The sequence below is a fragment of the Urocitellus parryii genome, chromosome 12 (genome assembly GCF_045843805.1).
Source record: "Urocitellus parryii isolate mUroPar1 chromosome 12, mUroPar1.hap1, whole genome shotgun sequence".
Lineage (NCBI taxonomy): Eukaryota > Metazoa > Chordata > Mammalia > Rodentia > Sciuridae > Urocitellus > Urocitellus parryii.
Window position 1 is genome coordinate 14,145,557 of NC_135542.1, and position 142,294 is coordinate 14,287,850.

General features: G+C 46.9%; 3 protein-coding genes and 1 long non-coding RNA gene across 7 annotated transcripts; 3 read left to right on the forward strand and 1 right to left on the reverse strand.

Annotated features, from left to right (window-relative positions):
* Positions 1–4,610: 4,610 nt before the first annotated feature.
* LOC144249697 (uncharacterized) lies at positions 4,611–13,082 on the reverse strand. Of its 2 annotated transcripts, none has more exons than XR_013342268.1 (2): positions 12,925–13,082; positions 4,611–5,491 (listed from the first exon to the last, which is right to left on the reverse strand). It is a non-coding gene; the product is annotated as an uncharacterized LOC144249697 (long non-coding RNA). The 2 variants fall into 2 exon arrangements; XR_013342269.1 differs by lacking the exon at positions 12,925–13,082 and adding an exon at positions 6,301–6,389.
* Positions 13,083–15,373: 2,291 nt separating this feature from the next.
* Positions 15,374–15,806, forward strand: LOC144249696 (mitoregulin-like). The gene has a single exon (XM_077791837.1). It carries the CDS (start codon positions 15,636–15,638, stop codon positions 15,804–15,806), a length of 171 nt encoding a protein of 56 aa, XP_077647963.1. The 5' UTR covers positions 15,374–15,635.
* Positions 15,807–15,820: 14 nt separating this feature from the next.
* LOC144249694 (nephrocystin-1-like) lies at positions 15,821–33,096 on the forward strand. Of its 3 annotated transcripts, XM_077791835.1 has the most exons (10): positions 15,821–15,946; positions 16,069–16,281; positions 19,434–19,507; positions 23,260–23,320; positions 24,331–24,455; positions 26,416–26,629; positions 28,072–28,173; positions 31,292–31,391; positions 32,669–32,752; positions 32,988–33,096. In XM_077791835.1, the coding sequence occupies exons 1-10, from the start codon at positions 15,821–15,823 to the stop codon at positions 33,020–33,022; spliced, it is 1,134 nt and encodes a 377-aa protein (XP_077647961.1). In that variant the 3' UTR covers positions 33,023–33,096. The 3 variants fall into 3 exon arrangements, 1 of the variants encoding a protein (XP_077647961.1); XR_013342266.1 differs by lacking the exons at positions 23,260–23,320; positions 26,416–26,629; positions 28,072–28,173; ... (1 more) ...; positions 32,669–32,752; positions 32,988–33,096 and having other exon boundaries at positions 15,880–15,946; positions 16,026–16,281; positions 24,331–24,414; XR_013342267.1 differs by lacking the exons at positions 23,260–23,320; positions 26,416–26,629; positions 28,072–28,173; ... (1 more) ...; positions 32,669–32,752; positions 32,988–33,096 and having other exon boundaries at positions 15,887–15,946; positions 24,331–24,414.
* Positions 33,097–33,102: 6 nt separating this feature from the next.
* Positions 33,103–59,774, forward strand: LOC144249695 (nephrocystin-1-like). Its single transcript, XM_077791836.1, has 8 exons — positions 33,103–33,157; positions 34,071–34,199; positions 39,367–39,441; positions 42,457–42,539; positions 44,586–44,662; positions 45,870–45,969; positions 57,113–57,275; positions 59,616–59,774. The coding sequence occupies exons 2-8, from the start codon at positions 34,125–34,127 to the stop codon at positions 59,709–59,711; spliced, it is 669 nt and encodes a 222-aa protein (XP_077647962.1). The 5' UTR covers positions 33,103–33,157; positions 34,071–34,124; the 3' UTR covers positions 59,712–59,774.
* Positions 59,775–142,294: the final 82,520 nt, after the last annotated feature.

Sequence of the window (142,294 nt, forward strand, 5' to 3'; positions counted from 1 at the left end):
GATAAATCCTTCCATGCCACCAAGGGCCAGCAAGGGCAAGTGTTGCTGGACACCCGTACCAACCAAATCCCTGGTCACCTCCAACAGAAGGGCGAGGCCTGGAGAGGCTGTGACTGGCTCTGTCACCTTTAGGCACATACTGTCCTTCTGGATGGTTCAGCAGGAATCTGCTAGGTCCTGATGGCTGGCAAGTCAAGGTCAGAGAAAGATGGGCAGAATTACAGCCCCAAGGATTCTATCCCTTATCCCTGGAAGTGTATAATCTATTTCTTTTCAGACAAATGAGAAGTTTACAGATGTAATTCAGGTTCCTAATCAAGTGACTTTAAAAATAGGGAGGTCACCCTAGATGACCTGGGTTGGCCCCATGGAATCCCAAGGGCTCTTAATGTCAGCAGAGGACGGAGGGGAGGTGAACCTTTCCAAGCCCACCAAGGACCCTGGGCAGGTTGGAAAGCTGTTACCTCCTCCTGCAGGGGCAGCCCCAGAGCCTCCAGGAAGGAGCAAGGCTCAGCCCGTGCATTTATGGGCGCCTGTGAGACCCCACTCAGAGGATGCGGCCTCGCCTCACGGACCTCTGGCAATACAGGCTGTGTGAGAAAGTACTTCAGTCTCCTCAGTGTGTTAAGGTGGAAACCTGGCAGAACGCTGGCCTGCGCCTCAGAGCTCACATCATGCTCCAGTCACAAGGCTGGCCCGCAGAGCCAACTGTGTGGCCTCAGCTCCCCGGGGGCGGCCAAATCCCACATCTGCAGCCCCACCTTTGATTGTTCCCGCCAAGGCCCCACCTCACATCCCCTCTGAGCCCTCCTCAACTTCTCAAGGCCAGCGGATCACGTCCTCTCTGTCCTGACTCTTCATGAAGACAGCCACGTGGCACTTTGCAGATGTAGTCCCCCCCCACCCCTCAGGCCACAGCATCTGTCAGAGGAAGAAGACAGGCAGGCTCTATCTTTGAATCCCCAGCACCTGACCTAGAATGGTAAAGAAAATTCACCCTGGCTGCTGGCCACGGAGCTATCTACAGGATGTATCCAAGACTCACCTTCGTAACTGTTGAGTGAATGGATTATATAAAACTGCCTGCCTGCTCTTGAGAAAGGCCAAATATTCCATTTCTATCTTAAGTGACAACTTATAGAATGGTTGCTTTATGGTAGTGTCTTTTAAAATGGCTTTTTTTTTTTTTTTGTAAATGTGTTCAGTGTGAAGAGTTAAAACAACTAATCAAAGATCGAGCCACTGTGAGCACATTTTGATGGACAGCCTTCCCTACAGCTCCTTATCTGCACGTACACAAGCAGGCACACATGCTTCTGTAAAACAAATATCCTACCTGCACCCACTGTGGATAGCCTTCTACCCTGCATCCCAGGCTCAGGTCAGACTTTCACCCCTCTGTGTGGGAGGCCAACCTTACAGGTAACTGAGTTACACTCCCCAGCTGGGTGCTGAGGCACTTAGTCACAGAAATGGGTGTGTCTTGCTACAGCCCCATGGGTGAAGCTATGCTCACCTGTTCCTTTGTAATATAAACCCTTGCCCTGTTTAGGATAGAATCTTCCATGGAAGTGCCTTGTGTGTGTCCCCTCCTCTTACTGTGCCCTTGGGTATGGCCTACCCAGGTGTCAGTCAACCTGCTGACAGTGGACATCATGAAGATACTCAGCCCCCTGAAACCTGACCCCTTGCCTCACTTGAATAGCTTCTCCTCAATAAAAGGGGTCAGCTCGTGCTCTCTCTCTCTTTCTGCGGACCCTTAAGGTCAGAGGAGCTGTCACAGCAACCCCAAAGAAATAGGTATTTGTGTCTCTTGTGTGGTTATTTCGTGCAGCCCAGTTAGCCCAGTTTAACTAGAGTGACCCCTGAGCCTTTTAGTCACGAGAACAGAAACCCGGCACCTCTGTCCACAGGAGGTTCCTCCTTGATCTTGGTTAGTCTTCACAGGGAACTTTCCATAAGGCAAGTACATGACTGAAGTTTGCTCAAACTGATTAAAAAGAAGCAGCGGGTTGAAGGGGAGAGATGTCCTTCTCTCTTCCTCTCTTGTGCCTATGAAAGTAGACTTTAAAAGCATGTGTTCCTGGCTGGGTGCAGTGGTGCACGCATGTAATCCCCGTGGCTCGGGAGCCTGAGGCAGGAGGATCATGGGTCAAGGCCAGCCTTAGCAGTTTAGCAAAGTCCTAAGCAACTCAGCAAGACCCTGCATCAAGGAGGTTTACCCAAGGCTTCAGTGCCCAGAGGTTTTCTTGGGACTTGGTCACAGGCTGCGTGGCTAACCCGTAGACTGCCGCCTATCTCTGGGCTAATACCTTTGGTTTGGTTCCTCTAGAGGTTGGAACTAATACTCCATAGCCCAGAGCCCCCAGGCAAACTCCATGTTTCTGCCCAGCAGGATGTTCCCAGTCCAGAGGATCTCCCAGTGACTGAGGGCAGAGGCTAGATCTCTCTTTGGCCAGGGTTAGTTCTTCACCACATACTTGTACTTATATTTGTTTTCTTTTTGCAAATTCTCTTCTTTTACTATTTATTCTCAAAAGGATAAAACAATCTAAATATTCACTAAGAGGGGACTAGTAGAATAAGCCAGCTAGAAAAAAAATGGGGCATATACCTATAGACCATGAGGCGATGGCCAGTATGTTACTCAGCTGTCCATCCCTATAACAAAATACATGAGATAATTAACTTATTTTTTATTTTTTTTAAAGAGAGAGTGAGAGAGGAGAGAGAGAGAGAGAGAGAGAGAGAGAGAGAGAGAGAGAGAGAGAGAATTTTTAATATTTATTTTTTAGTTCTCGGCGGACACAACATCTTTGTTGGTATGTGGTGCTGAGGATCGAACCCGGGCCGCACGCATGCCAGGCGAGCGCGCTACCGCTTGAGCCACATCCCCAGCCCAAGAGATAATTAACTTATAAAGAGAAAATGGTTATTTGGGGCTCAGTTTTGAAGGATCTAGTTCATGTTTGGGAAGACCCAGTATATTTAGGCTTCTTAGTGGAATTGCTGGGTGGCAATGATGGGGACCACGTGGCCGAGAAAAACTGTTTACCTCGTGTCCAAGAAGCAAAAGAGAAGATGAGGGGGCACGGTTCCCAAATCCCCTCCAAGTGTGTGCCCCCAGAGACCCAAAGACCTCTATTAATTCTCCCTCTGAAATCCTCTACCACATCCCAATAGTGCTACCCTGAGGACCAAACCTTGAATACACAGGTTGCTGGGACACTTAGCCAAACTGCTGAAAGGAACTATTTAGTGAAAAGAGAAAGACGATGTTCATAGCAGCACAATTCACAATAGCTAGACTGTGGAACCAACCCAGATGCCCTTCAATAGATGAATGGATAAAAAAAATGTGGCATTTGTACACAATGGAATATTAATCTGCACTAAAAAATGACAAAATCATGGAATTTGCAGGGAAATGGATGGCACTAGAGCAGATTATGCTAAGTGAAGCTAGCCAATCCCTAAAAAACAAATGCCAAATGTCATCTTGGATATAAAGAGAGCAACTAAGAACAGAATAGGGAGGAAGAGCATGAGAAGATGATCACCATTAAACAGGGACGAGAGGGGGGAGGGAGAGAGAGAGAGAGAAGGGAAATTGCATGGTAAAGGAAGGAGACCCTCATTGTTATACAAAATTATATATAAGAGGAAGTGAGGGGAAAGGGAAAAAAACAGGAGAATGAAATGAATTACAGTAGATGGGGTGGAGAGCGAAGATGGGAGGGAAGGGGAGGGGAGGGGAGGGGGGATAGTAGAGGAGAGGAAGGGCAGCAGAATACAACAGACACTAGTATGGCAGTATGTAAAAACGTGGATGTGTAACCCATGTGAATCTGCAATATGTATACGGGGTAAAAATGGGAGTTCATAATCTGCTTAAATCAAATGAAATCAAATGAATGAAATATGATATGTTAAGAACTTTGTAATGTTTTGAACAACTAATAATAAAAAAAGAAAAAAATTTAAAAAAAAGAAAAGAGAAAGTTGGAAAAGACCTGGTTGGAAAAGACCTGTACATGTCATAACATCATATTTCTGTTTACCTGGAGGGGCTTGAATATGTAAACAGTCACTCATAATAAAGACACGAAGGAAGGTGATACTAGAAACCTTTTTAAAGGTCATCTCGGGGGAAAAAAATAAGGTCATCTTGGGGAATAAGAGAATGAGGCATCTCCCATGTGCAGATGCAGTTTTTAAATAGTCCGCATTACTAAAAGGAGAAATGGCTTATTCCAGAGACGGAAATACTCTACTCCTTGACTTGCAATGGGTCACAGCCTAATAAATCCATCACAAGTGGAAAATGTGGGGCTGGGGTATGACTCAGGATATAGCACTTACCCTGCATACATGAGGCCCTGGGTTTGTTCCACAGTGTGCGCGCACGCGCGTGCGCGCACACACACACACACACACACACTCACACACACACACACACTCACACATTTTTAAGTCAAAAGTGCATTTAATAACCTCACCTATGGAATATCATAGCCTAGCCTTGCCTATCTTAAGCATGTTCAGAGGACTTACATTAGTCTACAGCTGGGAAAAGTAATCTAATGTGAAGTCTGTTTTATAATGAAGTGTCAGGTATGTCACATAATTTATTGAATACTGTACAGAAAATGAAAAGCAGAGTGGCTGTATGGATATACACTCACATCATCCCACAGTCAAAAGATTGTTAGCCTGGAGTGGTGACATGCCTGTAATTCCAGCAGCTACGGAGGCCGAGGTAGGAGGATTGCAAAGTCAAAGCCAGCCAGACTCAGCAACTTAATGAGGCCCTAAGCAACTTAATGAGACCCTGTCTCAAAACTAAGCATTTTTTTTAAAAAGGGCTGGGTGTATTGCTCAGTGGTTAAGCTGAGAAAAAAAATGTTAATTCACAGCATCATTAAGTCAGGGACCCATTGTACACATATGAGCCTGGGACATCTTGTCATGCCAGAGAGCAAGGGGACTGACCTGAGAGGACTGGTCATGTATGGAAGGATTCAGGGACCAGCTTCACTGGCCAGAGATGACATCGTTGGAGCACCAACAAGGGCAATCATAGCCACAGGCTGAAACATGAAGTAAGCTGAACTCTGTGAGTTCCTAATGACATAAAGAGTTCAGCCAGAGGGGGCCTGGAAACCAATTCATTATTTGGAGAACTGGTAAATGAGGAGAAGACCCAACATCTACCCCAACTTTAATCTCATTTAATGAAACTATATTCAGGATACCACTGGGTGGACGGCAGGAGGTTTCTCCTTACTGCCGTATTCCAGGTGAGAAGAAGAAATGAAGCAGTAGAGCATGACCTTGTGCAGTTCCTGCTGAGCTCATGGGTGAGGGCCAGGGCCACCGCGACTCCTGACATCATTGGGAAGAAAAACCACGTGCCTCTGTCTCCCCGTAGCACCTATGATGTACCCAGGCCGAAAGTGAACTTGACAAGGTCTCTACACCTAAACAATCACTGTGAAGAAGAGAGAAAGAAAAAAAGAAAGTGAGGGAGGGAGGGAAGGAGATGGAGTGAGAGAAGGAAGGAAACATGGGAAGGAGGGAAACAGAAGAAAAAGAAGAGGGAAGCCAGGTGCAGTGGCACAGACCTGTAACCTCAGCAGCTTGGGAGGCTGAGGCAGGAGGATCGCGAGTTCAAAGCCAGCCTCAGCTACAGTAGGGTGCTAAGCAATTCTGGGAGACCCTGTCTCTAAATAAAATACAAAATAGGGCTGGGGATGTGGCTCAAGGGTCGAGTGCCCCTGAGTTCAATCCCCAGTAATAAAACAAAAAAGGCGTGAAAAATTCCTCTAGACATGGATTTTATTATTACATGCAAGTGTGTGGAGTGGTGATCATACACACACCACGTACAACGTGATTAGCATCGCCCTCCTCTTAAACATTCACCATTTCTTAGTGTCAGGAAGCTCTAATCTCCTCTCTTCTAGTTCCTTATAAATTTGTGATACGCTGTTGTAAACCACGATCGCCCCACTGTGATCTAACTGCACTTGAAACCATTATTCTCCCCAGAATGTAGATTTTAAGAAGAGTTTTGATTCTAAAAAAGTCGGAGTACTGTTGATGCTTGGTATTCTTGTCCTAAAGTCCCTGACCACTGAATTAGCCATGTTGACTGCCGCCCCTCAGGGTAGGTTCCTATGGGCTATGATCACATTTTCACCCAGTGGTCAGGCTGCAGCCCTGTTCAATGTGCACTTCTGTTTCCCTCACTTAACTCACAGCTGACAGCACTGTATCTCATGCCCCAGTGAAGCTTACCTAGCATATTTTCCCCACAGGTAAGTCCCAGATCTTGCTCTTAGGAACACTACACAGCACTTCAGTGCTTGCTTGGGGCCACTTGAAACAGCAAAATCTCTAAGAAAAAAAAATGCAAATATGCAAAAAAAAAAAAAATCGTGGACTCAATAGAAAAGGACACTTGTTTGTAGCAAGTGAGAACTGAAGCAAAAAATCAGAGTACCACTTTGAATGACCTCAGCTGGGGGTGTGCATGTGAAAGGACCCAAGGCTTGGCAGTTCTGCAGATGTCTGCAAATTCCTTGAAAAGTGCTATGAGAATTGAGTACTCTGGGTATTGGTTTTGGAGTTGCACATACGTTTTAGCAGGTTGTCAAATTCACAGAATCTGGAGGAATGAGGAGTAATTGTATTTCATAGATCCAGGATTGTAGCTAGGTGAATGGACTTGCTCCAGGTAGGCTGTTTTTGAAAGAGCCATGGTGGTTTTCCAGTGATAAAGACCTTTGATGCAGCCATAGAAGTTTGTGCAAGCTTCTCTGCCCAGCTGAGAATCTTCCTCCACAGTGTGAACAACCCCCGCCCCAGTGCTGTCTCTGGACAGCGGATGGTCCTGTAGCCATCGGGTTAGTGCTGCCCACCTGGTCCACAGGTCCCACACAGTACCCAGATCCATCTATACCTGGTGCCTTACTCTCTCCCAGCCACTTACTTGTCTGTCAGTCTCCTGGATGTGCCTTGGGTGCTCAGAAAAGGTGTGTCAACTGACAGACACCAGGCTCTAAGCTGGACCGCTGAACTCGAAGTGAAATACAGGAGAAAGACCAGGTGTTTGGGGATGGAGGTGGAAGGATGTGTCACTCTGGTCCGGTAGGGGAAAAGTAAACAATTAAACTAGGAGGATCTGAGGCGGGTTTAATTAAAGGATGACTTATAAAAGGATGGGGGCTCTAGAATAATCTTTAGGGCTAGCCAGGCTGATCTGGCACCATCCTCAGCCCCCTCCCCAGGCCAAAGGGAGAGGGAGACCCAGCTGCTTCCGGGGGAGCAGGGAGGATGGAGACATGTCTGCCTTCAGAGGGGCCAGAGCAGAGTAAGAAGGCAAAGCCCTCTGTCCAAAAGGCACGGTCACTGAGAGGTATTACAGTGTCTACAGGGGGTCCTCCTGCTTCCCCTCTTCCTCTCTCGTGTTTTCAGTTCTCCTTCTCTCTCTCTGTCATGTTGCTTTTCATTGACTATTTAGAGTCGCACTCCCTCCAGAGAGGTTACAGACCCTCGCAGGCATCTGCTCTGGATCTTGGCAGACCCTTCCTCCCCACTGCAGGGTTCTGCTGCCTCCAGCCACAGGACTGGGTGGATGTGTCATGCCCCAGCAGGAGGCGAGCAAGTGGAGCCAGGCATCCTCCATTCCCAAGAGCTGCCACCCCAGCCAACATGGCAGGAAAAGCAACCCCCCAGGAATTAAAACCTTCACCCCAGGATCCACCAGGCACCCGCATGAGCTGGGGAAAAGGCGCAACCCTTCAAGAGGTGCCTATGGAAATGGCCAGGGTGCTGCCGACTTGTGGGATGGTGGAGGACGGCCACAGCCATGCCCCAGGTGTGGGCACCCTACCCTAACCCCCCATGCACCCACACCCTACCTGGGGGGTAGCATGGCAGCAGTTGCTGCACCAGGGGAGAAGGGAAGGCTAGGTGAGGCCAGGACACTCAGTGGGAAAGCAGGTGGCTGAGAGCCCACCTTGGGAGATGGGCCTCTCCTGAGGCAAGGCTCCAGGTCCTGGCACATGCTCCACTATCCCGATTGAACTTCCCTTTAAAATGCAAATTCAAAACAAATTATTAAGAATTTCAAGATGGCCACTGCAGAGCCAGGGCCGTTCTGAATGTGGGACCCTGTGTAGCTGTGCCAGTCCTACACCTATGAAGCCATCCCTGAGAGGAGAGGGACAAGACCAGCTGGAGATGACACCCTAGAAGGGCAGGCAGGGAATAAGACCCCACCCTCGCTTTCCTCCCCATTTCTGGGTGGGTCTCTTCAATGGGAGAACCCAGATGCCAGCCAGAAGGCAAGATTGCCAGTGGAACAGAATCCACAGAGGTCAGCCTCCTGGGGCCGATGGAAGGACGAAAGATGTGGAGAGTCTAATCCCACCCAGTCTGCACCTTCGCCCCTCAATATTCACTCTTTAATATGGGTGGGAAAGAGCTACCATATCACTGGAAGCTAATGTCAGCTTGGTCATTGGTATGGTCTGAATGCTTGTGTCCCCCAGATTCATGTGTGGATCCCTAACCCCCCATATGATGGTCTTAAGAGGTGAAGCCTCAGCGACATGAGGGTGGGGCTTTCAGGAATGCAACTGGTGTCCTTATAAATTTCCATTGTTTATAAGCTACCCTACCTATGGTAGTTTGTTACAGTCACACTCCCACCTGAAACAGAAAGGGAGCCACCAGCGACATCCTCTATATAAAGTAGTGGGACTGCAGGCAACAATGAAGTAACAGCAGCATGACTGCAGAAACCCTGCTTCTGTAGCTGGTCCCAGGACCTACGGGGTAATGACATCCCTTCACCTGCTCCATGATCCCCTCAGCCTTTGCTAAACAGGAATCTTTAGCTGGCAGAGTGATCCCACCTTCCTCTCCTACGGGAACTCCACTGGCAGTCCCGTCTTACTTGGGTTGCTATAGTTTTTTTTCCATAAACTTGTACAGTGGGACATAGAAATATAATAAGAGATGTCCAATGCACCTCCAAGACTCCAGACCTGGCTCTCCCTGCCCCACTGTAGAGCAGATCTTCCCTTGGCCATTGGGACTACTAGCATAGGCAACATAGCACCCCTCCCTGTGCATGTTGTTTGGCAGCAAGAGGAGCCCAGAATAGGCAGGGATATTCTACTTGCAGTGCTTTGGTACCTGGTAGAGAGAGTCTCCCTTAAGTTCCAACACTGCTTTGGTTTGGAAGAGTGTATCCTACAGGTCCATGAGTTGGAAGCTGGGTCTGCAGGGTGATGCTATGGGGAGGTCCTGCGGGCCTTTAGGAAGTAGGGCCTAGGTCACTGAGGGAGCACCCCAAGGTACATTCTGGGACCTCATGCCCATCCTCTCTTTTTCTTTGCTTCCTAGCTCATGATGTCAGCAGTTTGTTCCATTGTGCACTCCAAAGCCCCGAAGTAGTGGGGGAGTCACAAGGTCTAGGGATGGATCCCCCAGAACCATGAGCCCAAATAAACCTTTGGGCTATTATTACCTTCTATCCCTGGCTAAACAACCACCTTGCACATGAACCTATTTTGAGCAAGGGCCAGGGAGGCAAGGGAATGGACGTCTGGCACCCACAGGAAGGGCCATCTTGCTAGCTGGCTTGTTGAGCACCTTCTCTGTGTCAGGTGTCCCCTGGTGGTCATCCAAAACAGGTCCACTCATGAACCAGGAATGGGATGTTTCCAGAAAATTCTCCCGGTCCTCCTGAGCATGCAAGTGCAGGCTGAGAGAGAGGCAGGGAGCTGGAGGAGAGGCCAAGGGAATTTTGAGCTGGTTGCTCACACAGTCTCCCTGGGCCCTTGAACAGGCCCAGGCCCAGTCTCCCACTTATTATTCTCTCTTAAAAATGAGGCACTGCTGTATATACCCAGTTATCAGCCATCAGTAATATTCCTTTCACAACAGTCCACTCAGGCTCCAGAGTCCTTGAGATCCCACAGGCAGGAGTGTAGCTTCTACTTGGGCTGACCAGCAACACAGGAAGTGCTGTACTAAGAGCATTTGCCACAGAGGAAGACGGGAGGTCTCCCTTGCAGTGCTCTACGTGGGGCTCAGTAGAAGCTCCTCATCTCATCCTCGTCACTGCCACAGATACTCCCAGTGCCAGAGCTGGCTCCATGATAACAACCAGGGGCAGAGCAGCTCGCCAGTCAGTCTCATGAGCTGCCAGGCTGGAGCAGCACCCCAACCCCCAGACCCAAAGAGACCGGCCACTAGATGTATTGCCAAGCGCAGCTACTTCCCGTTCACTTTAGAAGGGATATCCTGACCTGCCCAGACCACTGGACACCTGGACACTCACCATGCAGCTTGACCCTGAACTTACCTGTCTCTATGACCTTCTGACTTGTACCTGTCCTACAAAGGCACCCACAGTTCCTACTATTTCCTGTTACCAGCCCATTGCCATGAATGGACCAGCATGCTATTTTGCAGGATTTCAAGATTGTCAAGGTTCCTCTGAACAAATGGACAGAACCCTGAAGCAAGGCAGAGAAAATATAAGGCTGTCCCTGCAATAGAAATGCAAATTGCTTTTGACTTCTCATCTGATGGGAATGGGAAAGAGAGCCTTTACCAGGTCAATCAAACACTATGGTGAATGCCAAAAATCCATGTGCAGAGCTGCAAACTTCAGACTTCAAACTACAGTCCGACCACTCCAACATTACTGTAGCATTGTCTAACTTGAAGACATATATATTTTACTATATAATTATATTTTGCCATTTGTCTATGCTTAGTAACAAATTTGCAATTTTTTATTTGATATAACAAAGGCTTTGATGTAATTTCTCTTAGATTTTGCATTTTTCATTATTATTATGCTTAACCTCAAACATATTGATTCTTATATAATTGTATTAGTATTATGAACAATCACATGAAATGTTGTGAATATAATTATAGGGCTGTTTTTCATCTAGTATGAACCTTTCCATCAGTGTGGAAAACTAAGAAAATTTCTTCCCGCTGTATAATCTGGGATTTGTAGCTTAAAGTTTGTTTTTCTGTGAATAAAATGTACTCAATAAATGCTTATATAATTATAGCAAAATGGATTCTGCTGTCATGTATGACTAAAAAGAACCAATAAATTAAAAATATATTTAAAAATGCAAATAAAAAGATGAAAAAAAACCTATGGTGTTTAGAAATGAAATATTTGGGAGGTGATTAGGATTGAATAAATTCACCCCAGTGAAGTCCCCATGACTGGATACAGGTGACTTTATAAAGGGAGGGGAGTGGAGATTTCGGAGGATACCCATCCTTACACTCGTGGTTCTCGCCATGTGAAGCTCTGCCCTGGCTCGGGACGCTGCCAGCCAGAAGACCATCCTCAGCTGCTGCCCTTGCCCCTGATGTAGACCTAGGAAACAAACCTCTCCTCTTTATACTCCTCCACTCTGGTACTGTGTTATTAGCGACAGTGACTGGATTAATAGAAGGCAAATGCTCTGTTTTAATCAGATCACAGATTCATCTTTTATGGGCACATTCAAGTATAAAGTGACCACTTTACTGCTCAGGGCCTGGGAGTTGCAGAGGAAGGTAACGTCATTTATATACTTTAAATGAATTTACATAAGCAGCAAAGGTTCAGAATGGTACATGATAATGTCTTTTCCCTTGGTAAGTGCTTCAAACAGCAAACTCAACAGCAGCAATTAATGTATCCTTCAAAAGACACTCTGTAATCTATTAACTCATGACATTTGACTATTCAGCCTATTATTAATCCAAATTTAATATTCACCTCAAAACCAGTTTACTATTATCAAATCCACTAAAATGTTCTACTGAAACAATTTTCCAAGGTGAAAAAAATACAAAGATTCAAGCTGGGGACATGTTGGCTTCTTAAGAGGGATTTTAAGATTGTAGATCTTTGTCTCTTCCCAGCAGCTCTCTGAATATGACCCCAGTTTCCTCATGTTAAAATAAGGGCATTGCATAGTCTGGCTGGCTCTGCAGGTCTAAAGCTCCCATGTCCAGGATCTGCCTATTTTCAGCCCAAGGCATCTTAGGGATGAGGCCAGAATTCCAAATGAGGTTCAAATTTGCAACAACACTAGTGGCCCAGGTACACAGTCTCAGAAAAAGACTCCAAAATGACTTAAAATTAACACATCATACCAAACTTTTTGTTTTATAAGTGAGAAAACTTAATTAAGGAGAAATTTCATGTTTTCTTCTGATTAACCTACTTATCTTTCAAAATTCAGTTCTGAGCTGGAGGTACATAGCTCAGTGGCAGAATGCATGCCTAGTCAGTGGGAGGTCCTGAGTTCCATGCCCAGCACTGCAGAGAGGAAGAAGAGGAAGAGGAAGAGGGAAGGAAGAGGAGGACAGGGGGGGAAAGAGAGAGGACCTGAGAGGAGAGACTGATTTAATTTAGCCATTCACCCAGAAGATACAGCTGGCCACTCCCTACTGTCATCAACATCAAATATTCACTGTGTGTCAGTTATCTGCCAGTCCCTGTTCTAAGCACTTAGGATTCATGGTGCACAATGGAGACGAAAATCCTTGCTCTCAAGTGGCTTATATTCTAGGTGGGGGGGGAGGGCCGGAGGCACTACACTGTAAATGTAATAAGTAAATCATGCTGTATGTGGAAGGGAGCCAGTACTAGAGGGAGACAGAAAAGGATCATGGGGATCAGGAACACCAAGAGTGGGAATGGCTGAGTTTGTGAGTGACTTATTTAGTTAGTTAGTTAGTTAGTTAGTTTTGAGTTTGAGATTTTTACCTAGTCTGATAGCTTCATAAAGAGGTGAAAGTTGATTAAAAAAAAAAAAACAACTTATAGGAGATGGGGAAAGGAGCCAGGGAGTATCTAGAAGAAGAAGGGCAGGGTCCCACCCTGTGAACATTCTCCACCAGTTCAGGTCACAGTGAGCAGGCTCTTGAGAGATAAGGCTAGGGAAGCTGGTCACACAGAGCCCTCGGGGCCACCACAGAGGCTTTTACACTCCAGGGTTTGAGTAGAGCAGTGACATGATCCAACTTCTTCCCTGCAGGCCCACCTGCTCTGGTTGCTGTGTGGGGAATAGAACATGGTGGACAGGAAGAGAAGCTCTGAAAGCCGGTGGGGGCTGTTGCAGCCCCTCAGGTAAGAGGCCAGGACTGCTTGGACCCAGGGTGGTGGCGGAGGTCGGCTCTGTCCTGAAAACACAACAGGGTGAGCTAAGAGATGAGATGACACTAATGGGAAACATGAGTAAAGTGTTTCCTTGAGTTTTGTGAGCAAACAAATCAAACCCGTGGACAGGGTTGTGGGAACTCCTGATTTATACCTATCGGAAGTATAAGTGACAACCTACCACTTGAAACTGGCAATTTGAAGGGGGTGGGGTGTGGTCAGAGTCTTGTGATTCTGACTTCTCAACTTGTAGTATCTGACACTATTTCCAGATAGAATTGGAGGGCATTCAACTGCTGGTGTTCACTGCAGAACTGGTTGGTGTGTGAGGCTTCTCCCACATCTGATGTCTGAAGTACTGAGCGTCTGCATAAGAGGTAGTTGGTACTGAAAACCAGAGTGCGAAAGTGTTTTTCCCACACTATGTAACACATTGCTGCAAACTTTGCAACTTAAAACAATACACCCTTATTCTCTCACACTTTCCATGGGCCAGGAGTCTTTAGCTAGGTCCTCTGTTAAAAGTTTCACAAGGCTGCAACTAAGGTGCCAGGCTGTGTTTTCATCTGGAGGCCCCAGTGAGGAAAATGTGCTTCCAAGCTCATTCAGGTTGCAGACAGTTGGTTTATTTGTGGTTGTAGGATAAGGGATCTAGCTGTTAGCTTGGAGCACCCCGCCATTCCCAGGGGTCACTCACAGTTCTTTGATGTCAACTCCTTCAACACTTCCACCCTCTTCATCAAGCTGTAAGGAAAGTCTTCAATGTAACATAAAGCAATCAGAGGTGACACCGTATCACCTTTGCTTTATTCTATTAGTTAGAAGCAAGTCTCTGGATCTGCACACTTAAGTGCCTGAACACCAGGAAGTGGGACACACGCGGGATCACAGTGACCTGTATCATTAGAAGTGTGTGTGCCCCTCATCTCAACAATTCTGTCTCCTGTTAGCTCTGGCATAGCATGGCTAGTGTGACAAAAGAACTTCATTTTCTTTTTAAGTTTTTTTTTTTAGTTGTTGACAGACCTTTATTTTATTTATTTTTTATGCAGTGCTTAGAATCAAACCCTGTGCCTCCCACATGCTGGGCAAGAGCACTTCCACTGGGCCCCAGCCCCAGCCCCAGCCCTAAGAACTTCATTTTCAATTTAAAGAAATCTAATGATCAATTTAATTTAAAAACCCATAGTAAACTCAGTTTCAGGGAAAAAAACAATTTGTGTAAGTAAATGAGACTTCTTTTTCAACTGTAAATTTTATAAAACTAGATACAGATCAAATATCTCCACTGAAAACTCAGTGTTTAAACAGTATGATTGATGTTAATTGTAAAGATATACACCAAGTTTCAAAGACAATACAAAAACCAGAAATCTCTTAATTTCCAAACTGATGTTGAAATGATAAGATATATTATTAAAAACAATTTTATCTGCTTGTACTTATTTTTGAAAGAAACGAGTTACCAGAGGATTTTAAGTTGCACACGTGGTTCAAATTCTATTGCTGAGCAAAAATAAAGAGGTGCTGAGCTTACACTTGGCAAGACACCAATGTCAGCTAATAGTGCAAGGAAACATTTGATTAATGATAGATGGGACACTGTGGAGGGCTCAGAGGGGTGCAGAGGGGCTCTCCAAGAGCTGCAAGACTGTTAAGGGTGTGTGGGTGCATCTCGGTGGAGCCAAGGGAGCGCTAGAGGAAAATGGGGTGGTGGTCATTCCGCTCTCCTGGGCTCCACCGCGGGTGCCAGGCCCGGCAGACCTAGGAGCGCTGGCTTGGCAGCCCTGCCGCCCAGACCCCGGCTGCCCAGCCCCTCCCCCAGCTCGTGCGCCCCTGGGTCAGCCTTTACAGACACAGGGTCCACTCACTTCTCAGTGTCTACACCCCTGTCCTTGCTTACCTGGACCAGCCCAGTCACCCGACCTGTCCAGGGCTGCACCTTGGGCCTCCAAGTCTGCCCCTAGAAGGCTCCGTGGGCATGTTGAAACGTACCTAGGTCCCAGGCCTCCTGGCACCCACAAGGCCCAGGAGCAGCCCGCTGCTCTCCTGCTCTCATCCCTCAGGTGTGATCCAGCCCCAGGGCCTTTGCCCTGGCTACTCCTGCCAGCTGAACCCTCCTCCCTCTGGTGTGCCTCACTCAGGTACTGCTTCCCCAGGAGGCCTACCTTGCTGTTGAGTCCTCAGCGAGGTGCTGCTGCACACCTGTCACTACTGGGGGAGAAGCTGAGGCAGAAGGATCACTAGAGCCCAGGGGTTTGAGACTAGCCTGGGCAGCATAGAGATCCTGTGTCCGTTGCTGACACACCCAGCAGGATGCCCCGCACCAGCAGCTGCTCCACCGGCTCTTCGCCCGGTGCCCGCGTGAACGTGCGGCGTTGCTTGACCCTCGCGCAGCGCCGTAGGCCCCGGGGCACGCCGGGAGGCCGCGATGGCGGAAGTGTCTGAGAGGACGCTGCAGGTGTCGGTGCTGGTGGCTTTCGCCTCCGGAGTGCTCGTCGGCTGGCAGGCGAACCGGCTAAGGAGGCGCTACCTGGACTGGAGGAAGCGGAGGCTGCAGGACTGGCTGGCGACGACGCAGAAGAAGCTGGACCTGGCCTGAGTGGCCGCCTGGCGATGCGCGCGCGCGCCCGGCTTCCTCGCCCTCCCGCCCGCGGAGGCGTGGCCGAGGAGATGCTGCCGCGTGGGCCGCGGGATCCGCTGCAGGCGGTGCGGCGTCTCAGTCAGGAGCTGAAGCAGCAGGTACGGTGGGGCAGGGCGCACCCCGGGGTGGGCGAGGGGGCGCGGGGCGCAAGCAACTGCTCTGCGGGCTCTTCGCCAGGTGTCCGCTGTGAACTGTGCGGCGATGCTTGACCCTCGCGCAGCGCCGTAGGCCGTGCTGTACGCCGGGCGGCCGCCATGGCGGACGTGTTGGAGAGGAGGCTGCAGGTGTCGGTGCTGGTGGCTTTCGCCTCCGGAGTGCTCGTCGGCTGGCAGGCGAACCGGTTAAGGAGGCGCAACCTGGACTGGAGGAAGCAGAGGCTGCAGGACAAGCTGGCGAAGACGCAGAAGAAGCTGGACCTGGCCTGAAGCAGCAGGTACGGTGGGGCCGCGCGCCCCCCGGGGTGGGCGAGGGGGCGCGGGGCGCCGCGGCGCTTTCCTCCCAGCGACCCCACTCCCTGGGAGCCGGGGTCCGACCCAAACGCTCCGCACCCGCGACCTCTCCGCGCCAAACCCCGCTCCAGCCCGCGCTAAACCCCTTTCCAGCCCACGCTGCCCCGGGCCGGGCCAGCCAAGGAACCTCCCGACCGTCCACGATAGACCGCGTCCCCCGCCCTGACGGCCCCCAGCCGCCGGGTCTGCAGCCCAGGGCTGCGCTGGAGCTGCCCTACCCGCGCCCGCCCCGCGCTCTCCGGGGTCCCTGTCCCTGGAGCCACCGCTCTTGGGGCCCAAGCCTCAGGAAGAGTCCTACTGTGTCAGGACTGCAGGACCTGGAGGGCGAGCAGGGACGTTAACTAGAGGACACACAAGTGATGTCAGCATGAAAATTAGCTTCAAAGATAAACCAGTGGCAAAGGAGATGAACTCTCCCAAAGACTGTGAAAATGGCCACTCTCAGTCTTGGGGAAGGCGTGGCCGGCCTGGCACCTAGACTGGCTGCTCCAGGGTGTCAGGTTCAGCTTTCTGGAAAGCACTGTGACAAGGTATAGCCCATGTGCATGAGCCCAGGCTGGGTAGTGGAGTTCTAGAAACCTGCCCTATGTAATAACCAAACGTTGGGACAGAGATTGAAAGATAGTAAAAGTACTGGTCTCATTGTTGCTTAATAGAAAAAATGATACACTTTAATGAGAAGTAATAGGGGAGTGAATAACTTTTGATGGGATATAATAATACTATTATTAAACTTTTGTTAAATCTTAATGTGTTAGGGAAAATATTTGTGATCAAATGACAAGTTAACAAAAACAAAACGGAATAAAAGGTATCTTAATGACGTTTTTCTATATATAGTACATGAAAAAGATATAAAAGAAAACATGCTGAAATGGTATCTCTGTGGTGGAATGCTGGGAGTAGTGTTTTTTCTCATTTTTAAGTACACCGAGTGCCTATGCCTTTTTTTTTTTCCCCCAGTACTGAGATTGAACCCAGGTGTGCCCTATCAGTGAGCCACATCCCAGCTCTTTTATTATTTATTTGTTTTTGTGGTACTGGGGATAAGTCTGGGGCCTTGTGCATGCTAGGCATGTAAGTGCTCCACCACTGAGCCACATCCCTAGCCCTTTTTATTTTTTATTGTGACACAGAGTCTGGCTAAATTGTTGAGGCTGGCCTTGAACTTGTGATCCTCCTGCCTTAGCCTCCATAGTAGCTGGGATTATAGGTGTGTGCCATTTCATCCCAGGTCTATTACCTTGCGAGCAAAAAAAAGTAAATAGCAATTAATAGGTTCATTTTTTTTTTTAGATTCTTTATCAGTTTGCTAATTTTATTTTGTAAAAAGGTTCTATTGCCAAGATTTTTACTCTAAATAAAATTATTTTATATCAGTTAAAAATAAGCCAGGCACGGTGATGCAGGCCTGTAATCCCAGCATCTCTGGAGGCTGAGGCAGGAGGATGGTGAATTCAAAGCCAGCCTCAGCAAAAATGAGGTGCTGTACAACTCATTGAGACTGTCTCTAAATAAAATACAAAATAGGGCTGGGGTCATGTGCCCCTGAGTTCAATCCATGGTACCTAAAAAGAATTTTAAAAAATAAATTTTAAAATGTACCAAACAATTTGGCACATAAATATTTAAGTGACTTTGTATTGGAATCACAGTGGTACAGCAAAAGCAAAATTGTCTCCTGGTAGAAATGAAAAAAATAACTTGATGGAGTATTGACTTACTTACCGGTAACTTACTGTGGTTCTGCACTTAATTTTAAATTTAGTGGGACATTAATAAGAGAACAAGGAAATTTTTCAAAAGTAAACTATAAAAGCAGTTAGTAAAGCAAAAATAAAAGATGATTACAAAATTATTCAACTTGGGGACAAATTGATTCAGGAACCACTTGATACCTTGAATATCTGGAAAGGACGTTTTAATAGTATTAGCTCATTCTTTCTTGTATCCACAAAAGAGACCTGAAAAGAAAGTGGACGGGGCTGGGGATGTGGCTCAAGCGCTAATGTGCTCACCTGGCATGCGCTGTGCGCTGGGTTCGATCCTCAGCACCACATAAAAATAAAATAAAGACGTTGTGTCCACCGAAAACTAAAAAATAAATATTAAAATTTCTCTCTCTCTCTCTCTCTCTCTCTCTCTCTCTCTTAAAAAAAAAAAAAAGAAAGTGGAATAAATTTCTAGCATGGTATCCATGGGGCAAGGAATCAGCTTCCTATTTGGGTCACTGAGTGTATGAATTTTGTAAATAACTCAGGTGGATGCCAAATAATAAGGACAGAGAAGAAGCTAGTGGAATTTACTTTTTTATCTACTTTATCTTTTCCACATAATCTGCAGAAAAGAAACCAAAGAAAGGTGTGCCTTTTTGGAGGGGTACATTGACAAAGATGCAAGTAGTCTTTAGTAACACAGGAAGTCAGGACAAAGTCATGTAACATTCGATGCAATGAATACTATTTGGTAATAAGGAATAAACTTATGATACAACAGTGTGGAAGCATAACATTACATGGTTCATGTAGATAAGAGTTCATACTGTACAAGTTCATTTATATAAAAGTTCAAGAGCAGGCAAAATTTAGGGTGGAAAAAAATTAAGATAAGGTTGTCTCAGGAGGAATGGGATGGAATTTACTAGAAAGGACATTGTAGTTCTTCTATGAGGTTTCAGTTGTAAACACACGTTTGTCAAAATGCAGCAGATATACCTTTTAGGTTTGTGCATGTCTTTGTATGTTTTACATCAAATATTCAGCTCTCTTAGTGGTACCTATAGCACATTATTTAGGGGGCAGTGTATTGGTGACTGCGGTTGACTTCAAAATGCTTAAAAATAAAGTGGGTTGATGGATAGAAAGACCAAATAAGTAGGGTAAAATGTGAACAGTAGAATCGAGGTAGTGGCATATAGGTATTTGCTCTAAAATTCTTTCGACTTTATTGTATGCCTAAAAGTGTTTATTTCATAAGGGGAGAAAAGTAAATTTTTATTTCCTAAGACAATAGACATAACTGAAATATAAGAATCATAATTTAATATGATGTTTTAAACTGTCTCCGTTTTCCATAGGTTGATAGTCTGCTTTCTGAGAGCCGATTGAAAGAAGCTCTAGAATCTTATAAAAGTCGAGATATTTACCAAAGGTAAAGTATGCTCAATTATTGGGTTTTCTTGGGACTAAGCTTGTATCTCAACGAGTTGGATTTAAGGCACAGAAGTTGTTTGAGACTTTCTTGCCCTCTTTCCCTTCCTTTCTTGCTTTTTCTTTTTATTTATCTATGTTTCACCCGAAAGACAAAATAATAATGGTAGATGATATTGAGGTAACAGTGAATAAGATTTTCTAAAATGTACTTTTAAATATTTCCTATCATTATCTATATCTACCTGGTCTTAATTTGAAATGATAAGATCAAATAAAGAATAGTAAATATTAAAAAGAAGCACCCTTCATTTATTTTATACCCTGTATGTGCCGGGCATTATAGTCTGTACTCCACAAACTTTTTCTTAAATTTTTTCAATAATACCATAAGGTACTTATTAACATAAATAAGAAAATCAAGGCTCACAGCAGTTAGTTAATGCATCTAGCATTACTTGGCTTTAAGACACTGAAGTTGGGAGCCTATGAAAATGTTTTAAGGTGGCTAAGAAATGCAGAATTCCTTGAAGCAAGGGAGGGCACTTGAGAATCTCAGAGGTGCAGGGTTTAGTCCATTACAACCAAATGGAAGGATTGCAGGGTGATGTCATGAAGGTCTAGAAGGAACCAGCTACACCTAGTGGTTGTGGGCTTGTTGCTATTGTGCAGCAACTAAAATCTGCTCAGAATGCACTGTGGTGGCTCACGCAGAATTACCCTAGCCCAGAAATGATCAGAAATCTTGCTAGAAGCAATTTGTCTTTGCTTGGGATAATGACCTTTAATTTTCTTGAAAAGATACTGTGTTCTCTATATGAGTAAGTAGTTTCTGGTTTTAATCCCTGGGAAATTTTAACATTAAATAGACATAACGAACTAAACTGAACTAGACTGCTAACACTTTTGCATTAAGTTCAGAACATCATTAAGTAAATCTGCATATTTGGGGGTATTTGAAGAGTTTATAGCATTCAGAAGAACATGAGAAGGGGCACCAGGAGATAAATAGTAAATACTTAAGTAATAAGACCATGGGGAAGAAAAGAAAAGAGCATGAGATTCATTCTATTCATTTAAATTATTTATTAGAAGTATTTGGAAAAGTTTTAATTTAGCCAGGAATTCAAAGTGCCTCAAGGCAAAGTAAAATATAAATAATTTTTAAAATGTCAAACGGAATTTAATTTACCATTATTGGCAGGATTGATTGTTTAAGGAATTATTTCAAATTAAGTTAATTAATAATAGTGAAGAAAATAATAAAGGTAATTGTGCTTGCTTTGCTAGATTTAAAAACAAAATAATATATACAGACTATATTTGAAGCCTTGGGGAAAGCTAAGTTTTGAATTTTCTTTTAAAAAATATTAAGCGTTAGGGCTGGGGATGTGGCTCAAGCGGTAGCGTGCTCGCCTGGCATGCGCTGTGCGCTGGGTTCGATCCTCAGCACCACATAAAAATAAAATAAAGATGTTGTGTCCACCGAAAACTAAAAAATAAATATTAAAAATTCATTCTCTCTCTCTCTCTCTCTCTCAAAATAAAAAATATTAAGTGTTTCTGGGGAGAAGAGATTGAACCCAGGCCCCTTTGCCACATGGTTACATCCCTCTTCCTTTTTATTTTTTTCTTCTGAGACAAGGTCTTGTTAAGTTACCCTGGCTGGCCTCAGACTTTCAGTCCTCCTCCTCAGCCTCTAGAGTTGCTGGGATTGTAGATGTGTGACACCCCGCCTGGCAATAATAAGTAATTTTAAGCCATAGTTAGCTTGTGAATAAAATGATCCCTTCACAGTCCCTTAAAAATTCACACTGATGTTTGCAAGTCTGAAAATGTCATTTTGCCCTTATGTTTGATTAATAGTTAGCTGGTTATAGAATTTAAAATAATTGCTACTAAAACTTTTGAAGGCATTGTTCAGTTTTCTTTGCATGCAGTGATGCTGGTAAGTCCAATTATCGTTCCTTAATAATTAGCCTGTTGACTTTTCAGCCTTGGTGTTTTGAAATTTTAGCACAATATATTTTGGCATTGTTTTTATCTGTTTAGCACCAAGTGGATAGTTTCACTTTGAAAACTCATATATTTCTCATGAGCTCTGGGAAATTTTATTTTACTAAAGATCACTTCATTACTTCCATTTATCTATTTTTTCTGAAACATCTTTGAGTCGGGTATTGAATATCTTGGATAGATTGTCTAGGTTTCTAAACCTCTCATGAATACTTTTGTTGCTTGTCTTTTTCTTACGCCTGGGAGATTCTCTTGACTTTTTTTTTTCCTCCTAAATGGAATTGTAATTGAGGATTGAGTAACAAATACTGACAGTATTTTGTATAGCAGCCACAATTAAGTCCATCAGACATTCCAAATAAAACATTAACAAAAATTTGTATAACTTCTATGAATGTTTTATTTTACTGATCATGTTGTTCATTTACTAGTGTTTTTTCTTGTTTTGAATCTTTTTTTTTATAGTATCATATTTCTGCTTTCAGATTTTCTCCTTCCATGCTTAGGTTTGTTTTTAAGTTTTCTTCTGTTCTTTGAATTGTCTTGCTTCCTTGGTGCTCGGATTCCTATTTATTTATTTATTAATTTTACATTTTATCCTTATGTTGCTGGTTTTCTTTATTTAGTCTGGTGGCCCTTTGCTATTCATTTTTATTTGAGAATGTGATTCTGGGTTGGTTATTCTAGAGCCCTTTCTCTGGTTCTTCCAACGTGGCATATCTTGGTGTCTTTCCTGTTAGCACCATATGCTGAATGCAAATCAAGTTCTTTGCAGGTGGACAGGGCTCATCATGGGGTCAGGAACCAGCCTTTAGTCTGAGGAGCCTTCAGTGCAGGAATAGGTGTGCTGGAAAGTTCTTTAGTAATTATGATTCTCCCCAAATCATTTATTATTATTATTATTATTATTATTATTATTATATTTTAAGAAGAATTTTCTGGTTCAGTGGGAAAACAGAAGGTGAGATAAGAGAAGAGAGCTAACAGGCTCAGGATTTCTGTTAATAAACTTTAAAAAGTTACTACATTTATTACAAAAGAGCCTTAACTAAATGTAAACTTAATGAGAATCTTTGCTCTTTCCCCTAGTAATACAAAGACCCCTGATGGCTTTAAGATTGATTTCCCTAAACGTGCACCCATGTGCATCCTAGACAGACCTTCAATGCCCAAAGCATTGAACCTGTCCCGAGAACCTGTTCAAAAGGGGTGTGTAGTGGCAGTGGCAGTGGCAGGAAGAGGCAGCCACTGCCACTGCCACTAGTCCGAGTGCCCACTCGGAGTCCGAGTGCCCACCTGCCCTGCCTGCTGCCCTCCCAGGGACCCACTGTGGTTCTTTTTAGAACCTTATTTTCTCTGCCTGGAGTCGGGCTTGTTGGGAGACTTACACAGCTGTGGTGGGGGTCAGTTGTGTCTCATGTCCAGTTCCTTGGCCTTGGGAACTGTAGAGCTGGGGAGGCGTTTTAGAACCTAGAGCCCCTCCTCATTTTAGACTCAGAAGACTGAGGCCCCAGGTCCCTGACATTTCTGAGACTGGTTTTCCTGCCCAGGGCCTTGGAGCACCCTTGGATCATCTAAAGCAGTGGGTACAAAGGTTTTTACATGTGGATTTTTAAACATTATTCTTAACAGTAGCCAATGGCCTTGCCTGCTTAGTGATTGAATGATTTTTTTAAATAGCTTTCTAATTGTGACAACAGAAAAATCATTATATTTTCTTTCTTTTTTAAAATTTAGATGTATCCAGTTAAAACAGGCAACAGATGAGAATAAAAATGTTCTTCAAAAGCTAAGAAAAGTATTATGTGAATCATATTAGAAAAAAAACTTTTTCTATAAATATTTTCACTAAGAGGAATGAATTGGAGTCGGTAAGTTCCTGGGTTTGCATTAGAAATAAAGCCCAACCCAGAGGTGCTGAGTGGGGGCATGGTCTCCCAGGTGTGCTTCAGAGCAGAAGAGAACCTCCAGCCCTGCTGAGCTCTTCAGCATTAAGGACCCAGAAACCCAGACACTGCCTTTCAAATGTGTGCATTGTATAACTTAGATGAGGGGCAGTTTAGAGCCATTTTGATTTTATTCCCACTGTGGGTAGAGTCTAGCCCCGGGTGAGTGGAAGGAAGTCTGGTCTCGGTGGTGGCTCTCACAGCAATGACTGCCAGATTGGAGGAGCAAGCTGTACCCTTGGCCATCCCTTCAGGACTTTTTTTTTTTTTTTTGTATGGGCCTGAGTTTCATCTACGTGTCTAGGGCTAGAGGCTCATGGAGCCAGTGGAAGTCACCTGAAAGTGTCCCCTGCCTGTGTCTGAATCCTTGTTACTGCATCTGAGAGTCTCTTCTGCATTTCTGCAGTGACACAGAACTTTTCAACGCAGGAGGCAGGCTCACCCCAAGTTTGAAAACCTAGTTAACCCATTTCACAGATGGGAAAACAGCCTTCAAAGGTGAAGAAACAATGTCTCTGTCAGTAAGCGGCAGAACCTGGGACCAGCCCTCTCCTTTCTGACTCTGGAGCCAATATCCTGTCAGACCCTGTCCCCTACTTGACTCTAGAGTGTCTGCAGTGCTCAGCAAGAAACAAAACAAAAACAAAACCATGTGGTTTTGTGTTTTCATTTGGCTTGCATTCCAACTCAATTACTTAACTACATTTCTTTTAACTCTGATGTATTTCCCTAAGGTAAGTATAATCTCACACTAGTCTTTATTTTGTCCTACAGCACTTACTGTGGTTTTTATTGTTATTTTTTTTAAATGAATGTAATTAGGAAACTAAAATTCATTTTTCAATGAAATATTCTCTCCTAGGTGGATGAGTCTGCACCTGTCGGGAACTATAATCAGAGAAAGGAGGAGGAGCAGAATTTTCTGGACAAGCTCACTCAACAGCTGCAGGCGCTTGCTGTGACCACAAGCAGAGAACATAGAACTGAGTATGCCATCTTCTTGCCTTCATTCTTTTCTTTCAGATATTATGTTGCTATCATTTTTACATTTGATTCTGAAATAAATATATGCTATAACAGCATAGATATGAAGAAATGACCACAATGGTCTGAATAATGAGCAGTTTTATTGTACATGATAGGACATGTAAAATCCCAAGAGAGATGTAAGGATGTGCACGTCCTAGTCTTTGCCCTCAGATTACTCAAGATGTAGTTGGGAAAGCAAAACAGAGGTGCGAGAAGCTACATAAACAAGTGTTAAATAACTAGGATGATGCCCTGAGTGTCAGTGTTGATGGGTAAGGAAAATGACTTGCAGTGTCTACTGACAGGGTCTCCTTTCTTATAAATGTTTTTTAAAAATTTGAAGTAGACACATAATTGTTTTTCTGCTGGAGAGAATGTTAATAATCTCTCTTACAAATTACAAAAGACTTGTAGGTATAAACAAACCCAATTTGTAAGGAGCAACAAAATATCAATTATTTAGACCCTTCAAATGCTGTTCCCCAGCTTTTTACACTGTAGGAAAAATGCTAAGAATATTGACTCGAAGATTCTAGAATTTTCACTGAATTCTAGCATTAAGAACGTCAGAATAGCTGATATTTTACTTAACTTTTCCACCACAAACAATTATAAAATCTGTGCAAATAAATAATATACATTCTTTTGAAGTGAACATATCACATTAGCCAAAATGAGCCATATAGGACCAGAGAGCAATTTTCAATAAATTTCAAAAATTGAAATTGTATATATTTTTTGATCTCTTAGAATTATATTAAAGCTCAGTGACAGAAAAATAACTAGATATCATTAAAAGTCTGCAAATTAAGTTACATACTTTATCTGTGTGACCCATTAATTCAAGAAAGTGTTGCACTGGAAATTGGAAAATATTTCAAATGATAAAAATGTATGACTCTGGGGCTGGGTTGTGGCTCAGTGATAGAGTGCTTGCCTAGCACGTGTGAGACGCTGGGTTTGAGCCTCAGCACCACATAATACCTTTATTTATTATGTCCAACTACAACTAAAAAAATATTTTAAAAAGTATGTATGACTCATGGGTTGCAGCCAAAGTAGTGCTTAGAAAGGAATTCATAGCTTCAATGAATAATTTTAAAAGATACCAAAAATCAATTATTGAAGCTGTTAACTTAAGAAGCCAGAAAAAGAACAAGGTAAGCCCAAGGGAAAGGAAAAAATACAACGGGAACAGAAAAGAGTGACATCAACAGATAAACAGTAGGTGCAATCAGCAAAGCCAAACATTGACTTTTCTGTAAATATTAATCAAATTGATAAATTCTTAGCAACACTGATTAAGAGGAAAGAAATACAATAGTGATGAAGATAAATGGCTCTAGGTATATCCAGATACTCCAAGTATACATTCAAGAGCTCTACCACTGAGCCACCGCCTCAGCCCGCATCCTAACTGGCTCTGATGGGAAGCTCACTGCAGGCAGACATTGTTCTAAACACTTTACGGATTGTCACTCACCTGATCCTCATGACAGCCTTAGGAGTCAGGTTCTGTTGTTATCTCAGCTTTATTTATGAGAAAGGGAGAGCTTACAAGAAGGTCACCCATGGAAGAGAGAGAGCCAGAATCAAAACCCCCACTTGTGTTTCAAGCACTGTGTGAGAGTACTCAAGCAGCGTGTCCTGAATGGGGGACCCAGGCCGTGGGTGGGGTGCTCTTGTAGCACAGGCCTCGCTCATATCATCCGGCTCCTTGTCCACCCTCAGTCCTTCAGGTCACGTGTGCTCAGCACGGTTATGGGAACCATTAGTTGTACTTTCCTTTCATTGCTTTTTTTTTTTTTTGGCCAGCTCCAAAAATGGAACAGTTCTTCAAGGTACAGAGGTTCTGCTCCAACTGGGTTTTACTCGCATGTTTTTTCAAGAGATCTCCTCATACAAATGCTTTTTGTAGAACTGATGTGCTTACTGACAAAGAGGAAGATGAGGATTCTTCTGAGGAAGATGAAGAAGATGAAGATGATGACGAAATGGAAGAAAGTGGTGGAGAGGAAGAAGAATCAGAAGAGGAAGAGGAACAAGAAAATGAATCTCCTAAACAAACAAGTAGAAAATACATTGCTCTTGGAGATTTTACTGCTCAGCAAGTTGGGGACCTTACATTTAAGGTAAGTAGAGAAGACGGGGACCTAGTGTAAGGAGAATGTTTCTAAAGGCTCAGTCTGTTTAAATAAGGAATTATGATTTACAAGCAGTAGTTATGTGAGAGTCTATTATTAAAGTTACCTGTTCTAAAGATGTGGCTTTAGTGTTGATAAATCTTAACAAGGGGTAAAATTTTATAATTAGTTTCTGAATGTCATATGTACCAAGTTATTCAGGTGGGTTAGGCAGTGTTCTAGCTGAGGTAGGGGGAGCACTATCACACTTCTTCCTGTTGGCTTAGACTTGAAGGGGCGCATGTGCATTCTAGGCCTGTGCATAGATAAGTGGCAGGTGGGATAGAAAAATGAAGTTGTGGGGTCTTGTTTGTTTATGCAGAGCAGGGATCAGACCTGGCCTAGCCGGGCAGGTGATCTACCCCTGAGCTATAGCCTCAGCCATGCAGTCAAGTAAAGTATTTGAGACAATTTTCTGCTAGTGAAATGATTCAAAGAAATTTTTATTGAATATATAAATCTTGATCTTTTGTTTAACTTCAAAGTGTGACACTCATTAATAGTAAAATATGCAAGAATATTGTACAACTTATACCTTTATTGTTTTTTGTTTGGTTTGGTACCAGGGATTGAACTTGGGAGTGCTTTACCACTGAGCTACGTCCCCACCCCTTTTTTATTTTTACTTTGAGACAGGGCCCCTTGCTAGGTTGCTTAGAACCTCGCCAAGTTGCTGAGGCTGGCCCCAAACTTGCAGTCCTCCTGCCTCAGACTCCCAAGTCACTGAAATTACAGGCATGTGCTACTGCACTCAGCGAATACATTTTAATTCATAGGTTTTTTTTTTCAACTTTTCCTAGAAAAATGCCACCAATACTAAATAATAATGTATATTCTAAGAAAGTCTTTGCTTTTACATGTCTTCAGTAGTGGAAATTACTGTTTTTCAAGGATGGATTATATTTCGTACATGAACAAGTATTGTTTTCAATGGACAAGTATTGTTGAAAACATGGATTAGGTAGGTAGGAACATTGGGTAAACTATTTTTGTTTCAAAATAGGGCTTAACTTAATAGAATCATTTTTCTTTAGGGATTTATATGATACTCCTGGAAGAAATTTTGCAAAGAGAGACTTACAAATTCAAAAATATTTTCTGCAATAATCAAATTGCTAGAATAAGTACGGGTCCTCATAAATGCTTGTGGAAATGGTCCCCATTTGCATGTAGAATTTGAATGTGTGTTGAGCAACCCAAAGGAATGATTCATTTATAGTCACAAAGGTATTGGGGTATGGCAGTAAGGAAGCATTTGATAAAAGTTAGGATAAATATTGAATTAAGGAAATGTTTCCTTTTTTCAGTGTATATTTTAAAGCATTAGTAATGAAATGCTACTCATGACTATTGAGCTTTATTTTTAAATTTGTACTTTGTTTTGCGTTAAGAAAGAAGAAATTCTTCTTGTAATTGAGAAGAAGCCTGATGGTTGGTGGATAGCTCAGGACAGCAAAGGAAACGAAGGTCTGATTCCCAGAACCTACCTGGAGGTGAGTCTTTGTTGTTTATGCTTTCTCCTTCAGATAGATCTAATTTCCAGTTAAACATTAAGCTGTATTCTTGGATCAGTTGACTAGAGAATGACTTGAAATTTAAATTTAGTTTTACAGAGACAGGGCGTGGGGAGGACATTGTGTATTGAGGTCTTGGGGCCTGTGAAGAGCTCCGGTGAAAGTGAGCCCTGGAGCATTCTCAGCAGGAGGTGGCTCTGTGAGCTGGTGGTGTTTATAACAACTAAGAGGCATTTATTATCATAAAACATGGTCACTGTCCACTTGGTGTTTACTTCCACAAATACATGACCCCCTTACCAAGATATCAGCATACTGTCCATGCCTGCTTGGTCCTGAGTCACAGCACATGCTGCGTGGTGCAGACACCTGTCTGGATGAGCTCTGTGGGATGGAAATAAGAAAACCCACACACGGGATTCCGAGTCTTCCAGTGACCACACTGAGTTCCTGACAGGGGGCGGGGTTATTCTCTGATACCACGGGTGTCATTTTCCTTATCAGCTCCTTAGCACCAGCCAGTGTCCAGCAACTCAGTTGGATTCTGGCCTTAACTCCTGGATTTAGCACAGGTGTCACACAGTAAGGGCACAGTCCCACTAGACTGCCCTCTGTTCAGATGCCAGTCACATGTCCCAGCAGCCACTTGTACTTCTGACTGATTGGCTAAAAATTCAGAAGTCTCCTCTCCTTCTGCAGGGGTCTGATGATTCCCTAGGGTGACTCAGAGAACTTGGGAGAACACTTTCCAGTCTGTCCTCTGTATCTGAGGATACAGAGCAAAAATATCTTAAAACAGTTGCATCTGTATTGAACATGTACAATTCTTTTTCTTGTCATTATTTTCTAAACTATACAATATAATAATCATTTATTTGGCGTTTACATTGTGTTAGAGATCATAGGTATTTTGTATATGATTTAAGGTATGTGGGAAGATGTGTACAGGTCATATGCAAATACTGTATCATTTTATATAAGTGACTAGAGCATCCTTAGGTTTAGTATCCATGGGGATTCCTGGGACCAATCCCTTGAGGTTACTGCGGGACAACTATACTTGGATGTATCAGTTTATTATAAAGGATGCAACTGAGGAACACCAGTGAAGAAGACGCATAGGGCAAGATGTTGAGGTGGGGCATGCAGGACCTAAGCATGCTGTTCCCCAAAGCCTTTGTGTATTCACCCACCTGGAAGATACCCAAGCCCCAGCCTCCCGGGGGTTTCTATGGAAGTTTGTTTATTCTCATTAACTAAATCACTGACCATTGGTGATGAATTTAATCTCTAGGTCCTCCATCCTCCCTAAAGTTTGGAAGGAAGAGCTGAAGGTTCCAACCTCTAATCCCTTCCTGAAGCTGTCTGGGGGTCCTCTAGAGGCACCTCACTAGCCTGCACACTAGAATGGTTGAACTTCTTAGGAATAAGAAAACTTCTTATGAATAAGAATTCAGGAAATTCCAAGAGTTTTAGGAATTCTTTGCCAGCAAAAGACACAAATATATATTTTCATTACACAGATTAAGAAGTAAACAAATAGGGGGAATTATTTTTAATATTTTATATTGTCTAATATATCAAAAATATCGTTTCAACACATGATCTATATTTGGACATTGAGTTACTTGTTTTATATTAGGTTCAAAATCCAGTGTGTGTTTACGTGGACAGCACATCTCAACCTGTGCTAATGTGAAGAGTTCAGTAGCCACGGGTGGCGAAGGGCTATGCACCACGCAGGACAGGTCTAGGTCGTCCTCTGGAAGGCAGCAAGCATTCCAGCTCATGGTGACATTTATTCAGGGTGTTTGCAACCTATAATCACCATCAATTATGCCACAAAGAACCTAAAATTAGCTTCTATGAGTTACCAAAAAATCTCCCCAAAGCAGCTCACCTGAGGTAGCTGCGTCTTCTCCCACGCATGGAAGGAGTGTGGAGATGGCTTTCTGGTGCTGGTTCAGGCCCCACCTGGAACTCCATAGCTCCAAGTAAGGCAGCTCTTCCTGGGTTACCTCTTTAGTTAAGTCAGTGGCCAAATCCTTTAATGATTCTGAGCAGCAAAAGGGAATTGAGGAAAGAATCAAGAAATATGAGCTGCTATCTAAGGAGGTAAAAAGTTTTCTGGAAGTTAGAAAACTTCAGCCATGTCTTGACCACCAGCATATTTAGTCCCCAGGCCACACCTAGCTGCAAGGGAGGCTGGCTGGCCAGATGGAATCTCAGCAGGCCCAATGAGTCACCGGTTCTGCTAGAGAGGAAGAGGTGGAGGGTGGCCACCTGCAGCCTGTTTGGATCAGTCTGCATGTACCTCTTTGTAGACTCTTGGTTGTTCCTCTTGGGTGAAATCCTACATGCTTGTCAGTGCTTCAGAGGGTTTACACCTTTATATCTTGATTTATTTTGCCAATTTTGTCTTGGCAGAATTATGGCCTCCAATGTCAAGAGGGCTTATTTCCCCATGCATCTGCCGAGGCTGGCCAGTACCAGTCTTTCTTAGCCTTTGCCAATGTGATCAACAAAACAGCCTCATAGATTTTATTTGTACTTGTGGTACTCCGAATGAGGCTGAGCATCCTTTCATATGATTTACGACCATTTGCATTTCTTCTTTGTGGATAACCAATTCAGTTTCTTTGACCATTTTTCAAGTGAATTTTTTAAAAAACTTTTTCTTGATTTATAAGAGCTTTTTATAAAGTTAACCCTTAGAACTTGGTGTTAATGGTTTCTTTATTGACCTTCAGCTACGTGCATTTTTTATTAGTGAAATCTGCTAGTATTTCCATTTATGATTTTTTAAACTTTGGTATCATAACTGCAAAGGGCTTTACCCCACATTTATTTTCTCCTAGCAAAGGTAATTCTTTTAATTTTTTTCATTTGAATAAATTCTAGCTGGGATTTATTTTGATGAATTTGCTGTTTACTTTAGTCTTTGTCATTGTTTCACATAGTGTAGTTATCAGTCATGGGTTGAAATTTTTTCCCTGTCACATATAAATTCCCCTCTGTGCCTGAAAGTTTCTGAAAGTCGTAGCATTTTTATTGGTTGATTTTTGTGTTAGTTGGAAAGCACTTCCTGTTTCAACAGTTTTCCAGCCCTGTGCTAAAGAAGAGGAGCAGGCGACAAGTGAAGAGGGCAGTGAGGAGGACACCCGGGGGACGGAGGGTGAATCCGAAGCTAATCAGAGGTACAGAGTGAGGGAGAGCGAACAGCTTCTGCCGACTTTTTATTTATTTTTACTATTAAAATAATGCAAGATTTTCTTGAAATGGAGTCAGCTTATACCTGGAGAGCTTTTCATATTATTGTTGACCTAAAGGTCATGGCTACTTTAGTTTTGCAATTATTTTTAGTTTATTTAGTTCTAGCTTGGCCTCGCCTAGAGATTGTTTGGTCTTCAGAATCTACTGAGTGTTTGTACTTGTTCTCTGATTCGTGTGGTGAGGGGCAGAGGCTGCGCCTGCACTTACCTGCTCTTTCATTTCCCCAGAACTGATACTCGCTGCAGTGCTGTTCAAAAAGCTATCTCAGAGGCTGGTATCTGCTGTCTTATTAATAATACTTTATATTTGATGTCGTATAATATTTTTGGCAATTAAGACATTTGGGATGTCTTAAGTGTTTTATTACCTATAGTTCTGGTTGAGTTCAGATTCAAACCAGGATGGAGACTCTTTGAGACTGCCTAGATCTACCCAGGCTCAGGTGTGGAAGGTGCAGGGCAGAAGGCTTCTCTTTCTGCCTTAGCAAGCCTGAGCTGCAACCAGCATTTCTCATTAGGGCTTCTGTACAAGAAGAGTAGATCATCTCATTCATGGTGTGATTTCAGAGCTCGCAATCTTTCTCATTGATCCTATCCAGATTATTTATCATTTTGGCAAAGGCTGGCATTAGATTTTAGTTATTATTTGAAAAGTCTGAAAAACCCAGAAAGGTAAGACACTATCTGTTATCCTGTCATTTAAAAAAAATGACACGACAAAATGAAAATTCTCCACCCTGTGAGTAATCACCATGAACGGTTCAGTTAGCATCTTCCTGACCTTTTACTGCTCTTCTAACTCCCAAGGAGATGCTCTCGGTGCAGGTGGTTGGGGGTGCACTTACGCAAAACACCTGACAGCTCCTTGGGCGTCAAAAGCGGTATCATCTGCTGAATGGCAGTGCAGTTGGGGTGGGCCTGGAGCAGGAGCATTACAGTCAGAATGTACTTGAAGCAGTGATCTAGAAACACAAAGCTCTGCGCCCAGCACTATGTGGGCCCCAAGTCCTTGTGAGAGTGCAGATCCAGTGATGGCCACGTCCTCTCAGCAATTGGGTCACGTTGCAGCACTTTCCCTACATGTGCACGTGGTGTTTTCCCGTTGGGTTGGGCTTGCTGTGGTGCTGAAGGGACACAGTGGGGAGGTGAGGAATCATAGATGGAAGCGAGCAGACCACTTTTGTTTGTCCTCTCCTCTGCAGATGAACGCCGTGGATGTATTAACCAGCATGGGGCTATCCCCGCAGGCTTCAGGCCTTCCACACTCTCCCAGCTGCTGGAGGAAGGTACGGTGGCGCTCGGCCTCTGCAGCCATGCTTGGAGGCTAATTTTTCTCTGGTAGCTAAAACAAGTTGAGGAAGATGCCGAGTCTCACTTCTCTTTGGAGCACGTCCTTTCCTTGTCCCTCTTGTGATCATAAGCAAGGACTCCAGTTCTGTGAGAGGACCATCTGTTTACCTGTGTTGTGGGCTCCAGCCCTTCCCTATTCTCTTTAATTGCCAGCCCTTTCCTGCTCTCTAGCCTGCCTGTCCTGCCTTCCCCTGCCACCACTGTGAGCAGCGCACCACAGTGCCACCAGCCCATCCCGTCCCAGCGAGGAAGCCTCCCTTCCTCTGCTCCTCTTCACAGCAAGGGCTCTCCTAGAGCGTCCTCAGTGGGCTTTCTGATTCCTGTTCATCCTGGATTTCCCGGTACTTGGCAACTTTTGTCTAGAAGCTCATTTTGAAGGGGAGTCATGAGGGGCAGGCTGGCTCTTGTGTGCCTGAGCCATTAACTGTGGGTGGAAGGGCTGCTTCAAGGTTACTTGCCCCTAATCCTCTCACCCTGAGCATCAACTGGCACCTTAGTAGGAGGTGCTGTATTGCAAGTGGGCAGAGGGGCTGCTTGGTGCACCAGTGCTTGAGCAGATCACAGTTAATGCCGTGAACTTGTGCCCGGGAACTAAAAACCCAACTCTCATTACTTAAATAAAAAGGTGACAGATTATTGATATTATCTTATCTTTTGCAACAATATAAATTATTTAAATGAAAAGCCTTGTGATCATAAAGCAGAATGTAAAGTTTAGCTCATTGAAGCTGTTCTTTAAAAATAAAAATACAGAATGCCAGTTTATTTATTCACAATCTGACTTTTATCTGTGAAATAGATTTGAACAGTCAGACCAAACATTACATTCTATGTCAAAGCATCTAAGAGCCAAAGAGGAGGTAGCTGGGTGACATTAATGCCAGGTATCTTGGTTGTCATGCTAGGGTAACTGTCTACAATTCCACACATCGTATGGGAATGGGCCTGGAGACTAGAATACAGTGATTTGAGGGTCAGGTCATATATTTTACCTGCTAGTACTAGTAGTCTTTCATTGAAGTTTTTAAGTAGTTAAGAAAAAAATGCAAATGTTTCAAATATAACTTTATGCAAAATTTACCTGAAATAACTGGGGTTGATTTTGAACAGACTATTGAAACTCTGTGTATGTATATCCATGTAAAAGTTTTCCTTTTTGTATTCTATGTATATCTTCTTAAGCTGTATTTTACAAATGATGCTTTGGAAATGGATTTGTACTCCTATTAATAGGTTTTTGTGTTTTTCTTTCAGATTAAGTCAAGGCCAAGTCGTGTTTCCTTGATCCTCACCCTGTGGAGCTGTAAGATGATTCCTCTCCCAGCAACGAGCATCCAGGTGCTCAGCAGACATGTTCGCCTCTGTCTGTTTGATGGCAGTAAGGTAAGCTCACTGAGTTGAACCATCTCACACAGGATGATGGAGAAGCCCTTGTGTGGTACCACACATTAAAGGTGGAGTGCACTGTGTGTGTGAGTGTGTGGTACTGCAGTGGGTTAACCCTGGCTCTTCAGTGTGTGATGTTGGTACACACACAGTTAACCCATCTGGGCCTTAGATTTCTTCACTTATGAGAGGGACTGGTACCTGTCTTCTAGTGTTGTGTACAGTTCAGGTCTAGGTATAGAGCATTGCGTTTTTGAAAATGCAACGTATATCCAGCTCCCCAGGCAAGATATGGAGCATGGCCATCTCCCGGGAGGTCTCCTGGAATCCTTTTCTGCTCAGCTCTTCCCTGATTCCTAAAAAAGACCATTTTTTACCTAATACCAAATGATAGTCTGAATGACTTCTAAAAAAATAATGTATCTTTCCTGAGATGTAGTTTAAGTGGTGCTTAGGTAGAAATTCGTAGCTTTAATTGCATATACTAGAAAGAGGGAAGGTTTAAAATCAGTGGTCTAAGCTGGGAACTTAAGAGACTAGAAATTGAAGAGTGAGTTAAACCTAAGAATGTAGAAAAGAGGAAATAACAAAGAGTGGAAATTAATGAAATAGAAAACAGATGGACAGAAGAGAAAATCAATGGAGGTGAAGGTTGATTCTTTGAAGAGATTAATAAAATTGAAAGAGGCCCAGAAAGACTGACCAAGATACTTTAAAAAGAGTGAAAGAAAGCTGGGCGAGGTGGCACATGCACACCTGTAATCCCAGCAGCTCTGGAGGCTGAGATAGGAGAATCGCAAGTTCAAAGCCAGCCTCAGCAACAGTGAGGTGCTAAACAACACAGTGAGACCCTGTCTCTAAATTTAAAAAAAAAAAAAAAAAAAAATAGGGCTGGGGATGTAGCTCAGTGGTTGAGTTCAATCCCTGGTACAAAAAAAAAAAAGAAAACAAATTATCAATATCTCCCATTGAAATAGAAACATCATTACTGATCCTGCAGACACTGAGGACAATAAGGGATATTATGAGGAAGTGTATGCCAGTAAATCTGACAACATTGATGAAATAGATAATTTTATAAAAAACCATAATTTACTGAAACTGACATAAGAAGAAATAGAAAATTTGAATTTCTCTTTTAACGAAATTACAACTTCAATTAAAAAACTTCCTACAATGAAAACTCCAAGTCCTTATGGCTTCACTCTAGTGTCTTCCCGCAAACATTTAAGGAAGAAATAATACCCATCTTATTCAAACTCTTCCAAAGAATAGAAAAGGAGAAAACATTCCCTAACGTATTTCCTAAATCTAGGAAAAACATGACACCAAACGATGACATTACAAGACCAGTATTCTTCATGGATATTGAAACTAAAATCCTAAACAACATTCTCAAGTTGGATCTAGCAATTTATAGAAAGGACAGTAGGTCACGACCAGCTGGAATTTCTCCCCATGTTCAGATGTACACACCTGTGCATCCAGCATTGGACATGCGAAATTGTAATGTTATTTCATCATATTAGTAGACAAGAAAAAATCATGTGAACATCTCAATAAACAAAGAAAAAACATTGACAAATTCCAGTGCCCATTCACGAGTTTTAAGAAATTCCCTACAAACTAGGAACAGGTGGGAACTTCCTCAAATTTATAAAGAACAAGAAAAACCTAAATTTCTATCATTGACAGTGAAATGTAGAATTTTTTTTTTTTTTTAGTCTAAGATTAGGAACAAGTCAAGGATGCTAAGAAATAAAAAGATAACTCAGTTTTTAAATGAGCAAAAACTTGAACAGGCCCTTCAAAAAAGAAAACATGAGAAACCAATAGGCATATAAAAATATACCTAACATGTAATACATTATTAGGGGAATGTAAGAGTTTATAGTGAGAGACCCACTTAGATGTTCCATACAAGAAGCCCACCTTAAATAGAAAAGGTAAGTTAAAGGGAGGAGGGTTCACTATTCAAGATATTAATGTCAGGCTGGGAAAGTGGGTCTGTTGCTGAGCGCTTGCCTGGCATCTGCAAGGCCCTGGGTTCAACCCCCAGTGCATTAAAAAGAAAAAATGTCAAACAAAGTAGATATATACCCAGTCACCCCATGTTAGAGCTTCAAAACACATGACCTAAAACTTGATGGAACTGAAAAAAGAAATGGGAAAAGCCACCATTATAATTGGAACCTTCACTACTGTTCTCTCAGGAATATAGAACAAGCAGACAGAAGATGAGAAAGGATATTTGGAATTGATTAACCTATTGACAAACTAGGTAGAATGAGTATTGAGCAGCACTTCACCTCTAAACAGTAAGATGCATGTTGTAAGTGCATGTGGAATATCCTCCAGTCTACACAGGTGGACCTGGGTCAGAAAATAAACCCCAACAAGTCTAAAAGAGTTGAGAGCCATGTACCGTATGGCCTTTGAGCACATGAGATTAAGCTGGATATCAGTAACAGAAAGATCCATGGGCAAAGTCTTCAAATGCTTGGAAATTAACAGATTTCTAAATAATCAATGAGTCAAAGGGAAATTAGAAAATATTTTGTACTAATCACAAAGTGGAAGTGAAACAGTCTGGTAGATGTCAGCTAAAGCCTAGTTAGAGGGGTTCCCAGAGTGGGTGGGAGCCGCAGAAGAGCTCCTCACAGCCTCACCCCCTGAGCTGAGGAGCCCCAGGCCTCCATGGGACTTGCAGGCAGAGGCCCTCTGGGGAGGGGACTCCAGGGGGAGCAGGGTGGCCGCCAGTGTGGAATCCTGACAGGGAGTGTCTGGAAGGCAGGCAGTGTGAGAAGCAGTGCGCATCTGTCCTAAAAACAGCAGAGGGCACTGAAGGAGGTGACATGATGAGATTCATGTTCTGGAAAGATCTCTGGCTCCTCTCCGAAGAATAAATAGAAAAGGTAAGTTAAAGGGAGGAGAGGGCAGCCAGAGGGGACTCGAGTGGACCACTGGGGGCAGGGCTGTGGCACAGCATGGCAGGCAGAGGACAATAGGCATCATCTTGAAGAAGCAAAATCTGGATCCAGCTTGCTTAGGATTGCCCCTGGCGCTGGCATTTGCACAACATGGGACCTTGACCTTGCTCTCAGGCTCCTCCTCTTGTACCTCCTGGGATCAATGTGAGCAAACTGGGTTAATATAAGTAAAGCCCGGAGAACAACACATGGAGCATAATAAGTGCAACCAAAAGAGTGATGAGGATTACAGCTTGGGTGGAGATGAGGTGAGGGGAGATGCAGGAGGCGGGAATCAACGGGATTGGTGGTGGGCTGAGTGTGGAGGGTGGAGGGAGAGCAGGTGTGGAGTGGGCAGTAGGTCTCAGACATCCACCCCTGGATAGACCATGGTCACATGCACACAGATAGGGAGGCCTGAGGGAGGACTGGGTGTTGCGGTGCCCTGGTGGTTTTCTTCCACCTGAACTTGGAGTAAGGGTGACCACAGGGCTACTGTGCACAAAAGCACCACCGCAAACGCGCCAGGAGGTGTCAGCAGTGACCAAGAAGAGAGGACCTGCTGTACTCTCCTGTTCTCACATGAGAACCGAAAACAAAAACTAGAATTTCACTTTTTTAACAGAAAATATGGGATTCATTTTTTATCCAGATCCTAGAAGTTCATTTATGAAATTAATTTTTATCAGAGTTCGAAATCGAGAAGTTTTACATCACATTTAATAGTTAGAAAAATGCATTATTTGCTTTTTGAAGGCTTCTTTAACAAATCTAGCCTATTACAAATGGAAAGCGCTGTTGTGGAGCCTGGGCAGCGCCAAGCCAGGACGCCCTCCCAGCACCCACCGTCCTTGCAGGGCAGGTGCACCTACACCTGCAGCGTCGGGGGGAGCCTCAAGCCTCTGGGTCTGCTGCCTGCTTTTCTTTTTTGTTTTATTTTCTAGGGCTCGGAGGGAGCCCGGCTTTGTTCTCTCTCCTTGTTGTCCTCTGTTCTCTTTCCTCCTTCTTGCGTGTGGCTTAGACGTTTCTTAGAACTCCATTCTGAATTATCCGTGGTGTTGAGTGGTCTCTCTGGGTGGCTTCCTGGGTGCTTGCTGTAGGTGTCATTTTAGACACCCAGCTAATCACAGTGACCACAGGCAGCGTTCTGGTTGGAGGGAGAGGCAGAGACTGCCCCTCTCTCTAATTCTCTTTGTCCTCATTCACTCACAACTGGCTTGCTCATTTCCTCTACATACACTGAAACCACATCACCCAGTCTTACAGTTTTTGCTTCAACCATCAACTGAGAAAATTAGTAGTATTTAGTCAGATCTTTACTGTTCTCATTGATCTCCTTCCTGATGTTCCAAGATTCCTTCTTTAGCTTGTACTTTCTGTACAGAGAGTGTCCTTTAACCATCCTTTCAGGGTGACAGATTCTCTTAAACTAGCTTTATCTGAGTATCTGTCTCCCTTCCTTCCTAAAGGACCTTTCCATTAGATGTCGGACTCTGGATTGACAGTTCTTTTCGTCTACCACTTAAACAACCTGGTGCCACCTCTTCCTGGCCTCTGGTTTCTGCCGAGACACCCACTGCCATCTGAGTCATTCCCCTGGCTTAACCTGGCTGTTTTTCTCTCTTGCTACCTTCGGTGTATTTTTTTTCCTGTTTACTTTAGAAGTGTGTTGTACCTGGCACAAACCCTTTTGGATCTCCCCTGTTTGGAATTTGCTCAGCTTCTTAAATCTGTAGGTTTCTGACTTTGGCTGAAATTGGGGATTTTTCAGGCATTATTTCCTACAGTACCTTTGAAACTCCTCTCCTCTGGGACTCTGATGACACAAGTGTTAGATCTTCTGTTTTAATCCTATAGGCTTCTGAGGTTTCTACCTGAAGTGTCACTTCCTCTTCTAGTAAGCATATCTCAGATATGAGTATTCACTTGATGTGGTTTATTACTGTCACAAGGGCACAAATCTGAATCTGTTTTATCAGCTCCTTCATTGTTTTCACTGTTTGAAAAGTTAGATGCATACTATATTGGATGTAGAAAGAAACCCAGATCTTACAGAACTGCATGAAATAAAAAATGGAAGCCCCTCCTCTCCCTCTGCCCTGACCAGTATAGCCACTGGTAATTATCTGGGACTCAGAAGGGTGATGTTTCAAAGAACTTCCTACAGCCTGATCTGAAATCGGAAAATCTTTCAGGTCCTGAGCAACATTCACACTGTGAGGGCCACGTGGCAACCCCAAAAGCCCAAAACCTGGGCCTTTTCTCCCCAGGTAAGAAATCTGCTGAGTAGCAGAACAGGAAACACCCTGCTTTCCTCCTAGGCGATCAGCAGTTAAGACCTAAGACGAGGCTGTGGAAGCGTCACATTTAGCACAGAACACATGGAGCCACATGTGAACCCTTAGATTCTTTACTGTTCCAGGAGGACTTTGATTAAAATTATTTGTGTTTCTGACTCACCAAGGTTACAATTCCAATGAATCATCCTATTCATTGGATTTCAATTTTAGGAAATGCCCATTTGATGAAAAATGCAGACAAGAAGATAAAATTTAGGAAGTGAGGTGTTTTTCAGAAATGGAGTCTTACAACTGCACTAATGACAGTTGTGTTTTCCTCTGATGAAATGAAAGGTGACGCCTAGGCAACCAGTCCACTCCGGACTGTCAGAACTGGGAGGAGGTTAAGGTTTATACCACTGAGTCAGGCTCGCAGGGATGGATGCTAGTGAATCCAAGGTGTCTCTCTGTTCTTTTTATAATACAAATTGTCTGTGGTTCACCTACTTCCACCCCCAGGTTTCATTACTTGAGTGTTTACTTCCCTCCCTCAACTAACTCCCTTTGTTACTGCACCCTAATTACCCTTCTCCTAATAAAGATCTTAACACAAATGGGGGTTCATGGAGAGGGCACTGGCTGTGAGTGAGGCCCGCAGCTCGCTGGGTGCTGCACGCATCCTTGCTTGACTACAGCACAATGCCTGAAAGTGAGCGTGACCTCCTGACCTCCTGACCTCGCTGCCTCCAGGGAGACACACCACATATTTTGGGGTCTGTCATTTCACAGTTCTGTGACGCACAGTTGTGTGTCATGCTTTCTCAGGATATAAAGGTGAGCTTTGGGAGGAATAACTAAGTGCTTGTCACCTTCCTGAATGAACTGAGGTATCTGTTACGTGCCCACATTCTTCCTAGGTGCATGAGGGTTTACTTGTATGTCAGTGGGGAAGAAACACAGCTGCAAATAATAAGAATGCTCTCTACTTAGGATGCTCTAGCCACGCACAGGCCCTTGGGTCCCTGCTGTATTCAATCCTTAGAGTCGCCCTTTGGGGGGGGGGGGTGCGCTATGGATTACTCCGATCAGGCAGGCTGTGAGGATATGGGTCTCCAAGCGCTTTGGGAAACACAGAGGAGGGGGAAGTTAATTCTAGCCCTTGAGCCTCAGGAGGTTTTGTAAAAGAAAACTAGACCTCAAAGACTGGGTAGGGTTTTATAGGCAAGAAAGGGAGGATGTGCTGTGTAGGGAGAGGGGTGGGAGGAGCCCAAGGGGAGGGGGCCTGTTCCAGGCAGGCATCAGGAAAGCCCAGCAGACTTGTGTGCCCAGCCACTCAATTCTGTTTAAAATGAACATCGATTGGCATAAAAACCTTATAACATATGCCAAGTGGGCCTCGAGCACCTCCGGGTGGTTTGCCGCACAGGTTGTATGTTAGCCCTGCTCGGAGAAAAGTAAGTGAAGAGAAAGGTGTTTCCCTCAACAAGGGAGCTGAGTGTGTTCACCAAGTCCATGGTGTGGATGGGTCAGTCCATCTGCTGTTAACTTTCCTTAAAAGTCCTTTGTGGTAATGCAGAGGCACAAGCCTTGTGCCTTGGACAGGACAGACCGCCCCTTCCCACTGTGCACTGTGGTCAGTAACCCACGTTTCTTTATCGTTCCGGGTCACTGGCATCTTGCCATGCTTGCTCCATGGCGACTGTTTTATCAGGTCCAATTCTTCATCTCCAGACCTGGGAATATTATTTGAACTTGGAATTTCTTATATTCGAAATGTATGTCAGGCGCAAGATAAATGTCACTTTATAATATACCAGTTAAAAGGGAATTGGCAGGCCGGGTGCCGTGGTGCAGGCCTGTGATTTCAGCGACTCAGGAGGCTGAGCAGGAAGATGGCAAGTTCAAAGCCAGCCTCAGCAACTTTGAGAGGACCTAAGCAACTTAGTGAGACCCTGTCTCTAAATAAAAAATTCAAAGGGATGTGGATGTGGCTCAGTGGTGAAGCACCCCTGGGGATCAGTTCCCAATACAAGAAAAAAAAAAAAAAAGGAGTGCTGGAGTGTGTGTGTCTGTGAGTGAAGTCCTGGAGGGTTTCCCTAGGTGGGATTTTCATCTCTGGTGGAGCGAGCTGGCAGTGCTCATGATTCTTATGCAGTGCTGCTTTCTCAGTGGCAATTAGATGAACAGGACCTGCTTACATGTGTAGCACCAGTGAACGCCAGAGCTCCTAGAGAACAGAAATTCAGAACAGAAGGGGTTTTCAGAAATTGATCAGAAGCACTGTGGCACTCCAACCCCGGGACCCAGTGCACCTGGCCCTGCAGTCAGCAATTCTTATTGAGAGACCTGGTCAAGTGGCGGTTCTGTGCAGGGAACACCAGAAGCATGGTGTCATGTGAACTGCTGGAGCCGAGGCGTGGCCATGTTAGCAGCCCTCCATCTCCCACCCCCTAGCAGCATCTAAATGCAGTATAGGAACCCGGCCCCTCGTAGCCCAGAGCCACCACAGGTACCCTGTGTACTGCATCATCCCGTGTTTCTTTAGGACAAGTAAACCCAGGGGAGTCGCAGATGAGTCAGAGCGAGGAGAGGAGCAGCCCGGAGCCAGGCCCAGTGGCCTCTGGCAGTGGACAGTGGGGCAGACTTCCAGGTGTCAAGGCCTTTGCATGCTGAATCCCCACAGTCCACTGCAGGGAGACAGAGCTTGCTGATCCAGGAGCACCCATGTGCCTCTGGGTGATGCCACAGGAAGTGCTCAGCTCCTGAGGCACCTGTTGGCAAGTCATTAGTTTCAGGGATTTTCAAGGGCAATTTTGACAAAATGTGAGCATCACTTAAAGTGCCACCTGTGCTGTACTGTGGGACCCACCACGTTTCATTTGATTTTCTGGGGCAGAACTACTTAGCCCTAAGCGGGTATACTGGTCTTGTTCCTTTCAGGGGCTTGCATGTGCTTATAATTTGACTCGTTCAGATGTTGTTTCTCAGACTTGTTTTATTTCCTAGTCAACGGGTGAGAGAGGAGAGTTAAGTTGCGGCTGGGTGTTTCTCAGGCTCTTCGATGCCAGTGGCGTTCCGATACCAGCAAAGTAAGTGCGCTGTGTATTCCTAGCAGTTGTGTGATTTTGTAGAAGTTCTTTTTTTAGAATCAAGGAACTCAGGTTTGTTCTGTTGGCATGTCAACAGCTTTTGGGGTGAGGGCTTTTAATGTTGATTTTAGTGTTGTATAAAGTAGTGTACGAAAGCAACACACGCACTCTCACCCAGAGAGGGAGAAGGACACATAGGACATGTTCTAGAATATGCTCGCACTGTCTGCCTGCTGGGACTGTTCCCTGAAGTACTGGCACATTCCACCATGCTGAAAACAGTGCAAAAGCTAAGTCCAGGGTCCCCAGGTCCTCTGTGAATCTGTGTAGGACATTGAAATTCTAGCAGTTTTTTTAATATTTATTTTTTAGTTGTAGTTGGACACAATACCTTTATTTATTTTTATGTGGTACTGAGGACTGAACCCAGGGCCCCGCACTTGCTAAGCAAGTGCTCTACCTCAGGCCCAGCCCTCCTGTAAGCAAATTTAAACTTTAAAAGCACAGTGCAAGCTAGAAGCAAATATTATCATGCATACCACAAAGTTGGAATGTTGTTAGCCCTAACGTAAAAAGAGCCCTTGAAAATTAATAAGTAAAAGATCATCTGAATTTTTATTTATTTATTTATTGGTTCCAGTGATTGAACCCAGGGGTGCTTAACCACTGAGCCACATCTCCAGCCCTCTTTATTTTTTATTTTGAGACAGAGTCTCGCTGAGCTACTTAGGACCTTACTAAGTTACTGAGGCTGGCTTTGACTTGTGATCCGTCTGCCTCAGCCTCCCAAGTCACTGGGGTCATAGGCATGTGCCTCCTCACCCAGCTCATATGAATTTTTAAATGGGGAAAATAAAGATCTAAGTCTAGGATATAAACAGGACATTCACCGAGGGCTACAGATGGACAAGCAGTAGGTAGGATAGTGATCAGATTCTAAATTTGTCATTACGGAAACTCAGGGTGCTGGGTCCCACACTGCCTGTATAACAGGAGGTATGCGCCACAGTATCCAAATTCCCCCCACCTTTAATCTGGGGGAATAATTCCTACCCCACAAGCTCCTGGTGAGGATTAACTTGGATAACATGCCCTGCACAGCCTCCTTACCACTGAACCCTAGTTTCTAGCCTCATCCTAGCCGGAGCAGGAGGGGCGCCCCATTATCAGGAGTGAATACAGAAACTCAAGTTTCTTATGATTCTTTAAAAAATAAGGAAACATCCAAAATTCCACCTTGGCAAAGTGAGGTCCCAGTTATTTCCTAGGAGATGGAGCTCGATCGATAGGGAAGCATTCTGATGTGTATTGTGAGGCACAGGGAGTCACAGGGTGGGTGACAGACAGGGCAGGAGACTTACTGAACTAGGGGGAAGGACAGAGGAATTTTTCACTTTTCACGTGTCCTGTCTATGCCATTCCAACATTTTTCTTAAATATTTATTTTTTAGTTATAGGTAGACACAATATTTTAATTTTTTATTTTATGTGGTGCTGAGGATCGAACCCAGTGCCTCACGCATGCTAGGCAAGTGCTCTACCTCCAAGCCACAACCCCAGCCCCCATTCCAACATTTTACAACGATCTGTGTTACTGTTTTATTTTAAAAATCATGTAAATTCATAATGACTTAATTTCAAATATTGATTCAACACATTTAAAAACAGTAATTACTTGCTATTAACAAGTCATTCAAGTCAAAACATCTTTATTTTTATTTGTTTATTTTTATGTGGTGCTGAGGACCGAACCCAGTGCCTCACGTGTGCAAGGCAAGTGCTCTACCACTGAGCTACAGCCCCAGGCCCATGTTAATAACAAAAGTCTTTCTCATTTTCATATAAGTACATTTCCTGTGTTGATGCTTGGGACAGAGTCTCTTTGCTGAGATGACACCCCATGGAAGGGTCAACACTGTCATTCTCACTCATCAATGAGACATAATTAGAATGAATACATTTGTGCTAAAAATGTTTCACTTCTGGTTCGGGTGTCTACGGAAGGCCCGCCAGGCGCAGCCATCATAGTGTGTTATTCCTTCACAGAACTTACGAGCTCTTCTTGAATGGTGGCACTCCTTATGAAAAAGGTGTTGAAGTGGACCCTTCAGTGTCCAGAAGAGGTACTGCAGTGGTGCGCTGCCTTCTGTCAGCTTTCCGTCGCTGTGACAACGTACCTAAGATAATCAAATTCAGAAGAAAGAGGTTTATTTTGCTTCGCGGGTTTCCGTCCATGATTGCTTGGCCGTTGCTTTGAGCCTGTGACATCATGGTGGGAGCACATGGCAGGGGAGGCCTGTTCATCTCATGGTTGCCAGGACTCAGAGGAAGGGTTGGGGTCCAGTATCTTCAACTGACCAGTGTCCTAGCCTCCTCCCATAAGGCCCCATCTCTTAAAGGTCCCACACCTTCTCCCTCAGTGCCACAAGCTGGTGACCAGGCCTTTCATTTGTGGGCCTTTGGGGAACACCTCAGATCCAAACCGTGGCACCTCCTTTTCCTTAAAGATGAAACAAATGGCAGAGGCTTCAGAGAAGGCAGCCATATTCCAGTAAGCATGACAGTTTCTACTTGGATTCACATGTTTTAAGATGTGCCATTTGGTGATGTGATCTTAGTCATTTTTATCTAAGTGATTGTTATTTTGGTAGCACGTGTAAGACTATAATGTTGAAAATCGTGAGAAATGGGGCCCTGCGTTAGTTCTGTCGCTGAACGCTGAGCTGATGCTGTGGCAGGTACAGAGTGAGTGAAGCCGGCTGCCTCAGAGATGGCCCATTTCAGGGTCAGGGCGTGTAGGCATTGAAATCGTGACATGCATGCCACTTCACCCTCCAGCCACCCTCCAGGAAGATGGAGCACCCGTCAGTATGTCTGTTGGCCAGGGGACACCAGGGAAGGGAGTGGAGGGCAGCACAGATGGGCCCTCCCCCGGGGAGCTGTGGGCTGACGGCTGGAGCCCCCTCGCACGCCTCAGCCCTCCCATCCTTGTGTGGTCCAGGACACCAACCCTGGCTGCTGCCCCAGTGCCAGGCTCTCTCCTCCTTGGAACAGGAAGGAGTTGGGGTTTGGGTGCAGGTGCTTCTTCCTGGGGCCGCATGTGCCCTTCCCCCTTTCCCTGCGTGCTGCTGCGGCCATCTGCCCTAGTGGCCGGGGGTGCTGTAGGGAGGCCCCAGGTTGCTGTCACCGCCAGGTCTCTTCTGACAGCCAGAGGGATGTGGGCGCCTCCTGCCTGCTGTAACCACCAGTTGTGCTGACCTCTCACTTAATAGTCTTACCAAACACCCGTTCCGAGCGCTGACAGATATGGGTCTGTTTCTGTTTTGACAGCGCAAGGCAGTGTTTTCCAGCAGATGATGACCATGCGGAGGCAGCCTCAACTCCTGGTGAAACTGAGGTCTCTCACCCAAAGGTCACGGAGCATGCTCAGGTGCGTCCCGCTCCAGGTGGCATCTGCCTTGGGTCCCCCCTGCTTGGCTGTCTCTTGTCAGTTACTTTTTCCCCCATTAATTATTTTTGCCAAAGAGCAGAAGAGAAATAGAAAAATAATAAAGCTTAGCATCATTTACTCTTCTTTACCACTTAGCTCAAGTGACAGACTTGGTAATAAATCCTTCAGCTACTTTTGAACAAATGAGACTTACCAATGCCTGGGCCTATCTTCAGGGAAATCTTTTTTTTTTTTTTTTTTTTTTTTTTTTAATTGGTCGTTCATAACATTACATAGTTCTTAATACATCATATTACACGGTTTGATTCAAGTGGATTATGAACTCCCGCTTTTACCCCGTATACAAATTGCTGTATCACATCAGTTACCCTTCCATTGATTGACATATTGCCTTTCTAGTATCTGATGTATTCTGCTGTCTGTCCTATTGTCTACTATCCCCCCTCCCCTCCCCTCCCCTCCCCTCCCCTTTTCTCTCTCTACCCCTTCTACTGTAAAACATGTCTTCCATTTGTATTCTCTTGACTTACCCCTCCTTACCTCTTATATGACATTTTGTATAACCCTGAGGATCGCCTTCCATTTCCATGCAATTTCCCTTCTCACTCCCTTTCCCTCCCACCTCTCATCCCTGTTTACTGTAAATATTCTTCTCAAGCTCTTCGTCCCTACCCTGTCCTTGTTTACACCCCTTATATCAAAGGAGTCATTTGGTATTTGTTTTTTAAAGATTGACTAGCTTCACTTAGCATAATCTGCTCTAATGCCATCCATTTCCCTCCAAATTCTATGATTTTGTCATTTTTTAATGCAGAGTAATACTCCATAGTGTATAAATGCCACATTTTTTTTATCCATTCATCTATTGAAGGGCATCTAGGCTGGTTCCACAGTCTTGCTATCGTGAATTGAGCTGCTATGAACATCTATGTAGCAGTGTCCCTGTAGCATGCTCTTGTTAGGGCTTTAGGGAATAGACCGAGAAGGGGAATAGCTGGGTCGAATGGTGGTTCCATTCCCAGCTTTCCGAGAAATCTCCATACTGCTTTCCAAATTGGCTGCACCAATTTGCAGTCCCACCAGCAATGAACAAGAGTGCCCTTTTCCCCGCATCCTCTCCAGCACTTATTGTTGTTTGACTTCCTAATGGCTGCCAGTCTTACTGGAGTGAGATGGTATCTTAGGGTAGTTTTGATTTGCATTTCTCTGACTGCTAGCGATGGTGAGCATTTTTTCATGTACTTGTTGATTGATTGTATGTCCTCCTCTGAGAAGTGTCTGTTCAGGTCCTTGGCCCATTTATTGATTGGGTTATTTGTTATCTTATTGTCTAATTTTTTGAGTTCTTTGTATATTCTGGTTATTAGGGCTCTATCTGAAGTGTGTGGAGTAAAGATTTGTTCCCAGGATGTAGGCTCCCTATTTATCTCTCTTATTGTTTCTTTTGCTGAGAAAAAACTTTTTAGTTTGAGTAAGTCCCATTTGTTGATTCTATTTGTTAACTCTAGCGCTATGGGTGTCCTATTGAGGAATTTGGAGCCCGATCCCACAGCGTGTAGATCATAACCAACTTTTTCTTCTATCAGATGCCGTGTCTCTGATTTAATATCAAGCTCCTTGATCCATTTTGAGTTAACTTTTGTGCACGGCGAGAGATAGGGATTCAGATTCATTTTGGTGCAAATGGATTTCCAGTTTTCCCAGCACCATTTGTTGAAGATGCTATCCTTCCTCCATTGCATGCTTTTAGCCCCTTTATCAAAAATAAGATAGTTGTAGTTTTGTGGATTGGTTACTGTGTCCTCTATTCTGTACCATTGGTCCACCCGCCTGTTTTGGTACCAGTACCATGCTGTTTTTGTTACTATTGCTCTGTAGTATAGTTTGAAGTCTGGTATCGCTATACCGCCTGATTCACACTTCCTGCTTAGTATTGTTTTTGCTATTCTGGGTCTTTTATTATTCCATATGAATTTCATGATTCTTTTATCTATTTCTACAAGATATGCTGTTGGGATTTTGATTGGCATTGCATTGAACTTATAGAGAACTTTTGGTAATATCGCCATTTTGATGATGTTAGTTCTGCCTATCCATGAGCAGGGTATGTTTTTCCATCTTCTAAGGTCTTCTTCTATGTCTTTCTTTAGGGTTCTGTAATTTTCATTGTATAAATCTTTCACCTCTTTTGTTAGGTTGATTCCCAAGTATTTTATTTTTTGGGGGGATATTGTGAATGGAGTAGTTGTCCTCATTTCCGTTTCAGAGGATTTGTCGCTGATATACAGGAATGCCTTTGATTTATGCGTGTTGATCTTATATCCTGCCACTTTGCTGAATTCATTTATTAGCTCTAATAGCTTCTTTGTAGACCCTTTTGGGTCTGCTAGGTATAGAATCATATCATCTGCAGATAGTGATAATTTAAGTTCTTCTTTTCCTATTTTTATGCCTTTAATTTCTTTTGACTGTCTAATTGCTCTGGCCAGTGTTTCGAGGACTATGTTGAACAGAAGTGGTGAGAGAGGGCATCCCTGTCTTGTACCAGATCTTAGAGGGAATGCCTTCAATTTTTCTCCATTCAGAATGATGCTGGCCTGTGGCTTATCATAGATTGCTTTTACAATGTTGAGGTATGATCCTGTTATCCCTAATTTTTCTAGCGTTTTGAACATAAAGGGATGCTGTACTTTGTCGAATGCTTTTTCTGCATCTATTGAGATGATCATATGGTTCTTATTTTTAAGTCTATTGATGTGGTGAATAACATTTATTGATTTCCGTATATTAAACCAGCCTTGCATCCCAGGGATGAATCCTACTTGATCATGATGTATAATTTTTTTGATATGTATTTGAATCCGATTCGCCAGAATTTTATTGAGGATTTTTGCGTCAAGGTTCATTAGAGATATTGGTCTGTAGTTTTCCTTCTTTGATGTGTCTTTGTCTGGTTTCGGAATCAGGGTGATGTTGACCTCGTAGAATGAATTTGGAAGTTCTCCCTCTTTCTCTATTTCCTGAAATAGCTTGAAAAGTATTGGTGTTAGTTCCTCTTTAAAGGTTTTGTAAAACTCTGCTGTATACCCATCCGGTCCTGGGCTTTTCTTAGTTGGTAGTCTTTTGATGGTTTCTTCTATTTCCTCTATTGTTATTGGTCTGTTTAGGTTGTCTATATCCTCCTGGCTCAATCTGGGCAGATCATAGGACTCAAGGAATTTATCTATGCCTTCACTATCTTCTATTTTATTGGAGTATAAGGATTCAAAGTAATTTCTGATTATCTTCTGTATTTCTGAAGTGTCTGTTGTGATATTGCCTTTTTCATCCCGTATGCTAGTAATTTGGGTTCTCTCTCTTCTTCTCTTCGTTAGCATGGCTAAGGGTCTGTCAATTTTATTTATTTTTTCAAAAAACCAGCTTTTAGTTTTGTCAATTTTTTCAATTGTTTCTTTTGTTTCAATTTCATTAATTTCAGCTCTGATTTTAATTATTTCTTGCCTTCTACTTCTTTTGCTGTTGTTGTTTTGCTCTTCTTTTTCTAGGATTTTGAGATGAAGTATGAGATCATTTATTTGTTGGTTTTTTCTTTTTTTGAGGAATGAACTCCAAGCAATGAATTTTCCTCTTAGAACTGCTTTCAATGTGTCCCATAGATTCCGATATGTTGTGTCTGTGTTTTCATTTAACTCTAGGAATTTTTTAATTTCCTCCTTGATGTCTTCTAAAACCCATTGATCACTCAGCAACCTATTGTTCATTCTCCAGGTGATGCTTGCTTTTTCCTTTCTTCTTTTATCATTGATTTTCAGTTTCATTCCATTATGATCAGATAAGATGCATGGTATTATCTCTACCCCTTTGTATTGTCTAAGAGTTGCCCTGTGACATAGTATATGGTCTATTTTTGAGAAGGTTCCATGTGCTGCTGAGAAAAAAGTGTAGCTACTTGATGTTGGGTGGTATAGTCTATATATGTCAATTAAGTCTAGGTTATTAATTGTGTTATTGAGTTCTATAGTTTCCTTATTTAACTTTTGTTTGGAAGATCTGTCCAGTGGTGAGAGAGGTGTGTTGAAGTCTCCCATGATTATTGTATGTTGGTCTATTAGACTCTTGAACTTGAGAAGAGTTTGCTTGATGAATACAGCTGCACCATTATTTGGGGCATATATATTTATGATTGTTATGTCTTGTTGGTGTATGGTTCCCTTGAGCAGTATGAAGTGTCCTTCTATATCCCTTTTGATTAGCTTTGGCTTGAAATCTATTTTATTAGATATGAGTATGGACACTCCTGCTTGTTTCCGCGGTCCATATGAGTGATATGATTTTTCCCAACCTTTCACCTTCAGTCTATGTATATCTTTTCCTATCAAATGCGTCTCCTGTAGACAGCATATTGTTGGGTCTTGTTTTTTGATCCATTCTACTAGCCTGTGCCTCTTAATTGGTGAGTTTAAGCCATTAACATTTAGGGTTATTATTGAGATATGGTTTGTTCTTCTATCCATATTTGTTTATTGATGTTACTAAACCTGATTTGTTATCCTCTTTGACTACTTTCCCCCCTTTACTGTCCTACCTCCCATTGTTGGTTTTCAATGTTATTTTCCATTTCCTCTTCCTGTAATGTTTTGCCAAGGATTTTTTGAAGAGATGGTTTTCTAGCTGCGAATTCTTTTAACTTTTGTTTATTGTGGAAGGTTTTAATTTCATCTTCTAACCTGAAGCTTAATTTCTCCGGATACACGATTCTTGGTTGGAGCCCATTGTCTTTCAGTGTTTGAAATATGTTATTCCAGGATCTTCTAGCTTTCAGAGTCTGTGTTGAGAGATCAGCTGTTATCCTGATTGGTTTACCCCTAAATGTAATCTGCTTTCTTTCTCTTGCAGCTTTTAAAATTCTCTCCTTATTCTGTATGTTGGACATCTTCATTATAATGTGTCTAGGTGTGGATCTCTTATGATTTTGCACATTCGGCGTCCTGTAGGCTTCTAGGATTTGGGATTCTGTCTCAATCTTCAATTCTGGGAAGTTTTCTCGTATTATTTCACTGAATAGACTGTTTATTCCTTTGGAATGGAGCTCTGTGCCTTCCTGTATCCCAATGACTCTTAAATTTGGTCTTTTGATATTGTCCCATAATTCTTGGATGTTCTGCTCATGGTTTCTTAGCAGACTTGCTGAGCTGTCTATGTTCTTTTCCAGTTGAAATACTTTGTCTTCATTGTCTGATGTTCTCTCTTCTAAGTGATCTACTCTGCTGGTAGTATTCTCAATTGAGTTTTTAAGTTGGTTTATTGTTTCCTGCATTTCTAGAATTTCAATTTGTTTGTTTTTTATTACCTCTATCTCCCTGTGAAATTGATCTTTTACTTCCTGGATTTGTTTGTCAATGTGATCTTTCATTGTCTGATTTTGCTGTTTCATGTCTTCCTTGAGACTCCAGATCATCTGAAGCATATATATCCTGAACTCTTTATCTGATATTCCATCTGTTGCAGCTATTACCTCTTCTAAAGTTGAGTTGACCTGCATTGCTTGTGGTCCTTTCTTTCCTTGTCTTTTCATACTGCTCGCGTTTCTTTCTGCTTGGTGCAACTGTTGTGTTTTGAAATTTACCCCCTATTTATTTATGTTGCTCTTGTATACTTGAAAAGTCTCCCTTGCAGGTGCGGGCGGCGGCTGTGCCCCTACTCCAATTGGGGTGACGTGTCTACCACGCTGGCGGCTCTCTGGGCCTGTTCCGGGAGTGGAAGGCGGCTCTGCTCTGTCCCTATTCCAATTGGGGTGTCGTGACTACAATGCTGGCAGGTCGCTGGGCCTGTTCCGGTCGTGGGCGGTGGGCTTGGCTGGCGGGATTCCACCTAATGGCAGTCCCTAACCTCCCTGCTTGCTAATTAATGGCTTCTCTGAGGCGCCACGCCTTCTGTAGCTGCGGGGCAGGCCGCGCGAATCAGTTGGCCTGGATCTCCGGGGTCCTGCTGCTGGCTGTTTTGATGTTGCAAGCTGTTGGAGAGTGGTGGTGTATTCTTCAGCTTTCCCGGATGGTGGCCGCTGACTGCCTGGATGGAGTGTCCGCTGTTTTGATGTTGCACTCTGAAGGAGAGTGGCGGTGTATCCTTCAGCTTTCCCGGATGGAGGCCGCTGACTGCCTCGGTGGAGTGTCCGCTGTGGGGTATGGGACTGTACCGCTTCCTTCCTCTTCTGAGATCCCGTGCTCGGCCCAAGGGTCCGTGTGGGCTTGGCTGGTGGGATTCCACCTAATGGCCTTCCCTAACCTCCCTGCTTGCCAATTAATGGCTTCACTGAGGCGCCACGCCTTCTGTAGCCGCAGGGCAGGCCACGCGAATCAGTTGGCCTGGATCTCCGGGGCCCTGCTGCAGGCTGCTGGGATCCCTGGCACTCTATCCAGGGAAATCTTTTTTTACTTTTTGGTTTTATAGGACAGGAGAATGTATTTTGACATATCCTACATACATGGTGTGCGACTTCACATTCTTGTGGTTGTACATAGTGTGGAGTTCCACTGGTCGGGGGTTCATATATGAACACAGGAAAGTGACGTCCCACTCATTCTGCTGTCTTTCCTATTTCCAGCCCCTCTCCCTTCCCCTCATATTCTTTGTCTAATCCAATGAACTTTTCTTCTTCCCTCCCCTCCCCTTATTGTGCGTTAGCATCTGCATATCAGAGAGAACATTGGCCTTTGGTTTTGGGGGACTGACTAGCATATTTCAATTAGCATGATAATCTCCAGTTCCATCCATTTATTGGCAAATGCTATAGTTTCATTCTTCTTTAGGCTAAGTAATGCTCTCTTGTGTGTATAGATACCACATTTTCTTCATCCATTCATCTGTTGAAGGGTACCTAGGTTGGTTCCATAGCTTGGCTAGTGTGAATTGAGCTGCTATAAACACTGATGTGGCCAAGTCACTACAGTATGAACTTTTTTTTTTTTTTTTTTTAATGTTAGGTTTATTTAGGTTTGACTTGCATGCAGTAAAATTTATGATTTTGGGGGTTGCAGTTCCTGGAGTTTTGACAAATGTACCGATCACATGACAATCACCACAATCCAAAGAATATTCCCTTTGCTCTCAAAGGTTCTTTTGTGTCCCTCTGTGGTCAGCTCCTAGCCCCGGCCTCGGGGAAGCACTCCTCAGTTTTCTTCCCCAGCACTTTGGCCTTTCCTAGATGACGTAGGTGGATTCATGCGGCCTGCGGCCTCTGAGTCTGGCGTCTTGGACCATCATACATCCGAGGCTCGTCCGCGCTGTTGCCTGTGTTAGTGATTTGTTCCTGTTCATTCTAAATGGTAACTGCTGCATTTGATGGACATGCCACCATGTGTTTATCATCCTCTAGTTGGTGGTCATTTGGGTTTTTCTAGGTTTGGGTAACTATAAATAACCCTGCTCTAAATATTTGCATACACGTTTCTGCGTGTGTGGACGTGAGGCTACCTACATCTCAAGTAGGACTGCCTAGCAAAGGGTTTGCTGTTACATCTGGTGTTGGTCTGGCTGCTTCCCTGAACGCCTGTGCCATTGACCCTCTCACCCTCACTGTGCACGTGTTTCAGTGATTCCGTGTTCTTGGCAGCATATGGTATGATTTTTCTGTTTAGACCAGTTTAAAAAGTGAACAGCAGTTTCTCACCATGGTTTCATTTGCCTTTTCCTGGGGAGATCCCAGAGCTTCCAGTTCTCACTGGATGCCCTGTAGTCATGTAACCTTCTCTCGGGGTTTCAGTGGCTGCCTCTTTAAAATGGGGATAATAGCAATATCAATTCCCTCCAGCTGTAATGAGGTTTAATTGAAAGCAAGTATATAAAACACTTAGTCCATATTTATAGTCCCTGGCTATAGGGAAACACAATGGTGTTGGCTATAATTATCTATATCATAATTATTTTATATCCAAATAAATGTCAGTGCACACCAGATAGATATGTGGTGCCATTTCCTGAAATTTGTTCAAATGAAGAGATGCAACGCAGCTGGTAGGATTGAGGAATTTAAAACAGTTGTTAACCGATTGGAGGGATAAGAGGGCCTTCCTCCAGGTCACACAGGGGACACGAGACAGTGAGCCTGATGCAGGTTGGGGAGCAGCAGGGGAAGCAGCCTGAGTGGTGGCTTCCGCCCCTGGGTCAGGGCCTTGCTTTAAATATCCCCTGTTCCTTCTCCAGAGCTGACAGGTGCTTGTCATCACACACGGTGTTGAGTCTTTCAGTAACTGTTAATAACGTGCTCCTGGGGATTCATCTCTCTCCTTACCTGCCCCGCCTCTTTTTTCTTTCCTGGATGTTCGTTTGGCAAATCTTTCCTCAGAAAATTGTGGTTTTTTTCCCAGTGTGAGGAGAGCAGCACAGTAGCGGTCTTTGTCAGGGGCAGCCGGATCCCATGGGGCCTAGTTCTCCCTCTTCTGCTGCTGCCAGCCGCTCCTCCGGGAGCCCAGGGCACCCACGCAGCCCTGTCAGCACAGCGCTTCCGGCAGTTTCTGTGGCTCCAGATACTAGCTTTTAGGTCCTTTCACCATCTCAAGGTCAGGTTTGACTGTGGTGCAGGGGGTGGATGAAACTAGGAGCACTCTTCTGTGTGTTGGCTTACTAAGAAGGGCCCTGGGTCCTTGTCCCCAACCTCAGGGACTGAGGCTCTTGCTTGAGTATAGTGCACCGGGCACCCAGACCTTTGGTATCAGAGCATGCCTCTCAGGAGCCCTGCTGCTGCCGCCCCTGCCACTTACCCAGACTTGAGGGCTGTCCTGGCATTGCCTCTGCACATGGCGGGATCCTGCCGTGTGCGCCCCTGGTGATGCTAAGGGTGGGTTTGGGCACCCTGCTGGTGTGACCCAGGGACAGGCTGGCTCACCGACAGCAGGCCATGGCAGTGAAGCCAGAGGCCCTAGGCCTTTCCAAAGCTGTGGACCATGGGCTGCTGTGTACGTAGGTCAAGGTCAGGGGCTGGATGCGAACTTTAGGATGTGGCTGCCCTGCCTGAGAACCTGGAGGGGCAAAGGCAGGACTGACCCAACTGGGCATCCTCGCCACCCATCCTGCTACCTGCAGAGAGCAGGGAGCGAGTGTGGCACCTGCAGCCCTCTCCTCTCTTTCCAAGGAGCATCCACCTCCAGCCCCACCTGCCCTGCCTACCAGCTCCAACTTGGCTCAGCCACGTCTCTGCTCACAGGAGACAGGAGGGGTCTTTCCAGGACGCCAGCGAGCACAGAACAGTGGAGCAGCAGCGCCAAGAGCAGGAAGCCCAGTATCTGTCTCAGAGCCCATTGTCCCCTAGGGCCCTAGCTGCCCCAGCCCACAGTCTTACATGAGTGTAGCCTGTGGGTGTCAGGAGACCTTGAAAATGAGGATGAAGCTGGGCAGACCCGTGCTCTCTGGAGAGAGCTCCAGGGTCCTGCACAGGGGCCCAGCAGACTGTTCAGTGAGCTGGCTGGGCTGGGACAGGCTAGGGGGCGCTGTCAATGTGGCAGGGAGCACACAGGTGTCTCAGGCTCCCTAAGGCTTGGCTTTCTGACTCTGGAGCTATTCCAGATCTAACTTAGTGCTCTATATTGTTTAGCCTTCTCTCAGGGTTAAATAGGAATTACCTTTCTCGTTCTGGAGCTCTTGTACAAAGGGTTCAATTTGCAGTGATCAGGTTCTCAGCCCCTTAGGGGAGGGGAAGCTCCGAATTTGAACTCTGAGTTCTGAGCACCAAGAAGTGCTGGCCTGCAGAAGCAAGCTATGTGCACGTGTGTGTGGCGGTGCTAGAAATGGACTTCCCTTTGCCTTTTTGATGCATTCTTTTTTATTTCTTTAATTTTTATTGTTGGTTGTTCAAAACATTACATAGTTCTTGATATATCATATTTCACACTTTGATTCAAGTGGGTTATGAACTCCCATTTTTACCCCGTATACAGATTGCAGAATCACATCAGTTACACTTCCATTGATTTACATATTGCCATACTAGTGTCTGTTGTATTCTGCTGCCTTTCCTATCCTCTACTATCCCCCCTCCCCTCCCCTCCCCTCCCCTCCCCTCCCTTCTTCTCTCTCTACCCCCTCTACTGTAATTCATTTCTCCCCCTTGTATTATTTTTCCCTTACCCCTCACTTCCTCTTGTATGTAATTTTGTATAACCCTGAGGGTCTGCTTCCATTTCCATGCAATTTCCCTTCTCTCTCCCTTTCCCTCCCACCTCTCATCCCTGTTTAATGTTAATCTTCTTCTCATGCTCTTTGTCCCTACTCTGTTCTTAGTTACTCTCCTTGATGCATTCTTTTCTTCTCTTTTAATGCTGTTATATTATTGCTAAAAATAAATAGGATATGGCCTACCTGAGGCCCATTCACCCCAATCACAGCACCTCTGCCACCAGAGACTGCTGGTCCCCATGTGAGGTCAAGAGGATATGTTCTTACTTCTTCAACTCAGCTAACCTTTGGTGACACAGAACTTTCTGGCCATCTTAGGTTTGGAAAAATCAGGAGGTTTCTCTAAAGGAATTAAAAAAAAAAAAAGGTAAGCAGCATTGCCTCATGGAGTGGGAAGGTGCCAGAAGGAAAGGCGTGCCCACTGTGGGAGTGCCGTGCCTGCCAGACAGATGAACAGGGAGGTGGGCAGCAAACAGCAAAGGAGGGGGTGAGAAGGAAGGAAGGAAGGAGGGCTCCACCCTTCCCCTGCACAACACAGCCACCACTGTTACTCAGCAGCAGCTGGAACACAGGCCATGGGGGCCTGGGGCAGAACAGCCTCTGGAGTCGCAGCATGACTGCTGGGTGCACGAGGCACTGAGGCTGACAGTCTTCAAGTCCTAGGTCAGGAGTAGACGTGGGAACCTGAGTGGCTTCAAAGAGGGCTGAGGCTGCTCCCGCCTAGAGGTGGGGGAGGGAGAGCTGGCCGGGAGCAGCCAGGGTCTACTCGCCCACAGGAGAGTGGGACCCCTGGAGGACTCTGCCACCGCCCTGGAGCCTTGGTCCCTGGTTGCCTGTCCCCTGGAGCCACCAGGGCGGTCCCCACGGCGCCCACCCCGCTGTCCAGGTTCTCACCTGAGGGCTTTTCCTTGGCGGAGCTGCTGTTCACAGCTGGGTGGATTTTGATTTGCAGGGTCCTGTTCAGGATGCGGTGGCCTCAGCAGTGTGGCCTGCGCCATGGACCTCAGAGGAGAAGAGGTGGCCTGACCTGCAGGCTCCCTGGAGAGGGGAGGGCGACTGAGGAGCCCAGTGTGACCTGGGGAGCAGGAGGCGGTTTAAAAGACAGACCCGCCCAGGTATTTCAGGTGTCACTGACTCTGTGTCTCCTTTTCCTGTTGCACCTGTGGATTTTGTTTTAAGTCCTCGCTTTAAAAGCCCTCTCTTGTTTCCTTCTGACCCATCATTTTAAACCATGTTCCAAGGTCACTTTTTGGTGTATGTGTGGTTCTGGGGATTGAACCCAGGTCCTTGAGCCTGTTAGGCAAGTGACCTACCTGAGCTCCATCCTCAGAGACCCTTGTAATTTTTTCCCCCTTGACCACAAGGTCTAATTGCCAAGGCTGACCTCAAATGTTCCTCTTCCTCAGCCTCCCTGGTGGCTGGCATGACAGGCATGCACCTGGGACGGTCACACTCTAGCCTGTGATGGGAACTCATGTGCATCTGTCCAGGGCTGAGCATGTTTCTGCAGAGCTGTGCTCCAGGCTCCCTGCAGGGCTGTGGAGGCTTCTGCTGCCCAGCAGCCCTGGTGCCATCGCCAGTGCTCCTCCCAGCCAAGGGCAGGCAGCTGCCCATTGCTGTAGGCTGACCTTATTTTCTTCTTATGGCACTCGTCCGTTCTCTGGAGTATGTCGTATGGTTTGTCCATTAGGAGTCTAACAGGTCCTCTAGAACCTTCAAACAATTAGTAAAATTCCTAAACAGTAAGTGAGCACGCGCAGAAATTGGGCTAATATTTTGGGAAGAACAATGTTGGATGATATATTCATGGCTTGAATATATCATCCAACATGAAGTTATATTTTATTACTTACAAAATGATAAAATAATGAAGCAATACCATGGGCTGAGCTAAAATAGATCCTTAGGATCTTAGGCATTCTGTAATAAATCTGTGTCACTTGAAGTATAGAGTTGATCGACTCTGAGTAATGAAACAGAAGTAAAGGTATCAAAGCAAATGATCATCTGTTTCCAATTTTCTGTGATTTGGTTCAAGTGGTAAAGTGGTGATATTTATTAATAATGGATCAAATAGGTTCATAATTGTTTTAGAGTACAATTAGATGCCTTCAAACTTTAGGCTACATGGGCACATTTGAGAACGGTTCCAGCCATTCTCTCATCCTTTGGGTCATTCCCCTCCTATGTCCTGTGAGACATTTTCTATGTGAGGCTTTAAGAAGAAGAAGAGAATATTCTGTAAAGAAAACCTTGTGATCTGTGCAGTATGAAGTTGAATGGGTTCATTCAGAAATCAGAAATTCTATTGAAAGATATTTATTTGCATGAGCCAAATAAAACCTATTTTTAGGCATCCTGGTGAAGACAAGGTTTTATCTTTATGTCTCATTTTCTATGTTTTGTTGTTGTTGTTGTTGTTGTTAGAATGAGATTCATATGTTGCCAGACCATTCTATCAGATGTGTAACTAGATGCCATTTAAATTACCCACTTTTACATGGTAGACAGTTTTTAATGAACACTGCCTGTCTGCACCTTTTTTAAAAACAGGACTGGGATCAGAAGCCCAAATACCAATGGTTAGCTGGAGCATATTTTTCATTTGGCCTATCTGTCAGTATTCCCTGAGGTCATCTGTGCAATCAGCTTCGTTACTCCTGCTCCCTCACTGGATTTCATAGAAACCATATGCTATGTATGAATCAGGGACACCAATCCCACAACATAGCATTCTTTGAATATCCAAAGTCCCACTTTTCACTTCGCCATGCCTGAGATCAGCAGTAATATTTATCAGCAAATGTGAGATGTTCAAAGATCCAATTCTATGTGCTCCTTTCTCATAGAGCCTTAGGCAGGGATATAGCATACATAAATATTAAGTAAAGTCCATAGTTTTTAAAATGTCATCCATTGAATAGTTGACACATGTCTGAGATACTTTTTATTTTGGAGGAGGTATTATTTAATAGGGAATTCCAACAGCTACCTAATAGTGAAATGAGAAGTCTTGCATCCATTTTATTTTGTTTCTGATGATTTTTATGAGTAAGGGTAAGATACTTCCTTGTTCTGATGCAGATGTTGCCCACTTTTGTGAATGGATGCGGGGTGTCACCTACTACTTGCATATCTGCATATTGGGCTTGACACTGCTATCGTACTTGGTAGTTGGCAAAAAGTCAATACTGAAGTTAAGCTCTTGTGTTCTAGCAGCAGAGCTGAAGATCCTTGATGTGCCACCTTCTGCAATCCATGCTGCTCTCTTCATGTTCCTTATTGACTTCCTGGTGATGAGCATCATGGTCTCCTGGTCTTGAGAATGGCCAAGCATTGCTCTGTGAATGTGGAAGATGGGCATGTGGAAGGCTCCAGGGAGGAGGGATCATTGAACATGTACTCTAATCCATGTGCCTGTTGAATGATCTGTTTTTTTATTTTTGGGTTTTAAGGGAGACACTGCCCTAAAACACTTCTGTGCAGCTGGGAATGCAGGCTTCTGCTTCACCTTGCAGGAAGCATTAACGAATCCTTTCCAGAAGACATGAGAAGAGAGAAGTGAGCCTCTGGTATCATGCAGGTTCCTTGCATTGCCCATGGGCTAGAAGAGAGAAGAGTTGCTTCATGAGACTTGATCCCCTTTTTCCTGAAAAGTTCCACACAGAGGTGAGTCCCCAGCATGTTTAGAAATCATTTCAGACACCTTTCTGGACGGAATTGAATCAGAGCCCCTGATGATGTGGAAGAGCTAAAGATGGGTTTGCTATGAATTTTCTATTTCATTCATCAGGGCCTGAGTCAAGTCAGTCATTGTGCTGTCAACACATGAGCTGCTGGTCAAATGTGAGGAAGTGGTCTTGCTTTATGAAAACACCACCCTGATTCAGTGAGCCAGAGGCAGCCTGCAGTCCCTGTTTTCCTGTAAAGGCAGATTGCTGTGGATGGCCTCTGGCCTCGTCATGCAGCCCTGCTCAGAGTAGGGGATTGAGGGACCAGGCAGATCCCTAGTTCCTTTTGACCTTTATTGCCATTGGGCCACCCCAGGGTCCTTGGACTCTACCTGGTCTTCTGGCCTGGGTCAGGGGATGTGAGGTTTGGAATCCCCCTCTGTGGCAGGATCCCAAGCCCCCCCCAGCCACTTGAGGACAGGCACAGCCTTCCCTAATTGTGTTAGAGTTGGAGACTTCTCCCACCCATCCTCATCCATGCTCATCCCACATTTTGTAGCTTGACACCTGAGGACCTTTATTCATTGACTTAGTTGTTAGTGATGATGGTTACTAAGACTAAGTGACTCTTTCAAGTCACATCACTTGCATGGTAGGGCTAGAGCATGGATCTTCCTAATTGATTTCATGGGACTCTCTCATGGAAACTGTGACTGCCTCCTAAACACACACTCTACATTTGGAGTGTCAAAATTCTTGGCACTGCCTCCTTGGCAAGTGTATCTTGTCTTCTACGTGGGAATTTCACAAATATTTTCCTTTGGTTTGTGGAGGTCATGTAGAAGGGATTTCATTTGAAATAGCCCAAACAAGAAATACCAGTTGTCTTTTTCGCACATGGATGTGTGTAGTGAACATCCCTTTCTGTGTGCTTGCATGAGTTGCTCCTTTGAATTTGTTGAAGAATGGTTGGCTGGGGAGCAAGGTAACGAGAGATGGATATCAATGCTTGTCCAGTATTCTGAAGTGAAGAATGTATTGAGGATGTGAAGGCTTTTCTAGCCAGTTCCTATGGCTCAGTCAGGGATCAGTCAGAGGATTCTGTCTGGTAGACTCTTTGGAACATATGTCAAAGTGGCCTGGTCTTACCCTGTCCAGGACTGAATGCTGAGCTTGAGTGGGAGCTTCTTATCAGTTCAAGTACTTCCATGAGTCTGTCCTCTGTTCTCTTTGTTTTTTTTTGTTTTTTTTTTTTTTTCAGTTTTCAGTGGACATATCTTTATTTTATTTTATTTTATATGGTGCTGAGGATCGAACCCACTGACTCGCGCATGCCAGTCGAACACGTTACCACTTGAGCCACATCCCCAGCCCCCTCTGTTCTCTTTTTTCCGAGCAGTTTCTAACAGGAAAGGAGAACAAACGTTGAAAGTACAGTGATTGATTATGTATACCAATGTTATTTGAATCAACTTTGTATAATTCAAAATTAACTTTTTGCTAGTAAAATTTCATATGTTGAGGAAATAATGAAAATATTGGGGTTGGGGGATGAGGATGGGCAAATCAAATATTTTTGAGCACCAAGACCTGTTTTTTTTTTTTTTTTTAACTTAAATCATAAACTGCCTGAGGACCACAGCAAGTAGATATTTCCAGAGACAGTGGGAAGGTAGTAGCACATGAGGAAGGGAAGAGCTCTCAGGATGGGAAGAGGGGGCCGCTTCAGGACTCACCGGGCAAGGCACGAGGCTGCTGGCCATGGTACATGCCTGGGCCCACTGAGTGGGGAAGATCCATGCTCTGTGTCCCTCCACCCTCCTCTGTAGCTTGTGTTGGCAGCAGATCAGGGAATTGGGGTCAGAAGTGCTCCCAGTAATATAGGCACCAGCCCCCAGAGTGTGTTCCTAGCCCTTTCCCCACCTGGCCTGACTTGGTGCTTGTGTTGATGCATGGCTGAAACCCTACAGTCATCAGAGTGTGTCTGCGGTCCAGATCCACCCTGCATGGCCAACATGCTCAGACCTTCGGCTGGGTCCTAGGCCTGCTACAACCAAACTCTGTCAACTGGGTGGCCAACAACAGAGGAAGGGCCTTCCCTCAAGCTCCAAGGGCTCAACACACAAGGTGTTGGGCGGTCTCACTGCCAAAACACCTCACAGGTTCCTAGGGGACTGTCCCCCCAACTCTCCCAGCCCTTGCCCACTCTCCTATTGCTGCCCACGATCTGTGGTTCCCATATGGGCATCCCGCCCTGGCTCCAGCCTCACATAGCTGGTATCCCCAAGTCTCCCTGGTATCTGGGTCCAGACTCTCCTCTTCCTACAAGAATATCAGATATTGGATTTGGTCCCAGTTGATGCTGTGTTCCATCATGTGAGCTCTTAGCTTCATCACTGTGCAAAGACTCTTTTCCCACACAAGTTCGCACGACTTTTGGCTGGCTTAAGAATTTTCAGGCGACACTTTTCTAATGAGTACACTTTCCTTCCTTCCGATCTCCCCCCAGTGAGCATTCCTCGCACCCTTGTCCTAGTTCCTTTATGGCAGTTTCCCTCCTTATGGCTGAGAGGACCTAGTGACCCCTGGATTCACACGTTCTCCTTAATCACCAACACACTGCAGAATTCTCCAAAGGGCCATATATGCTCCTGGAAGTTGGTGTTGGAAATAGTTCTCCATCCATTAATCACTCCCTCACTCACTAATGTCCTTGTGTCCTTGAGAAAGGCTCTCCCTTTCCTGGTTTTCCTGAATAGAAATCCTCTTGCCTCTTGGGTGAATAGGGTTATGGGTTGTGCAGAGGGTGTTGGTCCACTGAGCATCTTAGAGACTGTCCTTTATGGAGCCTAATGATCCTCACTGGGGAATGAGGCCAGGGTCCTAACTGTGGTTAGTGTGAGGACACCCTGGGTTCAGAGAGGGAAAGAAGGACGAGGGAAACTCAGATGTCCCTTCATGGCCCCTGGAGTTAGAGGACTTACCCCTTTGCACCTGGGATCAGGAGACCTCATTTCCTCAAGGACACGCACACTCAGACGTTAATCTTGAGTGTGGGTTCCTTTCTGGGGTCCAGGGCTGTTGTTAGCCACCAGGAATGACAGTGCTCTCCATGCTGAGTGGAGCCATTTTTGCCAGGAAAGAGCCCGTGGTCACGCCTTGTGCAAAGCATCCCGCGCCAGGGGCTCCCATCCCTACATTCCTGTCCTGAAAGGAAACCACTCAGAGGCAAGGTGGGTCCAACCACCTCCCATGTGTTCACTCATCACTGTGTTCCAGCATCACCCCAGTTAACAGTCCTGATGGGATTGGATGTGGCTCAGAGTGTCACCCTCATGAGCTCTACCCTGCCACAGCTGCAGTTCTGCAGTGGGAGAAACTCAAAACCTCAAAACACATGCACATGAAAGAAAAGAGCAAGAGCCAGAGCCCAAACAGGCCAGGTGTGGCAAAGACAGCTGGAGTGCCTAGGTTGGGACTCAGAATTATGTCAGTGGGGTGGCATTGCTGCTGGCACCAGCATGATAACAGAGAGCCAGCCCTGCTCATTTTGGGGAGCAGTGTGTTGGGGAAGGCAGCAGAAATTGAGAGGCAGGATTGAGTTTGGCCCTAGGAGGAGGTTGGGTAAGAGGCCAGTGTGGGTTGGAGGGCCTGGGCAGATAGAGAGAGGCCAGGGCACACCCCAAAGCCTGGAGACTGCACTGGATGTCCGGGGTTGTGAAACACCCTCCCCTCTTACTCACAACTGAGAGCAAGGGGCATTGATGAGTTCAGTTTGTGTGCGGCTGCATCCAAGGTGGCTCGGCTAGGCACCTCTGTTTCCTTGACTCAGGAGGCTGGGAGTCCAGGCTCCACCGAGGCTCGGCTGGGAGGATCGGACTCTGAGTTTATGCCTGTGTTCCTGGTAGGATCCATGTTGGCTGAGCCTCAGTGTTTTTGTAATGAGAGGATGGGTGACCGTCATGTCTTTATCACAGGACACACTTGCTAAATGGATTTGTTTGCTCTGAGGAGGAAAGAGAGAGGGGGGAGTGGTGCTGGAGACAGGGATGCAGACAGGGGTCATGGACTTGGCATAACTCAGTCTTGGAGGTGATATCCCATCACCTGTACCCACTTCAATTCCCATGAATCCAGAGGCTGAGCCCCCTTGAGGTGAGGGGTGAACCGGTTCTGGGCAGCAGGATGCTGTGGTACCTCGGAGTCTCTGTGAGACCCCAACACTAGACACACTTGGCCCTTTTGAAATCTTAGGAGAAGCCTTGGGAAGTTGTATGGCAGAGGGGAGCAGCCTCTGCATCTCAGTCCCCTCCAACTTGCCATGGTGTAGAGAGGGAACTGCAGCCACGATGGGACGGACATTGGCCAGGTCCCTGTGTGGGACACAGGCCTGATTGAGTTAGGGTGCATTCTTTGTGTCTCCCCTTCTTGTGATTGTCCCATCTGTACATTTGTGCTTTAGCCACCTGTGAGTCCCATCTCTGGTTTCAGAGAGAATAGAGGGTGTTAGGGGCCAATAGACACAATAAACCCTAGAGATTAGATGCTACCCTACTTTCCAGAAAAGACTGGGCACACCATGAGTTGCACAATGATGGGACCAGGGTCCAAAAGCTGCTGAGAGGGAAGGACTGGTTGTGAATGCATTTTTGAAGGCTCCAAGCTGGAACTCTAGTGGCACCAAGCAGGGCAGATGCTGGTGGGGATGTTTGGGTAGTTGTTGGTGAACACCTGCGCACCTGAGATGGGTAGGCATGGAGGAGAAATCGGCAGCCCATAGGGCTGTTGAAAGTGGTCTTATGTGAAAAGAGGCTCAGGTATGGGCACAGGAAATGACATCATTGCCTTGACAATGGATCAAACAGAACATGGAACCCTGGTATCCAGGCACCCACTTCACTGACCAAGCCATCCGAGCTCACTTGGTTGGAGCCACTGGAGGGAGAAGGATGTTCTCCTGTGGTTGCAGACAATGCCGAGCCTCAGGCTCCCAGGAATCTCAGGGGGGCCAACTAGCCCTTTTGTGGATACACTGGGTGAGGCTTCATCTTAGACGCCAGAGCCTCTGGCGATTGTCGCAGAGGAGCTCAAGAGTAACAGTGAGTAGCACAGGGCAGGTGAGCCCAGCAGGCCCTCTAGTCTGATCCCTGATGAATGGCCCAGGACTCCTATTCTGACTGTGTGTGTGTGTGTGTGTGTGTGTGTGTGTTTGTACTGATGGGAACTGTCCCATTGTGCTTTGACTCTAGTGTATTGGCACAAGTCATTTTTCTGTTTGTCACCATTTCCATTTTGACCCCACCATTCTTGGTCCCAACCCAGGGTGAAAATGATCAGAACACGGAGGAGCCCTTCAGGGTTCAGAGCCTTGAACCTTACAGGCAGGACCAGCTTAGGAATGAGCTCCTGCCTGTCATTTGTGGGAGGAACCTACATTTCAGCAGCAACATGGGGTTAATCTCCTGGGATTTCATCCCCACCCAGCAGGTGCTGGATCTCTTGTTCCCAAAACAGCCACCTTCTTCAGTCTTTACTCCTGGTGCCACTCCACATCCTCCAAGGGGACAAGAACCTCAGGTTCTGGATGGATGTTGTAGAATGCCCACAGAGCCAACTGCCAGGCTGGGTGGGGTGCAGTTGCTGGGCTTTGCTGATGTTGTCATCCCCCACAGTTCTTGGAACCTTCTGTGGCAGTGGCATCCAGGACCCCAGCAGCTGTGAGTAGCAGCTCCTCACTGCTTCACTCCAGCGAGCAGGTGGAAGACAGCCGCGTTGTTCACGTCCTCCTAGAGGGACAGAGCCTGAGGGAGACAAAGCGCATCCCGGTAAGCCCGACAGCAGGGCTGCCTCCTGGGTGTCCACACAGTGGAAGGCAGGAGACACAGCCAACCCCAGGGCTATGGTGGGAAATAAAGAAGAGAGAGGTCCGTCTTAAGGGCTTGACCTGAGGAGGGAGAGCATCAGCATGCCCAGCTTCAGTGGTGAGTGGGCCTGTGTATTGTGGGTTTTGCAGGCCAGAAGTGCAGACGGAAGTGCTGTGGACAGATGAAGGCAGAGATATGTCCAGGGTGCAGGCTGCAGTGCCTAGAACTTGGTATTCTCAATGAGTGAAGTTGGAGCAGAGGAGGTGGCAGTGACTTGTCACATGTGTAGGAGGGGATGTGTTCCTGGTGGCAGGGAAGAGAACCTCCTTAGCATGACTAGGTGTAGGAATTTGGGGTCGGGATCACCTGGGGGGTCATGCCAAAGCTTCGGAAATGTTAGGCTTTGCATGTATGTAAATACGGAGCTAAAGGGGTTCTTGGCAGAATGTCTATGGATGTGCAGTAGACACGCTAATGCTGCAGGTGTCCAGCTGCAGAGGAGACATGTTCAGTGACTGCCAGTGCTGAGTCAAGTACATCATTACAACCAGACCCGCACCGAGCTTCCAGAGGCCAGGGCCTCTCAAAGCTATCATGAAGCACTCAAGTGCACACTCTTGTATCTGAGTCTGTTTTGTGTCGTGGCAGTCAGGACCCAAATTTTCAGTGCATCTGCCTCTTCCACCCACAGAGGCAGCCTGCATCCCAGATCACACTTGGTGCGCAGATCCCTGGCCCATTGCTCTCATCTCAGTGAGATGAGAGTGTGTCTGTGCATAGGCAGTTTGGTCCTTTGACATGAGTGGAATGTGGCTCCCCAGGGGGAGGGGAGATGGCAGGTACAGGCAGATATTTGTACCAGGATTGTTCTAGTAGCACATTGCAAGAACCCAGGTGGTATATGGAGGACACACTCAGGTAGCAGGATAACAAGATTGTGCCCTTGTATATGTAGCTGAGATTTCTCCTGAATGTTTGACCACAGTCTTCTGGGTAGCTCTTCTAAAAGCCATTCTCTGATGACATTTGTCCCACCCTGATCCAGGTGACCTTTCAGGAGACGGTGACAAGCCTCATCCGCAGGGCCTTGGACCAAAATTTGTTGCAGCATGAGGATGTGGACAACTTTGAGCTGCTGTATATGATGTCTGAGGATGAGAGTAAGTAGGACAATCAGACAGTGGGGAGACATGATCCACAGTGGGCTCAGGATAACTGACAGCCAAGAGAAAGTGGGCCTTGGCCCCAAAATACCAAAGTGTGATGGGCCTGGCGGAGACTCTCAGGGGTTGTGGGTGTTTTGTGGTATAATCCTTGAGTGCCACCTAACAATTCTCTCCACTTCGCTCTGCAGAAATCAAGGTCTCTGACCACGCACTCGTGTGTCTGTCCATGAATCTGGGAATACAATATTTCATCGTGAGGAAACGCCCCCAGGTCAAGGGAAAGGAGGTAAACACCTACCTTATTCAAGCTGTGCATGTGCTGCCATTCCACTCCGACCTGAGGAAATAAGAAGCCTCAGCACCTGGACATATTTGCTGGAAGCCCATAGAGCCAACTGACAGTCTGGGGTGGCTTTCTGTTTCTGGGTTTGCTGATGTTCCATCCCCCACAGTTCTCAGAATCAACCTGCAAGTCCTCCAGGCCGCTTTCCCACAAGCAGGTGGGAGACACCTGCTTAATTCGTGTCCACCTAGAAACACAAAGTCCAGAGATGGCCAAGAGTGTTCTGGTAAGCCTGGGAGCAGGGGTGTCCCGTGGTGCTTACACCTGGGTGGGGAGCAGACACTGGTCCAATACCATGGACTACTCATGCCCTCTTGAATTTGGAGCTTCTGGATGATCAGGAGGATAGATGGGAATCAAGAAGGGAGAGGTCAGTGTGAAGGGCTGGAGCTGAGATGAGCGAGTGCAGCAGCTTGTCCACTGCCATGTCTGAGGGAGTCTGTGTGTCAGGTGGCAGCATGCAGTCCAGAAGGGCAGGGACAGGTATGGGTGACAGATGAGAATAGGACAGGAACTAGGTTGCAGGTTCCCTTGTATGGGATGCTGACGTCTATGGAGGAGGACAGCAGTGTGAGGTTCTGCATGTTCCTTGAACAAGGAGCTGAGAGAGTCTCTCTGCAGAGTCGATATGGATGTGGAGCAAGCACACTAAATGTCCAGGTAACCCAATGACCACCCTTGCCGGATGAGGTGCCCTCCTACATCCCAGCCAGCACTGAGCCTCTGGAGGCCAGGAGCTCTCGTGGCTATCTTTCAGCACTCCTGTGTGTGGTCATGTTCCTGGGTCTGTTTTTGGCCCTGGCAATCCAGACCAAAGCCTCTAGGTTTTGTGCCTAGGCCATTCCCAATGCCACCTGCATCCTCGGGCAGACCTGGGATCTTGGAGGCTATTGTCCCATTCCTCCCAACTTGTGGGATGAGATTGCATCTGTATGCAGGTAGTGGGGTCCTTTCACTCCGAGAGGAGTGCAGCTCCACAAAGAGCAATGGCAGGCCCAGGAAGTCCTATGTACAAGGATTGGGCTAGTAGCCTGTGGGAAGAGCCCACACGATGAGCAGGAGGTCAGCCTCAGGTAGTAGGGTCATGGATGTTGCACTTGTATTTAGAGTGGAGGTGCCTCCAGAATGCCCCTGCCCACTGTCCTTGAGTAGTCACTTCAAGGCCCATTTCCTGAAGGCCTGTCTCCCATGCTGCTCCAGGTGACCTGCCAGGATAGGGCTCCTGTCGTCATCCGCAGCGCCCTCGACCTACACTTCCTTACTGAGGAGAATCCAGAGGATTATGAGCTGGGCCAAATCATCTCTCGCCGTCAGAGTAAGTGAGACAATCAGATAGCAGAGAGCAAGGGTCAGGATGTGGACTCAGGTCAACTCTTAGCAACAAAGAGTAGTCTCTGACCCCCAAGAACACTCCAACAGGTGTGTTGGGTTCGTGCACAAAGCCAACTGCACTTCTGCTGGTGGAAGGTCTTGAGGTCCAATAGTATACCCCAGTGGATATTGCGGCTCCCCACCAGGTGCCCTCCCCTGGACATGAACAGGCATCCAAAGCTGACATCTTTGAGGAGTGAGGAGGAAAGCCTCTCTCCAGGAGCAGTATGTTTTCATGGTCTGGGATAGGAGTGGTTTCAAAGGAACATGGGAATGCATGGGCTAAAGAGGGAACTGGCATTTTGTGGACTGAAGCAGTACTATTGAAAGCCTTCTGTGTGACCAGAAAACCACTGCCTGGGCAGAGCATTGCCAGGATTCTAGCAAGCAGTAACAGGATGAAATTGGGAAGAAAACACAGCCTGGGAGACAGCCTGAATCATCTGTTTTTGCATAAATTCCATGGTCTTACGCACCTGAGTCCACTAGGCAAGGAGTGATCACAATAGCCAGGTTGTGATCCCTAACTAAAGTCAGATGAGGGCTTCCTGAGCACTTAGCCACAGAGCTCATCTGATAATAATGCCAGCGCTTTTTTGTTGGTTGGTTGGTTGGTTTTTGTGAGCCAAACACCACAGCAGCCATTATCCCAGCCTATGTACCCTGAAGACCACCATCCCTATGAGTTCTAGGATCACTTGTCTCCTATCTTAACCTACTGTTAGGTTAGTAGAGTCTATGGAAGAGGAAGTCTGTCTGGGGCCTTGGTAGCCTAAGAAATTCATAGCAGAGATCTCCACATCCAACCCAGAAGGGATGGAGAACAGGCTCTAGGTTAGAGGAGGGCGACAGGAAACACATGTTCAGAGGAAGGAGAAGCGGCTGTTGTATTCCCCCACTCGGGGTCATGGCACCACTGGGCCATACACCATGTTGGAGGGAAGCAGTCCCTTTGCTGGTCTTTGGAACCATTGTTCTCAGTAGGGCAGTATTTGGAATGTGGCCTCCATTCTCAGAAGCCTGGTCCACATGGAGGCGGGCTCCACCAACGCAGAAGCATGGCTCTAACGTGGTATCCGTGCTGGTCAGCCTGTCCTCACTGTGGCCATACTTGAGGAAAATAACTCAGAGGAGGAATCCTAGGCCTTTTCTCCGGGTTTCATAGCTTTCTCTTTGGTTGTGCACTGAGGCTGTCCATAAAGCTCTAGTGTGTGGCAGTGGAGAGCTCCTCAGCCCTTGCCACAAAGGCATAGACTGGGAGAGAGAGAACGAGGCTGGCAGAGAGGGAGAGAGAGAAAGATGGAGAGGGAGGACCTCTACTTGGAGAATGAGGATTCAGTGGAGCCAACAGGAACAAGGTACTGTTGCCCAGGGCACAACCCTGTTTAGGTCTTCCTCCAACCATGCTCAACCTTTCTTCCAGTCCCTCCCACCCCCCAGTAGTGTATTCATCTTGAATGAGAATTTCATGTTGACATCAGAGCACTCACCATCCAATGCTTCCCTCCAAACCCACCTATGAAGATGGCTCATGTGGGGACTGAATCTTCGGCACAGGAGCCTTTTGTGGGAGATTTCAGATGCCAACCCTAGTGGTGTGCTTTGGCAGATGCAAGAGGACCTGAGATATTCTGGAGTCCAAAGCCTTTGGTAGGAACAGACATTAGGTCTGTTGAAGTGCTCTGCCTAGTTCTTCCTCAGGGAGGACTGTGGAGGCTGTCTTTGTTGGTATTGGTGCTGAATTGGAGAGCTCTCAGGTGTGTGGCTCTGGCCTTTTCTGGCACAGGCTCTCAGATGTTGGCGTGTCCTAGGGAGCACCTCCTGAGTGCCACCTTCTTTTTGTACACCCCTCTCTCCCCAGAGCTGAGGATTCCAGCAGAGGCCAACGTATTTTATGCCAAGAATCCTCACAAAAAATCCAACTTTGTGCTGAGGAAAAGGAGCCTCTCCCAAATGAATGATGGGTGGATCCAGCCTCAACCTCCCTCTCGTCCTGGAAAGAAGGCTCCTGCCCTCCTGAGGATGCTTGCAAAACCATTCTGCTGCTGTGTGCCTGGGCGGGGCTGAGGCAGCCCAGGAATATTTACATTGATTACTATTTTCTTCAAAGTTTGAATCTATAGTTTGCCATTGTCCTTGACCTTGTTTAGTAACACAGTTGTTACTCTATCCTGTATTTGTTGTTTCCATTAATATATTATTATTTTAAAATATATATGTTTTTGTTACCTGATCTACTGTGATGATTTGAGTATACTAAATGTAGCAGTGATTCCTAAAGGACACATCCAAACCAACAGGAAGGAATGTTTCATTCTATCAGCAAGAACTTTGGTTTTTAGGAGTTTGGCAGATGGCGTTATCTGAGTCAGTTTTCCAGTGGGGGCAATGAAGTATCAGCTATGATGGTACAAACACAAACAAAGACGCACAAACACACACAAGAGCACACACACTCACTGAGAGATAGATAGACAGATGGAGTTGGTCTCTGCTGAAATACTTTGGAGACATGGTTCTGATTTCTCCCCTTTTGGAGTATTTTCAATTGCACAAGGTGTCTTGCAAATGAACCCATGTCTGAGGAAGACATGCATGTGTACTTCACATGCCACTTTTCACATAGCAGGAAGGTCATGTAATATTTTTCATGCAGCTGTCTTTTGACTGTGAACCATCCCATGAGGTCAGCTGTGGAATTTTCAACTTGTAGCATCACAATGGGGATCCACTCTTTGGATTTGGGGATATTTCCGATTTTCTTGATTCAGATTGGAATGATATATATATATTAGTTTTTGATGAAAATTCTGCATTTGATGGTAATGAATGTCGTGCATCTAGGAATCTGTAGAGTGCAGACAATGAATGGATGCCTACTGTTGTCTGGACTGGTCTGAAAAGTCCTGTAGCATCTGAGCATGTGTGAGGGCTGTACAGGTCTTGCAAAAAGTCCAGGTCAGATGATCCTGCACAAAGCTGAACTCCTAGTGGTCTCCACAACAGTGTAAGGGCCAAGGAGAAACACACTTCCACACAGAAGTTGGGAAGCTACCTTATGAAGGTGATCATAGATACGGGATTATTAATATATCCAGGTTGGCATCTATTATTTTGTTAGCTTTTGACTTTCGCAGCTGTGGGCATCTTGGCAACCATCAACTCCCTGTAAGCACAGACAACTCTATAAGAACCTGAGGATAAATTTCCCTGTGCATGTCCCCTTGTGAAACTGCTTAAGCACCGCCTGGTTTACACACAGGTGGAATTTCTAGGTCAAAGTGTGCATGTTTACTTCTTTGACTAAGCACTGCCAGGTGGCTCCTCTGCATAGCTCTACCTGTGGCCAGGATTGTATTATCTAGCTTTCTAACTTTTGCATGTTGAGTAGATACATAGTGGGAGCACACTGTTTTTGTTGGTATTTTTCTTGGTATCTATTCTGATGCTTTTCACTGGGGGATTTTTTCCTGTGAAAATGGGCTTCCTCTACTTGACCTTATTTTCTTCTTTTTAAAATTTTTTCAATGTGACTTTTTAATTTTAGTTTTATTAAAGACATTGCCCCTTGCTTGCATAGTCTATATCTAAAGCACTAGTCCTTGCTCCAAGGCCCAGCTTGCTCTCAGCTGCCCCAGGAGGGGAACAGTCTTTGGCGGTAGACAAGAGACACCCCTGCAGGGGGCACAAGTGCTTTGGCCCTCTGGTGTCTTGCCAGCAGTGCTTCCCATGCTCACAGAGGGTTTCAGACACTGAGTCAATGGTCCAGGTGGTCTTTTGTTCAGTCTGATCTCAAATTGAGCTCCTCTGAGAGGTCATATTGAAGTCCTTGTGTGTACCTGATCCATCATTTTAAACAATATTCCAAGTTCACTTTTTGTGTGTACGTGGGTTCTGGGGATTGAACCCAGGGCCTTGAGCCTGTGAGGCAAGTGACCTACCTGAGCTACACCCTCAGAGACCCCTGTAAAAGTATTTCCCCTTTGCCTCGGGGTCTAAGTTGCCAAGGCTGACCTCAAACGTTCCTCTTGCCTCAGCCTCCCTGGTGGCTGGCATGACAGGCATGCACCTGGGACTGTCACACTCGAGCCTGTGATGGGAACTCATGTGCATCTGTCCAGGGCTGAGCATGGTTAGGCAGAGCTGTGCTCCAGGCTCCCTGCAGGGCTGTGGAGGCTTCTGCTGCCCAGCAGCCCTGGTGCCATGGCCAGGGCTCCTCCCAGCCGAGGGCAGGCAGCTGCCCATTGCTGTAGGCTGACCTTATTTTCTTCTTATGGCACTCGTCCGTTCTCTGGAGTATGTCGTATGGTTTGTCCATTAGGAGTCTAACAGGTCCTCTAGAACCTTCAAACAATTAGTAAAATTCCTAAAGAGTAAGTGAGCATGCACAGAAATTGGGCTAATGGGAAGAATGATGTTGGATGATATTTTCATGGCTTGAATATATTATCCAACATGAAGTTAGATTTTATTACTTACAAAATAATAAAATAATGAAGCAATACCATGGGCTGAGCCAAAATATATCCTCAGGATCTTAGGCATTCTGTAATAAATTTGCATCATTTGAAGGATAGAGTTGATCATCTCTGGGTAATGAAATGGAAGTAAAGGTATCAAAGCCAATGATCATCTGTTTCCAATTTTCTGTGATTTGGTTCAAGTGTTAAAGTGGTGATATTTATTAACAATGGACCAAATAGGTTCATAATTGTTTTAGAGTACAATTAGATGCCTTTACACTTTAGGCTATATGGGCACATTTGAGAACGGTTCCAGACATTCTCTCATCCTTTGGGTCATTCCCCTCAGATGTCCTGTGAGACATTTTCTATGTGAGGCTTTAAGAAGAAGTAGAGAATATTCTGTAAAGAAAACCTTGTGATCTGTGCATTATAAAATTGAATGGGTTCCTTCAGAAATCAGAATTTTTATTGAAAGATATTTGCATGAGCCAAATAAAACCTATTTCTAGGCTTCCTGGTGAAGACAAGGTTTTATCTTTATATGTCTCATTGTTTCTGCCTTGCGACCAGCTCGAGCTTCATGAAAGAAGGTTCAGTTCATAAGAAATTGCTAGTGAGTTTTCAATTAAAGAGACAAGACTCTCATTACCTTTCACACAGCTCTGCGTCGGCTTCTCCTAGCTCCCACTTCTAGCCACCTAATGTGGTGGCGAGGTTTACACAAGAGACTAGGGAGAGAGGGAGAGCACGCAGGGAGTGAGCTTTTATTGGGGAATAAAAAATTCAAGGGAAAATCCCATCCAGTGAAGGTTAAGGGGGGCAGCATCCCAAGGTCAAGGACAACGATTGGGTCTTCAGGTCAGTGGCCAGGCACACCTCTGCATGGACAAGCCCTCGGACCTGGGAAAGGGTGGGGAATGGCTCTGACACAACTGTGTTTGAGCGCCTCTCACCCAGCCAGGGAGGTAAGTCAAATCACGTGCGAGGATGGCCTCCCACAATTGTCTGTTTTTTTTTTTCTTGTTGTTGTTGTTGTTAAAATGAAATTCATAAGATGGCAGACCATTTTTTCAGATGTGTAACTAGTTGCCCACCTTTAAATGGTAGACATTTTGTACCTGAACACTGCCTGTCGGCACCTTTTTGAACAGCCAGTCTGGGCTCAGGAGCCCAAATACCAATATTAGCTGGAATATGTTCTTCAGTTTGGCCTATTTGCCAGTATCCCCTGAGGTTATCTGTTCAATGAGCTTCGTTACTTCTGCTCCCTCACTGGCTTTCATAGAAACCACATACTGTCTATGAGTCAGGGACACCAATCCCACAACATTGTGTTCTTTGAGTATCCAAAGTCCCACTTTTCACTTCACCATGTCTGACATAGACAGTAATATTTATCAGCAAATGTGAGGTTTTCAAAGATCCAATTCTATGTGCTCCTTTCTAAAAGAGCATTAGGCAGGGCTAGAGCATACATAAATATTAAGTTAAGGCCATAGTTTTAAAATGGCATCCATTGAATAATTGACACATGTCTGAGATACTTTTTATTTTGGAGGAGGTATTTTTTAATAGGGAATTCCAACAGCTACATAATAGTGAAAGGAGAAGTCTTGCATCCATTTTATTCTTTGTTTCTTATGATTTTTATCAGTAAGGATAAGATACTTCCTTGTTCCAATGCAGATGTTGCCCACTTCTGTAAATGGATGTGGGGTGTCACCTGCTACTGGCATGTCTGCATGTTGTGCTTGACACTAATATCATACTTGGTAGGTGGCAGAAAGTCAATACTGAAGTTAAGCTCTTGTGTTGTAGCAGCAGAGCTGAAGATCCTTGGTGTGCCACCTTCTGCAATCCATGCTGCTCTGTTGGAGTCCTTTAATGACTTCCTGGTGATGAGCATCATGGTCTCCTGGTCTTTGAGAATGGCCAAGCATTGCTCTGTGAATGTGGAAGAGAGTCATGTGGAAGGCTACAGGGAGGATCATTGATCACATACTGTAATCCATATGCCTGTTTAATGACCTGTTTTTTTTGGGGGGTTTTAAGGGAGACAGTGCCCTCAGACACTTCTGTGCAGCTGGGAATGCAGGCTTCTGCTTCACCTTGAAGGAAGCATTAATGAATCCTTTCCAGAAGACATGAGAAGAGAGAAGTGAGCCTCTGGTATCATGCAGGTTCCTTGCATTGCCCATGGGCTAGAAGAGAGAAGAGTTGCTTCATGAGATTTGATCCCCTTTTTCCTGAAGAGTTCCACACAGAGGTGAGTCCCCAGCATGTTTAGACACCATTTCAGACTGTTTGTTGACGGAAATGAATCACACCCCCTGATGATGTGGAAGAGCTAAAGATGTGTTTGCTATGGATTTTCTATTTCATTTCTCAGGGCCTGGGTCAAGCCAGCCATTGTGCTGTTAGCGCATGAGCTGCTGGTCAAATGTGAGAAAGTGGTCTTGCTTTATGAAAACACCACCCTGATTCAGTGAGCCAGAGGCAGCCTGCACTCCCTCAGTTTTCCTGTAAAGGCAGATTGCTGTGGATGGCCTCTGGCCTCGTCATGCAGCCCTGCTCAGAGTAGGGGATTGAGGGTCCAGGCAGATCCCTAGTTCCTTTTGACCTTTATTGCCATTGGGCCACCCCAGGGTCCTTGGACTTTACCTGGTCTTCTGGCCTGGGTCAGGGGATGTGAGGTTTGGAATCCCCCTCTGTGGCAGGATCCCAGCCCCCCAGCCACTTGAGGTCAGCACATCCTTCCCTAATTGTGTTAGAGTTGGAGACTTCTCCCACCCATCCTCATCCATGCTCATCCCACATTTTGTAGCTTGGCACCTGAGGACCTTTATTCATTGACTTAGTTGTTAGTGATGATGGTTACTAAGACTAAGTGACTCTTTCAAGTCACATCACTTGCATGGTAGGGCTAGAGCATGGATCTTCCTAATTGATTTCATGGGACTCTCTCATGGAAACTGTGACTGCTTCCTAAACACACACTCTACATTTGGAGTGTCAAAATTCTTGGCACTGCCTCCTTGGCAAGTGTATCTTGTCTTCTACGTGGGAATTTCACAAATATTTTCCTTTGGTTTGTGGAGGTCATGCAGAAGGGATTTCATTTGAAATAGCCCAAAGAAGAAATACCAGTTGTCTTTTTCGCACATGGATGTGTGTAGTGAACACCCCTTTCTGTGTGCTTGCATGAGTTGCTCCTTTGAATTTGTCGAAGAATGGTTGGCTGGGGAGCAAGGTAACGAGAGATGGATATCAATGGTTGTCAAGTATTCTGACGTGAAGAATGTATTGAGGATGTGAAGGCTTTTCTAGCCAGTTCCTATGGCTCAGTCAGGGATCAGTCAAAGGATTCTGTCTAGTAGGCTCTTTGGCACAGATGTAAAAGTGGCCTGGTCTTACCCTGTCCAGGACTGAATGCTGAGCTTGAGTGGGAGCTTCTTGTCATTTCAAGCATTTCCATGAGTCTGTCCTCTGTTCTCTTGTATCCAAGTGGTTTCTAATAGGAAAGCAGAACAAAAATTGAAAGTATGGTGATTGATTATTTTTACCAATGTTATTTCAATCCACTTTGTTTAATACGAAATTACCTTTATGCTAGTAAGATTTCATATGTGAGGAAATAATGAAAATATTGGGGTTAGGCGATGAGAATATGCAAATCAAACATTTTTGAGCACCAAGACCCGTTTTTTGTTTTTGTTTTTGTTTTTTTTAACTTAAATAATATTAAGTGCCAGAGGACCACCGCTGCCATTCAGCCTCAACAACCTCCAGGTCCAGCCTCCAGGTGGCCCATTTCACCAGGGTGTGTGGGACCACACTGTCCTGGGATGAGAGAACAGTACCCACGGATGTTGACATCTCACAGAGTAGATATTGCCAGTGACAGTAGGGAGCTATTGGCACATGAGGAAGGGAAGAGCTCTCAGGATGGGAAGAGGGGGCCGCTTCAAGACTCATTGGGTATGGCACGAGGCTGCTGGGTGTGGTGTTGGCCTGGGCCCACTGAGTGGGGCAGATCTGTGGTCTGTGTTTCTGTACCCTCCTCTGTAGCCTGTGTTGGCAGCAGATCAGGGAATTGGGATCAGAAGTGCTCCCAGTAACACAGGCACCAGCCCCCAGAGTGTGTGCCTATCGGTTTCCCGACCTGGCCTGACTAAGTGCCTGTCTTGCCTCAGGGCTGAGACCCTACAATCTCTGATGAGGGTGTCTGTGGTCCAGATCCAACCTGCATGGCCAACATGCTCAGACCTTCAGCTGGGTCCTAGGCTGCTGCAACCAAACCCTGTTAACTGGGTGGCCGACAACAGAGGAAGTGTCTTCCGTTGAGCTCCAGAGGCTCAACACAGTAGGTGTTGGGCTGTCCCAGTGCCATAATCCCTCCCAGGTTTCAAGGGGACTGTCTCCCCAACTCTCCCAGCCCTTGTCCACTCTCCTATTGCTGCCCATGATCTGTGGTTCCCATATGGGCATCCCGCCCTGGCTCCAACCTCACATAGCTGGTATCCCCAAGTCTCCCTGGTATCTGGGTCCAGACTCTCCTCTTCCTACAAGAATATCAGATATTGGATTTGGTCCCAGTTGATGCTGTGTTCCATCATGTGAGCTCTTAGCTTCATCACTGTGCAAAGACTCTTTTCCCACACAAGTTCGCACAACTTTTGGCTGGCTTAAGAATTTTCAGGCGACACTTTTCTAATGAGTACACTTTCCTTCCTTCCGATCTCCCCCCAGTGAGCATTCCTCGCACCCTTGTCCTAGTTCCTTTATGGCAGTTTCCCTCCTTTTGGCTGAGAGGACCTAGTGACCCCTGGATTCACACGTTCTCCTTAATCACCAACACACTGCAGAATTCTCCAAAGGGCCATATATGCTCCTGGAAGTTGGTGTTGGAAATAGTTCTCCATCCATTAATCACTCCCTCACTCACTAATGTCCTTGTGTCCTTGAGAAAGGCTCTCCCTTTCCTGGTTTTCCTGAATAGAAATCCTCTTGCCTCTTGGGTGAATAGGGTTATGGGTTGTGCAGAGGGTGTTGGTCCACTGAGCATCTTAGAGACTGTCCTTTATGGAGCCTAATGATCCTCACTGGGGAATGAGGCCAGGGTCCTAACTGTGGTTAGTGTGAGGACACCCTGGGTTCAGAGAGGGAAAGAAGGACGAGGGAAACTCAGATGTCCCTTCATGGCCCCTGGAGTTAGAGGACTTACCCCTTTGCACCTGGGATCAGGAGACCTCATTTCCTCAAGGACACGCACACTCAGACGTTAATCTTGAGTGTGGGTTCCTTTCTGGGGTCCAGGGCTGTTGTTAGCCACCAGGAATGACAGTGCTCTCCATGCTGAGTGGAGCCATTTTTGCCAGGAAGGAGCCCGTGGTCACGCCTTGTGCAAAGCATCCCACGCCAGGGGCTCCCATCCCTACATTCCTGTCCTGAAAGGAAACCACTCAGAGGCAAGGTGGGTCCAACCACCTCCCATGTGTTCACTCATCACTGTGTTCCAGCATCACCCCAGTTAACAGTCCTGATGGGATTGGATGTGGCTCAGAGTGTCACCCTCATGAGCTCTACCCTGCCACAGCTGCAGTTCTGCAGTGGGAGAAACTCAAAACCTCAAAACACATGCACGTGAAAGAAAAGAGCAAGAGCCAGAGCCCAAACAGGCCAGGTGTGGCAAAGACAGCTGGAGTGCCTAGGTTGGGACTCAGAATTATGTCAGTGGGGTGGCATTGCTGCTGGCACCAGCATGATAACCGAGAGCCAGCCCTGCTCATTTTGGGGAGCAGTGTGTTGGGGAAGGCAGCAGAAATTGAGAGGCAGGATTGAGTTTGGCCCTAGGAGGAGGTTGGGTAAGAGGCCAGTGTGGGTTGGAGGGCCTGGGCAGATAGAGAGAGGCCAGGGCACACCCCAAAGCCTGGAGACTGCACTGGATGTCCAGGGTTGTGAAACACCCTCCCCTCTTACTCACAACTGAGAGCAAGGGGCATTGATGAGTTCAGTTTGTGTGCGGCTGCATCCAAGGTGGCTCGGCTAGGCACCTCTGTTTCCTTGACTCAGGAGGCTGGGAGTCCAGGCTCCACCGAGGCTCGGCTGGGAGGATCGGACTCTGAGTTTATGCCTGTGTTCCTGGTAGGATCTATGTTGGCTGAGCCTCAGTGTTTTTGTAATGAGAGGATGGGTGACCGTCATGTCTTTATCACAGGACACACTTGCTAAATGGATTTGTTTGCTCTGAGGAGGAAAGAGGGGGGGGGAGTGGTGCTGGAGACAGGGATGCAGACAGGGGTCATGGACTTGGCATAACTCAGTCTTGGAGGTGATATCCCATCACCTGTACCCACTTCAATTCCCATGAATCCAGAGGCTGAGCCCCCTTGAGGTGAGGGGTGAACCGGTTCTGGGCAGCAGGATGCTGTGGTACCTCGGAGTCTCTGTGAGACCCCAACACTAGACACACTTGGCCCTTTTGAAATCTTAGGAGAAGCCTTGGGAAGTTGTATGGCAGAGGGGAGCAGCCTCTGCATCTCAGTCCCCTCCAACTTGCCATGGTGTAGAGAGGGAACTGCAGCCACGATGGGACGGACATTGGCCATGTCCCTGTGTGGGACACAGGCCTGATTGAGTTAGGGTGCATTCTTTGTCTCTCCCCTTCTTGTGATTGTCCCATCTGTACATTTGTGCTTTAGCCACCTGTGAGTCCCATCTCTGGTTTCAGAGAGAATAGAGGGTGTTAGGGGCCAATAGACACAATAAACCCTAGAGATTAGATGCTACCCTACTTTCCAGAAAAGACTGGGCACACCATGAGTTGCACAATGATGGGACCAGGGTCCAAAAGCTGCTGAGAGGGAAGGACTGGTTGTGAATGCATTTTTGAAGGCTCCAAGCTGGAACTCTAGTGGCACCAAGCAGGGCAGATGCTGGTGGGGATGTTTGGGTAGTTGTTGGTGAACACCTGCGCACCTGAGATGGGTAGGCATGGAGGAGAAATCGGCAGCCCATAGGGCTTTTGAAAGTGGTCTTATGTGAAAAGAGGCTCAGGTATGGGCACAGGAAATGACATCATTGCCTTGACAATGGATCCAACAGAACATGGAACCCTGGTATCCAGGCACCCACTTCACTGACCAAGCCATCCGAGCTCACTTGGTTGGAGCCACTGGAGGGAGAAGGATGTTCTCCTGTGGTTGCAGACAATGCCGAGCCTCAGGCTCCCAGGAATCTCAGGGGGGCCAACTAGCCCTTTTGTGGATACACTGGGTGAGGCTTCATCTTAGACGCCAGAGCCTCTGGCGATTGTCGCAGAGGAGCTCAAGAGTAACAGTGAGTAGCACAGGGCAGGTGAGCCCAGCAGGCCCTCTAGTCTGATCCCTGATGAATGGCCCAGGACTCCTATTCTGACTCTGTGTGTGTGTGTGTGTGTGTGTGTGTGTGTGTGTGTGTGTGTGTGTTTGTACTGATGGGAACTGTCCCATTGTGCTTTGACTCTAGTGTATTGGCACAAGTCATTTTTCTGTTTGTCACCATTTCCATTTTGACCCCACCATTCTTGGTCCCAACCCAGGGTGAAAATGATCAGAACACGGAGGAGCCCTTCAGGGTTCAGAGCCTTGAACCTTACAGGCAGGACCAGCTTAGGAATGAGCTCCTGCCTGTCATTTGTGGGAGGAACCTACATTTCAGCAGCAACATGGGGTTAATCTCCTGGGATTTCATCCCCACCCAGCAGGTGCTGGATCTCTTGTTCCCAAAACAGCCACCTTCTTCAGTCTTTACTCCTGGTGCCACTCCACATCCTCCAAGGGGACAAGAACCTCAGGTTCTGGATGGATGTTGTAGAATGCCCACAGAGCCAACTGCCAGGCTGGGTGGGGTGCAGTTGCTGGGCTTTGCTGATGTTGTCATCCCCCACAGTTCTTGGAACCTTCTGTGGCAGTGGCATCCAGGACCCCAGCAGCTGTGAGTAGCAGCTCCTCACTGCTTCACTCCAGCGAGCAGGTGGAAGACAGCCGCGTTGTTCACGTCCTCCTAGAGGGACAGAGCCTGAGGGAGACAAAGCGCATCCCGGTAAGCCCGACAGCAGGGCTGCCTCCTGGGTGTCCACACAGTGGAAGGCAGGAGACACAGCCAACCCCAGGGCTATGGTGGGAAATAAAGAAGAGAGAGGTCCGTCTTAAGGGCTTGACCTGAGGAGGGAGAGCATCAGCATGCCCAGCTTCAGTGGTGAGTGGGCCTGTGTATTGTGGGTTTGGCAGGCCAGAAGTGCAGACGGAAGTGCTGTGGACAGATGAAGGCAGAGATATGTCCAGGGTGCAGGCTGCAGTGCCTAGAACTTGGTATTCTCAATGAGTGAAGTTGGAGCAGAGGAGGTGGCAGTGACTTGTCACATGTGTAGGAGGGGATGTGTTCCTGGTGGCAGGGAAGAGAACCTCCTTAGCATGACTAGGTGTAGGAATTTGGGGTCGGGATCACCTGGGGGGTCATGCCAAAGCTTCGGAAATGTTAGGCTTTGCATGTATGTAAATACGGAGCTAAAGGGGTTCTTGGCAGAATGTCTATGGATGTGCAGTAGACACGCTAATGCTGCAGGTGTCCAGCTGCAGAGGAGACATGTTCAGTGACTGCCAGTGCTGAGTCAAGTACATCATTACAACCAGACCCGCACCGAGCTTCCAGAGGCCAGGGCCTCTCAAAGCTATCATGAAGCACTCAAGTGCACACTCTTGTATCTGAGTCTGTTTTGTGTCGTGGCAGTCAGGACCCAAATTTTCAGTGCATCTGCCTCTTCCACCCACAGAGGCAGCCTGCATCCCAGATCACACTTGGTGCGCAGATCCCTGGCCCATTGCTCTCATCTCAGTGAGATGAGAGTGTGCCTGTGCATAGGCAGTTTGGTCCTTTGACATGAGTGGAATGTGGCTCCCCAGGGGGAGGGGAGATGGCAGGTACAGGCAGATATTTGTACCAGGATTGTTCTAGTAGCACATTGCAAGAACCCAGGTGGTATATGGAGGACACACTCAGGTAGCAGGATAACAAGATTGTGCCCTTGTATATGTAGCTGAGATTTCTCCTGAATGTTTGACCACAGTCTTCTGGGTAGCTCTTCTAAAAGCCATTCTCTGATGACATTTGTCCCACCCTGATCCAGGTGACCTTTCAGGAGACGGTGACAAGCCTCATCCGCAGGGCCTTGGACCAAAATTTGTTGCAGCATGAGGATGTGGACAACTTTGAGCTGCTGTATATGATGTCTGAGGATGAGAGTAAGTAGGACAATCAGACAGTGGGGAGACATGATCCACAGTGGGCTCAGGATAACTGACAGCCAAGAGAAAGTGGGCCTTGGCCCCAAAATACCAAAGTGTGATGGGCCTGGCGGAGACTCTCAGGGGTTGTGGGTGTTTTGTGGTATAATCCTTGAGTGCCACCTAACAATTCTCTCCACTTCGCTCTGCAGAAATCAAGGTCTCTGACCACGCACTCGTGTGTCTGTCCATGAATCTGGGAATACAATATTTCATCGTGAGGAAACGCCCCCAGGTCAAGGGAAAGGAGGTAAACACCTACCTTATTCAAGCTGTGCATGTGCTGCCATTCCACTCCGACCTGAGGAAATAAGAAGCCTCAGCACCTGGACATATTTGCTGGAAGCCCATAGAGCCAACTGACAGTCTGGGGTGGCTTTCTGTTTCTGGGTTTGCTGATGTTCCATCCCCCACAGTTCTCAGAATCAACCTGCAAGTCCTCCAGGCCGCTTTCCCACAAGCAGGTGGGAGACACCTGCTTAATTCGTGTCCACCTAGAAACACAAAGTCCAGAGATGGCCAAGAGTGTTCTGGTAAGCCTGGGAGCAGGGGTGTCCCGTGGTGCTTACACCTGGGTGGGGAGCAGACACTGGTCCAATACCATGGACTACTCATGCCCTCTTGAATTTGGAGCTTCTGGATGATCAGGAGGATAGATGGGAATCAAGAAGGGAGAGGTCAGTGTGAAGGGCTGGAGCTGAGATGAGCGAGTGCAGCAGCTTGTCCACTGCCATGTCTGAGGGAGTCTGTGTGTCAGGTGGCAGCATGCAGTCCAGAAGGGCAGGGACAGGTATGGGTGACAGATGAGAATAGGACAGGAACTAGGTTGCAGGTTCCCTTGTATGGGATGCTGACGTCTATGGAGGAGGACAGCAGTGTGAGGTTCTGCATGTTCCTTGAACAAGGAGCTGAGAGAGTCTCTCTGCAGAGTCGATATGGATGTGGAGCAAGCACACTAAATGTCCAGGTAACCCAATGACCACCCTTGCCGGATGAGGTGCCCTCCTACATCCCAGCCAGCACTGAGCCTCTGGAGGCCAGGAGCTCTCGTGGCTATCTTTCAGCACTCCTGTGTGTGGTCATGTTCCTGGGTCTGTTTTTGGCCCTGGCAATCCAGACCAAAGCCTCTAGGTTTTGTGCCTAGGCCATTCCCAATGCCACCTGCATCCTCGGGCAGACCTGGGATCTTGGAGGCTATTGTCCCATTCCTCCCAACTTGTGGGATGAGATTGCATCTGTATGCAGGTAGTGGGGTCCTTTCACTCCGAGAGGAGTGCAGCTCCACAAAGAGCAATGGCAGGCCCAGGAAGTCCTATGTACAAGGATTGGGCTAGTAGCCTGTGGGAAGAGCCCACACGATGAGCAGGAGGTCAGCCTCAGGTAGTAGGGTCATGGATGTTGCACTTGTATTTAGAGTGGAGGTGCCTCCAGAATGCCCCTGCCCACTGTCCTTGAGTAGTCACTTCAAGGCCCATTTCCTGAAGGCCTGTCTCCCATGCTGCTCCAGGTGACCTGCCAGGATAGGGCTCCTGTCGTCATCCGCAGCGCCCTCGACCTACACTTCCTTACTGAGGAGAATCCAGAGGATTATGAGCTGGGCCAAATCATCTCTCGCCGTCAGAGTAAGTGAGACAATCAGATAGCAGAGAGCAAGGGTCAGGATGTGGACTCAGGTCAACTCTTAGCAACAAAGAGTAGTCTCTGACCCCCAAGAACACTCCAACAGGTGTGTTGGGTTCGTGCACAAAGCCAACTGCACTTCTGCTGGTGGAAGGTCTTGAGGTCCAATAGTATACCCCAGTGGATATTGCGGCTCCCCACCAGGTGCCCTCCCCTGGACATGAACAGGCATCCAAAGCTGACATCTTTGAGGAGTGAGGAGGAAAGCCTCTCTCCAGGAGCAGTATGTTTTCATGGTCTGGGATAGGAGTGGTTTCAAAGGAACATGGGAATGCATGGGCTAAAGAGGGAACTGGCATTTTGTGGACTGAAGCAGTACTATTGAAAGCCTTCTGTGTGACCAGAAAACCACTGCCTGGGCAGAGCATTGCCAGGATTCTAGCAAGCAGTAACAGGATGAAATTGGGAAGAAAACACAGCCTGGGAGACAGCCTGAATCATCTGTTTTTGCATAAATTCCATGGTCTTACGCACCTGAGTCCACTAGGCAAGGAGTGATCACAATAGCCAGGTTGTGATCCCTAACTAAAGTCAGATGAGGGCTTCCTGAGCACTTAGCCACAGAGCTCATCTGATAATAATGCCAGCGCTTTTTTGTTGGTTGGTTGGTTGGTTTTTGTGAGCCAAACACCACAGCAGCCATTATCCCAGCCTATGTACCCTGAAGACCACCATCCCTATGAGTTCTAGGATCACTTGTCTCCTATCTTAACCTACTGTTAGGTTAGTAGAGTCTATGGAAGAGGAAGTCTGTCTGGGGCCTTGGTAGCCTAAGAAATTCATAGCAGAGATCTCCACATCCAACCCAGAAGGGATGGAGAACAGGCTCTAGGTTAGAGGAGGGCGACAGGAAACACATGTTCAGAGGAAGGAGAAGCGGCTGTTGTATTCCCCCACTCGGGGTCATGGCACCACTGGGCCATACACCATGTTGGAGGGAAGCAGTCCCTTTGCTGGTCTTTGGAACCATTGTTCTCAGTAGGGCAGTATTTGGAATGTGGCCTCCATTCTCAGAAGCCTGGTCCACATGGAGGCGGGCTCCACCAACGCAGAAGCATGGCTCTAACGTGGTATCCGTGCTGGTCAGCCTGTCCTCACTGTGGCCATACTTGAGGAAAATAACTCAGAGGAGGAATCCTAGGCCTTTTCTCCGGGTTTCATAGCTTTCTCTTTGGTTGTGCACTGAGGCTGTCCATAAAGCTCTAGTGTGTGGCAGTGGAGAGCTCCTCAGCCCTTGCCACAAAGGCATAGACTGGGAGAGAGAGAACGAGGCTGGCAGAGAGGGAGAGAGAGAAAGATGGAGAGGGAGGACCTCTACTTGGAGAATGAGGATTCAGTGGAGCCAACAGGAACAAGGTACTGTTGCCCAGGGCACAACCCTGTTTAGGTCTTCCTCCAACCATGCTCAACCTTTCTTCCAGTCCCTCCCACCCCCCAGTAGTGTATTCATCTTGAATGAGAATTTCATGTTGACATCAGAGCACTCACCATCCAATGCTTCCCTCCAAACCCACCTATGAAGATGGCTCATGTGGGGACTGAATCTTCGGCACAGGAGCCTTTTGTGGGAGATTTCAGATGCCAACCCTAGTGGTGTGCTTTGGCAGATGCAAGAGGACCTGAGATATTCTGGAGTCCAAAGCCTTTGGTAGGAACAGACATTAGGTCTGTTGAAGTGCTCTGCCTAGTTCTTCCTCAGGGAGGACTGTGGAGGCTGTCTTTGTTGGTATTGGTGCTGAATTGGAGAGCTCTCAGGTGTGTGGCTCTGGCCTTTTCTGGCACAGGCTCTCAGATGTTGGCGTGTCCTAGGGAGCACCTCCTGAGTGCCACCTTCTTTTTGTACACCCCTCTCTCCCCAGAGCTGAGGATTCCAGCAGAGGCCAACGTATTTTATGCCAAGAATCCTCACAAAAAATCCAACTTTGTGCTGAGGAAAAGGACCCTCTCCCAAATGAATGATGGGTGGATCCAGCCTCAACCTCCCTCTCGTCCTGGAAAGAAGGCTCCTGCCCTCCTGAGGATGCTTGCAAAACCATTCTGCTGCTGTGTGCCTGGGCGGGGCTGAGGCAGCCCAGGAATATTTACATTGATTACTATTTTCTTCAAAGTTTGAATCTATAGTTTGCCATTGTCCTTGACCTTGTTTAGTAACACAGTTGTTACTCTATCCTGTATTTGTTGTTTCCATTAATATATTATTATTTTAAAATATATATGTTTTTGTTACCTGATCTACTGTGATGATTTGAGTATACTAAATGTAGCAGTGATTCCTAAAGGACACATCCAAACCAACAGGAAGGAATGTTTCATTCTATCAGCAAGAACTTTGGTTTTTAGGAGTTTGGCAGATGGCGTTATCTGAGTCAGTTTTCCAGTGGGGGCAATGAAGTATCAGCTATGATGGTACAAACACAAACAAAGACGCACAAACACACACAAGAGCACACACACTCACTGAGAGATAGATAGACAGATGGAGTTGGTCTCTGCTGAAATACTTTGGAGACATGGTTCTGATTTCTCCCCTTTTGGAGTATTTTCAATTGCACAAGGTGTCTTGCAAATGAACCCATGTCTGAGGAAGACATGCATGTGTACTTCACATGCCACTTTTCACATAGCAGGAAGGTCATGTAATATTTTTCATGCAGCTGTCTTTTGACTGTGAACCATCCCATGAGGTCAGCTGTGGAATTTTCAACTTGTAGCATCACAATGGGGATCCACTCTTTGGATTTGGGGATATTTCCGATTTTCTTGATTCAGATTGGAATGATATATATATATATTAGTTTTTGATGAAAATTCTGCATTTGATGGTAATGAATGTCGTGCATCTAGGAATCTGTAGAGTGCAGACAATGAATGGATGCCTACTGTTGTCTGGACTGGTCTGAAAAGTCCTGTAGCATCTGAGCATGTGTGAGGGCTGTACAGGTCTTGCAAAAAGTCCAGGTCAGATGATCCTGCACAAAGCTGAACTCCTAGTGGTCTCCACAACAGTGTAAGGGCCAAGGAGAAACACACTTCCACACAGAAGTTGGGAAGCTACCTTATGAAGGTGATCATAGATACGGGATTATTAATATATCCAGGTTGGCATCTATTATTTTGTTAGCTTTTGACTTTCGCAGCTGTGGGCATCTTGGCAACCATCAACTCCCTGTAAGCACAGACAACTCTATAAGAACCTGAGGATAAATTTCCCTGTGCATGTCCCCTTGTGAAACTGCTTAAGCACCGCCTGGTTTACACACAGGTGGAATTTCTAGGTCAAAGTGTGCATGTTTACTTCTTTGACTAAGCACTGCCAGGTGGCTCCTCTGCATAGCTCTACCTGTGGCCAGGATTGTATTATCTAGCTTTCTAACTTTTGCATGTTGAGTAGATACATAGTGGGAGCACACTGTTTTTGTTGGTATTTTTCTTGGTATCTATTCTGATGCTTTTCACTGGGGGATTTTTTCCTGTGAAAATGGGCTTCCTCTACTTGACCTTATTTTCTTCTTTTTAAAATTTTTTCAATGTGACTTTTTAATTTTAGTTTTATTAAAGACATTGCCCCTTGCTTGCATAGTCTATATCTAAAGCACTAGTCCTTGCTCCAAGGCCCAGCTTGCTCTCAGCTGCCCCAGGAGGGGAACAGTCTTTGGCGGTAGACAAGAGACACCCCTGCAGGGGGCACAAGTGCTTTGGCCCTCTGGTGTCTTGCCAGCAGTGCTTCCCATGCTCACAGAGGGTTTCAGACACTGAGTCAATGGTCCAGGTGGTCTTTTGTTCAGTCTGATCTCAAATTGAGCTCCTCTGAGAGGTCATATTGAAGTCCTTGTGTGTACCTGATCCATCATTTTAAACAATATTCCAAGTTCACTTTTTGTGTGTACGTGGGTTCTGGGGATTGAACCCAGGGCCTTGAGCCTGTGAGGCAAGTGACCTACCTGAGCTACACCCTCAGAGACCCCTGTAAAAGTATTTCCCCTTTGCCTCGGGGTCTAAGTTGCCAAGGCTGACCTCAAACGTTCCTCTTGCCTCAGCCTCCCTGGTGGCTGGCATGACAGGCATGCACCTGGGACTGTCACACTCGAGCCTGTGATGGGAACTCATGTGCATCTGTCCAGGGCTGAGCATGGTTAGGCAGAGCTGTGCTCCAGGCTCCCTGCAGGGCTGTGGAGGCTTCTGCTGCCCAGCAGCCCTGGTGCCATGGCCAGGGCTCCTCCCAGCCGAGGGCAGGCAGCTGCCCATTGCTGTAGGCTGACCTTATTTTCTTCTTATGGCACTCGTCCGTTCTCTGGAGTATGTCGTATGGTTTGTCCATTAGGAGTCTAACAGGTCCTCTAGAACCTTCAAACAATTAGTAAAATTCCTAAACAGTAAGTGAGCACGCGCAGAAATTGGGCTAATATTTTGGGAAGAACAATGTTGGATGATATATTCATGGCTTGAATATATCATCCAACATGAAGTTATATTTTATTACTTACAAAATGATAAAATAATGAAGCAATACCATGGGCTGAGCTAAAATAGATCCTTAGGATCTTAGGCATTCTGTAATAAATCTGTGTCACTTGAAGTATAGAGTTGATCGACTCTGAGTAATGAAACAGAAGTAAAGGTATCAAAGCAAATGATCATCTGTTTCCAATTTTCTGTGATTTGGTTCAAGTGGTAAAGTGGTGATATTTATTAATAATGGATCAAATAGGTTCATAATTGTTTTAGAGTACAATTAGATGCCTTCAAACTTTAGGCTACATGGGCACATTTGAGAACGGTTCCAGCCATTCTCTCATCCTTTGGGTCATTCCCCTCCTATGTCCTGTGAGACATTTTCTATGTGAGGCTTTAAGAAGAAGAAGAGAATATTCTGTAAAGAAAACCTTGTGATCTGTGCAGTATGAAGTTGAATGGGTTCATTCAGAAATCAGAAATTCTATTGAAAGATATTTATTTGCATGAGCCAAATAAAACCTATTTTTAGGCATCCTGGTGAAGACAAGGTTTTATCTTTATGTCTCATTTTCTATGTTTTGTTGTTGTTGTTGTTGTTGTTAGAATGAGATTCATATGTTGCCAGACCATTCTATCAGATGTGTAACTAGATGCCATTTAAATTACCCACTTTTACATGGTAGACAGTTTTTAATGAACACTGCCTGTCTGCACCTTTTTTAAAAACAGGACTGGGATCAGAAGCCCAAATACCAATGGTTAGCTGGAGCATATTTTTCATTTGGCCTATCTGTCAGTATTCCCTGAGGTCATCTGTGCAATCAGCTTCGTTACTCCTGCTCCCTCACTGGATTTCATAGAAACCATATGCTATGTATGAATCAGGGACACCAATCCCACAACATAGCATTCTTTGAATATCCAAAGTCCCACTTTTCACTTCGCCATGCCTGAGATCAGCAGTAATATTTATCAGCAAATGTGAGATGTTCAAAGATCCAATTCTATGTGCTCCTTTCTCATAGAGCCTTAGGCAGGGATATAGCATACATAAATATTAAGTAAAGTCCATAGTTTTTAAAATGTCATCCATTGAATAGTTGACACATGTCTGAGATACTTTTTATTTTGGAGGAGGTATTATTTAATAGGGAATTCCAACAGCTACCTAATAGTGAAATGAGAAGTCTTGCATCCATTTTATTTTGTTTCTGATGATTTTTATGAGTAAGGGTAAGATACTTCCTTGTTCTGATGCAGATGTTGCCCACTTTTGTGAATGGATGCGGGGTGTCACCTACTACTTGCATATCTGCATATTGGGCTTGACACTGCTATCGTACTTGGTAGTTGGCAAAAAGTCAATACTGAAGTTAAGCTCTTGTGTTCTAGCAGCAGAGCTGAAGATCCTTGATGTGCCACCTTCTGCAATCCATGCTGCTCTCTTCATGTTCCTTATTGACTTCCTGGTGATGAGCATCATGGTCTCCTGGTCTTGAGAATGGCCAAGCATTGCTCTGTGAATGTGGAAGATGGGCATGTGGAAGGCTCCAGGGAGGAGGGATCATTGAACATGTACTCTAATCCATGTGCCTGTTGAATGATCTGTTTTTTTATTTTTGGGTTTTAAGGGAGACACTGCCCTAAAACACTTCTGTGCAGCTGGGAATGCAGGCTTCTGCTTCACCTTGCAGGAAGCATTAACGAATCCTTTCCAGAAGACATGAGAAGAGAGAAGTGAGCCTCTGGTATCATGCAGGTTCCTTGCATTGCCCATGGGCTAGAAGAGAGAAGAGTTGCTTCATGAGACTTGATCCCCTTTTTCCTGAAAAGTTCCACACAGAGGTGAGTCCCCAGCATGTTTAGAAATCATTTCAGACACCTTTCTGGACGGAATTGAATCAGAGCCCCTGATGATGTGGAAGAGCTAAAGATGGGTTTGCTATGAATTTTCTATTTCATTCATCAGGGCCTGAGTCAAGTCAGTCATTGTGCTGTCAACACATGAGCTGCTGGTCAAATGTGAGGAAGTGGTCTTGCTTTATGAAAACACCACCCTGATTCAGTGAGCCAGAGGCAGCCTGCAGTCCCTGTTTTCCTGTAAAGGCAGATTGCTGTGGATGGCCTCTGGCCTCGTCATGCAGCCCTGCTCAGAGTAGGGGATTGAGGGACCAGGCAGATCCCTAGTTCCTTTTGACCTTTATTGCCATTGGGCCACCCCAGGGTCCTTGGACTCTACCTGGTCTTCTGGCCTGGGTCAGGGGATGTGAGGTTTGGAATCCCCCTCTGTGGCAGGATCCCAAGCCCCCCCCAGCCACTTGAGGACAGGCACAGCCTTCCCTAATTGTGTTAGAGTTGGAGACTTCTCCCACCCATCCTCATCCATGCTCATCCCACATTTTGTAGCTTGACACCTGAGGACCTTTATTCATTGACTTAGTTGTTAGTGATGATGGTTACTAAGACTAAGTGACTCTTTCAAGTCACATCACTTGCATGGTAGGGCTAGAGCATGGATCTTCCTAATTGATTTCATGGGACTCTCTCATGGAAACTGTGACTGCCTCCTAAACACACACTCTACATTTGGAGTGTCAAAATTCTTGGCACTGCCTCCTTGGCAAGTGTATCTTGTCTTCTACGTGGGAATTTCACAAATATTTTCCTTTGGTTTGTGGAGGTCATGTAGAAGGGATTTCATTTGAAATAGCCCAAACAAGAAATACCAGTTGTCTTTTTCGCACATGGATGTGTGTAGTGAACATCCCTTTCTGTGTGCTTGCATGAGTTGCTCCTTTGAATTTGTTGAAGAATGGTTGGCTGGGGAGCAAGGTAACGAGAGATGGATATCAATGCTTGTCCAGTATTCTGAAGTGAAGAATGTATTGAGGATGTGAAGGCTTTTCTAGCCAGTTCCTATGGCTCAGTCAGGGATCAGTCAGAGGATTCTGTCTGGTAGACTCTTTGGAACATATGTCAAAGTGGCCTGGTCTTACCCTGTCCAGGACTGAATGCTGAGCTTGAGTGGGAGCTTCTTATCAGTTCAAGTACTTCCATGAGTCTGTCCTCTGTTCTCTTTGTTTTTTTTTGTTTTTTTTTTTTTTCAGTTTTCAGTGGACATATCTTTATTTTATTTTATTTTATATGGTGCTGAGGATCGAACCCACTGACTCGCGCATGCCAGTCGAACACGTTACCACTTGAGCCACATCCCCAGCCCCCTCTGTTCTCTTTTTTCCGAGCAGTTTCTAACAGGAAAGGAGAACAAACATTGAAAGTACAGTGATTGATTATGTATACCAATGTTATTTGAATCAACTTTGTATAATTCAAAATTAACTTTTTGCTAGTAAAATTTCATATGTTGAGGAAATAATGAAAATATTGGGGTTGGGGGATGAGGATGGGCAAATCGAATATTTTTGAGCACCAAGACCTGTTTTTTTTTTTTTTTTTTTTAACTTAAATCATAAACTGCCTGAGGACCACAGCAAGTAGATATTTCCAGAGACAGTGGGAAGGTAGTAGCACATGAGGAAGGGAAGAGCTCTCAGGATGGGAAGAGGGGGCCGCTTCAGGACTCACCGGGCAAGGCACGAGGCTGCTGGCCATGGTACATGCCTGGGCCCACTGAGTGGGGAAGATCCATGCTCTGTGTCCCTCCACCCTCCTCTGTAGCTTGTGTTGGCAGCAGATCAGGGAATTGGGGTCAGAAGTGCTCCCAGTAATATAGGCACCAGCCCCCAGAGTGTGTTCCTAGCCCTTTCCCCACCTGGCCTGACTTGGTGCTTGTGTTGATGCATGGCTGAAACCCTACAGTCATCAGAGTGTGTCTGCGGTCCAGATCCACCCTGCATGGCCAACATGCTCAGACCTTCGGCTGGGTCCTAGGCCTGCTACAACCAAACTCTGTCAACTGGGTGGCCAACAACAGAGGAAGGGCCTTCCCTCAAGCTCCAGGGGCTCAACACACAAGGTGTTGGGCGGTCTCACTGCCAAAACACCTCACAGGTTCCTAGGGGACTGTCCCCCCAACTCTCCCAGCCCTTGCCCACTCTCCTATTGCTGCCCACGATCTGTGGTTCCCATATGGGCATCCCGCCCTGGCTCCAACCTCACATAGCTGGTATCCCCAAGTCTCCCTGGTATCTGGGTCCAGACTCTCCTCTTCCTACAAGAATATCAGATATTGGATTTGGTCCCAGTTGATGCTGTGTTCCATCATGTGAGCTCTTAGCTTCATCACTGTGCAAAGACTCTTTTCCCACACAAGTTCGCACGACTTTTGGCTGGCTTAAGAATTTTCAGGCGACACTTTTCTAATGAGCACACTTTCCTTCCTTCCGATCTCCCCCCAGTGAGCATTCCTCGCACCCTTGTCCTAGTTCCTTTATGGCAGTTTCCCTCCTTATGGCTGAGAGGACCTAGTGACCCCTGGATTCACACGTTCTCCTTAATCACCAACACACTGCAGAATTCTCCAAAGGGCCATATATGCTCCTGGAAGTTGGTGTTGGAAATAGTTCTCCATCCATTAATCACTCCCTCACTCACTAATGTCCTTGTGTCCTTGAGAAAGGCTCTCCCTTTCCTGGTTTTCCTGAATAGAAATCCTCTTGCCTCTTGGGTGAATAGGGTTATGGGTTGTGCAGAGGGTGTTGGTCCACTGAGCATCTTAGAGACTGTCCTTTATGGAGCCTAATGATCCTCACTGGGGAATGAGGCCAGGGTCCTAACTGTGGTTAGTGTGAGGACACCCTGGGTTCAGAGAGGGAAAGAAGGACGAGGGAAACTCAGATGTCCCTTCATGGCCCCTGGAGTTAGAGGACTTACCCCTTTGCACCTGGGATCAGGAGACCTCATTTCCTCAAGGACACGCACACTCAGACGTTAATCTTGAGTGTGGGTTCCTTTCTGGGGTCCAGGGCTGTTGTTAGCCACCAGGAATGACAGTGCTCTCCATGCTGAGTGGAGCCATTTTTGCCAGGAAAGAGCCCGTGGTCACGCCTTGTGCAAAGCATCCCACGCCAGGGGCTCCCATCCCTACATTCCTGTCCTGAAAGGAAACCACTCAGAGGCAAGGTGGGTCCAACCACCTCCCATGTGTTCACTCATCACTGTGTTCCAGCATCACCCCAGTTAACAGTCCTGATGGGATTGGATGTGGCTCAGAGTGTCACCCTCATGAGCTCTACCCTGCCACAGCTGCAGTTCTGCAGTGGGAGAAACTCAAAACCTCAAAACACATGCACGTGAAAGAAAAGAGCAAGAGCCAGAGCCCAAACAGGCCAGGTGTGGCAAAGACAGCTGGAGTGCCTAGGTTGGGACTCAGAATTATGTCAGTGGGGTGGCATTGCTGCTGGCACCAGCATGATAACCGAGAGCCAGCCCTGCTCATTTTGGGGAGCAGTGTGTTGGGGAAGGCAGCAGAAATTGAGAGGCAGGATTGAGTTTGGCCCTAGGAGGAGGTTGGGTAAGAGGCCAGTGTGGGTTGGAGGGCCTGGGCAGATAGAGAGAGGCCAGGGCACACCCCAAAGCCTGGAGACTGCACTGGATGTCCAGGGTTGTGAAACACCCTCCCCTCTTACTCACAACTGAGAGCAAGGGGCATTGATGAGTTCAGTTTGTGTGCGGCTGCATCCAAGGTGGCTCGGCTAGGCACCTCTGTTTCCTTGACTCAGGAGGCTGGGAGTCCAGGCTCCACCGAGGCTCGGCTGGGAGGATCGGACTCTGAGTTTATGCCTGTGTTCCTGGTAGGATCCATGTTGGCTGAGCCTCAGTGTTTTTGTAATGAGAGGATGGGTGACCGTCATGTCTTTATCACAGGACACACTTGCTAAATGGATTTGTTTGCTCTGAGGAGGAAAGAGAGAGGGGGGAGTGGTGCTGGAGACAGGGATGCAGACAGGGGTCATGGACTTGGCATAACTCAGTCTTGGAGGTGATATCCCATCACCTGTACCCACTTCAATTCCCATGAATCCAGAGGCTGAGCCCCCTTGAGGTGAGGGGTGAACCGGTTCTGGGCAGCAGGATGCTGTGGTACCTCGGAGTCTCTGTGAGACCCCAACACTAGACACACTTGGCCCTTTTGAAATCTTAGGAGAAGCCTTGGGAAGTTGTATGGCAGAGGGGAGCAGCCTCTGCATCTCAGTCCCCTCCAACTTGCCATGGTGTAGAGAGGGAACTGCAGCCACGATGGGACGGACATTGGCCATGTCCCTGTGTGGGACACAGGCCTGATTGAGTTAGGGTGCATTCTTTGTCTCTCCCCTTCTTGTGATTGTCCCATCTGTACATTTGTGCTTTAGCCACCTGTGAGTCCCATCTCTGGTTTCAGAGAGAATAGAGGGTGTTAGGGGCCAATAGACACAATAAACCCTAGAGATTAGATGCTACCCTACTTTCCAGAAAAGACTGGGCACACCATGAGTTGCACAATGATGGGACCAGGGTCCAAAAGCTGCTGAGAGGGAAGGACTGGTTGTGAATGCATTTTTGAAGGCTCCAAGCTGGAACTCTAGTGGCACCAAGCAGGGCAGATGCTGGTGGGGATGTTTGGGTAGTTGTTGGTGAACACCTGCGCACCTGAGATGGGTAGGCATGGAGGAGAAATCGGCAGCCCATAGGGCTGTTGAAAGTGGTCTTATGTGAAAAGAGGCTCAGGTATGGGCACAGGAAATGACATCATTGCCTTGACAATGGATCCAACAGAACATGGAACCCTGGTATCCAGGCACCCACTTCACTGACCAAGCCATCCGAGCTCACTTGGTTGGAGCCACTGGAGGGAGAAGGATGTTCTCCTGTGGTTGCAGACAATGCCGAGCCTCAGGCTCCCAGGAATCTCAGGGGGGCCAACTAGCCCTTTTGTGGATACACTGGGTGAGGCTTCATCTTAGACGCCAGAGCCTCTGGCGATTGTCGCAGAGGAGCTCAAGAGTAACAGTGAGTAGCACAGGGCAGGTGAGCCCAGCAGGCCCTCTAGTCTGATCCCTGATGAATGGCCCAGGACTCCTATTCTGACTCTGTGTGTGTGTGTGTGTGTGTGTGTGTGTGTGTGTGTGTGTGTGTGTTTGTACTGATGGGAACTGTCCCATTGTGCTTTGACTCTAGTGTATTGGCACAAGTCATTTTTCTGTTTGTCACCATTTCCATTTTGACCCCACCATTCTTGGTCCCAACCCAGGGTGAAAATGATCAGAACACGGAGGAGCCCTTCAGGGTTCAGAGCCTTGAACCTTACAGGCAGGACCAGCTTAGGAATGAGCTCCTGCCTGTCATTTGTGGGAGGAACCTACATTTCAGCAGCAACATGGGGTTAATCTCCTGGGATTTCATCCCCACCCAGCAGGTGCTGGATCTCTTGTTCCCAAAACAGCCACCTTCTTCAGTCTTTACTCCTGGTGCCACTCCACATCCTCCAAGGGGACAAGAACCTCAGGTTCTGGATGGATGTTGTAGAATGCCCACAGAGCCAACTGCCAGGCTGGGTGGGGTGCAGTTGCTGGGCTTTGCTGATGTTGTCATCCCCCACAGTTCTTGGAACCTTCTGTGGCAGTGGCATCCAGGACCCCAGCAGCTGTGAGTAGCAGCTCCTCACTGCTTCACTCCAGCGAGCAGGTGGAAGACAGCCGCGTTGTTCACGTCCTCCTAGAGGGACAGAGCCTGAGGGAGACAAAGCGCATCCCGGTAAGCCCGACAGCAGGGCTGCCTCCTGGGTGTCCACACAGTGGAAGGCAGGAGACACAGCCAACCCCAGGGCTATGGTGGGAAATAAAGAAGAGAGAGGTCCGTCTTAAGGGCTTGACCTGAGGAGGGAGAGCATCAGCATGCCCAGCTTCAGTGGTGAGTGGGCCTGTGTATTGTGGGTTTGGCAGGCCAGAAGTGCAGACGGAAGTGCTGTGGACAGATGAAGGCAGAGATATGTCCAGGGTGCAGGCTGCAGTGCCTAGAACTTGGTATTCTCAATGAGTGAAGTTGGAGCAGAGGAGGTGGCAGTGACTTGTCACATGTGTAGGAGGGGATGTGTTCCTGGTGGCAGGGAAGAGAACCTCCTTAGCATGACTAGGTGTAGGAATTTGGGGTCGGGATCACCTGGGGGGTCATGCCAAAGCTTCGGAAATGTTAGGCTTTGCATGTATGTAAATACGGAGCTAAAGGGGTTCTTGGCAGAATGTCTATGGATGTGCAGTAGACACGCTAATGCTGCAGGTGTCCAGCTGCAGAGGAGACATGTTCAGTGACTGCCAGTGCTGAGTCAAGTACATCATTACAACCAGACCCGCACCGAGCTTCCAGAGGCCAGGGCCTCTCAAAGCTATCATGAAGCACTCAAGTGCACACTCTTGTATCTGAGTCTGTTTTGTGTCGTGGCAGTCAGGACCCAAATTTTCAGTGCATCTGCCTCTTCCACCCACAGAGGCAGCCTGCATCCCAGATCACACTTGGTGCGCAGATCCCTGGCCCATTGCTCTCATCTCAGTGAGATGAGAGTGTGCCTGTGCATAGGCAGTTTGGTCCTTTGACATGAGTGGAATGTGGCTCCCCAGGGGGAGGGGAGATGGCAGGTACAGGCAGATATTTGTACCAGGATTGTTCTAGTAGCACATTGCAAGAACCCAGGTGGTATATGGAGGACACACTCAGGTAGCAGGATAACAAGATTGTGCCCTTGTATATGTAGCTGAGATTTCTCCTGAATGTTTGACCACAGTCTTCTGGGTAGCTCTTCTAAAAGCCATTCTCTGATGACATTTGTCCCACCCTGATCCAGGTGACCTTTCAGGAGACGGTGACAAGCCTCATCCGCAGGGCCTTGGACCAAAATTTGTTGCAGCATGAGGATGTGGACAACTTTGAGCTGCTGTATATGATGTCTGAGGATGAGAGTAAGTAGGACAATCAGACAGTGGGGAGACATGATCCACAGTGGGCTCAGGATAACTGACAGCCAAGAGAAAGTGGGCCTTGGCCCCAAAATACCAAAGTGTGATGGGCCTGGCGGAGACTCTCAGGGGTTGTGGGTGTTTTGTGGTATAATCCTTGAGTGCCACCTAACAATTCTCTCCACTTCGCTCTGCAGAAATCAAGGTCTCTGACCACGCACTCGTGTGTCTGTCCATGAATCTGGGAATACAATATTTCATCGTGAGGAAACGCCCCCAGGTCAAGGGAAAGGAGGTAAACACCTACCTTATTCAAGCTGTGCATGTGCTGCCATTCCACTCCGACCTGAGGAAATAAGAAGCCTCAGCACCTGGACATATTTGCTGGAAGCCCATAGAGCCAACTGACAGTCTGGGGTGGCTTTCTGTTTCTGGGTTTGCTGATGTTCCATCCCCCACAGTTCTCAGAATCAACCTGCAAGTCCTCCAGGCCGCTTTCCCACAAGCAGGTGGGAGACACCTGCTTAATTCGTGTCCACCTAGAAACACAAAGTCCAGAGATGGCCAAGAGTGTTCTGGTAAGCCTGGGAGCAGGGGTGTCCCGTGGTGCTTACACCTGGGTGGGGAGCAGACACTGGTCCAATACCATGGACTACTCATGCCCTCTTGAATTTGGAGCTTCTGGATGATCAGGAGGATAGATGGGAATCAAGAAGGGAGAGGTCAGTGTGAAGGGCTGGAGCTGAGATGAGCGAGTGCAGCAGCTTGTCCACTGCCATGTCTGAGGGAGTCTGTGTGTCAGGTGGCAGCATGCAGTCCAGAAGGGCAGGGACAGGTATGGGTGACAGATGAGAATAGGACAGGAACTAGGTTGCAGGTTCCCTTGTATGGGATGCTGACGTCTATGGAGGAGGACAGCAGTGTGAGGTTCTGCATGTTCCTTGAACAAGGAGCTGAGAGAGTCTCTCTGCAGAGTCGATATGGATGTGGAGCAAGCACACTAAATGTCCAGGTAACCCAATGACCACCCTTGCCGGATGAGGTGCCCTCCTACATCCCAGCCAGCACTGAGCCTCTGGAGGCCAGGAGCTCTCGTGGCTATCTTTCAGCACTCCTGTGTGTGGTCATGTTCCTGGGTCTGTTTTTGGCCCTGGCAATCCAGACCAAAGCCTCTAGGTTTTGTGCCTAGGCCATTCCCAATGCCACCTGCATCCTCGGGCAGACCTGGGATCTTGGAGGCTATTGTCCCATTCCTCCCAACTTGTGGGATGAGATTGCATCTGTATGCAGGTAGTGGGGTCCTTTCACTCCGAGAGGAGTGCAGCTCCACAAAGAGCAATGGCAGGCCCAGGAAGTCCTATGTACAAGGATTGGGCTAGTAGCCTGTGGGAAGAGCCCACACGATGAGCAGGAGGTCAGCCTCAGGTAGTAGGGTCATGGATGTTGCACTTGTATTTAGAGTGGAGGTGCCTCCAGAATGCCCCTGCCCACTGTCCTTGAGTAGTCACTTCAAGGCCCATTTCCTGAAGGCCTGTCTCCCATGCTGCTCCAGGTGACCTGCCAGGATAGGGCTCCTGTCGTCATCCGCAGCGCCCTCGACCTACACTTCCTTACTGAGGAGAATCCAGAGGATTATGAGCTGGGCCAAATCATCTCTCGCCGTCAGAGTAAGTGAGACAATCAGATAGCAGAGAGCAAGGGTCAGGATGTGGACTCAGGTCAACTCTTAGCAACAAAGAGTAGTCTCTGACCCCCAAGAACACTCCAACAGGTGTGTTGGGTTCGTGCACAAAGCCAACTGCACTTCTGCTGGTGGAAGGTCTTGAGGTCCAATAGTATACCCCAGTGGATATTGCGGCTCCCCACCAGGTGCCCTCCCCTGGACATGAACAGGCATCCAAAGCTGACATCTTTGAGGAGTGAGGAGGAAAGCCTCTCTCCAGGAGCAGTATGTTTTCATGGTCTGGGATAGGAGTGGTTTCAAAGGAACATGGGAATGCATGGGCTAAAGAGGGAACTGGCATTTTGTGGACTGAAGCAGTACTATTGAAAGCCTTCTGTGTGACCAGAAAACCACTGCCTGGGCAGAGCATTGCCAGGATTCTAGCAAGCAGTAACAGGATGAAATTGGGAAGAAAACACAGCCTGGGAGACAGCCTGAATCATCTGTTTTTGCATAAATTCCATGGTCTTACGCACCTGAGTCCACTAGGCAAGGAGTGATCACAATAGCCAGGTTGTGATCCCTAACTAAAGTCAGATGAGGGCTTCCTGAGCACTTAGCCACAGAGCTCATCTGATAATAATGCCAGCGCTTTTTTGTTGGTTGGTTGGTTGGTTTTTGTGAGCCAAACACCACAGCAGCCATTATCCCAGCCTATGTACCCTGAAGACCACCATCCCTATGAGTTCTAGGATCACTTGTCTCCTATCTTAACCTACTGTTAGGTTAGTAGAGTCTATGGAAGAGGAAGTCTGTCTGGGGCCTTGGTAGCCTAAGAAATTCATAGCAGAGATCTCCACATCCAACCCAGAAGGGATGGAGAACAGGCTCTAGGTTAGAGGAGGGCGACAGGAAACACATGTTCAGAGGAAGGAGAAGCGGCTGTTGTATTCCCCCACTCGGGGTCATGGCACCACTGGGCCATACACCATGTTGGAGGGAAGCAGTCCCTTTGCTGGTCTTTGGAACCATTGTTCTCAGTAGGGCAGTATTTGGAATGTGGCCTCCATTCTCAGAAGCCTGGTCCACATGGAGGCGGGCTCCACCAACGCAGAAGCATGGCTCTAACGTGGTATCCGTGCTGGTCAGCCTGTCCTCACTGTGGCCATACTTGAGGAAAATAACTCAGAGGAGGAATCCTAGGCCTTTTCTCCGGGTTTCATAGCTTTCTCTTTGGTTGTGCACTGAGGCTGTCCATAAAGCTCTAGTGTGTGGCAGTGGAGAGCTCCTCAGCCCTTGCCACAAAGGCATAGACTGGGAGAGAGAGAACGAGGCTGGCAGAGAGGGAGAGAGAGAAAGATGGAGAGGGAGGACCTCTACTTGGAGAATGAGGATTCAGTGGAGCCAACAGGAACAAGGTACTGTTGCCCAGGGCACAACCCTGTTTAGGTCTTCCTCCAACCATGCTCAACCTTTCTTCCAGTCCCTCCCACCCCCCAGTAGTGTATTCATCTTGAATGAGAATTTCATGTTGACATCAGAGCACTCACCATCCAATGCTTCCCTCCAAACCCACCTATGAAGATGGCTCATGTGGGGACTGAATCTTCGGCACAGGAGCCTTTTGTGGGAGATTTCAGATGCCAACCCTAGTGGTGTGCTTTGGCAGATGCAAGAGGACCTGAGATATTCTGGAGTCCAAAGCCTTTGGTAGGAACAGACATTAGGTCTGTTGAAGTGCTCTGCCTAGTTCTTCCTCAGGGAGGACTGTGGAGGCTGTCTTTGTTGGTATTGGTGCTGAATTGGAGAGCTCTCAGGTGTGTGGCTCTGGCCTTTTCTGGCACAGGCTCTCAGATGTTGGCGTGTCCTAGGGAGCACCTCCTGAGTGCCACCTTCTTTTTGTACACCCCTCTCTCCCCAGAGCTGAGGATTCCAGCAGAGGCCAACGTATTTTATGCCAAGAATCCTCACAAAAAATCCAACTTTGTGCTGAGGAAAAGGAGCCTCTCCCAAATGAATGATGGGTGGATCCAGCCTCAACCTCCCTCTCGTCCTGGAAAGAAGGCTCCTGCCCTCCTGAGGATGCTTGCAAAACCATTCTGCTGCTGTGTGCCTGGGCGGGGCTGAGGCAGCCCAGGAATATTTACATTGATTACTATTTTCTTCAAAGTTTGAATCTATAGTTTGCCATTGTCCTTGACCTTGTTTAGTAACACAGTTGTTACTCTATCCTGTATTTGTTGTTTCCATTAATATATTATTATTTTAAAATATATATGTTTTTGTTACCTGATCTACTGTGATGATTTGAGTATACTAAATGTAGCAGTGATTCCTAAAGGACACATCCAAACCAACAGGAAGGAATGTTTCATTCTATCAGCAAGAACTTTGGTTTTTAGGAGTTTGGCAGATGGCGTTATCTGAGTCAGTTTTCCAGTGGGGGCAATGAAGTATCAGCTATGATGGTACAAACACAAACAAAGACGCACAAACACACACAAGAGCACACACACTCACTGAGAGATAGATAGACAGATGGAGTTGGTCTCTGCTGAAATACTTTGGAGACATGGTTCTGATTTCTCCCCTTTTGGAGTATTTTCAATTGCACAAGGTGTCTTGCAAATGAACCCATGTCTGAGGAAGACATGCATGTGTACTTCACATGCCACTTTTCACATAGCAGGAAGGTCATGTAATATTTTTCATGCAGCTGTCTTTTGACTGTGAACCATCCCATGAGGTCAGCTGTGGAATTTTCAACTTGTAGCATCACAATGGGGATCCACTCTTTGGATTTGGGGATATTTCCGATTTTCTTGATTCAGATTGGAATGATATATATATATATTAGTTTTTGATGAAAATTCTGCATTTGATGGTAATGAATGTCGTGCATCTAGGAATCTGTAGAGTGCAGACAATGAATGGATGCCTACTGTTGTCTGGACTGGTCTGAAAAGTCCTGTAGCATCTGAGCATGTGTGAGGGCTGTACAGGTCTTGCAAAAAGTCCAGGTCAGATGATCCTGCACAAAGCTGAACTCCTAGTGGTCTCCACAACAGTGTAAGGGCCAAGGAGAAACACACTTCCACACAGAAGTTGGGAAGCTACCTTATGAAGGTGATCATAGATACGGGATTATTAATATATCCAGGTTGGCATCTATTATTTTGTTAGCTTTTGACTTTCGCAGCTGTGGGCATCTTGGCAACCATCAACTCCCTGTAAGCACAGACAACTCTATAAGAACCTGAGGATAAATTTCCCTGTGCATGTCCCCTTGTGAAACTGCTTAAGCACCGCCTGGTTTACACACAGGTGGAATTTCTAGGTCAAAGTGTGCATGTTTACTTCTTTGACTAAGCACTGCCAGGTGGCTCCTCTGCATAGCTCTACCTGTGGCCAGGATTGTATTATCTAGCTTTCTAACTTTTGCATGTTGAGTAGATACATAGTGGGAGCACACTGTTTTTGTTGGTATTTTTCTTGGTATCTATTCTGATGCTTTTCACTGGGGGATTTTTTCCTGTGAAAATGGGCTTCCTCTACTTGACCTTATTTTCTTCTTTTTAAAATTTTTTCAATGTGACTTTTTAATTTTAGTTTTATTAAAGACATTGCCCCTTGCTTGCATAGTCTATATCTAAAGCACTAGTCCTTGCTCCAAGGCCCAGCTTGCTCTCAGCTGCCCCAGGAGGGGAACAGTCTTTGGCGGTAGACAAGAGACACCCCTGCAGGGGGCACAAGTGCTTTGGCCCTCTGGTGTCTTGCCAGCAGTGCTTCCCATGCTCACAGAGGGTTTCAGACACTGAGTCAATGGTCCAGGTGGTCTTTTGTTCAGTCTGATCTCAAATTGAGCTCCTCTGAGAGGTCATATTGAAGTCCTTGTGTGTACCTGATCCATCATTTTAAACAATATTCCAAGTTCACTTTTTGTGTGTACGTGGGTTCTGGGGATTGAACCCAGGGCCTTGAGCCTGTGAGGCAAGTGACCTACCTGAGCTACACCCTCAGAGACCCCTGTAAAAGTATTTCCCCTTTGCCTCGGGGTCTAAGTTGCCAAGGCTGACCTCAAACGTTCCTCTTGCCTCAGCCTCCCTGGTGGCTGGCATGACAGGCATGCACCTGGGACTGTCACACTCGAGCCTGTGATGGGAACTCATGTGCATCTGTCCAGGGCTGAGCATGGTTAGGCAGAGCTGTGCTCCAGGCTCCCTGCAGGGCTGTGGAGGCTTCTGCTGCCCAGCAGCCCTGGTGCCATGGCCAGGGCTCCTCCCAGCCGAGGGCAGGCAGCTGCCCATTGCTGTAGGCTGACCTTATTTTCTTCTTATGGCACTCGTCCGTTCTCTGGAGTATGTCGTATGGTTTGTCCATTAGGAGTCTAACAGGTCCTCTAGAACCTTCAAACAATTAGTAAAATTCCTAAACAGTAAGTGAGCACGCGCAGAAATTGGGCTAATATTTTGGGAAGAACAATGTTGGATGATATATTCATGGCTTGAATATATCATCCAACATGAAGTTATATTTTATTACTTACAAAATGATAAAATAATGAAGCAATACCATGGGCTGAGCTAATATAGATCCTTAGGATCTTAGGCATTCTGTAATAAATCTGTGTCACTTGAAGTATAGAGTTGATCGACTCTGAGTAATGAAACAGAAGTAAAGGTATCAAAGCAAATGATCATCTGTTTCCAATTTTCTGTGATTTGGTTCAAGTGGTAAAGTGGTGATATTTATTAATAATGGATCAAATAGGTTCATAATTGTTTTAGAGTACAATTAGATGCCTTCAAACTTTAGGCTACATGGGCACATTTGAGAACGGTTCCAGCCATTCTCTCATCCTTTGGGTCATTCCCCTCCTATGTCCTGTGAGACATTTTCTATGTGAGGCTTTAAGAAGAAGAAGAGAATATTCTGTAAAGAAAACCTTGTGATCTGTGCAGTATGAAGTTGAATGGGTTCATTCAGAAATCAGAAATTCTATTGAAAGATATTTATTTGCATGAGCCAAATAAAACCTATTTTTAGGCATCCTGGTGAAGACAAGGTTTTATCTTTATGTCTCATTTTCTATGTTTTGTTGTTGTTGTTGTTGTTGTTAGAATGAGATTCATATGTTGCCAGACCATTCTATCAGATGTGTAACTAGATGCCATTTAAATTACCCACTTTTACATGGTAGACAGTTTTTAATGAACACTGCCTGTCTGCACCTTTTTTAAAAACAGGACTGGGATCAGAAGCCCAAATACCAATGGTTAGCTGGAGCATATTTTTCATTTGGCCTATCTGTCAGTATTCCCTGAGGTCATCTGTGCAATCAGCTTCGTTACTCCTGCTCCCTCACTGGATTTCATAGAAACCATATGCTATGTATGAATCAGGGACACCAATCCCACAACATAGCATTCTTTGAATATCCAAAGTCCCACTTTTCACTTCGCCATGCCTGAGATCAGCAGTAATATTTATCAGCAAATGTGAGATGTTCAAAGATCCAATTCTATGTGCTCCTTTCTCATAGAGCCTTAGGCAGGGATATAGCATACATAAATATTAAGTAAAGTCCATAGTTTTTAAAATGTCATCCATTGAATAGTTGACACATGTCTGAGATACTTTTTATTTTGGAGGAGGTATTATTTAATAGGGAATTCCAACAGCTACCTAATAGTGAAATGAGAAGTCTTGCATCCATTTTATTTTGTTTCTGATGATTTTTATGAGTAAGGGTAAGATACTTCCTTGTTCTGATGCAGATGTTGCCCACTTTTGTGAATGGATGCGGGGTGTCACCTACTACTTGCATATCTGCATATTGGGCTTGACACTGCTATCGTACTTGGTAGTTGGCAAAAAGTCAATACTGAAGTTAAGCTCTTGTGTTCTAGCAGCAGAGCTGAAGATCCTTGATGTGCCACCTTCTGCAATCCATGCTGCTCTCTTCATGTTCCTTATTGACTTCCTGGTGATGAGCATCATGGTCTCCTGGTCTTGAGAATGGCCAAGCATTGCTCTGTGAATGTGGAAGATGGGCATGTGGAAGGCTCCAGGGAGGAGGGATCATTGAACATGTACTCTAATCCATGTGCCTGTTGAATGATCTGTTTTTTTATTTTTGGGTTTTAAGGGAGACACTGCCCTAAAACACTTCTGTGCAGCTGGGAATGCAGGCTTCTGCTTCACCTTGCAGGAAGCATTAACGAATCCTTTCCAGAAGACATGAGAAGAGAGAAGTGAGCCTCTGGTATCATGCAGGTTCCTTGCATTGCCCATGGGCTAGAAGAGAGAAGAGTTGCTTCATGAGACTTGATCCCCTTTTTCCTGAAAAGTTCCACACAGAGGTGAGTCCCCAGCATGTTTAGAAATCATTTCAGACACCTTTCTGGACGGAATTGAATCAGAGCCCCTGATGATGTGGAAGAGCTAAAGATGGGTTTGCTATGAATTTTCTATTTCATTCATCAGGGCCTGAGTCAAGTCAGTCATTGTGCTGTCAACACATGAGCTGCTGGTCAAATGTGAGGAAGTGGTCTTGCTTTATGAAAACACCACCCTGATTCAGTGAGCCAGAGGCAGCCTGCAGTCCCTGTTTTCCTGTAAAGGCAGATTGCTGTGGATGGCCTCTGGCCTCGTCATGCAGCCCTGCTCAGAGTAGGGGATTGAGGGACCAGGCAGATCCCTAGTTCCTTTTGACCTTTATTGCCATTGGGCCACCCCAGGGTCCTTGGACTCTACCTGGTCTTCTGGCCTGGGTCAGGGGATGTGAGGTTTGGAATCCCCCTCTGTGGCAGGATCCCAAGCCCCCCCCAGCCACTTGAGGACAGGCACAGCCTTCCCTAATTGTGTTAGAGTTGGAGACTTCTCCCACCCATCCTCATCCATGCTCATCCCACATTTTGTAGCTTGACACCTGAGGACCTTTATTCATTGACTTAGTTGTTAGTGATGATGGTTACTAAGACTAAGTGACTCTTTCAAGTCACATCACTTGCATGGTAGGGCTAGAGCATGGATCTTCCTAATTGATTTCATGGGACTCTCTCATGGAAACTGTGACTGCCTCCTAAACACACACTCTACATTTGGAGTGTCAAAATTCTTGGCACTGCCTCCTTGGCAAGTGTATCTTGTCTTCTACGTGGGAATTTCACAAATATTTTCCTTTGGTTTGTGGAGGTCATGTAGAAGGGATTTCATTTGAAATAGCCCAAACAAGAAATACCAGTTGTCTTTTTCGCACATGGATGTGTGTAGTGAACATCCCTTTCTGTGTGCTTGCATGAGTTGCTCCTTTGAATTTGTTGAAGAATGGTTGGCTGGGGAGCAAGGTAACGAGAGATGGATATCAATGCTTGTCCAGTATTCTGAAGTGAAGAATGTATTGAGGATGTGAAGGCTTTTCTAGCCAGTTCCTATGGCTCAGTCAGGGATCAGTCAGAGGATTCTGTCTGGTAGACTCTTTGGAACATATGTCAAAGTGGCCTGGTCTTACCCTGTCCAGGACTGAATGCTGAGCTTGAGTGGGAGCTTCTTATCAGTTCAAGTACTTCCATGAGTCTGTCCTCTGTTCTCTTTGTTTTTTTTTGTTTTTTTTTTTTTTTCAGTTTTCAGTGGACATATCTTTATTTTATTTTATTTTATATGGTGCTGAGGATCGAACCCACTGACTCGCGCATGCCAGTCGAACACGTTACCACTTGAGCCACATCCCCAGCCCCCTCTGTTCTCTTTTTTCCGAGCAGTTTCTAACAGGAAAGGAGAACAAACATTGAAAGTACAGTGATTGATTATGTATACCAATGTTATTTGAATCAACTTTGTATAATTCAAAATTAACTTTTTGCTAGTAAAATTTCATATGTTGAGGAAATAATGAAAATATTGGGGTTGGGGGATGAGGATGGGCAAATCGAATATTTTTGAGCACCAAGACCTGTTTTTTTTTTTTTTTTTTAACTTAAATCATAAACTGCCTGAGGACCACAGCAAGTAGATATTTCCAGAGACAGTGGGAAGGTAGTAGCACATGAGGAAGGGAAGAGCTCTCAGGATGGGAAGAGGGGGCCGCTTCAGGACTCACCGGGCAAGGCACGAGGCTGCTGGCCATGGTACATGCCTGGGCCCACTGAGTGGGGAAGATCCATGCTCTGTGTCCCTCCACCCTCCTCTGTAGCTTGTGTTGGCAGCAGATCAGGGAATTGGGGTCAGAAGTGCTCCCAGTAATATAGGCACCAGCCCCCAGAGTGTGTTCCTAGCCCTTTCCCCACCTGGCCTGACTTGGTGCTTGTGTTGATGCATGGCTGAAACCCTACAGTCATCAGAGTGTGTCTGCGGTCCAGATCCACCCTGCATGGCCAACATGCTCAGACCTTCGGCTGGGTCCTAGGCCTGCTACAACCAAACTCTGTCAACTGGGTGGCCAACAACAGAGGAAGGGCCTTCCCTCAAGCTCCAGGGGCTCAACACACAAGGTGTTGGGCGGTCTCACTGCCAAAACACCTCACAGGTTCCTAGGGGACTGTCCCCCCAACTCTCCCAGCCCTTGCCCACTCTCCTATTGCTGCCCACGATCTGTGGTTCCCATATGGGCATCCCGCCCTGGCTCCAACCTCACATAGCTGGTATCCCCAAGTCTCCCTGGTATCTGGGTCCAGACTCTCCTCTTCCTACAAGAATATCAGATATTGGATTTGGTCCCAGTTGATGCTGTGTTCCATCATGTGAGCTCTTAGCTTCATCACTGTGCAAAGACTCTTTTCCCACACAAGTTCGCACGACTTTTGGCTGGCTTAAGAATTTTCAGGCGACACTTTTCTAATGAGTACACTTTCCTTCCTTCCGATCTCCCCCCAGTGAGCATTCCTCGCACCCTTGTCCTAGTTCCTTTATGGCAGTTTCCCTCCTTATGGCTGAGAGGACCTAGTGACCCCTGGATTCACACGTTCTCCTTAATCACCAACACACTGCAGAATTCTCCAAAGGGCCATATATGCTCCTGGAAGTTGGTGTTGGAAATAGTTCTCCATCCATTAATCACTCCCTCACTCACTAATGTCCTTGTGTCCTTGAGAAAGGCTCTCCCTTTCCTGGTTTTCCTGAATAGAAATCCTCTTGCCTCTTGGGTGAATAGGGTTATGGGTTGTGCAGAGGGTGTTGGTCCACTGAGCATCTTAGAGACTGTCCTTTATGGAGCCTAATGATCCTCACTGGGGAATGAGGCCAGGGTCCTAACTGTGGTTAGTGTGAGGACACCCTGGGTTCAGAGAGGGAAAGAAGGACGAGGGAAACTCAGATGTCCCTTCATGGCCCCTGGAGTTAGAGGACTTACCCCTTTGCACCTGGGATCAGGAGACCTCATTTCCTCAAGGACACGCACACTCAGACGTTAATCTTGAGTGTGGGTTCCTTTCTGGGGTCCAGGGCTGTTGTTAGCCACCAGGAATGACAGTGCTCTCCATGCTGAGTGGAGCCATTTTTGCCAGGAAAGAGCCCGTGGTCACGCCTTGTGCAAAGCATCCCACGCCAGGGGCTCCCATCCCTACATTCCTGTCCTGAAAGGAAACCACTCAGAGGCAAGGTGGGTCCAACCACCTCCCATGTGTTCACTCATCACTGTGTTCCAGCATCACCCCAGTTAACAGTCCTGATGGGATTGGATGTGGCTCAGAGTGTCACCCTCATGAGCTCTACCCTGCCACAGCTGCAGTTCTGCAGTGGGAGAAACTCAAAACCTCAAAACACATGCACGTGAAAGAAAAGAGCAAGAGCCAGAGCCCAAACAGGCCAGGTGTGGCAAAGACAGCTGGAGTGCCTAGGTTGGGACTCAGAATTATGTCAGTGGGGTGGCATTGCTGCTGGCACCAGCATGATAACCGAGAGCCAGCCCTGCTCATTTTGGGGAGCAGTGTGTTGGGGAAGGCAGCAGAAATTGAGAGGCAGGATTGAGTTTGGCCCTAGGAGGAGGTTGGGTAAGAGGCCAGTGTGGGTTGGAGGGCCTGGGCAGATAGAGAGAGGCCAGGGCACACCCCAAAGCCTGGAGACTGCACTGGATGTCCAGGGTTGTGAAACACCCTCCCCTCTTACTCACAACTGAGAGCAAGGGGCATTGATGAGTTCAGTTTGTGTGCGGCTGCATCCAAGGTGGCTCGGCTAGGCACCTCTGTTTCCTTGACTCAGGAGGCTGGGAGTCCAGGCTCCACCGAGGCTCGGCTGGGAGGATCGGACTCTGAGTTTATGCCTGTGTTCCTGGTAGGATCCATGTTGGCTGAGCCTCAGTGTTTTTGTAATGAGAGGATGGGTGACCGTCATGTCTTTATCACAGGACACACTTGCTAAATGGATTTGTTTGCTCTGAGGAGGAAAGAGAGAGGGGGGAGTGGTGCTGGAGACAGGGATGCAGACAGGGGTCATGGACTTGGCATAACTCAGTCTTGGAGGTGATATCCCATCACCTGTACCCACTTCAATTCCCATGAATCCAGAGGCTGAGCCCCCTTGAGGTGAGGGGTGAACCGGTTCTGGGCAGCAGGATGCTGTGGTACCTCGGAGTCTCTGTGAGACCCCAACACTAGACACACTTGGCCCTTTTGAAATCTTAGGAGAAGCCTTGGGAAGTTGTATGGCAGAGGGGAGCAGCCTCTGCATCTCAGTCCCCTCCAACTTGCCATGGTGTAGAGAGGGAACTGCAGCCACGATGGGACGGACATTGGCCATGTCCCTGTGTGGGACACAGGCCTGATTGAGTTAGGGTGCATTCTTTGTCTCTCCCCTTCTTGTGATTGTCCCATCTGTACATTTGTGCTTTAGCCACCTGTGAGTCCCATCTCTGGTTTCAGAGAGAATAGAGGGTGTTAGGGGCCAATAGACACAATAAACCCTAGAGATTAGATGCTACCCTACTTTCCAGAAAAGACTGGGCACACCATGAGTTGCACAATGATGGGACCAGGGTCCAAAAGCTGCTGAGAGGGAAGGACTGGTTGTGAATGCATTTTTGAAGGCTCCAAGCTGGAACTCTAGTGGCACCAAGCAGGGCAGATGCTGGTGGGGATGTTTGGGTAGTTGTTGGTGAACACCTGCGCACCTGAGATGGGTAGGCATGGAGGAGAAATCGGCAGCCCATAGGGCTGTTGAAAGTGGTCTTATGTGAAAAGAGGCTCAGGTATGGGCACAGGAAATGACATCATTGCCTTGACAATGGATCCAACAGAACATGGAACCCTGGTATCCAGGCACCCACTTCACTGACCAAGCCATCCGAGCTCACTTGGTTGGAGCCACTGGAGGGAGAAGGATGTTCTCCTGTGGTTGCAGACAATGCCGAGCCTCAGGCTCCCAGGAATCTCAGGGGGGCCAACTAGCCCTTTTGTGGATACACTGGGTGAGGCTTCATCTTAGACGCCAGAGCCTCTGGCGATTGTCGCAGAGGAGCTCAAGAGTAACAGTGAGTAGCACAGGGCAGGTGAGCCCAGCAGGCCCTCTAGTCTGATCCCTGATGAATGGCCCAGGACTCCTATTCTGACTGTGTGTGTGTGTGTGTGTGTGTGTGTGTGTGTGTGTGTGTGTGTTTGTACTGATGGGAACTGTCCCATTGTGCTTTGACTCTAGTGTATTGGCACAAGTCATTTTTCTGTTTGTCACCATTTCCATTTTGACCCCACCATTCTTGGTCCCAACCCAGGGTGAAAATGATCAGAACACGGAGGAGCCCTTCAGGGTTCAGAGCCTTGAACCTTACAGGCAGGACCAGCTTAGGAATGAGCTCCTGCCTGTCATTTGTGGGAGGAACCTACATTTCAGCAGCAACATGGGGTTAATCTCCTGGGATTTCATCCCCACCCAGCAGGTGCTGGATCTCTTGTTCCCAAAACAGCCACCTTCTTCAGTCTTTACTCCTGGTGCCACTCCACATCCTCCAAGGGGACAAGAACCTCAGGTTCTGGATGGATGTTGTAGAATGCCCACAGAGCCAACTGCCAGGCTGGGTGGGGTGCAGTTGCTGGGCTTTGCTGATGTTGTCATCCCCCACAGTTCTTGGAACCTTCTGTGGCAGTGGCATCCAGGACCCCAGCAGCTGTGAGTAGCAGCTCCTCACTGCTTCACTCCAGCGAGCAGGTGGAAGACAGCCGCGTTGTTCACGTCCTCCTAGAGGGACAGAGCCTGAGGGAGACAAAGCGCATCCCGGTAAGCCCGACAGCAGGGCTGCCTCCTGGGTGTCCACACAGTGGAAGGCAGGAGACACAGCCAACCCCAGGGCTATGGTGGGAAATAAAGAAGAGAGAGGTCCGTCTTAAGGGCTTGACCTGAGGAGGGAGAGCATCAGCATGCCCAGCTTCAGTGGTGAGTGGGCCTGTGTATTGTGGGTTTGGCAGGCCAGAAGTGCAGACGGAAGTGCTGTGGACAGATGAAGGCAGAGATATGTCCAGGGTGCAGGCTGCAGTGCCTAGAACTTGGTATTCTCAATGAGTGAAGTTGGAGCAGAGGAGGTGGCAGTGACTTGTCACATGTGTAGGAGGGGATGTGTTCCTGGTGGCAGGGAAGAGAACCTCCTTAGCATGACTAGGTGTAGGAATTTGGGGTCGGGATCACCTGGGGGGTCATGCCAAAGCTTCGGAAATGTTAGGCTTTGCATGTATGTAAATACGGAGCTAAAGGGGTTCTTGGCAGAATGTCTATGGATGTGCAGTAGACACGCTAATGCTGCAGGTGTCCAGCTGCAGAGGAGACATGTTCAGTGACTGCCAGTGCTGAGTCAAGTACATCATTACAACCAGACCCGCACCGAGCTTCCAGAGGCCAGGGCCTCTCAAAGCTATCATGAAGCACTCAAGTGCACACTCTTGTATCTGAGTCTGTTTTGTGTCGTGGCAGTCAGGACCCAAATTTTCAGTGCATCTGCCTCTTCCACCCACAGAGGCAGCCTGCATCCCAGATCACACTTGGTGCGCAGATCCCTGGCCCATTGCTCTCATCTCAGTGAGATGAGAGTGTGCCTGTGCATAGGCAGTTTGGTCCTTTGACATGAGTGGAATGTGGCTCCCCAGGGGGAGGGGAGATGGCAGGTACAGGCAGATATTTGTACCAGGATTGTTCTAGTAGCACATTGCAAGAACCCAGGTGGTATATGGAGGACACACTCAGGTAGCAGGATAACAAGATTGTGCCCTTGTATATGTAGCTGAGATTTCTCCTGAATGTTTGACCACAGTCTTCTGGGTAGCTCTTCTAAAAGCCATTCTCTGATGACATTTGTCCCACCCTGATCCAGGTGACCTTTCAGGAGACGGTGACAAGCCTCATCCGCAGGGCCTTGGACCAAAATTTGTTGCAGCATGAGGATGTGGACAACTTTGAGCTGCTGTATATGATGTCTGAGGATGAGAGTAAGTAGGACAATCAGACAGTGGGGAGACATGATCCACAGTGGGCTCAGGATAACTGACAGCCAAGAGAAAGTGGGCCTTGGCCCCAAAATACCAAAGTGTGATGGGCCTGGCGGAGACTCTCAGGGGTTGTGGGTGTTTTGTGGTATAATCCTTGAGTGCCACCTAACAATTCTCTCCACTTCGCTCTGCAGAAATCAAGGTCTCTGACCACGCACTCGTGTGTCTGTCCATGAATCTGGGAATACAATATTTCATCGTGAGGAAACGCCCCCAGGTCAAGGGAAAGGAGGTAAACACCTACCTTATTCAAGCTGTGCATGTGCTGCCATTCCACTCCGACCTGAGGAAATAAGAAGCCTCAGCACCTGGACATATTTGCTGGAAGCCCATAGAGCCAACTGACAGTCTGGGGTGGCTTTCTGTTTCTGGGTTTGCTGATGTTCCATCCCCCACAGTTCTCAGAATCAACCTGCAAGTCCTCCAGGCCGCTTTCCCACAAGCAGGTGGGAGACACCTGCTTAATTCGTGTCCACCTAGAAACACAAAGTCCAGAGATGGCCAAGAGTGTTCTGGTAAGCCTGGGAGCAGGGGTGTCCCGTGGTGCTTACACCTGGGTGGGGAGCAGACACTGGTCCAATACCATGGACTACTCATGCCCTCTTGAATTTGGAGCTTCTGGATGATCAGGAGGATAGATGGGAATCAAGAAGGGAGAGGTCAGTGTGAAGGGCTGGAGCTGAGATGAGCGAGTGCAGCAGCTTGTCCACTGCCATGTCTGAGGGAGTCTGTGTGTCAGGTGGCAGCATGCAGTCCAGAAGGGCAGGGACAGGTATGGGTGACAGATGAGAATAGGACAGGAACTAGGTTGCAGGTTCCCTTGTATGGGATGCTGACGTCTATGGAGGAGGACAGCAGTGTGAGGTTCTGCATGTTCCTTGAACAAGGAGCTGAGAGAGTCTCTCTGCAGAGTCGATATGGATGTGGAGCAAGCACACTAAATGTCCAGGTAACCCAATGACCACCCTTGCCGGATGAGGTGCCCTCCTACATCCCAGCCAGCACTGAGCCTCTGGAGGCCAGGAGCTCTCGTGGCTATCTTTCAGCACTCCTGTGTGTGGTCATGTTCCTGGGTCTGTTTTTGGCCCTGGCAATCCAGACCAAAGCCTCTAGGTTTTGTGCCTAGGCCATTCCCAATGCCACCTGCATCCTCGGGCAGACCTGGGATCTTGGAGGCTATTGTCCCATTCCTCCCAACTTGTGGGATGAGATTGCATCTGTATGCAGGTAGTGGGGTCCTTTCACTCCGAGAGGAGTGCAGCTCCACAAAGAGCAATGGCAGGCCCAGGAAGTCCTATGTACAAGGATTGGGCTAGTAGCCTGTGGGAAGAGCCCACACGATGAGCAGGAGGTCAGCCTCAGGTAGTAGGGTCATGGATGTTGCACTTGTATTTAGAGTGGAGGTGCCTCCAGAATGCCCCTGCCCACTGTCCTTGAGTAGTCACTTCAAGGCCCATTTCCTGAAGGCCTGTCTCCCATGCTGCTCCAGGTGACCTGCCAGGATAGGGCTCCTGTCGTCATCCGCAGCGCCCTCGACCTACACTTCCTTACTGAGGAGAATCCAGAGGATTATGAGCTGGGCCAAATCATCTCTCGCCGTCAGAGTAAGTGAGACAATCAGATAGCAGAGAGCAAGGGTCAGGATGTGGACTCAGGTCAACTCTTAGCAACAAAGAGTAGTCTCTGACCCCCAAGAACACTCCAACAGGTGTGTTGGGTTCGTGCACAAAGCCAACTGCACTTCTGCTGGTGGAAGGTCTTGAGGTCCAATAGTATACCCCAGTGGATATTGCGGCTCCCCACCAGGTGCCCTCCCCTGGACATGAACAGGCATCCAAAGCTGACATCTTTGAGGAGTGAGGAGGAAAGCCTCTCTCCAGGAGCAGTATGTTTTCATGGTCTGGGATAGGAGTGGTTTCAAAGGAACATGGGAATGCATGGGCTAAAGAGGGAACTGGCATTTTGTGGACTGAAGCAGTACTATTGAAAGCCTTCTGTGTGACCAGAAAACCACTGCCTGGGCAGAGCATTGCCAGGATTCTAGCAAGCAGTAACAGGATGAAATTGGGAAGAAAACACAGCCTGGGAGACAGCCTGAATCATCTGTTTTTGCATAAATTCCATGGTCTTACGCACCTGAGTCCACTAGGCAAGGAGTGATCACAATAGCCAGGTTGTGATCCCTAACTAAAGTCAGATGAGGGCTTCCTGAGCACTTAGCCACAGAGCTCATCTGATAATAATGCCAGCGCTTTTTTGTTGGTTGGTTGGTTGGTTTTTGTGAGCCAAACACCACAGCAGCCATTATCCCAGCCTATGTACCCTGAAGACCACCATCCCTATGAGTTCTAGGATCACTTGTCTCCTATCTTAACCTACTGTTAGGTTAGTAGAGTCTATGGAAGAGGAAGTCTGTCTGGGGCCTTGGTAGCCTAAGAAATTCATAGCAGAGATCTCCACATCCAACCCAGAAGGGATGGAGAACAGGCTCTAGGTTAGAGGAGGGCGACAGGAAACACATGTTCAGAGGAAGGAGAAGCGGCTGTTGTATTCCCCCACTCGGGGTCATGGCACCACTGGGCCATACACCATGTTGGAGGGAAGCAGTCCCTTTGCTGGTCTTTGGAACCATTGTTCTCAGTAGGGCAGTATTTGGAATGTGGCCTCCATTCTCAGAAGCCTGGTCCACATGGAGGCGGGCTCCACCAACGCAGAAGCATGGCTCTAACGTGGTATCCGTGCTGGTCAGCCTGTCCTCACTGTGGCCATACTTGAGGAAAATAACTCAGAGGAGGAATCCTAGGCCTTTTCTCCGGGTTTCATAGCTTTCTCTTTGGTTGTGCACTGAGGCTGTCCATAAAGCTCTAGTGTGTGGCAGTGGAGAGCTCCTCAGCCCTTGCCACAAAGGCATAGACTGGGAGAGAGAGAACGAGGCTGGCAGAGAGGGAGAGAGAGAAAGATGGAGAGGGAGGACCTCTACTTGGAGAATGAGGATTCAGTGGAGCCAACAGGAACAAGGTACTGTTGCCCAGGGCACAACCCTGTTTAGGTCTTCCTCCAACCATGCTCAACCTTTCTTCCAGTCCCTCCCACCCCCCAGTAGTGTATTCATCTTGAATGAGAATTTCATGTTGACATCAGAGCACTCACCATCCAATGCTTCCCTCCAAACCCACCTATGAAGATGGCTCATGTGGGGACTGAATCTTCGGCACAGGAGCCTTTTGTGGGAGATTTCAGATGCCAACCCTAGTGGTGTGCTTTGGCAGATGCAAGAGGACCTGAGATATTCTGGAGTCCAAAGCCTTTGGTAGGAACAGACATTAGGTCTGTTGAAGTGCTCTGCCTAGTTCTTCCTCAGGGAGGACTGTGGAGGCTGTCTTTGTTGGTATTGGTGCTGAATTGGAGAGCTCTCAGGTGTGTGGCTCTGGCCTTTTCTGGCACAGGCTCTCAGATGTTGGCGTGTCCTAGGGAGCACCTCCTGAGTGCCACCTTCTTTTTGTACACCCCTCTCTCCCCAGAGCTGAGGATTCCAGCAGAGGCCAACGTATTTTATGCCAAGAATCCTCACAAAAAATCCAACTTTGTGCTGAGGAAAAGGAGCCTCTCCCAAATGAATGATGGGTGGATCCAGCCTCAACCTCCCTCTCGTCCTGGAAAGAAGGCTCCTGCCCTCCTGAGGATGCTTGCAAAACCATTCTGCTGCTGTGTGCCTGGGCGGGGCTGAGGCAGCCCAGGAATATTTACATTGATTACTATTTTCTTCAAAGTTTGAATCTATAGTTTGCCATTGTCCTTGACCTTGTTTAGTAACACAGTTGTTACTCTATCCTGTATTTGTTGTTTCCATTAATATATTATTATTTTAAAATATATATGTTTTTGTTACCTGATCTACTGTGATGATTTGAGTATACTAAATGTAGCAGTGATTCCTAAAGGACACATCCAAACCAACAGGAAGGAATGTTTCATTCTATCAGCAAGAACTTTGGTTTTTAGGAGTTTGGCAGATGGCGTTATCTGAGTCAGTTTTCCAGTGGGGGCAATGAAGTATCAGCTATGATGGTACAAACACAAACAAAGACGCACAAACACACACAAGAGCACACACACTCACTGAGAGATAGATAGACAGATGGAGTTGGTCTCTGCTGAAATACTTTGGAGACATGGTTCTGATTTCTCCCCTTTTGGAGTATTTTCAATTGCACAAGGTGTCTTGCAAATGAACCCATGTCTGAGGAAGACATGCATGTGTACTTCACATGCCACTTTTCACATAGCAGGAAGGTCATGTAATATTTTTCATGCAGCTGTCTTTTGACTGTGAACCATCCCATGAGGTCAGCTGTGGAATTTTCAACTTGTAGCATCACAATGGGGATCCACTCTTTGGATTTGGGGATATTTCCGATTTTCTTGATTCAGATTGGAATGATATATATATATATTAGTTTTTGATGAAAATTCTGCATTTGATGGTAATGAATGTCGTGCATCTAGGAATCTGTAGAGTGCAGACAATGAATGGATGCCTACTGTTGTCTGGACTGGTCTGAAAAGTCCTGTAGCATCTGAGCATGTGTGAGGGCTGTACAGGTCTTGCAAAAAGTCCAGGTCAGATGATCCTGCACAAAGCTGAACTCCTAGTGGTCTCCACAACAGTGTAAGGGCCAAGGAGAAACACACTTCCACACAGAAGTTGGGAAGCTACCTTATGAAGGTGATCATAGATACGGGATTATTAATATATCCAGGTTGGCATCTATTATTTTGTTAGCTTTTGACTTTCGCAGCTGTGGGCATCTTGGCAACCATCAACTCCCTGTAAGCACAGACAACTCTATAAGAACCTGAGGATAAATTTCCCTGTGCATGTCCCCTTGTGAAACTGCTTAAGCACCGCCTGGTTTACACACAGGTGGAATTTCTAGGTCAAAGTGTGCATGTTTACTTCTTTGACTAAGCACTGCCAGGTGGCTCCTCTGCATAGCTCTACCTGTGGCCAGGATTGTATTATCTAGCTTTCTAACTTTTGCATGTTGAGTAGATACATAGTGGGAGCACACTGTTTTTGTTGGTATTTTTCTTGGTATCTATTCTGATGCTTTTCACTGGGGGATTTTTTCCTGTGAAAATGGGCTTCCTCTACTTGACCTTATTTTCTTCTTTTTAAAATTTTTTCAATGTGACTTTTTAATTTTAGTTTTATTAAAGACATTGCCCCTTGCTTGCATAGTCTATATCTAAAGCACTAGTCCTTGCTCCAAGGCCCAGCTTGCTCTCAGCTGCCCCAGGAGGGGAACAGTCTTTGGCGGTAGACAAGAGACACCCCTGCAGGGGGCACAAGTGCTTTGGCCCTCTGGTGTCTTGCCAGCAGTGCTTCCCATGCTCACAGAGGGTTTCAGACACTGAGTCAATGGTCCAGGTGGTCTTTTGTTCAGTCTGATCTCAAATTGAGCTCCTCTGAGAGGTCATATTGAAGTCCTTGTGTGTACCTGATCCATCATTTTAAACAATATTCCAAGTTCACTTTTTGTGTGTACGTGGGTTCTGGGGATTGAACCCAGGGCCTTGAGCCTGTGAGGCAAGTGACCTACCTGAGCTACACCCTCAGAGACCCCTGTAAAAGTATTTCCCCTTTGCCTCGGGGTCTAAGTTGCCAAGGCTGACCTCAAACGTTCCTCTTGCCTCAGCCTCCCTGGTGGCTGGCATGACAGGCATGCACCTGGGACTGTCACACTCGAGCCTGTGATGGGAACTCATGTGCATCTGTCCAGGGCTGAGCATGGTTAGGCAGAGCTGTGCTCCAGGCTCCCTGCAGGGCTGTGGAGGCTTCTGCTGCCCAGCAGCCCTGGTGCCATGGCCAGGGCTCCTCCCAGCCGAGGGCAGGCAGCTGCCCATTGCTGTAGGCTGACCTTATTTTCTTCTTATGGCACTCGTCCGTTCTCTGGAGTATGTCGTATGGTTTGTCCATTAGGAGTCTAACAGGTCCTCTAGAACCTTCAAACAATTAGTAAAATTCCTAAACAGTAAGTGAGCACGCGCAGAAATTGGGCTAATATTTTGGGAAGAACAATGTTGGATGATATATTCATGGCTTGAATATATCATCCAACATGAAGTTATATTTTATTACTTACAAAATGATAAAATAATGAAGCAATACCATGGGCTGAGCTAAAATAGATCCTTAGGATCTTAGGCATTCTGTAATAAATCTGTGTCACTTGAAGTATAGAGTTGATCGACTCTGAGTAATGAAACAGAAGTAAAGGTATCAAAGCAAATGATCATCTGTTTCCAATTTTCTGTGATTTGGTTCAAGTGGTAAAGTGGTGATATTTATTAATAATGGATCAAATAGGTTCATAATTGTTTTAGAGTACAATTAGATGCCTTCAAACTTTAGGCTACATGGGCACATTTGAGAACGGTTCCAGCCATTCTCTCATCCTTTGGGTCATTCCCCTCCTATGTCCTGTGAGACATTTTCTATGTGAGGCTTTAAGAAGAAGAAGAGAATATTCTGTAAAGAAAACCTTGTGATCTGTGCAGTATGAAGTTGAATGGGTTCATTCAGAAATCAGAAATTCTATTGAAAGATATTTATTTGCATGAGCCAAATAAAACCTATTTTTAGGCATCCTGGTGAAGACAAGGTTTTATCTTTATGTCTCATTTTCTATGTTTTGTTGTTGTTGTTGTTGTTGTTAGAATGAGATTCATATGTTGCCAGACCATTCTATCAGATGTGTAACTAGATGCCATTTAAATTACCCACTTTTACATGGTAGACAGTTTTTAATGAACACTGCCTGTCTGCACCTTTTTTAAAAACAGGACTGGGATCAGAAGCCCAAATACCAATGGTTAGCTGGAGCATATTTTTCATTTGGCCTATCTGTCAGTATTCCCTGAGGTCATCTGTGCAATCAGCTTCGTTATTCCTGCTCCCTCACTGGATTTCATAGAAACCATATGCTATGTATGAATCAGGGACACCAATCCCACAACATAGCATTCTTTGAATATCCAAAGTCCCACTTTTCACTTCGCCATGCCTGAGATCAGCAGTAATATTTATCAGCAAATGTGAGATGTTCAAAGATCCAATTCTATGTGCTCCTTTCTCATAGAGCCTTAGGCAGGGATATAGCATACATAAATATTAAGTAAAGTCCATAGTTTTTAAAATGTCATCCATTGAATAGTTGACACATGTCTGAGATACTTTTTATTTTGGAGGAGGTATTATTTAATAGGGAATTCCAACAGCTACCTAATAGTGAAATGAGAAGTCTTGCATCCATTTTATTTTGTTTCTGATGATTTTTATGAGTAAGGGTAAGATACTTCCTTGTTCTGATGCAGATGTTGCCCACTTTTGTGAATGGATGCGGGGTGTCACCTACTACTTGCATATCTGCATATTGGGCTTGACACTGCTATCGTACTTGGTAGTTGGCAAAAAGTCAATACTGAAGTTAAGCTCTTGTGTTCTAGCAGCAGAGCTGAAGATCCTTGATGTGCCACCTTCTGCAATCCATGCTGCTCTCTTCATGTTCCTTATTGACTTCCTGGTGATGAGCATCATGGTCTCCTGGTCTTGAGAATGGCCAAGCATTGCTCTGTGAATGTGGAAGATGGGCATGTGGAAGGCTCCAGGGAGGAGGGATCATTGAACATGTACTCTAATCCATGTGCCTGTTGAATGATCTGTTTTTTTATTTTTGGGTTTTAAGGGAGACACTGCCCTAAAACACTTCTGTGCAGCTGGGAATGCAGGCTTCTGCTTCACCTTGCAGGAAGCATTAACGAATCCTTTCCAGAAGACATGAGAAGAGAGAAGTGAGCCTCTGGTATCATGCAGGTTCCTTGCATTGCCCATGGGCTAGAAGAGAGAAGAGTTGCTTCATGAGACTTGATCCCCTTTTTCCTGAAAAGTTCCACACAGAGGTGAGTCCCCAGCATGTTTAGAAATCATTTCAGACACCTTTCTGGACGGAATTGAATCAGAGCCCCTGATGATGTGGAAGAGCTAAAGATGGGTTTGCTATGAATTTTCTATTTCATTCATCAGGGCCTGAGTCAAGTCAGTCATTGTGCTGTCAACACATGAGCTGCTGGTCAAATGTGAGGAAGTGGTCTTGCTTTATGAAAACACCACCCTGATTCAGTGAGCCAGAGGCAGCCTGCAGTCCCTGTTTTCCTGTAAAGGCAGATTGCTGTGGATGGCCTCTGGCCTCGTCATGCAGCCCTGCTCAGAGTAGGGGATTGAGGGACCAGGCAGATCCCTAGTTCCTTTTGACCTTTATTGCCATTGGGCCACCCCAGGGTCCTTGGACTCTACCTGGTCTTCTGGCCTGGGTCAGGGGATGTGAGGTTTGGAATCCCCCTCTGTGGCAGGATCCCAAGCCCCCCCCAGCCACTTGAGGACAGGCACAGCCTTCCCTAATTGTGTTAGAGTTGGAGACTTCTCCCACCCATCCTCATCCATGCTCATCCCACATTTTGTAGCTTGACACCTGAGGACCTTTATTCATTGACTTAGTTGTTAGTGATGATGGTTACTAAGACTAAGTGACTCTTTCAAGTCACATCACTTGCATGGTAGGGCTAGAGCATGGATCTTCCTAATTGATTTCATGGGACTCTCTCATGGAAACTGTGACTGCCTCCTAAACACACACTCTACATTTGGAGTGTCAAAATTCTTGGCACTGCCTCCTTGGCAAGTGTATCTTGTCTTCTACGTGGGAATTTCACAAATATTTTCCTTTGGTTTGTGGAGGTCATGTAGAAGGGATTTCATTTGAAATAGCCCAAACAAGAAATACCAGTTGTCTTTTTCGCACATGGATGTGTGTAGTGAACATCCCTTTCTGTGTGCTTGCATGAGTTGCTCCTTTGAATTTGTTGAAGAATGGTTGGCTGGGGAGCAAGGTAACGAGAGATGGATATCAATGCTTGTCCAGTATTCTGAAGTGAAGAATGTATTGAGGATGTGAAGGCTTTTCTAGCCAGTTCCTATGGCTCAGTCAGGGATCAGTCAGAGGATTCTGTCTGGTAGACTCTTTGGAACATATGTCAAAGTGGCCTGGTCTTACCCTGTCCAGGACTGAATGCTGAGCTTGAGTGGGAGCTTCTTATCAGTTCAAGTACTTCCATGAGTCTGTCCTCTGTTCTCTTTGTTTTTTTTTGTTTTTTTTTTTTTTCAGTTTTCAGTGGACATATCTTTATTTTATTTTATTTTATATGGTGCTGAGGATCGAACCCACTGACTCGCGCATGCCAGTCGAACACGTTACCACTTGAGCCACATCCCCAGCCCCCTCTGTTCTCTTTTTTCCGAGCAGTTTCTAACAGGAAAGGAGAACAAACATTGAAAGTACAGTGATTGATTATGTATACCAATGTTATTTGAATCAACTTTGTATAATTCAAAATTAACTTTTTGCTAGTAAAATTTCATATGTTGAGGAAATAATGAAAATATTGGGGTTGGGGGATGAGGATGGGCAAATCGAATATTTTTGAGCACCAAGACCTGTTTTTTTTTTTTTTTTTAACTTAAATCATAAACTGCCTGAGGACCACAGCAAGTAGATATTTCCAGAGACAGTGGGAAGGTAGTAGCACATGAGGAAGGGAAGAGCTCTCAGGATGGGAAGAGGGGGCCGCTTCAGGACTCACCGGGCAAGGCACGAGGCTGCTGGCCATGGTACATGCCTGGGCCCACTGAGTGGGGAAGATCCATGCTCTGTGTCCCTCCACCCTCCTCTGTAGCTTGTGTTGGCAGCAGATCAGGGAATTGGGGTCAGAAGTGCTCCCAGTAATATAGGCACCAGCCCCCAGAGTGTGTTCCTAGCCCTTTCCCCACCTGGCCTGACTTGGTGCTTGTGTTGATGCATGGCTGAAACCCTACAGTCATCAGAGTGTGTCTGCGGTCCAGATCCACCCTGCATGGCCAACATGCTCAGACCTTCGGCTGGGTCCTAGGCCTGCTACAACCAAACTCTGTCAACTGGGTGGCCAACAACAGAGGAAGGGCCTTCCCTCAAGCTCCAGGGGCTCAACACACAAGGTGTTGGGCGGTCTCACTGCCAAAACACCTCACAGGTTCCTAGGGGACTGTCCCCCCAACTCTCCCAGCCCTTGCCCACTCTCCTATTGCTGCCCACGATCTGTGGTTCCCATATGGGCATCCCGCCCTGGCTCCAACCTCACATAGCTGGTATCCCCAAGTCTCCCTGGTATCTGGGTCCAGACTCTCCTCTTCCTACAAGAATATCAGATATTGGATTTGGTCCCAGTTGATGCTGTGTTCCATCATGTGAGCTCTTAGCTTCATCACTGTGCAAAGACTCTTTTCCCACACAAGTTCGCACGACTTTTGGCTGGCTTAAGAATTTTCAGGCGACACTTTTCTAATGAGCACACTTTCCTTCCTTCCGATCTCCCCCCAGTGAGCATTCCTCGCACCCTTGTCCTAGTTCCTTTATGGCAGTTTCCCTCCTTATGGCTGAGAGGACCTAGTGACCCCTGGATTCACACGTTCTCCTTAATCACCAACACACTGCAGAATTCTCCAAAGGGCCATATATGCTCCTGGAAGTTGGTGTTGGAAATAGTTCTCCATCCATTAATCACTCCCTCACTCACTAATGTCCTTGTGTCCTTGAGAAAGGCTCTCCCTTTCCTGGTTTTCCTGAATAGAAATCCTCTTGCCTCTTGGGTGAATAGGGTTATGGGTTGTGCAGAGGGTGTTGGTCCACTGAGCATCTTAGAGACTGTCCTTTATGGAGCCTAATGATCCTCACTGGGGAATGAGGCCAGGGTCCTAACTGTGGTTAGTGTGAGGACACCCTGGGTTCAGAGAGGGAAAGAAGGACGAGGGAAACTCAGATGTCCCTTCATGGCCCCTGGAGTTAGAGGACTTACCCCTTTGCACCTGGGATCAGGAGACCTCATTTCCTCAAGGACACGCACACTCAGACGTTAATCTTGAGTGTGGGTTCCTTTCTGGGGTCCAGGGCTGTTGTTAGCCACCAGGAATGACAGTGCTCTCCATGCTGAGTGGAGCCATTTTTGCCAGGAAAGAGCCCGTGGTCACGCCTTGTGCAAAGCATCCCACGCCAGGGGCTCCCATCCCTACATTCCTGTCCTGAAAGGAAACCACTCAGAGGCAAGGTGGGTCCAACCACCTCCCATGTGTTCACTCATCACTGTGTTCCAGCATCACCCCAGTTAACAGTCCTGATGGGATTGGATGTGGCTCAGAGTGTCACCCTCATGAGCTCTACCCTGCCACAGCTGCAGTTCTGCAGTGGGAGAAACTCAAAACCTCAAAACACATGCACGTGAAAGAAAAGAGCAAGAGCCAGAGCCCAAACAGGCCAGGTGTGGCAAAGACAGCTGGAGTGCCTAGGTTGGGACTCAGAATTATGTCAGTGGGGTGGCATTGCTGCTGGCACCAGCATGATAACCGAGAGCCAGCCCTGCTCATTTTGGGGAGCAGTGTGTTGGGGAAGGCAGCAGAAATTGAGAGGCAGGATTGAGTTTGGCCCTAGGAGGAGGTTGGGTAAGAGGCCAGTGTGGGTTGGAGGGCCTGGGCAGATAGAGAGAGGCCAGGGCACACCCCAAAGCCTGGAGACTGCACTGGATGTCCAGGGTTGTGAAACACCCTCCCCTCTTACTCACAACTGAGAGCAAGGGGCATTGATGAGTTCAGTTTGTGTGCGGCTGCATCCAAGGTGGCTCGGCTAGGCACCTCTGTTTCCTTGACTCAGGAGGCTGGGAGTCCAGGCTCCACCGAGGCTCGGCTGGGAGGATCGGACTCTGAGTTTATGCCTGTGTTCCTGGTAGGATCCATGTTGGCTGAGCCTCAGTGTTTTTGTAATGAGAGGATGGGTGACCGTCATGTCTTTATCACAGGACACACTTGCTAAATGGATTTGTTTGCTCTGAGGAGGAAAGAGAGAGGGGGGAGTGGTGCTGGAGACAGGGATGCAGACAGGGGTCATGGACTTGGCATAACTCAGTCTTGGAGGTGATATCCCATCACCTGTACCCACTTCAATTCCCATGAATCCAGAGGCTGAGCCCCCTTGAGGTGAGGGGTGAACCGGTTCTGGGCAGCAGGATGCTGTGGTACCTCGGAGTCTCTGTGAGACCCCAACACTAGACACACTTGGCCCTTTTGAAATCTTAGGAGAAGCCTTGGGAAGTTGTATGGCAGAGGGGAGCAGCCTCTGCATCTCAGTCCCCTCCAACTTGCCATGGTGTAGAGAGGGAACTGCAGCCACGATGGGACGGACATTGGCCATGTCCCTGTGTGGGACACAGGCCTGATTGAGTTAGGGTGCATTCTTTGTCTCTCCCCTTCTTGTGATTGTCCCATCTGTACATTTGTGCTTTAGCCACCTGTGAGTCCCATCTCTGGTTTCAGAGAGAATAGAGGGTGTTAGGGGCCAATAGACACAATAAACCCTAGAGATTAGATGCTACCCTACTTTCCAGAAAAGACTGGGCACACCATGAGTTGCACAATGATGGGACCAGGGTCCAAAAGCTGCTGAGAGGGAAGGACTGGTTGTGAATGCATTTTTGAAGGCTCCAAGCTGGAACTCTAGTGGCACCAAGCAGGGCAGATGCTGGTGGGGATGTTTGGGTAGTTGTTGGTGAACACCTGCGCACCTGAGATGGGTAGGCATGGAGGAGAAATCGGCAGCCCATAGGGCTGTTGAAAGTGGTCTTATGTGAAAAGAGGCTCAGGTATGGGCACAGGAAATGACATCATTGCCTTGACAATGGATCCAACAGAACATGGAACCCTGGTATCCAGGCACCCACTTCACTGACCAAGCCATCCGAGCTCACTTGGTTGGAGCCACTGGAGGGAGAAGGATGTTCTCCTGTGGTTGCAGACAATGCCGAGCCTCAGGCTCCCAGGAATCTCAGGGGGGCCAACTAGCCCTTTTGTGGATACACTGGGTGAGGCTTCATCTTAGACGCCAGAGCCTCTGGCGATTGTCGCAGAGGAGCTCAAGAGTAACAGTGAGTAGCACAGGGCAGGTGAGCCCAGCAGGCCCTCTAGTCTGATCCCTGATGAATGGCCCAGGACTCCTATTCTGACTCTGTGTGTGTGTGTGTGTGTGTGTGTGTGTGTGTGTGTGTGTGTGTGTTTGTACTGATGGGAACTGTCCCATTGTGCTTTGACTCTAGTGTATTGGCACAAGTCATTTTTCTGTTTGTCACCATTTCCATTTTGACCCCACCATTCTTGGTCCCAACCCAGGGTGAAAATGATCAGAACACGGAGGAGCCCTTCAGGGTTCAGAGCCTTGAACCTTACAGGCAGGACCAGCTTAGGAATGAGCTCCTGCCTGTCATTTGTGGGAGGAACCTACATTTCAGCAGCAACATGGGGTTAATCTCCTGGGATTTCATCCCCACCCAGCAGGTGCTGGATCTCTTGTTCCCAAAACAGCCACCTTCTTCAGTCTTTACTCCTGGTGCCACTCCACATCCTCCAAGGGGACAAGAACCTCAGGTTCTGGATGGATGTTGTAGAATGCCCACAGAGCCAACTGCCAGGCTGGGTGGGGTGCAGTTGCTGGGCTTTGCTGATGTTGTCATCCCCCACAGTTCTTGGAACCTTCTGTGGCAGTGGCATCCAGGACCCCAGCAGCTGTGAGTAGCAGCTCCTCACTGCTTCACTCCAGCGAGCAGGTGGAAGACAGCCGCGTTGTTCACGTCCTCCTAGAGGGACAGAGCCTGAGGGAGACAAAGCGCATCCCGGTAAGCCCGACAGCAGGGCTGCCTCCTGGGTGTCCACACAGTGGAAGGCAGGAGACACAGCCAACCCCAGGGCTATGGTGGGAAATAAAGAAGAGAGAGGTCCGTCTTAAGGGCTTGACCTGAGGAGGGAGAGCATCAGCATGCCCAGCTTCAGTGGTGAGTGGGCCTGTGTATTGTGGGTTTGGCAGGCCAGAAGTGCAGACGGAAGTGCTGTGGACAGATGAAGGCAGAGATATGTCCAGGGTGCAGGCTGCAGTGCCTAGAACTTGGTATTCTCAATGAGTGAAGTTGGAGCAGAGGAGGTGGCAGTGACTTGTCACATGTGTAGGAGGGGATGTGTTCCTGGTGGCAGGGAAGAGAACCTCCTTAGCATGACTAGGTGTAGGAATTTGGGGTCGGGATCACCTGGGGGGTCATGCCAAAGCTTCGGAAATGTTAGGCTTTGCATGTATGTAAATACGGAGCTAAAGGGGTTCTTGGCAGAATGTCTATGGATGTGCAGTAGACACGCTAATGCTGCAGGTGTCCAGCTGCAGAGGAGACATGTTCAGTGACTGCCAGTGCTGAGTCAAGTACATCATTACAACCAGACCCGCACCGAGCTTCCAGAGGCCAGGGCCTCTCAAAGCTATCATGAAGCACTCAAGTGCACACTCTTGTATCTGAGTCTGTTTTGTGTCGTGGCAGTCAGGACCCAAATTTTCAGTGCATCTGCCTCTTCCACCCACAGAGGCAGCCTGCATCCCAGATCACACTTGGTGCGCAGATCCCTGGCCCATTGCTCTCATCTCAGTGAGATGAGAGTGTGCCTGTGCATAGGCAGTTTGGTCCTTTGACATGAGTGGAATGTGGCTCCCCAGGGGGAGGGGAGATGGCAGGTACAGGCAGATATTTGTACCAGGATTGTTCTAGTAGCACATTGCAAGAACCCAGGTGGTATATGGAGGACACACTCAGGTAGCAGGATAACAAGATTGTGCCCTTGTATATGTAGCTGAGATTTCTCCTGAATGTTTGACCACAGTCTTCTGGGTAGCTCTTCTAAAAGCCATTCTCTGATGACATTTGTCCCACCCTGATCCAGGTGACCTTTCAGGAGACGGTGACAAGCCTCATCCGCAGGGCCTTGGACCAAAATTTGTTGCAGCATGAGGATGTGGACAACTTTGAGCTGCTGTATATGATGTCTGAGGATGAGAGTAAGTAGGACAATCAGACAGTGGGGAGACATGATCCACAGTGGGCTCAGGATAACTGACAGCCAAGAGAAAGTGGGCCTTGGCCCCAAAATACCAAAGTGTGATGGGCCTGGCGGAGACTCTCAGGGGTTGTGGGTGTTTTGTGGTATAATCCTTGAGTGCCACCTAACAATTCTCTCCACTTCGCTCTGCAGAAATCAAGGTCTCTGACCACGCACTCGTGTGTCTGTCCATGAATCTGGGAATACAATATTTCATCGTGAGGAAACGCCCCCAGGTCAAGGGAAAGGAGGTAAACACCTACCTTATTCAAGCTGTGCATGTGCTGCCATTCCACTCCGACCTGAGGAAATAAGAAGCCTCAGCACCTGGACATATTTGCTGGAAGCCCATAGAGCCAACTGACAGTCTGGGGTGGCTTTCTGTTTCTGGGTTTGCTGATGTTCCATCCCCCACAGTTCTCAGAATCAACCTGCAAGTCCTCCAGGCCGCTTTCCCACAAGCAGGTGGGAGACACCTGCTTAATTCGTGTCCACCTAGAAACACAAAGTCCAGAGATGGCCAAGAGTGTTCTGGTAAGCCTGGGAGCAGGGGTGTCCCGTGGTGCTTACACCTGGGTGGGGAGCAGACACTGGTCCAATACCATGGACTACTCATGCCCTCTTGAATTTGGAGCTTCTGGATGATCAGGAGGATAGATGGGAATCAAGAAGGGAGAGGTCAGTGTGAAGGGCTGGAGCTGAGATGAGCGAGTGCAGCAGCTTGTCCACTGCCATGTCTGAGGGAGTCTGTGTGTCAGGTGGCAGCATGCAGTCCAGAAGGGCAGGGACAGGTATGGGTGACAGATGAGAATAGGACAGGAACTAGGTTGCAGGTTCCCTTGTATGGGATGCTGACGTCTATGGAGGAGGACAGCAGTGTGAGGTTCTGCATGTTCCTTGAACAAGGAGCTGAGAGAGTCTCTCTGCAGAGTCGATATGGATGTGGAGCAAGCACACTAAATGTCCAGGTAACCCAATGACCACCCTTGCCGGATGAGGTGCCCTCCTACATCCCAGCCAGCACTGAGCCTCTGGAGGCCAGGAGCTCTCGTGGCTATCTTTCAGCACTCCTGTGTGTGGTCATGTTCCTGGGTCTGTTTTTGGCCCTGGCAATCCAGACCAAAGCCTCTAGGTTTTGTGCCTAGGCCATTCCCAATGCCACCTGCATCCTCGGGCAGACCTGGGATCTTGGAGGCTATTGTCCCATTCCTCCCAACTTGTGGGATGAGATTGCATCTGTATGCAGGTAGTGGGGTCCTTTCACTCCGAGAGGAGTGCAGCTCCACAAAGAGCAATGGCAGGCCCAGGAAGTCCTATGTACAAGGATTGGGCTAGTAGCCTGTGGGAAGAGCCCACACGATGAGCAGGAGGTCAGCCTCAGGTAGTAGGGTCATGGATGTTGCACTTGTATTTAGAGTGGAGGTGCCTCCAGAATGCCCCTGCCCACTGTCCTTGAGTAGTCACTTCAAGGCCCATTTCCTGAAGGCCTGTCTCCCATGCTGCTCCAGGTGACCTGCCAGGATAGGGCTCCTGTCGTCATCCGCAGCGCCCTCGACCTACACTTCCTTACTGAGGAGAATCCAGAGGATTATGAGCTGGGCCAAATCATCTCTCGCCGTCAGAGTAAGTGAGACAATCAGATAGCAGAGAGCAAGGGTCAGGATGTGGACTCAGGTCAACTCTTAGCAACAAAGAGTAGTCTCTGACCCCCAAGAACACTCCAACAGGTGTGTTGGGTTCGTGCACAAAGCCAACTGCACTTCTGCTGGTGGAAGGTCTTGAGGTCCAATAGTATACCCCAGTGGATATTGCGGCTCCCCACCAGGTGCCCTCCCCTGGACATGAACAGGCATCCAAAGCTGACATCTTTGAGGAGTGAGGAGGAAAGCCTCTCTCCAGGAGCAGTATGTTTTCATGGTCTGGGATAGGAGTGGTTTCAAAGGAACATGGGAATGCATGGGCTAAAGAGGGAACTGGCATTTTGTGGACTGAAGCAGTACTATTGAAAGCCTTCTGTGTGACCAGAAAACCACTGCCTGGGCAGAGCATTGCCAGGATTCTAGCAAGCAGTAACAGGATGAAATTGGGAAGAAAACACAGCCTGGGAGACAGCCTGAATCATCTGTTTTTGCATAAATTCCATGGTCTTACGCACCTGAGTCCACTAGGCAAGGAGTGATCACAATAGCCAGGTTGTGATCCCTAACTAAAGTCAGATGAGGGCTTCCTGAGCACTTAGCCACAGAGCTCATCTGATAATAATGCCAGCGCTTTTTTGTTGGTTGGTTGGTTGGTTTTTGTGAGCCAAACACCACAGCAGCCATTATCCCAGCCTATGTACCCTGAAGACCACCATCCCTATGAGTTCTAGGATCACTTGTCTCCTATCTTAACCTACTGTTAGGTTAGTAGAGTCTATGGAAGAGGAAGTCTGTCTGGGGCCTTGGTAGCCTAAGAAATTCATAGCAGAGATCTCCACATCCAACCCAGAAGGGATGGAGAACAGGCTCTAGGTTAGAGGAGGGCGACAGGAAACACATGTTCAGAGGAAGGAGAAGCGGCTGTTGTATTCCCCCACTCGGGGTCATGGCACCACTGGGCCATACACCATGTTGGAGGGAAGCAGTCCCTTTGCTGGTCTTTGGAACCATTGTTCTCAGTAGGGCAGTATTTGGAATGTGGCCTCCATTCTCAGAAGCCTGGTCCACATGGAGGCGGGCTCCACCAACGCAGAAGCATGGCTCTAACGTGGTATCCGTGCTGGTCAGCCTGTCCTCACTGTGGCCATACTTGAGGAAAATAACTCAGAGGAGGAATCCTAGGCCTTTTCTCCGGGTTTCATAGCTTTCTCTTTGGTTGTGCACTGAGGCTGTCCATAAAGCTCTAGTGTGTGGCAGTGGAGAGCTCCTCAGCCCTTGCCACAAAGGCATAGACTGGGAGAGAGAGAACGAGGCTGGCAGAGAGGGAGAGAGAGAAAGATGGAGAGGGAGGACCTCTACTTGGAGAATGAGGATTCAGTGGAGCCAACAGGAACAAGGTACTGTTGCCCAGGGCACAACCCTGTTTAGGTCTTCCTCCAACCATGCTCAACCTTTCTTCCAGTCCCTCCCACCCCCCAGTAGTGTATTCATCTTGAATGAGAATTTCATGTTGACATCAGAGCACTCACCATCCAATGCTTCCCTCCAAACCCACCTATGAAGATGGCTCATGTGGGGACTGAATCTTCGGCACAGGAGCCTTTTGTGGGAGATTTCAGATGCCAACCCTAGTGGTGTGCTTTGGCAGATGCAAGAGGACCTGAGATATTCTGGAGTCCAAAGCCTTTGGTAGGAACAGACATTAGGTCTGTTGAAGTGCTCTGCCTAGTTCTTCCTCAGGGAGGACTGTGGAGGCTGTCTTTGTTGGTATTGGTGCTGAATTGGAGAGCTCTCAGGTGTGTGGCTCTGGCCTTTTCTGGCACAGGCTCTCAGATGTTGGCGTGTCCTAGGGAGCACCTCCTGAGTGCCACCTTCTTTTTGTACACCCCTCTCTCCCCAGAGCTGAGGATTCCAGCAGAGGCCAACGTATTTTATGCCAAGAATCCTCACAAAAAATCCAACTTTGTGCTGAGGAAAAGGACCCTCTCCCAAATGAATGATGGGTGGATCCAGCCTCAACCTCCCTCTCGTCCTGGAAAGAAGGCTCCTGCCCTCCTGAGGATGCTTGCAAAACCATTCTGCTGCTGTGTGCCTGGGCGGGGCTGAGGCAGCCCAGGAATATTTACATTGATTACTATTTTCTTCAAAGTTTGAATCTATAGTTTGCCATTGTCCTTGACCTTGTTTAGTAACACAGTTGTTACTCTATCCTGTATTTGTTGTTTCCATTAATATATTATTATTTTAAAATATATATGTTTTTGTTACCTGATCTACTGTGATGATTTGAGTATACTAAATGTAGCAGTGATTCCTAAAGGACACATCCAAACCAACAGGAAGGAATGTTTCATTCTATCAGCAAGAACTTTGGTTTTTAGGAGTTTGGCAGATGGCGTTATCTGAGTCAGTTTTCCAGTGGGGGCAATGAAGTATCAGCTATGATGGTACAAACACAAACAAAGACGCACAAACACACACAAGAGCACACACACTCACTGAGAGATAGATAGACAGATGGAGTTGGTCTCTGCTGAAATACTTTGGAGACATGGTTCTGATTTCTCCCCTTTTGGAGTATTTTCAATTGCACAAGGTGTCTTGCAAATGAACCCATGTCTGAGGAAGACATGCATGTGTACTTCACATGCCACTTTTCACATAGCAGGAAGGTCATGTAATATTTTTCATGCAGCTGTCTTTTGACTGTGAACCATCCCATGAGGTCAGCTGTGGAATTTTCAACTTGTAGCATCACAATGGGGATCCACTCTTTGGATTTGGGGATATTTCCGATTTTCTTGATTCAGATTGGAATGATATATATATATATTAGTTTTTGATGAAAATTCTGCATTTGATGGTAATGAATGTCGTGCATCTAGGAATCTGTAGAGTGCAGACAATGAATGGATGCCTACTGTTGTCTGGACTGGTCTGAAAAGTCCTGTAGCATCTGAGCATGTGTGAGGGCTGTACAGGTCTTGCAAAAAGTCCAGGTCAGATGATCCTGCACAAAGCTGAACTCCTAGTGGTCTCCACAACAGTGTAAGGGCCAAGGAGAAACACACTTCCACACAGAAGTTGGGAAGCTACCTTATGAAGGTGATCATAGATACGGGATTATTAATATATCCAGGTTGGCATCTATTATTTTGTTAGCTTTTGACTTTCGCAGCTGTGGGCATCTTGGCAACCATCAACTCCCTGTAAGCACAGACAACTCTATAAGAACCTGAGGATAAATTTCCCTGTGCATGTCCCCTTGTGAAACTGCTTAAGCACCGCCTGGTTTACACACAGGTGGAATTTCTAGGTCAAAGTGTGCATGTTTACTTCTTTGACTAAGCACTGCCAGGTGGCTCCTCTGCATAGCTCTACCTGTGGCCAGGATTGTATTATCTAGCTTTCTAACTTTTGCATGTTGAGTAGATACATAGTGGGAGCACACTGTTTTTGTTGGTATTTTTCTTGGTATCTATTCTGATGCTTTTCACTGGGGGATTTTTTCCTGTGAAAATGGGCTTCCTCTACTTGACCTTATTTTCTTCTTTTTAAAATTTTTTCAATGTGACTTTTTAATTTTAGTTTTATTAAAGACATTGCCCCTTGCTTGCATAGTCTATATCTAAAGCACTAGTCCTTGCTCCAAGGCCCAGCTTGCTCTCAGCTGCCCCAGGAGGGGAACAGTCTTTGGCGGTAGACAAGAGACACCCCTGCAGGGGGCACAAGTGCTTTGGCCCTCTGGTGTCTTGCCAGCAGTGCTTCCCATGCTCACAGAGGGTTTCAGACACTGAGTCAATGGTCCAGGTGGTCTTTTGTTCAGTCTGATCTCAAATTGAGCTCCTCTGAGAGGTCATATTGAAGTCCTTGTGTGTACCTGATCCATCATTTTAAACAATATTCCAAGTTCACTTTTTGTGTGTACGTGGGTTCTGGGGATTGAACCCAGGGCCTTGAGCCTGTGAGGCAAGTGACCTACCTGAGCTACACCCTCAGAGACCCCTGTAAAAGTATTTCCCCTTTGCCTCGGGGTCTAAGTTGCCAAGGCTGACCTCAAACGTTCCTCTTGCCTCAGCCTCCCTGGTGGCTGGCATGACAGGCATGCACCTGGGACTGTCACACTCGAGCCTGTGATGGGAACTCATGTGCATCTGTCCAGGGCTGAGCATGGTTAGGCAGAGCTGTGCTCCAGGCTCCCTGCAGGGCTGTGGAGGCTTCTGCTGCCCAGCAGCCCTGGTGCCATGGCCAGGGCTCCTCCCAGCCGAGGGCAGGCAGCTGCCCATTGCTGTAGGCTGACCTTATTTTCTTCTTATGGCACTCGTCCGTTCTCTGGAGTATGTCGTATGGTTTGTCCATTAGGAGTCTAACAGGTCCTCTAGAACCTTCAAACAATTAGTAAAATTCCTAAACAGTAAGTGAGCACGCGCAGAAATTGGGCTAATATTTTGGGAAGAACAATGTTGGATGATATATTCATGGCTTGAATATATCATCCAACATGAAGTTATATTTTATTACTTACAAAATGATAAAATAATGAAGCAATACCATGGGCTGAGCTAAAATAGATCCTTAGGATCTTAGGCATTCTGTAATAAATCTGTGTCACTTGAAGTATAGAGTTGATCGACTCTGAGTAATGAAACAGAAGTAAAGGTATCAAAGCAAATGATCATCTGTTTCCAATTTTCTGTGATTTGGTTCAAGTGGTAAAGTGGTGATATTTATTAATAATGGATCAAATAGGTTCATAATTGTTTTAGAGTACAATTAGATGCCTTCAAACTTTAGGCTACATGGGCACATTTGAGAACGGTTCCAGCCATTCTCTCATCCTTTGGGTCATTCCCCTCCTATGTCCTGTGAGACATTTTCTATGTGAGGCTTTAAGAAGAAGAAGAGAATATTCTGTAAAGAAAACCTTGTGATCTGTGCAGTATGAAGTTGAATGGGTTCATTCAGAAATCAGAAATTCTATTGAAAGATATTTATTTGCATGAGCCAAATAAAACCTATTTTTAGGCATCCTGGTGAAGACAAGGTTTTATCTTTATGTCTCATTTTCTATGTTTTGTTGTTGTTGTTGTTGTTAGAATGAGATTCATATGTTGCCAGACCATTCTATCAGATGTGTAACTAGATGCCATTTAAATTACCCACTTTTACATGGTAGACAGTTTTTAATGAACACTGCCTGTCTGCACCTTTTTTAAAAACAGGACTGGGATCAGAAGCCCAAATACCAATGGTTAGCTGGAGCATATTTTTCATTTGGCCTATCTGTCAGTATTCCCTGAGGTCATCTGTGCAATCAGCTTCGTTACTCCTGCTCCCTCACTGGATTTCATAGAAACCATATGCTATGTATGAATCAGGGACACCAATCCCACAACATAGCATTCTTTGAATATCCAAAGTCCCACTTTTCACTTCGCCATGCCTGAGATCAGCAGTAATATTTATCAGCAAATGTGAGATGTTCAAAGATCCAATTCTATGTGCTCCTTTCTCATAGAGCCTTAGGCAGGGATATAGCATACATAAATATTAAGTAAAGTCCATAGTTTTTAAAATGTCATCCATTGAATAGTTGACACATGTCTGAGATACTTTTTATTTTGGAGGAGGTATTATTTAATAGGGAATTCCAACAGCTACCTAATAGTGAAATGAGAAGTCTTGCATCCATTTTATTTTGTTTCTGATGATTTTTATGAGTAAGGGTAAGATACTTCCTTGTTCTGATGCAGATGTTGCCCACTTTTGTGAATGGATGCGGGGTGTCACCTACTACTTGCATATCTGCATATTGGGCTTGACACTGCTATCGTACTTGGTAGTTGGCAAAAAGTCAATACTGAAGTTAAGCTCTTGTGTTCTAGCAGCAGAGCTGAAGATCCTTGATGTGCCACCTTCTGCAATCCATGCTGCTCTCTTCATGTTCCTTATTGACTTCCTGGTGATGAGCATCATGGTCTCCTGGTCTTGAGAATGGCCAAGCATTGCTCTGTGAATGTGGAAGATGGGCATGTGGAAGGCTCCAGGGAGGAGGGATCATTGAACATGTACTCTAATCCATGTGCCTGTTGAATGATCTGTTTTTTTATTTTTGGGTTTTAAGGGAGACACTGCCCTAAAACACTTCTGTGCAGCTGGGAATGCAGGCTTCTGCTTCACCTTGCAGGAAGCATTAACGAATCCTTTCCAGAAGACATGAGAAGAGAGAAGTGAGCCTCTGGTATCATGCAGGTTCCTTGCATTGCCCATGGGCTAGAAGAGAGAAGAGTTGCTTCATGAGACTTGATCCCCTTTTTCCTGAAAAGTTCCACACAGAGGTGAGTCCCCAGCATGTTTAGAAATCATTTCAGACACCTTTCTGGACGGAATTGAATCAGAGCCCCTGATGATGTGGAAGAGCTAAAGATGGGTTTGCTATGAATTTTCTATTTCATTCATCAGGGCCTGAGTCAAGTCAGTCATTGTGCTGTCAACACATGAGCTGCTGGTCAAATGTGAGGAAGTGGTCTTGCTTTATGAAAACACCACCCTGATTCAGTGAGCCAGAGGCAGCCTGCAGTCCCTGTTTTCCTGTAAAGGCAGATTGCTGTGGATGGCCTCTGGCCTCGTCATGCAGCCCTGCTCAGAGTAGGGGATTGAGGGACCAGGCAGATCCCTAGTTCCTTTTGACCTTTATTGCCATTGGGCCACCCCAGGGTCCTTGGACTCTACCTGGTCTTCTGGCCTGGGTCAGGGGATGTGAGGTTTGGAATCCCCCTCTGTGGCAGGATCCCAAGCCCCCCCCAGCCACTTGAGGACAGGCACAGCCTTCCCTAATTGTGTTAGAGTTGGAGACTTCTCCCACCCATCCTCATCCATGCTCATCCCACATTTTGTAGCTTGACACCTGAGGACCTTTATTCATTGACTTAGTTGTTAGTGATGATGGTTACTAAGACTAAGTGACTCTTTCAAGTCACATCACTTGCATGGTAGGGCTAGAGCATGGATCTTCCTAATTGATTTCATGGGACTCTCTCATGGAAACTGTGACTGCCTCCTAAACACACACTCTACATTTGGAGTGTCAAAATTCTTGGCACTGCCTCCTTGGCAAGTGTATCTTGTCTTCTACGTGGGAATTTCACAAATATTTTCCTTTGGTTTGTGGAGGTCATGTAGAAGGGATTTCATTTGAAATAGCCCAAACAAGAAATACCAGTTGTCTTTTTCGCACATGGATGTGTGTAGTGAACATCCCTTTCTGTGTGCTTGCATGAGTTGCTCCTTTGAATTTGTTGAAGAATGGTTGGCTGGGGAGCAAGGTAACGAGAGATGGATATCAATGCTTGTCCAGTATTCTGAAGTGAAGAATGTATTGAGGATGTGAAGGCTTTTCTAGCCAGTTCCTATGGCTCAGTCAGGGATCAGTCAGAGGATTCTGTCTGGTAGACTCTTTGGAACATATGTCAAAGTGGCCTGGTCTTACCCTGTCCAGGACTGAATGCTGAGCTTGAGTGGGAGCTTCTTATCAGTTCAAGTACTTCCATGAGTCTGTCCTCTGTTCTCTTTGTTTTTTTTTGTTTTTTTTTTTTTTCAGTTTTCAGTGGACATATCTTTATTTTATTTTATTTTATATGGTGCTGAGGATCGAACCCACTGACTCGCGCATGCCAGTCGAACACGTTACCACTTGAGCCACATCCCCAGCCCCCTCTGTTCTCTTTTTTCCGAGCAGTTTCTAACAGGAAAGGAGAACAAACATTGAAAGTACAGTGATTGATTATGTATACCAATGTTATTTGAATCAACTTTGTATAATTCAAAATTAACTTTTTGCTAGTAAAATTTCATATGTTGAGGAAATAATGAAAATATTGGGGTTGGGGGATGAGGATGGGCAAATCGAATATTTTTGAGCACCAAGACCTGTTTTTTTTTTTTTTTTTTTTAACTTAAATCATAAACTGCCTGAGGACCACAGCAAGTAGATATTTCCAGAGACAGTGGGAAGGTAGTAGCACATGAGGAAGGGAAGAGCTCTCAGGATGGGAAGAGGGGGCCGCTTCAGGACTCACCGGGCAAGGCACGAGGCTGCTGGCCATGGTACATGCCTGGGCCCACTGAGTGGGGAAGATCCATGCTCTGTGTCCCTCCACCCTCCTCTGTAGCTTGTGTTGGCAGCAGATCAGGGAATTGGGGTCAGAAGTGCTCCCAGTAATATAGGCACCAGCCCCCAGAGTGTGTTCCTAGCCCTTTCCCCACCTGGCCTGACTTGGTGCTTGTGTTGATGCATGGCTGAAACCCTACAGTCATCAGAGTGTGTCTGCGGTCCAGATCCACCCTGCATGGCCAACATGCTCAGACCTTCGGCTGGGTCCTAGGCCTGCTACAACCAAACTCTGTCAACTGGGTGGCCAACAACAGAGGAAGGGCCTTCCCTCAAGCTCCAGGGGCTCAACACACAAGGTGTTGGGCGGTCTCACTGCCAAAACACCTCACAGGTTCCTAGGGGACTGTCCCCCCAACTCTCCCAGCCCTTGCCCACTCTCCTATTGCTGCCCACGATCTGTGGTTCCCATATGGGCATCCCGCCCTGGCTCCAACCTCACATAGCTGGTATCCCCAAGTCTCCCTGGTATCTGGGTCCAGACTCTCCTCTTCCTACAAGAATATCAGATATTGGATTTGGTCCCAGTTGATGCTGTGTTCCATCATGTGAGCTCTTAGCTTCATCACTGTGCAAAGACTCTTTTCCCACACAAGTTCGCACGACTTTTGGCTGGCTTAAGAATTTTCAGGCGACACTTTTCTAATGAGTACACTTTCCTTCCTTCCGATCTCCCCCCAGTGAGCATTCCTCGCACCCTTGTCCTAGTTCCTTTATGGCAGTTTCCCTCCTTATGGCTGAGAGGACCTAGTGACCCCTGGATTCACACGTTCTCCTTAATCACCAACACACTGCAGAATTCTCCAAAGGGCCATATATGCTCCTGGAAGTTGGTGTTGGAAATAGTTCTCCATCCATTAATCACTCCCTCACTCACTAATGTCCTTGTGTCCTTGAGAAAGGCTCTCCCTTTCCTGGTTTTCCTGAATAGAAATCCTCTTGCCTCTTGGGTGAATAGGGTTATGGGTTGTGCAGAGGGTGTTGGTCCACTGAGCATCTTAGAGACTGTCCTTTATGGAGCCTAATGATCCTCACTGGGGAATGAGGCCAGGGTCCTAACTGTGGTTAGTGTGAGGACACCCTGGGTTCAGAGAGGGAAAGAAGGACGAGGGAAACTCAGATGTCCCTTCATGGCCCCTGGAGTTAGAGGACTTACCCCTTTGCACCTGGGATCAGGAGACCTCATTTCCTCAAGGACACGCACACTCAGACGTTAATCTTGAGTGTGGGTTCCTTTCTGGGGTCCAGGGCTGTTGTTAGCCACCAGGAATGACAGTGCTCTCCATGCTGAGTGGAGCCATTTTTGCCAGGAAAGAGCCCGTGGTCACGCCTTGTGCAAAGCATCCCACGCCAGGGGCTCCCATCCCTACATTCCTGTCCTGAAAGGAAACCACTCAGAGGCAAGGTGGGTCCAACCACCTCCCATGTGTTCACTCATCACTGTGTTCCAGCATCACCCCAGTTAACAGTCCTGATGGGATTGGATGTGGCTCAGAGTGTCACCCTCATGAGCTCTACCCTGCCACAGCTGCAGTTCTGCAGTGGGAGAAACTCAAAACCTCAAAACACATGCACGTGAAAGAAAAGAGCAAGAGCCAGAGCCCAAACAGGCCAGGTGTGGCAAAGACAGCTGGAGTGCCTAGGTTGGGACTCAGAATTATGTCAGTGGGGTGGCATTGCTGCTGGCACCAGCATGATAACCGAGAGCCAGCCCTGCTCATTTTGGGGAGCAGTGTGTTGGGGAAGGCAGCAGAAATTGAGAGGCAGGATTGAGTTTGGCCCTAGGAGGAGGTTGGGTAAGAGGCCAGTGTGGGTTGGAGGGCCTGGGCAGATAGAGAGAGGCCAGGGCACACCCCAAAGCCTGGAGACTGCACTGGATGTCCAGGGTTGTGAAACACCCTCCCCTCTTACTCACAACTGAGAGCAAGGGGCATTGATGAGTTCAGTTTGTGTGCGGCTGCATCCAAGGTGGCTCGGCTAGGCACCTCTGTTTCCTTGACTCAGGAGGCTGGGAGTCCAGGCTCCACCGAGGCTCGGCTGGGAGGATCGGACTCTGAGTTTATGCCTGTGTTCCTGGTAGGATCCATGTTGGCTGAGCCTCAGTGTTTTTGTAATGAGAGGATGGGTGACCGTCATGTCTTTATCACAGGACACACTTGCTAAATGGATTTGTTTGCTCTGAGGAGGAAAGAGAGAGGGGGGAGTGGTGCTGGAGACAGGGATGCAGACAGGGGTCATGGACTTGGCATAACTCAGTCTTGGAGGTGATATCCCATCACCTGTACCCACTTCAATTCCCATGAATCCAGAGGCTGAGCCCCCTTGAGGTGAGGGGTGAACCGGTTCTGGGCAGCAGGATGCTGTGGTACCTCGGAGTCTCTGTGAGACCCCAACACTAGACACACTTGGCCCTTTTGAAATCTTAGGAGAAGCCTTGGGAAGTTGTATGGCAGAGGGGAGCAGCCTCTGCATCTCAGTCCCCTCCAACTTGCCATGGTGTAGAGAGGGAACTGCAGCCACGATGGGACGGACATTGGCCATGTCCCTGTGTGGGACACAGGCCTGATTGAGTTAGGGTGCATTCTTTGTCTCTCCCCTTCTTGTGATTGTCCCATCTGTACATTTGTGCTTTAGCCACCTGTGAGTCCCATCTCTGGTTTCAGAGAGAATAGAGGGTGTTAGGGGCCAATAGACACAATAAACCCCTAGAGATTAGATGCTACCCTACTTTCCAGAAAAGACTGGGCACACCATGAGTTGCACAATGATGGGACCAGGGTCCAAAAGCTGCTGAGAGGGAAGGACTGGTTGTGAATGCATTTTTGAAGGCTCCAAGCTGGAACTCTAGTGGCACCAAGCAGGGCAGATGCTGGTGGGGATGTTTGGGTAGTTGTTGGTGAACACCTGCGCACCTGAGATGGGTAGGCATGGAGGAGAAATCAGCAGCCCATAGGGCTTTTGAAAGTGGTCTTATGTGAAAAGAGGCTCAGGTATGGGCACAGGAAATGACATCATTGCCTTGACAATGGATCCAACAGAACATGGAACCCTGGTATCCAGGCACCCACTTCACTGACCAAGCCATCCGAGCTCACTTGGTTGGAGCCACTGGAGGGAGAAGGATGTTCTCCTGTGGTTGCAGACAATGCCGAGCCTCAGGCTCCCAGGAATCTCAGGGGGGCCAACTAGCCCTTTTGTGGATACACTGGGTGAGGCTTCATCTTAGACGCCAGAGCCTCTGGCGATTGTCGCAGAGGAGCTCAAGAGTAACAGTGAGTAGCACAGGGCAGGTGAGCCCAGCAGGCCCTCTAGTCTGATCCCTGATGAATGGCCCAGGACTCCTATTCTGACTCTGTGTGTGTGTGTGTGTGTGTGTGTGTGTGTGTGTGTGTGTGTGTGTTTGTACTGATGGGAACTGTCCCATTGTGCTTTGACTCTAGTGTATTGGCACAAGTCATTTTTCTGTTTGTCACCATTTCCATTTTGACCCCACCATTCTTGGTCCCAACCCAGGGTGAAAATGATCAGAACACGGAGGAGCCCTTCAGGGTTCAGAGCCTTGAACCTTACAGGCAGGACCAGCTTAGGAATGAGCTCCTGCCTGTCATTTGTGGGAGGAACCTACATTTCAGCAGCAACATGGGGTTAATCTCCTGGGATTTCATCCCCACCCAGCAGGTGCTGGATCTCTTGTTCCCAAGGTAAGCACCAGACCACCAAGCCCAAGTGTGTAGCCCCCTCATGCCTCTGTCTTGGGGCTGCCATGTGCCTCTCAGGGACCCAAAGGTTTGTGATACCTAATGAGATAGAGGACCACACTCATAGTGGAATGTCAGCCCCGAATGGTACGAGTCCTGGAGGTGCCTGCCACAGCCTTGCAAGGGCAGTGAACTTCCCCTCTCAGGCAGAGAAACCATCCTGACTCCAGCTGATCCACAGAGGTCCATGGAGCAGTCCCCACACACTGGGCACCACAGCTCAATGGTGTGCACTGAGCTCATTCCCAGGTGGACTCAGTGAGGCCAGGTGGTCTTTCTGGTGTGATGTTGGCTTTGTGAAGAACGTAGATCTGTGCCAGAGGCGTCTCAAAACTCGGGCCTTGGGAAAAGCACTTTTGGGTTAATAAAGACATGTTAGTTTCCATAGTGGGACAGAGCGTCCTAGCTGGGACATAGCTGGACAGGGGCTTTGGACATGGCAGCTCCCACACCCAGAGATATGTGGGAATCAGCAGTTTGGGCTCATTCACTGGTGAACATGGAGAAAGCACCCACTGTGTGAAGACACGTTTCCAGTCACGTTTCATAATTCAGTGAAAAATGGGGTGCAAATGATTGCCATTGTGTCCCTTTTCATGGGGTCAGCCTAAACCGCAGGTGCCATGAGTACATATCCTCCATGTGACTGCATCCCTGACTCCATGAGGCATAACTGCACGTTGTCCTCTTCAGTGACTATGGTGGACCCTTGGACCAACTTCAACATGGAATGGGCTTGGGGTCAAGAGGGTGGGCTCCTGTTTCCAGAATAGGGACCTGCAAGGTGATTTGACTTGGGAAGGCTGAGGAAAGACTGCTCTCCCCAATTCAGTTTTCTGCCTGCAGTGTAAGGTGTGGGGCTTCAACAGTAGGAGGGGTAAGGCGGGGAGTTGTAGGTGGAGTCAGGGTCCTCTGGGGAAGGCCCTGGGATAATGGATCCCCCCACACCACACCTCCCTGTCCTCCCCCAGGGCCACAGAGATGTGGTCTGCACTCATGGGAGAAGAGAGGTCCACCGCTACTCAGGGGAACTCAGTGAGAGCTCACAGAGAATGAGGTAGCATTGCAGCCCACGCCAGGGGAGGAGGTGTCTCTTGAGCCCCGAGAAGAGTGGGCAGGAGGACAGACACTCCCAGAAGGTGCATTCCAGGTTGGAGAGCATGTAGC

Excerpts from the sequence above, each read along its gene's own strand:
- LOC144249696 (XM_077791837.1), top strand. The coding sequence starts at position 15,636 with ATGGCGGAAGTGTCTGAGAGGACGCTGCAGGTGTCGGTGCTGGTGGCT.
- LOC144249694 (XM_077791835.1), top strand. The coding sequence starts at position 15,821 with ATGCGCGCGCGCGCCCGGCTTCCTCGCCCTCCCGCCCGCGGAGGCGTG. Across the intron at positions 15,947-16,068 it reads GTCAGGAGCTGAAGCAGCAG|CGCCGTAGGCCGTGCTGTAC; the intron begins GTACGGTGGGGC and ends ACCCTCGCGCAG. Across the intron at positions 32,753-32,987 it reads CTCCCAGCTGCTGGAGGAAG|CCTGCCTGTCCTGCCTTCCC; the intron begins GTACGGTGGCGC and ends CCTGCTCTCTAG.
- LOC144249695 (XM_077791836.1), top strand. The coding sequence starts at position 34,125 with ATGATTCCTCTCCCAGCAACGAGCATCCAGGTGCTCAGCAGACATGTT. Across the intron at positions 39,442-42,456 it reads CCTGGGCCTTTTCTCCCCAG|TCAACGGGTGAGAGAGGAGA; the intron begins GTAAGAAATCTG and ends TTTATTTCCTAG. Across the intron at positions 57,276-59,615 it reads TAAAAGACAGACCCGCCCAG|GGAGACACTGCCCTAAAACA; the intron begins GTATTTCAGGTG and ends TTGGGTTTTAAG.